At 42.1% G+C, this 121,896-nt stretch overlaps 6 protein-coding genes and 1 long non-coding RNA gene across 7 annotated transcripts; 4 read left to right on the top strand and 3 right to left on the bottom strand.

Annotated features, from left to right (window-relative positions):
• Positions 1-1,176: 1,176 nt before the first annotated feature.
• On the top strand, positions 1,177-21,086 carry LOC134203581 (protein Skeletor, isoforms B/C). The gene is made up of 4 exons (XM_062678448.1): positions 1,177-1,812; positions 18,855-19,074; positions 19,142-19,489; positions 19,553-21,086. The coding sequence occupies exons 1-4, from the start codon at positions 1,686-1,688 to the stop codon at positions 20,988-20,990; spliced, it is 2,133 nt and encodes a 710-aa protein (XP_062534432.1). The 5' UTR covers positions 1,177-1,685; the 3' UTR covers positions 20,991-21,086.
• Positions 21,087-36,717: 15,631 nt separating this feature from the next.
• On the top strand, positions 36,718-37,638 carry LOC134206375 (uncharacterized). Its single transcript, XM_062682079.1, has one exon. The coding sequence runs from the start codon at positions 36,718-36,720 to the stop codon at positions 37,636-37,638; it is 921 nt and encodes a 306-aa protein (XP_062538063.1).
• A 4,965-nt stretch (positions 37,639-42,603) lies between these two features.
• Positions 42,604-65,338, bottom strand: LOC134203571 (protein fem-1 homolog C). The gene is made up of 5 exons (XM_062678439.1): positions 64,766-65,338; positions 63,953-64,275; positions 43,615-44,499; positions 43,154-43,548; positions 42,604-43,083 (listed from the first exon to the last, which is right to left on the bottom strand). The coding sequence occupies exons 1-5, from the start codon at positions 64,900-64,902 to the stop codon at positions 42,859-42,861; spliced, it is 1,965 nt and encodes a 654-aa protein (XP_062534423.1). The 5' UTR covers positions 64,903-65,338; the 3' UTR covers positions 42,604-42,858.
• Positions 65,339-68,961: 3,623 nt separating this feature from the next.
• LOC134202160 (uncharacterized) lies at positions 68,962-70,144 on the top strand. The gene is made up of 4 exons (XR_009977170.1): positions 68,962-69,180; positions 69,244-69,378; positions 69,437-69,740; positions 69,801-70,144. It is a non-coding gene; the product is annotated as an uncharacterized LOC134202160 (long non-coding RNA).
• A 13,957-nt stretch (positions 70,145-84,101) lies between these two features.
• LOC134206374 (uncharacterized protein K02A2.6-like) lies at positions 84,102-85,775 on the bottom strand. The gene has a single exon (XM_062682078.1). It carries the CDS (start codon positions 85,773-85,775, stop codon positions 84,102-84,104), a length of 1,674 nt encoding a protein of 557 aa, XP_062538062.1.
• Positions 85,776-89,091: 3,316 nt separating this feature from the next.
• LOC134206373 (uncharacterized) lies at positions 89,092-92,739 on the top strand. The gene is made up of 4 exons (XM_062682077.1): positions 89,092-89,439; positions 89,486-90,316; positions 90,466-91,359; positions 91,423-92,739. The coding sequence occupies exons 1-4, from the start codon at positions 89,092-89,094 to the stop codon at positions 92,737-92,739; spliced, it is 3,390 nt and encodes a 1,129-aa protein (XP_062538061.1).
• Positions 92,740-95,747: 3,008 nt separating this feature from the next.
• Positions 95,748-97,150, bottom strand: LOC134202031 (luciferin sulfotransferase). Its single transcript, XM_062677166.1, has 2 exons — positions 96,572-97,150; positions 95,748-96,517 (listed from the first exon to the last, which is right to left on the bottom strand). Exons 1-2 carry the CDS (start codon positions 96,910-96,912, stop codon positions 95,878-95,880), a joined length of 981 nt encoding a protein of 326 aa, XP_062533150.1. The 5' UTR covers positions 96,913-97,150; the 3' UTR covers positions 95,748-95,877.
• Positions 97,151-121,896: the final 24,746 nt, after the last annotated feature.

The raw sequence follows: 121,896 nt of genomic DNA, 5'->3' as shown, positions 1-121,896 counted from the left end.
ACCTTCTAGCAGACATATTGTCACTATGAATGGGGTTCCAATTAATTGGTCTAGCGAAGCCAAATATTTAGGACTTCTGCTGGACCAAAAATTAACTTTTAAAAATCACATTGAAGGCCAAATGTAACAAATATATTAAGTGTCTATATCCACTTATAAACAGAAAATCAAAACTTTGTCTTAAGAACAAACTTTTGATTTACAAACAAATTTTTAGACCTGCCATATTGTATGCTGTGCCAATATGGACTAGTTGCTGCAATACCAGAAAGAAGGCACTTCAGAGGATTCAAAATGAAATTCTGAAAATGATTCTGAAGTTGCCTCCGTGGCATAGTACCAATGAACTTCATAGAATTTCTAATATTGAGACATTGCAACAAATGTCTAACAAAATAATTTCCAATTTTAGGCAAAAATCGTTGCAATCTTCCATTGCAACGATTAGCTCCTTGTACCCTTAGTATAAATTAGATTAGGTTTAGTTTAAGTTAAAAACATTGTAATTCCTACATGGTTCAATTAAACCAGAGGAAAAATCCTAACTGCCAGAGGCAATTGAAATGTATTAATAATAACATATCAAATAAGGATGATAGTGTTAAGAAAACACGGAACACCTAGTCTAAGAGATGAATGCATGTATTAGATAATTAGCAAATAAAAAAAAATTAGATAATTTGCAAATAAAATGAGTTAAAAACACCGATTTTTATTCTAAACAGGAGCATTTATCTTTGATAAGAAATGGAAATTATATTTTATACTAGCAGACCCGACGAACTTCGTTTCGCCTAAAATTGATTTATTTTCTGATTAGATCTCGAGTTATGAAGAAATTGGTGTTTCATTTGTATGGGAGCCCCCCTTTCCAAAGCGGGGAGGGGTCTCGAACCATCTTAAGAACCTTCCCCGGCCCCAAAAACCTCCACATACAAATTTTCACGTCGATCGGTTCAGTAGTTTCCGAGTCTATAAGGCACAGACAGACAGAAATTCATTTTTATGTATATAGATTTTATAACCAACCATATACTGAATGGTTCAACAGCGCCAGCGATTGCATGAATGGACCATGAGAATGAACGCTGTTTTAGCCCAACTGCTTGCTGGTCATCACAAAACAAGGCTCACCTCAACCATGTTGGATCGCCAGTCACCGCGCCGCCCGCTCGCTATATCGCAGCGATCTATACGAGCGAGCAGCTAGTTTCCAGTGGAACACGGTCGGGTGCTGAGCAGACCGTGCGCGGTGGATAAGTGCAGACTTTTGCAGCGTGAGTCCAAGGCCTCTGCGCTTGATCCGCTTTCGTTGCGTATGTCTGGTTCGTAGTGGACGCGATCGTAGCCGTCGACGTCATCGTCATCAGAGGAGGACTTTTGAAGTCAAATTTCCGCCTACTTGGGGGCGGTCATAGTGTCTTGGTTTCCGGGATGTGATCAATTCGAAGCGTTAAACTGTGCGATAACCGGGATTGAATAAGGGAAACACTCAGAATTCCCATGATAGCAGATACATGAAGTGAAATGTAAAAATATTCAAAGTGAGAGTGGAAATTTAACACTCACACCGATATAATCGTGCAGATCATAGCCGCGACGCGAGTGCAGACGTTCGCGTAACGTGAGAAAGAAAGAGACGAAAAATCTCCTTCGATCCAGACTTCGGTAGCCGTACAGTAATAATGACGACTTTCATGTCGCGGAAATGTAATTTGTTCTTCAGCACCGTAGCAGTTCGATGGAAAATCAGTTCTACAATGTTTCTGATACAGTTTGCTCTAGTCTACGCAATATGTGTGATCGGCGTGGGTGAGTAATTTCAATCGCGTTTCAATAATATTTGTTTTTATTGCATAAATCATACTCACACCTATCCAGGGCGACAACATCCAAATCAAGTTCGCGAACGGGTGAAAGGGATTACGAAAAACGTAGATAATTGGCATATGTACTGCTTTTGCTCTGCTGAGGTGAATAAAAAGTTGAATCACTCAACTCGCGTTGAATCAATGTTGTGTGACAAAACATTTGCGATTTGCGAAACTATAGCCTGGTGGTAGCCAAACTAGTAATGTGGTGCACAATAATGACAACTGGTTGCCGAACAAAAGGAAATAAAACGGGCAGGAAACTTACGTTGCGATAAAGTCGTACTGTTCAAGTTTCAATGAATAGGTACCAGTCTGTAGATATGGACAACAAACTAAAGTACACATAGCACATGTATGTATTACTTCTTAATCTAGAGCGCTTTATGTTTGGAATTGCATCCAGTAAAGCTCTAATATACGACCTTCACTTTGATACAGGAAAGGACGTCTGCCAGGGTACTCAACTCTGAGCTGTATATGTGATGGAAAAATTAGTGAATCATGATTTTGTTTTTATTTCGTATGAATCAGGTTCGTCGCTCGACGTGAATGTGGTATACAAGTCACTGACAGTACGCATCGCTTCATTCTGGTTGTCGTCATCATCACTTCACTGCGATATCCGGTATTGGGAACATTACGAAAGCATCACAGTTTTCTGCAAGCAAGTTCGCTTATGTTCTGGGAAATAGTGTGGTTAATAGACTTAAAAATAATAAATAATCATATTAGCAGCGGTTAACATAAACAACAGGGAGATTACGAATCGAAACTATTGAAATTCAACTTAATACCGGAAATTAAACTCCTGAATATCTGCTAGATGCTGTGCTTAAAAAGCGAATATTGGAATTTCCATACCAAAGACTTCCTTGTAGAAATTCAATGCTGATGATTCTGTGATTTCAACGAAATTTATGAGATTCCAGAGGAATATCCTCAACTATGATAAAAACCTCAAGAAACCCAAGAAAACGGATTGCTCATTACACATGAGTGAGTGCGGAATGATATGATATCTTAGATGAAATTTTTAAAGTTATTTGCTGTAGACGCAACACACCGGCCAGTAATTAAAGGATTTAATTTGAATTAAACAAAGTGTTTAAACCTAACAAAGTTATTGTTTGTCGGATGTAAGCTTGGCGCTGGAATATACTGCTGCAAAGCGGCCCATGCTCCACTTGAGTGAGGGACGGTTGCCGTTTCAAGAGTACCAGCTTGCCAATCGGTTCGATAACTGCTGAAGCTGGTTGAGGTAGGTCCTACAGGGTGTTAACTTACCCGTACAACAAAATAAGTTTCCAATATATTTTTAAACAAATAAAAAAGCCAACATGCATTCCATAATAGGATTTTTTATTAAGATTGAATGAAACAAGCTTCATTTGTTCATCTCAAAATTACCTTTTTTTACTTAATTTTCTTTTTATTTGTTCCGTTTTGATTTTACAATATTTGTACATATTAAAACCCTCTAAGACCCGGGACGAACGGATTTTTTTCAAATGGCTCGCATTCAGCACCTGATTGTCGGAATTCCTCGCGGTTTCGTTTGTGCTCAATAAGAATAGCTATATTTTTGCTCTGATACATTTTCAAATAGAATTTTTTGTTCAGATCCGAGTTATTGCTAAAAATAAGTGTGCGCGGGGCGGGGGTGTTTTTCCTATAATTCAAACATCTCTTCAATTTTCTGGACGTGTTCATGCCCAAAATTTATCAAATCACCCATCAAACCAACCCAAAAAGATATTTGTAAAGATTTTTAGTCGATTTCGATGTTTTCACCATTTGAGTAGGGAAGGATTGACTGAATTCAGAGCCTAATTCAGGGGTCACAACGGTAGAGTATGGGCTAAAAATTCAATTACAATGAAATTTGCATGTTTGCGGCTGCACAAATTATACAAATCAGGAGTTTTAAAAATTTAATTTTCAATTAAAATTGACCTTCTGAAATTCTTATCAGGGCCAGATTTAGGGGTCAAAATGGGGGTGACCAGGGGCCATATCACCAATTGCAATTCAACTGTGCATGCGACTGCTCAAACTTCATGAAAACACATCAGGAGCTCAAAGAATTTTGCTCGAACTTAAAATTGTCTTTCCGAAATTTTGACCAGGGCCGGATTCAGGGGTCCAAATGGGGAGAGCAAGGGCCATATCACCAATAGCGATAAAACTGGACAGTGGGCATGCGACTGCTCAAACTTCATGAAAACGCATCAGGATCTCAAAGAACTCTGTTTGAATTTAAAATTGACCTTCTGAAATTTCAACCAGGGCCGGATTTAGGGGTGAAAATATGGAGAGCAGGCCATATCACCAATAGCAATGAAACTGGACATGCGACTACTCAAACATCATGAAAACACATCAAGAGCTCAAAAAAATCTGTTTCAAATGGAAATTGATCTTCTGAAATTTCAAGCAGGGCCGGATTTAGGAGTGAAAATGTAGAGGACAGGTGCCATATCACCATATCCTCCAAGAATTTCTGCCGAAGTTCCTCCGGGAATTTCTCCGGAATTCCTCCAGGAATTCATTCGGAAATTCCTCCAGGAATTCATTCGGAAGTTCCTCCAGGAAATCCTATAGAAGTTCCTCCAGGAATTCCTCCGGAAGTTCCTCCAGGAATTCCTTTGGAAGTTCCTCCGGAAGTTCCTCCAGGAATTCCTTTGGAAGTTCCTCCAGGAATTCCTTCGGAAAATCCTCCAGGAATTTCTCCAGAAGTTCCTCCGGGAATTCCTTCAAAAGTTCCTCCAGGAATTCCTCCGGAAGTTCCTCCAGGAATCGGAAGTTCCTCCAGGAATTCCATCGGAAGTTCCTTCAGGAATTCCTCCAGGAATTTCTCCGGAAGTTCTTCCAAGAAATTTTCCAGAAGGTGCTCCAGGAATACCTTCGGAAGTTCCTCCAGGAATTCCTCCGGAAGCTCCTCCAGTAATACCTCCGGAAGTTCCTCCAGGAATTCCTCCGGAAGTTCCTCCAGAAATCGGAATTTCCTCCAGGAATTCCATCAGAAGTTCCTTCAGAAATTCCTTCGGAAATTCCTCCAGGATTTTCTCCGGAAGTTCTTCCAAGAATTTTTCCAGAAGGTGCTCCAGGAATACCTTCGGAAGTTCCTCCAGGAATTTCTCAGGAAGCTCCTCCAGTAATACCTCCGGAAGTTCCTCCAGGAATTCCTCCGGAAGTTCCTCCAGGAATTCCTCCGGAAGTTCCTCCAGGAATTCCTCCGGAAGTTCTTTCAGGAAATCCTCCGGAAAATCCTCCAAGAATTTCTGCCGAAGTTCCTCCGGGATTTCCTCTGGAAGTTCCTCCAGGAATTCCTTCGGAAATACCACCAGGCATTCATCCAAAAATTCCTCCAGGAATCCATTCGGAAGTTCCTCCAGCAAATCCTATAGAAGTTCCTCCAGGAATTCCTCCGGAAAATCTTCGGGGAATTCCTCCAGAAGTTCCTCCGGAAATTCCTTCAAAAGTTCCTCCAGGAATTCCTCCGGAAGTTCCTCCAGTAATACCTCCGGAAGTTCCTCCAGAAATTCCTCCGGAAGTTCCTCCAAGAATTCCTCCGGGAGTTCCTCCAGGAATCGGAAGTTCCTCCAGGAATTCCATCGGAAGTTCCTTCAGGAATTCCTCCAGGAATTTCTCCGGAAGTTCTTCCAAGAAATTTTCCAGAAGGTGCTCCAGGAATACCTTCGGAAGTTCCTCCAGGAATTCCTCCGGAAGTTCCTCCAGGAATTCCTCCGGAAGTTCCTCCAGGAATTCCTCCGGAAGTTCCTCCAGGAATCGGAAGTTCCTCCAGGAATTCCATCGGAAGTTCCTTCAGGAATTCCTTCGGAAATTCCTCCAGGAATTTCTCCGGAAGTTCTTCCAAGAATTTTTCCAGAAGGTGCTCCAGGAATACCTTCGGAAGTTCCTCCAGGAATTTCTCAGGAAGCTCCTCCAGTAATACCTCCGGAAGTTCCTCCAGGAATTCCTCCGGAAGTTCCTCCAGGAATTCTTCCGGAAGTTCCTCCAGGAATTCCTCCGGAAGTTCCTCCAGGAATTCCTCCAGGAATTCCTCCGGAAGTTCCTCCAGGAATTCCTCCGGAAGTTCTTTCAGGAAATCCTCCGGAAAATCCTCCAAGAATTTCTGCCGAAGTTCCTCCGGGAATTCCTCCGGAATTTCCTCCAGGAATTCCTTCGGAAATACCTCCAGGCATTCATCCAAAAATTCCTCCAGGAATCCATTCGGAAGTTCCTCCAGCAAATCCTACAGAAGTTCCTCCAGGAATTCCTCCGGAAGTTCCTCCAGGAATTCCTCCGGAAAATCCTCGGGGAATTCCTCCAGAAGTTCCTCCCGGAATTCCTTCAAAAGTTCCTCCAGGAATTCCTACTAAAGTTCCTCCAGTAATACGTCAGGAAGTTTCTCCAGGAATTTCTCCGGCAGTTCATCCAGGAATTCCTCCGGAAGTCCCTCCATGAATTACTCCGGAAGTTCCTCCGGCATATCCTCTGGAAGTTCCTCCGGGAATTCCTTTGGAAGGTCTTCAAGGAATTCCTCCGGAAACTCCTCCAGGAATCGGAAGTTCTTCCAGGAATCGGAAGTTCCTCCAGGAATTCCATCGGAACTTCCTTCAGGAATTCCTTCAGAAATTCCTCCAGGAATTTCTCCGGAAGTTCTTCCAAGAATTTTTCCAGAAGGTGCTCCAGAAATACCTTCGGAAGTTCCTCCAGGAATTCCTCCGGAAGTTCCTCCAGGAATTCCTCCGGAAGTTCCTCCAGGAATTCCTCCGGAAGTTCTTTCAGGAAATCCTCCGGAAATCCTCCAAGAATTCCTGCCGAAGCTCCTCCGGGAATTCCTCCGGAATTTCCTCCAGGAATGCCTTCGGAAATACCTCCAGGAATTCATTCGGAAGTTCCTCCAGCAAATCCTATAAAAGTTCGTTCAGAAATTCATCCGGAAGTTCCTCCAGGAAATCCTACGGAAGTTCCTCCAGGAAATCCTACGGAAGTTCCTCCAGGAATTCCTCCATGAATTCCTCCGGAAGTTCCTCCATGAATTCCTCCGGAAGTTCCTTCATGAATTCCTCGGGAAGTTCCGCCATGAATTCATCCGGATGTTCCTGCAAGAATTTTTCTCGAAGTTCCTCCAGGAATTCATCCAGAAGTTCATCCAGGAATTCCAAAGGTATTCCTTAAGCACCTTCTGGAAAAATTCTTGGAAGAACTTCCGGAGAAATTCCTGGAGGAATTTCCGATGGAATTCCTGGAGGAACATCCGAAGGAATTCCTGGAGGAACTCCCGGAGAAATTCCTGGTGGAATTTCCGAAGGAATTTGTGGAGGAACTTCCGAAGGAATTCCTGGAGAAACTTCCGATGGAATTCCTGGAGGAACTTCCGATGGAATTCCTGGGGGAACATCCGAAGGAATTCCTGGAGGAACTCCTGGAGAAATTCCTGGTGGAATTTTCCGAAGGAATTCCAGGAGGAACTTCCGTAGGAGTTCCTGGAGAAACTTACGAAGGAATTCCTGGTGGAACTTCCTAAGGAATTCCTGGAGGAACTTCCGAAGGAATTCCTGATGGAACTTCCGAAGGAATTTCTGGTGGAACTTCCGAAGGAATTCCTGGTAGAACTTCCGAAAGAAATCCCGGTGAAACTTTCAAAGGAATTCCTAGTGGAACTTCCGAAGGAATTCCTGGAGGAACTTTCGAAGGAATTTCGGGTGGAACTTCCGAAGGAATTCCTGGTGAAACTTCCGGAAGAATTCATGGTGGCTCTTCAGAAGTAATTCCAGGAGGTACTTCCGAAGGAATTCCTGGTGGAACTTCCGAAGGAATTCATGGAGGAACTTCCGAAGGGATTCCTGGAGGAACTTCCGAAGGAATTCCTGGTGGAATTTCCGGAGGAATTCCTGGTGGAATTTCCGGAGGAATTCCTGGAGGAAATTCCGGAGGAATTCCTGGAGGAAATTCCGGAGGAATTCCTGGAGGAACTTCCGGAGGAATTCGTGGAGGAACTTCCGGAGGAATTCGTGGAGGAACTTTCGGAGGAATTCCTGGAGGAACTTCCGGAGGAATTCCTGGAGGAACTTCCGGAGGAATTCCTGGAGGAACTTCCGGAAGAATTCCTGGAGGAACTTCCGGAGGAATTCCTGGAGGAAATTCCGGAGGAATTCCTGGAGGAAATTCCGGAGGAATTCCTGGAGGAAATTCCGGAGGAATTCCTGGAGGAAATTCCGGAGGAATTCCTGGAGGAACTTCCGGAGGAACTTCCGGAGGAATTCCTGGAGGAACTTCCGGAGGAATTCCTGGAGGAACTTCCGGAGGAATTCCTGGAGGAACTTCCGGAGGAATTCCTGGAGGAACTTCCGGAGGAATTCCTGGAGGAACTTCCGGAGGAATTCCTGGAGGAACTTCCGGAGGAATTCCTGGAGGAACTTCCGGAGGAATTCCTGGAGGAACTTCCGGAGGAATTCCTGGAGGAACTTCCGGAGGAATTCCTGGAGGAACTTCCGGAGGAATTCCTGGAGAAACTTCCGGAGGAATTCCTGGAGAAACTTCCGGAGGAATTCCTGGAGGAACTTCCGCAGGAATTCCTGGAGGAACTTCCGCAGGAATTCCTGGAGGAACTTCCGCAGGAATTCCTGGAGGAACTTCCGCAGGAATTCCTGGAGGAACTTCCGCAGGAATTCCTGGAGGAACTTCCGCAGGAATTCCTGGAGGAACTTCCGCAGGAATTCCTGGAGGAACTTCCGCAGGAATTCCTGGAGGAACTTCCGGAGGAATTCCTGGAGGAAATTCCGGAGGAATTCCTGGAGGAACTTCTGGAGGAATTCCTGGAGGAACTTCCGGAGGGATTCCTGGAGGAACTTCCGGAGAAATTCCGGGAGGAACTTTCGGAGGAACTTCCGGAGGAACTTTCGGAGGAACTTCCGGAGGAACTTTCGGAGAAACTTCCGGAGGAACTTTCGGAGGAACTTCCGGAGGAATTCCTGGAGGAACTTCTATAGGATTTCCTCGAGGAACTTCCGAATGAATTCCTGGAGGAACTTCCGAATGAATTCCTGGAGGAATTTCCGAATGAATTCCTGGAGGAATTCCGGAGGAACTTCGGCAGAAATTCTTGGAGGATGTGGTGATATGGCACCTGTCCTCTTCATTTTCACTCCTAAATCCGGTCCTGCTTGAAATTTCAGAAGATCAATTTCCATTTGAAAAAGATTTGTTTGAGCTCTTGATGTGTTTTCATGACGTTTGTGCGGTCGCATGCCCAGTTTCATTGCTATTGGTGATATGGCCCCTGCTTTTCATATTTTCACCCCTGAATCCGGCCCTGGTCAAAATTCCAGATGGCCAATTTCAAATTCAAACAGAGTTCTTTGAGATCCTGATGTGTTTTCATGAAGTTTGAGCAGTCGCATGCCCACTTCCCAGTTTCATTGCTATTGGTGATATGGCCCTTGCTCTCCCCATTTCGACCCCTGAATCTGGCCCTGGTCAAAATTTCGGAAAGACAATTTGAAGTTCGAGCAGAGTTTTTTGAGCTCCTGATGTGTTTTCATGAAGTTTGAGCAGTCCCATGCCCTGTTTCATTGCAATTGGTGATATGGCCCCTGCCCACCCCATTTTCACTCCTCAATCCGGCCCTGGTTGAAATTTCAGAAGATCAATTTCCATTTGAAACAGATTTCTTTGAGCTCCTGATGTGTTGCCATGATGTTTGAGCAGTCGCATGCCCAGTTTCATTGCTTTTGGTGATATGGCCCTTGCTCTCCCCATTTGGACCCCTGAATCCGGCCCTGGTCAAAATTTCAGAAGGTCAATTCCAAATTCAAACAGAGTTCGTTGAGCTCCTGATGTGTTTTCATGAAGTTTGAGCAGTCGCATGCCCACTGTCCAGTTTTATCGCTATTGGTGATATGGCCCTTGCTCTCCCCATTTGGACCCCTGAATCCGGGCCTGGTCAAAACTTCGGAAAGACAATTTTAAGTTCGAGCAAAATTCTTTGAGCTCCTGATGTGTTTTCATGAAGTTTGAGCAGTCGCACGCCCACTGTCCAGTTTCATTGCAAATGGTGATATGGCCCTTGCTCTCCCCATTTGGACCCCTGAATCCGGCCCTGGTCAAAATTTCGGAAAGACAATTTTAAGTTCGAGCAAAATTCTTTGAGCTCCTGATGTGTTTTCATGAAGTTTGAGCAGTCGCATGCACAGTTGAATTGCAATTGGTGATATGGCCCCTGGTCACCCCCATTTTGACCCCTAAGTCTGGCCCTGATAAGAATTTCAGAAGGTCAATTTTAATTGAAAATTAAATTTTTAAAACTCCTGATTTGTATAATTTGTGCAGCCGCAAACATGCAAATTTCATTGTAATTGAATTTTTAGCCCATACTCTACCATTGTAACCCCTGAATGCGGCCCTGAATTCAGTCAATCCTACCCTACTCAAATGGTGAAAACATCGAAATCGACTAAAAATCTTTACAAATATCTTTTTGAGTTGGTTTGATGGGTGATTTGATAAATTTTGGGCATAAACACGTCCAGAATATTGAAGAGATGTTTGAATTATAGGAAAAACACCCCCGCGCACACTTATTTTTAGCAATAACTCGGACCTGAACAAAAATTTCTATTTGAAAATGTATCAGAGCAAAAATATAGCTATTCCCATTGAGCACAAACGAAACCGGAATTCCGACGATCAGGTGCTGAATGCGAACCATTTGAAAAAAATCCGTTCGTCCCGGGTCTTAGAGGGTTAAGACCTTTACCATAGAGCCCTTAAACTTAAGTTTTTCTTTTGGGCTGTGCATATAAAGGGTTTATCGATATCGGCGATATTTATTTGGTGTTATATCGGTATCGGCGATATATCGGGTTTGAAAATATCGGATATCGGATCGATATCCGATAAATAAAAAAAAAACGAATTAATATGAGCAAAAGGCAACAATTTGCCGCTTTATTATATCGCTTTCTTAAAATCATCCGCACTTACATTATGAAGAAATGTAATTCGGTTCGGCCACGAAAGGCTGAATCACATAAGGCTGAACACGAAAGGCTGAATCACGAAAGGCTGAAAAAGATAAAATCTCACATAAGGCTGAAATAACAAAAAGCTGAAACTCGAAAGGCTGAAAAATCGTTTGAAACCAATTTTAGCGCAAGAATTCACATTTGACGCTAATAAAGGCACAAACTAAAATGATCCGCAACCTTCTTGCGACTTCTTATTGTCATTCAATTTTTGTATGGAATTCTCAAAAAACAGCTAAAAATGTTGAGGTAACTTAGAAAGGAACAAGACTTTGTTGTTCTTGGTTCTTGTGTTAAGTTTTTGATTCTTGCCAAGATTACTTTCTTATATTTTATTGTTTATTCTTCTCTCTTCTTCCTTCTTCTTTTCCCTTCTTTATTCTTCCTTCTTTCTTCCTACTTCCTACTTCTTACCTTTTTCTTTTTCCTTCTTTTTCATTCCATTTTTTTCATTTTTTTCCTTCTTTCTTCTTCAACCTAGTTCTTTCTTCCTGTTTCCTTCTTCCTTCCTCTGCCTTCCTTGTTCCTTCTTTCTTCTTCTTACTCCTTTTTTTCTGGTTTCTTCTTCCCTCATTTTTATTTGTTCTTTTTCTTCCTTCTCCATTCATTCCTTACGCTTCCTTAGTTCTTCCTTTTTCTTATTTTTTCTTCTTCTTTTCTTCTTTTATTTCCTAGTTTTTCCTCCCTTTCCTCTACCTTCTTTATTTTCCTAGTTTCTTCCTCCTTTTTCTATTATTTTTTCTCTTTTTTTTTTCTTTATTCCACCTTCTTGCTTCTTCTTTCTTCCTTCTGTCAACCTTTTTTTCCTTTTTTTTTCTTCTTTCTTCCTTGTCCCTCGTTTCTTCATCTTTCTTTCTTCTTTCGTTGTTTTCTTTTTCCATTATTTTCCTTCCTTTTTTCATTGTTTTCCTTCCTTTTTTCTTTTACCTTCTTCCTTTTTTCTTCGTTCTTGTTCCTTCTTCTTTTTTCCTTCTTCATTCTTCCATCTTTATCCTTTCTTCTTCCTTGTTTCTTCTTGCTTTATAATTATGCCTTCTTCCATTTTTATCTTACTTTTTCCTCGTTCTTTCTTCTATGTTTTTTCTTCAATCTTTCATCTTTTTTCCTTCTCCATCCTTCCGTCTTCTCTCTTCCTTCTTCCATTTTCTTCTTCTTTTTTCCTTCTGTCTTCCTTCTTTCTTGTTTCGTCTTGCTTCATCATTATTCCTTCTTCCATCTTTATCTTACTTTTTCTTTCTTCCTTATTCTATGTTCTGTCTTTCATTCATCTTTTTTCCTTCTCCCATCTTTTTTCTGTCTTCTTCCTTCTTCTTTCCTCCTTCCTTATTATTTGTGCAGTTTTTAATTCCTTATTCTTTATTCTTTAATCTTTACTTTTTATTTTTTATTCTTTATTCTATATTCTTTATTCTTTATTATTTTCTATTTATTTTTTGCCTTTATCGTACAACAAAGTTGTACCAGAAGGCTTCTTCTTCTTCTTCTTCTTATTGGCATTACATCCCCACACTGGGACAGAGCCGCCTCGCAGCTTAGTTTTCATTAAGCACTTCCACAGTTATTAACTGTAAGGTTTCTAAGCCAGGTTACCATTTTTGCATTTGTATATCATGAGGCTAACACGATGATATTTTTATGCCCAGGGAAGTCGAGACAATTTCCAATCCGAAAATTGCCTAGACCGGCACCGGGAATCGAACCCAGCCACCCTCAGCATGGTCTTGCTTTGTAGCTGCGCGTCATACCGCACGGCTAAGAAGGGCCCTGGCCAGACCAGACCAGGCCTGTACCAGAAGGCTATAATTTCCTAATTAAATAATTAAAAAAAATAAGCCTAATTTTGATAGGAGGCTCGGAGACCCATAGTGTTATATACCAATCGACTCAGCTCGAAAAACTGAGCACATGTCCGTGTGTGTTTATTTTTTTTACAAGGGTTTAAGGCTTTGGAAAAATCTGCGCGACAGACACCTGAGCATCCACACTATGCTCGAAGTCGAACAGGGATGGGCTCCGACGATTTCGGTTGGCAGAAGACTTCCGGTTTGCTGGCGCCCCGACGACCCGAGACCAAACACCAAACACACTATACACCCACGTCGACACATTGGGGATGAGCCGATGGATCCACCTTCCATTATCCGCATTGTCCCACTCCTGCTGCCACTTCACCATAGAGTCCAGTCTCACCGCCTTTCTCACATTTCTGGTATCTCTCCGTTGATAGCACTCGATATCCGCTGCTAGGGTTATGCAGATTGGAATCATCCCTGCGATAACGCCAACTGCCTCCGACGAAATGGTTCGGTACGCACTCGCGACTCGAACGGCCATTAGGCGAAACACGCTGTTCAACTTTCTGCGGTCTACGTTTCGACTTGAGCGCAGCTCCCCAGGCTGGAGCTCCGTACCTCAGTATCGAGGATGATACTGCTGCCAGAAGACGTCTACTGCTGCTTTTAGGACCACCCACGTTCGGCATGATCCTTGCAAACGCACTGACCATTTTAGCCGCCTTTTCGCAGGAATAGTCCACATGGGTGTTGAAATTCAACCGGTCATCGATCATCACTCCTAGATGCCTCAAAGCCCGCACGGACGGTATGTTGTGCCCTCCTACGGTAATCTGCATCCGCTGGATCTCTCGGCAGTTGCTAACCAGCATCACTTCTGTTTTGTGGTAAGCAAGCTGCAGCTTGACTCCGTTCGTCCAGTTTTCAACTGCGTCGGTCGTTTCCGCCACCAGCATTTCTACTTCTTCCAACGACTCTCCGGTTATTGTAAGGACGACATCGTCCGCGAATCCGAAGATCTTCACGCCTTTGGGCAACTTCAGTTTTAGAACTCCGTTGTACATAATGTTCCACAGCGTTGGGCCTAGTATGGAACCTTGCGGAACACCTGTCGTAACCCTAACCGACTTCTGCCCCGAATTCGTTTCGTAAACCAGGATCCGGTCCTGAAAGTAACTTTCAAGAATTCTACACAAGTAGTCAGGAACCCGCATACCGTGCAGCGCTGCGGCGATGGCCTCTCAGCTTGCACTGTTAAAAGCGTTTTTGACGTCAATCGTTACTATAGCGCAGAATCGATTGCCGCGTCTCTTCTTCTCATCTCTGAAACTTTAATAACCGCCCTGATTGCATCCACCGTCGATCTGCCTTTTCGGAATCCGAGCTGCTTCTCGGATAAGCCGGTCTCGCCCTCCGTGAACTGCGTCAGCCGATTAAGGATAATCCTTTCCAGAAGCTTCCCCAGTGTATCCAGCAGGCACATGGGCCTATACGATGCTGGATTCTCCGGCGGTTTCCCTGGTTTCGGTAGCAGCACTAGTTTCTGGATCTTCCACCTATCCGGAAAGTTACCATCTGCTAGGCATTTCTGCAGCACCATCCTGAACAAATCTGGAAACGCCAGTATCGCAGTTTTTAGAGCCAGGTTTGGAATTCCATCCGGACCCGGAGCTTTCTTCATCTTCAGACCTTTCGCCACTGATGACAGTCGTTGGAGACTTGCATACCTGCAATGGTTACTCCGTCTTCATCTGCGTACGGTGTAGGCGGCCACATCGTAGAACCATGCTGCGGGAAAAGACCGTCAGCGATGATCTTCAGCTTGTCCGGGCACATTTCCGCTGGCGTCGCCGGGCCCCTGATCCTCGCTGTTACGACCCGATAGCGTTGCCCCAAGGATCAACGTCAGCTTCCCGGCACAACTCCTTGAAGCAGTTGGATTGGCTGACTTTAATCTCCCGGTTGAAGGCCGATCTAGCTTCACGGAAGATTATCTTACGCTCCTTTCTGACTGTTTCAGACCTTGTTTTCTGAAAGCGTCTTCTGTCTCTGAGACACGTATCACGAAGACTAGCAAGAGTTTCATTCCACCAGTAATTAGGCCGCCGGCTTTTCCTTGGCTCCAGTCTCCTAAGCATCGTCGCATCGCATGCCCTTGCAAGAGTTTCTGTCAGCTCATTTACATTGAGATCTGTAGCGCCACAATCTGCTCGAAGTGCTTCGATAAAAAGATCCTTGTCGAAGACCTTCGTCTTCGACAGAAGGTTCAAGTAGATCTATGCATCCATCAACAGACCTAACATCAATCAAGCCGGAAATGCAATCAATTCTTCTTCCACGCTCGCCAAGTCGTTTTGCACCTGGTCTGCCCACCTCGCTCGCTGCGCTCCACGCCGTCTCGTACCTGCCGGATCGGAAGCGAACCCCATCTTTACAGGGTTGCTGTCCGGCATTCTTGCAACATGTCCTGCCCATCGTACCCTTCCGGCTTTAGCTACCATCTGGATATTGGGTTCGTGGCTCGTGGTTCATTCTTCGCCGTCTTTTTGCACACCTCCAAAGATGGTCCTAAGCACCCGGCTCTCGAATACTCCGAGTGCTTGCAAGTCCTCCTCGAGCATTGTCCATGTTTCATGTCCGTAGAGGACTACCGGTCTTATCAGCGTCTTGTACATGACACATTTGGTGTGGTGGTGAATTTTTTTTGAACGCAGTTTCTTCTAGAGCCCGTAGTGGGCCCGACTTCCAGAGATAATGTGCCTTCGCATTTCACGACTAACATTGTTATCAGCCGTTAGCAAGGATCCAAGGTAGACGAATTCTTCGACCACCTCGAAGGTATCCCCGTCTATCGTAACACTGCTTCCCAGGCGGGCCCTGTCGCGCTCGGTTCCACCCACAAGCATGTACTTTGTCTTTGACGCATTATCCTCCAGTCCAACTTTTGTTGCTTCACGTTTCAGGTGAGTGTACAGTTCTGCCACCTTTACAAATGTTCGACCGACAATGTCAACGTCATCCGCGAAACAAATAAATTGAATGGATCTGTTGAAAATCGTACCCCGGCTGTTACACCCGGCTCTCGACATGACACTTTCTAGCGCAATGTTGAACAACAGGCACGAAAGTCCATACCCTTGCCTTAGTCCCCGGCACGATTCGAACGAACTGGAGTGTTGGCCCGAAATCTTCACACAGCTTTGCACACCATCCACCGTTGCTTTGATCAGTCTGGTAAGTTTTCCAGGGAAGCTATTCCTGTCCATAATTTTCTATAGCTCTACGCAGTTTATACTGTCGTATGCCGTCTTAAAATCAATGAACAGATGGTGCGTTGGGACCTGGTATTCACGGCATTTTTGGAGGATTTTCCGTACAGTAAAGATCTGGTCCGTTATCGAGCGGCCGGTAATGAAGCCGACGTGATAACCTGCCACGAACTCATTCACTAATGGTGATAGACGTCGGAAGATGATTTGGGATATCACTTTGTAGGCGGCGTTAAGGATGGTGATCGCTCGAATGTTCTCACATTCCAGCTTGTCGCCATTTTTGTAGATGGGGCATATAACTCCTTCCTTCCACCCCCCGGTAGCTGTTCAGTTTCCCAGATTCTGACTATCAGTGTGTGTAGGGAAGTGGATAGTTTTTCTGGGCCCATCTTGATGAGCGCAGCTCCGATACCATCCTTACCAGCTGCTTTATTGGTTTTTAGCTGTTGGATGGCATCCTTAACTTCCCTCAAGGTTGGTTAACGGCTGGTTAACTTCCATCGTCCGCTGAACTGACGTAGTCATCTCCTCCACTGCCTTGACTTTCACTGCCTGTACTCTCAGTGCCATTCAAATGTTCCTCGTAGTGCTGCTTCCACCTTTCGATCACCACACGTTCGTCCGTCAAGATGCTCCCATCCTCATCCCGGCACATTTCGGCTCGCGGCACGAAGCCTTTGCGGGATGCGTTGAGCTTCTGATAGAACTTGCGTGTTTCTTGAGAACGGCACAGCTGTTCCATCTCCTCACACTCCGCTTCTTCCAGGCGGCGTTTCTTCTCCTGAAAAAGGCGGGTCTGCTGTCTCCGCTTCCGTCTATATCGTTCCACGTTCTGCCGGGTACCTTGCTGCAGCGCAACCCCCCGCACTGCGTCCTTCTCCTCCAGAATCTGTTTGCACTCTTCGTCGAACCAATCGTTCCGTCGACTTCGTTCCATATACCCGACGTTGTTCTCCGCTGCGTCGTTAATGGCTGCTTTAAGTGTATTCCAGCAGTCCTCAAGAGGGGACCCATCGAGCTCACCCTCTTCAGGCAACGCTGCCTCGAGATGCTGCGCGTATGCAGTGGCGACATCAGGTTGCTTCAGTCGCTCTAGGTCGTCGGTACCGAACATTGTTGATGACGGATAGTTTTGGGTGCAGTTTAACCACCGACGAAGCGACGTGTCACCCCATGGAAAATAATTCAAATTTGCTGCCCACGACGTCAGATGAAAAATCATCGAATACAACCGCCACCACTATAATGGCTCGCGAAGTTTTCGTAGCTCAGCCACCAACCTACGTGTATTAACATTGCAGCGGAGTTATGTCTTAGCTCATTTGACAGGAGCGATCGCCCGCAAAAGCGAATGACCGTTAAAAAGTGTGGGACAATCAGAGAGCGCCAGTGACACGTCGGTTCGTCGGTGGTTTAACCACAGACAAACAGACGTAACACTATAGAAAATATCATCGACCATTACTTTAACGACCAATTTGAATTTGCTTGATTGAGCATTTCACAGCTAGAGGCGCTAGCATCGGAATGCTTCGAGTTTGACATTTCACTCTAGCGCCTTCTGGTGACAATGCCATACGAAACATTGTTTCGTGTAACATGCTCGCAAGATGGTGGTAGAGGAGTTGAGCGACGGATTTTTCAGAAAAATGTTCAAGCTGTTACGTCTGTTTGTCTGTGGTTTAACCATCACCAGATAGTGGTCAGAGTCGATGTTAGCGCCACGATATGTCCTGACGTCGATAATGTCGGAGAAGTGCCGTCCATCAATCAGAACGTGGTCGATTTGTGATTCTGTCTGCAGTGGTGATCTCCAGGTGTACCGATACGGGAGGCTGTGTTGGAAGTAGGTGCTGCGAATGGCCATATTCTTGGAGGCGGCGAAATCAATTAGTCGTAGGCCGTTTTCGTTCGTCAGCCGGTGAGTGCTGAACTTTCCAATAGTCGGTTTAAACTCTTCCTCTTGGCCAATCTGAGCGTTCAAATCTCCTATGATGATTTTGACGTCGTGGCTTGGGCAGCTGTCGTACTCACGTTCCAGCTGCGCATAGAATGCGTCCTTATCATCATCAGTGCTTCCGGAGTGTGGGCTATGGACGTTGATTATGCTGAAGTTGAAGAACCGGCATTTGATCCTCAACCTGCTCATTCTTTCATTGATCGGCCACCACCCGATCACGCGCCTTCCCTGTCAGCATACGACCATAGTTCCCACCGGGGTTGTTTCTCTTGTCTCGTCAAAGACTTTCCGAATTTTTAGAGATTTCTTGCTCCATGCCGTACATGTACTGTTTTTAAGCATCTTGAATCCACTGCATGTTCATGTTGCATTTAAGATTAGTTCGCCAAGGGCGCTGGTAGAAAATACTATGGATCTGAATGAGACGAAATTCCTTTTCAAAAGTTGTTGCAATCAAATCGGTTTAGGATAAGCGAAGATAAGTGCCTAAAAACCCTTTTTATATATCCTCATTAGAGTGACTTTCAGCCCGAGGCAGTCTTGTCCCTTATTTGTGCACAGTTTTTTGGAGATTCGGAAAGATTTCTGGAAAAAGATTTTATGGAAGTTCGTAAGAATTGCAGATATTCTAGAAGGATTTCTGAAAGTTCGTCAGTATTTTTGAAGGTAAGGAGTATTCATGGGAGGCCAAAAGGAGGTTTGGAATAATTTCCTGATTTTACGTATAAAGACTTTGAAGATAATTGAGCATGTTTTTTCGGAAACATCGAGCAGTCGATATGCTGCTTTCTTATCGGCACTTCACATTACATATGATGGGACAGAATTGTTCTTTTGAGTGCTTACTTAAGTATCTACGTCGTTATAACTTATTCAAAATGTATACATAATACATTGAAGAAAATATTATCCAATTATTCCAGATTCACAAAAGCCCGAAGATGGTCCGTATCGAGGAAAATACATCGGCAAGTTTAACTCGTATCATCACCAGGCTTCCGGAGACGTGTATGCCGTGGACGAATACACTTTCCTCATAACGGGCTTCAATTACGACGGTAATGGTGTGGACACGTTCTTCTGGTCCGGTGCAAGCAATCGACCCGGTCCTCAAGGCTTCATCGTTCCAGATGAATACGGAAAGTGAGTATTCGATGCTCCAGTAAACAATGCATCACAATTAAACTTGTTAACATTTTTCTCACCGTAGGACAAATATCTTGGAACGATACTTCAACAAGGACTTCACATTACGGCTGCCAGACAACAAGCGGATCACCGAGGTCAAATGGTTGGCCATTTACGATCTGAACTCGCAGAACAACTTTGCCGATGTGTACATTCCGGAGGACTTCGAACCACCTGTGCCTCAGAACGCGGGCAGTCTATCACGCAATAGCCATGGCGTGAGCAGCGAAACGATCGACATTTTGGATTCGAAAACCATTCGATTGCCGGAGTTCAGCTACGACGGGAAAGGAAAAGAAGTACACTTTTGGGTCGGCGTAGGTCCTTCGCCGTCGTCCAAGGGGATGAAAATTCCGGATGATATGGGATAGTAAGTGTGCAATGAGCTGTTTAAGATTTGAACAGTATCTAATTACGGTGTTTGTTTTCACAGCTTGGATCCCATCCGGGCTTATGATCGGGAGACCATTACATTGGAGTTACCAGGCGATATGACTATTTTCGATATCGATTGGTTCTCGGTGTATGATGTGCAAACGAAGGAAGACTTTGGTTCCATTCTTATTTCGGATGATTTGAATGTGCCGCCGTCTCTGGTGAAGATAACTCCGCATATCCAATCACTGCCAAACTGCCGCCAACTGCACAAGGACTTCCGTGTGTCGTGGGAAGTTTTCGGTCCCCAGATTACCTTGCAGCTGGCCGGAAATGTGAAGGAGGATGAATACATGGCATTCGGGATAAGTGGATCAGACAGTCAAAGTCAGATGCAAGGAGCGGATGTAGTGGTGTCCTACATCGAGGGACACCAAGGTTATGCGGTGGACTACAACATAACCTCACTGGCGCCATGTGTTCAGGTTTTGGGCCAAAACAAAGGCGTTTGTCGGGACGACCTCGTTGGCGGTCAGGATAGTTTTCAGTTGCATACGTTCAATCGAGAGGATGGGATTAATACGATTACTTTCCGAAGGATGCTAATTTCTCCGGACAATGGTGACAAGCCATTTTTGTTGGACCGTCCAATGTACATGATCTGGGCTATGGGTAGGCTGGATTCTAACAACGAACCCACATACCATGATATCTACCCTAAAAGGGACGTTGCGATGTCTTTCAATACTTCGGAACCGGTAAACGATTGCTTCAGCTTCACCCGCAGTGAGGTTAATTTGAAAGACGTTTGGGAGAAAGCGCAAATCTTCGATCGAACGGTGCGATCGTTCAGTGCTACCTTGGGCCCAGCAGGAGGAAAGCGTGGCTACCAAGGAATTACTGGACACGTTTCCAACGGGTTGGCGTGGTACATAAACGGCTTGTTGGTTCCGGAGTTATGGCTGAGACGAGGTTTAACCTATTCCTTTAAAGTCCGCGGTGGAAACAATCCCCACTCACCGGAGTTCTATCATCCCTTGGTCATCACAGACGAACCGCGTGGTGGATTCGATCGACTGTCGGACGCCAAGCAGAGTGAAATTCGTGTCCTGGCAGGCGTAGAGTTTACCCGCCGAGGTCGTCCGAAACCGACGGCTGCCGGTCCGCGTTGTCTGGCAGAGTATCCGCCCAACCAGGATCGTCGGTTGGACGACAACTTTGCCACGTTCAAGAAGTTCAACCGAACGCTACGGTGGAGCTGCGAGAAGGGCGATCCGGCTATCCTGGAAATCACGCCCAACTCCAGCTGGCCGGACGTGGTGTACTACAACAGTTTCACCCACGCCAACATGGGCTGGAAGATTCACATCGTCGACAGCTACAGCAGTTCGGCGAGAAGTGGTACGAGTGCAGCGTTTGCTGATGTAAGACTGATTACTGGGATCGCGGCTGTTGTCGTGGTGTTGCTGCGGTATGGATTAGCCGCAGGTAGATAGGTGATCAAACGAGATTAAATTATTTTGTTTATGTTTCGTTGGCTCGTAGGAAATAAAATTCATCAGATGAATAGAATATTGTTCGTGGAAATAAAATTTCTAAGAGTAGTACCTATGTGACGCGACCTATTGAAGACTACCTTAACAATAATTAACGAATTTATAAACCAAAAAACCCGGAGTCGAATGAAATTCATGCTGTGTATATTTTATTTTAGATATACCTTTTAGGTGTATACAGTGCACGCATCATATTTTGCGCAGTTAAGGAAATGCAAATTTGTACCAACCCCTACAACTTGTAGAAGGTGACTATCCGCCAAACATAGATTCCATACAGTATCGAGGCATTTCGGTCGATGAAACCTAATCAGCTAAGCATGCATCTTATTTTTTTTCAAACATAAAAAGCAGATGCGTGTTTTGGTCAAAAGATCATTCAAGGTTACCTTTGTTTAGGTCCCATTTTATCAATTTACGACAATGAGAACGCGAACTCGCGGTGGACGCACATGATGGAGGCGAGGTTTATGATAGAAAATTCTCGAACAACGACTTTTCCCCATTAGTTCGTCAGAATATTCTTTAGTTTTGGCAAATATATTAGACACACGACGAACTTGCACGGTGGCTGTTAACTTTTTTGATAATTTGTTCGCCCTGAAGATGATGCTTATTGCTTACCCGTTGAGATGGTTGGGGTTTCCTATCGAACCATGTGTTCAGCTTCTTATTCCCCTGAATCTGTGGCTCGCAATGGATGTATTCTTCAAGTTATTTGGTTGATACTTCTATCGGGATTCCTGCCAAGACTCCGCTGATTGAGATGAAGTGCATAGGGGTATACGCTCTGTAGTTACGTCTCTTAAATTCTTCGTTCTCCACCAGTTTATTGGCCACTGCACGATTGTTAAGATACACCATCATCGTTGTACGTTGTTCATGCATGTACTGACTTTGTGCAGCGATACCGCCAATGACAGTTTGTTTATCCGTAGCTCTCTATCTTGGCTGTTAATCAATCCATTACCCGGAATGGGCCCTCATCATTCGTCCCGTTTGTATACATGTTTGTATATATGTAGTACACTTTTTCATAATGTTAGTGATTCCTTTATTGCTCTATATTTCTGCTTTCCCGTGGGCTCTGATCCTTTACCGAAGCCGTAGTTCCTCCACTAGGGTTCTCGTTCATTCTTCCTTCTGCCATTTTCTTTTTATCACTAACTCTATGTTTCAACGCAGTTATCCACCATTTTAGCCCACTTCATCTTTTGTAAACTTTTCTTTCACTGGGTTTTGCTTGACTCTTTTTACCTTTTTTATAGAGGGATGGAGGCAAATCTGCAAACAGACACCTGAAACTATCACTCAGGGAGTGGGGTTGACACTGGGCCCACTAAACCCACCCAAGCAACGGAAGGTTACTTCCCAGGTAACCATAAGCATTAAAATAAGCCATACGTGCGACTATAAGGCTACCACAGAGCTAACAAACTTCATACTGGCTCTATAATAGCCCTATATAGCCGAAAAGGCGAAATAAAGTGCTAATGGTTACCTGGGTTGAGTTACCCTCTCCCAGCATTACTTCTGGGGGATAGGCAGTACTTAATGTACTCGCTCATTCACGCTGGCACAGGCACTCATCCCGTATGAGGCTTATTTGGGTGCTCTCTCTAACATACCCTGACACTCTTTCTGGCGCACCACATGAATCTAACTTGGATGCTCACCACTGACATACCATGTGATTCTAACTTGGGTGCTCAACCTTTACGCACTATGTGAGGCTAACTTGGATGCTCACTCTACCACCTGATTCACGCTCTAGAACACCAATCTGAAACTTAAATGGATGCTCGCTCACTCTAGCACACCCTGCCACTCCTCCTGACACACGCTTTGACACACCATGTGGGACTTAGTTAGGTTCTCACTTCTGACATGCCATGCGAGGCGAACTTGGGTGCTCACCTCTAACATACCACGTCAGGCTGCTCACTCTACTCTTCTCTACCATGCCTCGAGGTGTCGATGACGATAGGTACCAACAGTTCTACGCTACGACCCTCCTACCTCGGCATGGGCAGTCCATACTCACACCTATGCGCTCACTCATCTGCCATGCCTCGTTGTGGCGACTGCGGTTGCCACCCGCTGCGACACTCTTACCTCGACATGTGCAAACCTTTTTCCGCGCACAGCCTGTTTTCGCTCTAACGAACCTGTCTATCGGCACCTTCCGCAATCGCAACAGAACCAATCACAAGTTAGTCATCCTTGTCGACTGCTGCTCGGCGCGCCAGATTCTCTGCAAGCTGCAGGCTTTCCACTTCTCCACCGCTTGGCACATCCTCTGGATAAGTGTATCCGGGATTGTGTCCCGACCGCAAACTTCTAGCATAGCTCTTCTTTCGACGTCGAAACGAGGACATACGAACAGTATGTGCTCTGCAGTTTCATCAACACCTGGGCAGTCAGGGCAGACGGGGCTCACCGCGTGCCCAAGCTGTGGAGGCACTGCCGGAAGCAGCCCTGGCATGACAGGAATTGTGTCAGATGGAAGTGAACTTCCCCATGGGGTCTCTCCACCCAGCTCGATATGTTAGGTATCAGCCAGTGGGTCCACCTACCTTTAGAAGAGTTATCCCACTCGCGCTGCCATCTGACAACCGAAGTCACCCTGATGCGTTCGCGGGCTCCTCTGGTGCCACGTAGCTCGAAACACTCTTCGTCTTCCCGGATGACCAGCCCGACTGACATCAAGGGGTTTTCCCTTTTCCCGCCCCATTCCCGACTCCGAAAACACACGGCTTAAGCACCACCTCCGCAGAGGACCTTCTGTCGAGGTTTATTTGCCCGGAAAGAAACCCAACATAGGGCGGGTTTTGTGTATAAGACTGATTTCCCAGGCAATCTGGCGTACAAAAAGAAACAGAAAAACAATTAGGTTGAACGACGCGAACGTGAGAAATCTCGAAGACAAAAAAACTGTTACAGGGAAAGCGCTAACACTTACAAACTACGATTTGGTGTACATATTGGCTTTATTAAAGTTTTCATTAACCTAGGTTTTTATTCATGTTTCGTGTTCCTTCTTCTCATCTTTTATCTAGCTTTCCCTACTGTGTGTGCGGATTTTCTGATTCTAGTGACGTCTATCTTCTACTATCGATCATCGTCGATCTTCGAGCTCGGTTAATGTGTGTGGAGTTTACGCATGCGTTTTGTTAATGGTATAACGATATAGATATCACGAGACGAATGCTTTATCTATTTCCTTCATCCAGCTGACGCGCCACCTCTCGATGGGGATGGAGACTACTGAGCTTTTAATACTAAGTTTTTGCAGTGAGTTCCGCCTTAGATCTCTTTCAATTTTCTGGGCATACGACAAACGACTCACTCCAGACAGCTAGGTATGGGGGCAGCAGGGACCATGTCCAAGGGCTTGACGACCCCTCCCCAGCTGTCTGCGAGTCAGGGAGAACTGCCTAGGGCGTGGTGGGATTTAGCAGTGGGCTCTGCTAAAATCCCTCCCAAAAAACCACAAGTGCCCGTAAGCGGACGCTATCAAAGCTACTGTGTGCCGCTACAAAAGCACAAGCCAAGGGAGGACGTGCCAACTGGCATGTGGAGTGTCCCTACTTCGGTAGGGTAGTGCGTGAGCTGCTTTGGCAGGGAGTGAGTGATCTGTTTGTGCTGAGGCAGGAGTGTCATAGCGAGTCGCCGCCGCTATGGCAGCCTCGAAGCGCAGCAGAAGTCTGAGTATGGACTGCACATGCTAAGGTAAGAGTGTCGTAGCGTTGCTACCGCTATCGACACCTCGAGGCATGGCAGTGGAGTGTTAGAATAAGTTGTGGAGTGTACCTACTTCGGTAGGGTAGCGCGTGAGCTGCTTCGGCAGGGAGTGAGTGATCTGGTTGTGCTGAGGCAGGAGTGTCATAGCGTGTCTCCGCCGCTATTGTCACCTCAAAGCGCAGCAGAAGTCTGAGTATGGACTGCACATGCTGAGGCAGGAGTCGAGGTATCCCATCGACACCTCGAGGCATTGCAGTGGAGTGTTAGAGTGAGCACCTGAAAAGGGTCACATGGAGCGAATGGTCTTTGGAGAAGCTGCTTCGGCGGCAGGGTAGCAGTGGGTTGTACCCACACACCTACAGTTGTGCACATGTGGTGCATGGGGAGTGTCCCTGCTTCGGCAGGGTAGCGTATGGTCTGCTTCGGCAGTGGTGTGATTGATCTGCTCGTGCTGAGGCAGAGTGTCGTAGCGCAATATCTGTAGGCCCAGGCAGTTACCGCTATTGACACCTCGAGGCATGGCAGCGGAGCGTCCGGGAGAGCATCCAAGTAAGACTCAAATGGAGTGAATGGGGTGCGAGTCAGTCTCGCGTGGGACGAGTGCCTGTGTGAGCGATAATGAGTGAGTACGCTTAGTACTGCCGTCCCCCAGAAGTAGTACTGCGAGGTAGTTCCTGGGGAAACGATGGTGGAGCCCAAGGGAGTTTAGTCGGTATTACCGGTATGGTCGAGTCCGACACTCCAGTACACTTCCGTGTGGTAGTTTGGCAACTACAATGCACGTGTACTGGGTTAGTGTGTAAATGCATTCTCCCTTGTAAAAAAAAAAAAAAAAAAAAAAAGACAGCTAGGTATATTTTCCGATTTTGCCTTGGGCAAATTCTTAAAATTATACAGAAGTCAAATGCTGCCCGCAAAAGCCCGTGGGATAAGATGAGAAGGGATGCACCATCAATTGTTTCTTCACAAAGGCTTTGTATACGGGTTCTGATCGGTCGTGGGCTATGTAAATAGAAAATCCCAACCATTTCAAGTCAATCGTTCAACCATAGAAGTTTAAAAAAGCCTCGCAAGTGAATCGTAAACCAAAGAATTTGAAAAAAAGCCAAGAATTAAAGCGAGTGAATTCCTAGTGCCTGTGATCGGAGTGAAAATTAGTTTAGTCGACAGGTCTGTAATACTTTCCACGTAAAACCGATGTTTGCAAATCAATTTGACAAAATATACAAATATTAGGCAAATATAAAGACGCTTCACTCCATTTCCGGTCAACACATCGCCCTACAATAGACTAGTGTGCTTTAGGGTCTATAGGGTCTAGGTAAGCGATTTATGCGAATAACGAAATCCGATAACGTATTAATTTGTGCAAATCTATTGCGTTGAACAGCGTTATCCCACTGTTCGACGTGGGTGCTTAGGCAGAATCGACAATCCGCCGGTTGTCAGAAATCGAGACACGTGCCATCGATAAAAGTCGCTGGAAAACCCAGGCTAGAAGCGACGACGAGCTTTAGACGATTTTCCTCCCACCGTTTTAACCACCCACCGCGTGACGAGCTTTGGGCTACTTTGCAACCGTAACGTAAGCAGCCAAGACACGTGACTTTCAAGTGGCGCACTTCGCGCCGTAATTGCCGTAACTCCGTGCCGAGTGGACAGTCATCGCATCGTTCTGCGCAACGACACCCGATACCGATAAGCAGTCGTGATTGCTGTTAAGAAATACCACTTCCGACGTCACTCGTTACTATTGACGTCATACGTTACCCTCCACGCTACAACAGACCGGTGGTGCCACCTGTGAGCCCAGACTAACAGTCTTGCGTAGCCAGCCAACCCACGTTCGACGTTAGGGCGAAAGTCCTATTTCCGGCTCGACTAGTCACGTACCGACCCGCGAAACAGCTGAGCTCGAGGAATTGCTCCCTGGCGGGTAGAATGAGACCTACGCTCTCATCGATACCATCGGTACAAAGGATTTAAGGTCAGATCACATTATTTTGTAACCTAGACCTAGAATTAAAATTGAAATTTGTATGAATCAAGTTAGCCGATAATGTTGACGTCAACTAGAGTAGATCAGGGATCCTAAAGACTGAATAGAATGAGTCATGTACATACTAGCTACCTTAAATTTTGATTTTTTTGGTTGACGACTCCCTTGGAATTGTTGGATGCGGTTCGGTTAATTTTCACCCGTTTAGTTGATTGCATCTCCACTGATTGGGTTCGAATTTGCTTTAGATGTAAGGATTTTGAGATTTGGATGTCTTGTGTTGGGAAAGTTGAAGTGAGATCGGGTGTTTAAGCCTATCAACCCGCCCTGAAGTTGAGTCTTAGCATCGCAAGTAAAAAGGCTTCAGCAGCCTCTCCTAAAGCAAGTGGCGCTTAAGCTGATGTTGGTTCTAACGGACAAAGGCATTCGTTTCAATGGTTTGGCTTTGTACTCACGGTACTTTTTATCCGGCAGCGGACGAATGCTGATGGTAAAGCAGAATTTTACCGGCGGGCCGTCGATGGAGGCGATGTATTGCGGCAACCGTGACAAATGCGGCGATGGCGGAGTTTCGCTCGTGGACTACTGCGACGTTTGATCCAAAACGCTGAATAACTGCGCAACGAGATTCCCAGACGGAGGTTGGTCCCGAACTAGTACTGAGATGCGCGCCGGTGGAAGATGGCGCAGTTGACGACGATGGGGATCGTCGAAGGCTTGGTGGGGTCGTGCTATGGGTCGTAGCGAAGAGAAAAAACTTTCGATAGCCACTCTGTCGGAACGATGATTCCCTTCCAGCTTTCCCCTCAAACCGGGACTTCTTGCCCGCTGAAGCGTGGGGTCGAGAGTCGCTTTTAGCTGGTACATAGTTACGGTGTGCCGAGTTTGGGCCGTGGATCGCTAGAGGCGATTCCTGAATAAAAAGCCGTCGAACGCACAATCGCACACACAAACTTGACCGCACGTAACCTTTTGGATTAGGTTATTGAACTATAGGCTACACAAATAAAACACACCGGACACTAAACAATTATTACGCACTCTCGCCTCTTCCATGGCCCAGGTCAGAATGGACGAGTAGAAGTTCTTGAAGCCCTCAGAATAAGTGAGGACTTATTGCTTCGTGACCGGAAGTACATAATATTACCGAAGTAATTGCACGACTTGATCAAACGACGATTCTCATCAATCACGAATGTGAACCGATTAAAGCGCTATCTCTTTCGCTTTCCTTTTCGCCTGAATGACCCGCCTCGCTTAATTTATCTTTGGACTCTTATACTTTTTAAAAGAGAGCAATGCTCGGATTGACCCTCGGGTTTTGTAGCGGAGTGGCAATAATGACGTACAATGTCAAAATTTGCTTATCCCTTAAAGGCGCAAGGCGATTTTTTTTAGAAATCGTCGGAAATATTTTTAACGTAAATAACCATCGAAATCAATAACATTAAACGTATTTTCGGTTTGTTGTTTTAAAACAACATTGCGCATTTAAGGGTTATTTCCAATTGTATTGATGTTGGAACGAATCCACCGCAAAAAGAAGGCAACACGAAGAGAGCGTGATAGCTGAAGCGCAGGAGAACATGGATAGAAACGATATACGGAGGTTTTACGCAACTGTCAATGGCGCGCGGCATAAGACTGCGCCAGTGCCCGCCATGTGCAATGACCGAGAGGGGAATTTGCTGACAGACAAGACTATGGTGGCAGCCAGGTGGAAGGAGCACTTCGACGATTTGTTGAACGGTGAAAATGAAGGTATATTAAGGAGCAGGATGGACATAGTCGGTGACGGTCAAGCTGTGGAACCACCAACGCTGGACGAGATTAAGAAAGCTCTAAAAGCTGAAAAAATCACCATTCTTAACTCGGCGTACAAAATCCTGTCGCGTATCTTGTTTAACAGACTGAGACCGCTTGAGGAGTTCTTCGTCGGCGAATACCAGGCAGGTTTTTGTGAGGGCCGTTCAAAGACGGATCAGATGTTTAGCGTGCGGATGATCCTTGATAAATTCCGAGAGTACAACTTGCAGACTCACCATCTGTTCATTGATTTCAAAGCAGCGTACGATTCAGTAAAAAGAAATGAGCTGTGGCAGATAATGTCCGAACATGGTTTTCCGGCGAAACTGATTAGACTGATACGTGCAACGCTGGATGGCTCGGAATCAAGTATTCGGATTACAGACGAAGTTTCAACCTCGTTTGTGACCTTAGATGGATTGAAGCATGGTGATGCACTTTCGAATTCATTGTTCTACATTGCACTCGAAGGCGCTATTAGGAGATCTGGCGTGCAGAGGAACGGCACTATCATCACACGGTCGCATATGCTCCTGGGCTTTGCGGACGACATGCAGATCGAAACGAAATTTGCTCTATACAAAACTCTGATTCTATCAGTAGCCCTTTATAGACTTGAAGGCGGACCGGAGAGTTTTCGGGCGACAAGTGCTGCGTACAATACTCGTAGGGAAACTAGAAAATAGTGTGTGGCGCAGACGCATGAATCATGAGTTGTATCAAGTATTAGAGCGGGGCGCAGTTGTATGGAAAAACGCAAACTTCGTCCGATCAAGTGAGATCAAGGTTTTTCTGAATCGTTTTGGGACCCCAATCAACTGCGCAAATTATGGGGTCGATTGGTTGCAACCTCGCATGCCGCATCGCGTTTTAAATTTGCATGGAGATTAGTATGGGAAAACGCACTTTTTAACATTTTTTCTATTAGCGGCTTCAATTTATCATCAATTAGTTGACTCAATGCGTTAGCATATAGTCTGGAGAATGCCGAAAGACTTTGCCGAAGAAGGTACATAGCTGGAAGGTCTACAAAAAATGTTATTACGTTTCGAAAATTGATTGATCAAACCATATGCAGGAAATCAATGTTTCTGCCAGCACTACCGAACGACCTATGGTTATCGAAGGGCAAAACCCATCTTCCTTCTTGTCGGGTTTTTTTCTTTGTGCAATGATTCCGGATAGCTCCCATTAGCTCTAAAGCCCTATAAGATCAATTATTTTGAAATAACACACAGTTAAATTATTGGTCTACGTAGTTCGGCAGTGCTGGCAGAATAAACGATTTTTTGCATATGGTTTGAACACTCAATATTCGAAGCGTTGTAACTTTTTTCGTGGACGTTCCAGCAACGTGCCATCTTCAGCAAAGTTTTTCGGCATCCTTTGGGTTATACTTTAACGCAATGTGACACTTGGTTTACGATGAACTGAAACCTCTAGTAGTAGAAATGCAAAAATATACGTTCTCCCATACTAATTTCCATACAAACTACAAACGCGATGCGGAAAGCGAGGAAGCAACCAATCGGTCCCAAATTCTGCACAGTTATTCAGGACCCAGAATGGCTTCGAAAAACCATTGATTTGAAAAAATGACCATGACGCCCCACTCTAATCAAGTATACAAAGAAGAAAATATTGTGAATCGTATAAAATACGGCAGACTTCAGTGGGCTGGTCACTTAGTGCGGATGTCGGAAGAAAGATAAGCGAAAACAATATTCAACAGATAACCAGATAGGGGCCGGCGACTTCGTGGAAGGCCACGAACACGCTGGCTGCTCGCGGTGGAATTGGACCTGGGAACTCTGAACGTTCGGGAAAACTGGAGGAACATCGACCAAGATCGACGATTATGGAGCTCTACAATACGCCAGGCATAGATGAATCGACGCTGTAGCCAACCAGATATCCAGGTGTATTATAGAGGTTTTCAGTTCACTGGCTGGTTCACCTCTTGTAACTACTTAGAAATGGGAAGGGAAGTGTATTATGGCTCTTGGGCAAAATAGCATGTTCTGAGGCTTGACATGTTTCCTTCCCTTAATAATTATTATCGCCTTCCGTTATAAAATACCACAATAAATTAGTTTCTTTACTCACCTAAAGTTTCGGGTATGTGGGCTTTTGGTCATCATCATATATTCCGTCGTGCGTTGTCGTGTAATTATCGGATCAAAAAGAATTCCATTGTAGATTATTTTTTGAAACTGATTAAATATCTTTCTTGTTTATTGTACAATTAAAGAGAACAAAACACAATACGAAGAAACAAATAAACAAAAGAAGAGATGGAACTTGAAACAGTTTTCCACGGAAGAAAAGTCTGTATCATGAATATCATTCGTTACCTACTTCGGACAAACCATGGGACAACTTAACTAGAAACGAAAAGCGGCAGCAAACTTTCCTTATTGAGGTGACATATTATTGTAGCTATGTCACGTATTACACTGTGTGATCCTTGCATTAGTCGACAAAACTTCAGCTTGTTATTGAGATGCAACTTACGCACTAATACTAACACTTCAGTCGTAACAGTAATGCATGATGCTATCTTCTATAATATTTGATTCGTATATTATATTACTATTTCATTTGTGTTGTGCTGCTCATTTCCATTATTTTCTGCTAAGTAGTCTATTGATTTGTATATCTATTGTGCATTTTAAATATCTAATCTAGCGCTACGATTCGTCTATGGTAGGTTTAGCTGTGTTCTGTTATATTATTAATTATTGGGTTCCAATATTGTAATATTCATTATCGGAAAGTAGTGTGCCTCTTACGGGAAAATTAATTATGCTTTAGATTGTTAAATAGTCCAGCCAAGGACGCACGACATTCGGAGTAACGGCCATATATTCGTTTTATTTCAGTTGTTCTACACAAATACACATATAATTATGAGATTTATTTCGACGGTTATTGATTTTCTGTCGTGTCTATAAGACTGCTATCAAATACTGCTGATTGATATAAGCGTATATAGTAGATACGATTGTATGGTCGGCGGCACAGAGGTATGTGTAATCGGGATAATTTGACCATCTTAATATGAGATCTTGGAAAAGATTAAAAAAAGTCATAAATAAGCCAAAAGAGAGGTGCAAAGAATAGTAGTTTGTGCAACTAGTTGCAAAAAGATGATTTTTTCAGCACGAGTTGTACGTTTATCCAACGAGGCTTGCCGAGTTGGATAAATACTACGAGTGCTGAAAAAATCGATTTTTGCAACGAGTTGCACACGCTATTTTTTGCAATGACGAAAAATGGGCTTTAATATGATAAATCTATACCAAAATTGTATTATCGACTTTACTCCACATGATCATTCATGCCAATAAATTATGTTGCGGCAGAGAACAATAAGATTCCATCTTATCGTGCCAAATTGCATAGCTTGAAAAGCTATGAAGCGATGGATGCAATTGCCTTTGAAAAATTGTGATGTTATGTCTAACAAACAATTTCATTTATTACGAGACGCTTAGAGTACACTATTTAAACACTCACCCAAACTAATTCAGCTAAATGTAGTCATGTAACTACTGTCCCAATGTAGGTTTTTCATTATAGCATCCAAATGAGTGCTATAATGAATATTATGCAACCCATTTGAGTTGCATAATGGTCATTAAAGCACCCATTCTGTTGGTTTGGAAAAGTAGGCCGTTTTATCACTCAAATGCCAACTGTAAACCAGGTATTATGATCAGGAATTGCAAAAAATTATTTTAAGCTTTTAGTGGAATGTATTTACTTGTCATAAGACGAGTTTGTACTATTCCATCTAATTAACGCGATCCCGGGAGGGGGATTACTGAAACCTCTAATAAGGACTATAATTAAATCGTTTGTTTGAAAAACTGCATATGTAACATTTTTGGCCAAAATGAGATTTTTATATATTCTGAATCCTCGTTCAAAAATACGTATTCTGGCAAAAAATACGAATAAAAATTGTAGTTCAGGAATGTATGATTTTTTTTTTCGTTTGTTTGAGAAACTACATAAGTCCACGCACTTTGAAGAGCAATTGTGGAGTACTGCTTATAGTTTTTGCACTGGAAGTGCCCCAAGGTGTTGAGTTTTGCCAAAAACTATTGATCTGCATCGAAGAAATCGAAAGATTCGGTGCCAATTTGTTCAAAAACAGTTTTTTGTTGTTTTCTCGAAATTGTGTAAAATGGATTTATGCAGTTTCTCAAACAAATGATTCAATTGGAAACTCGGTACCCGGAATGTCAGGACCTTTCATGCACATGGACGAGTGAGTCTTCTGGCTCGTGAACTGCAGGAGGTTGGAATGAACGTGGCCGCTATTCGAGAGGTCCGATGGCCTAGATCCGGAGAACGTGAATTCAGAGCCGTGGATTCCACGACCTACACTGCATTCAAATATTACATTTATCACAGCGGCGGCGAAGAAGCAGAGTATGGAGTTGGTTTCGTAGTGATGGGCAAGTAGATGAAGCGAGTGATGGGAACCCATTAGAGAACGAATCTGTGTGTTGATTACAGCCTAATCAAAGTTTACGCACCGACAAACGATAAATCCGACGACGTGAAGGACACGTTTTGAGAATGTCTTGATAAAGCCTATGGAGAGTATTAAAAGCATGACGTGAAAATTGTTACCGGAGACGCTAACGCTCAGGCCGATAGAGAGGACTTTTTCCGTCCCATGATCGGTAGGGAGAGCCTTCACTCCGCTACCAACTACAACGGCCTACGGCTAGTAAATTTCGCTGCTGTGATGGCCATCAGTAGCACCTACTTTGCACGAAGGAACATCCGAAAGTACACCTGGAGATACCCAAATTGTGAAACTTGTAACCATATAGACCATGTCCTGGTGGATGGGCGCCATTTCTCGGATATTATCGATGTACGGACATTCAGAGGTCCCAACATTGACTCTGATCACTACCTCATTGTCAGTAAAATTCGATCACGACTGTTAACTATATCGAACGAAAGATCACAGCGAGCGATGAGTTACAATATCCAGTGATTGTCGGCGGAAGGAGTATCGGATGAATACCTCCGAAAACTCGACGAACGGATTAGTGCAATCAACATTAGCGACAACATCGACAATCTATGGGAGTCGATCCATGGAGCGGTGAGCACAACAGTACGGGAAGTGGTAGGCACTGCACAGAGGAGTGTCAGAGAGGGACAGACGAGAAGCACGTTGCCAGAAGTCGGATGTTGATTACCGCAGGAAGGAGAAAGAATATGAAGAACAAGTGATTAGGTAGGCGCAGGAAAAAATGAAGCAGAACGATATAACGAGGTTCTATGAGTCTGTCAATGGCGTGCGGAGAAAGACAGCGCCATCTCCCGTCTTGTGCAACGACCAACAAGGGAATTTGCTATATGGAGGTTCTATGAGTCTGTCAATGGCGTGCGGAGAAAGACAGCGCCATCTCCCGTCATGTGCAACGACCAACAAGGGAATTTGCTGACAGTGACAGATAAAACCGAAGTGGCTGCCAGGTGGAAGTTGAATAGTGGAAGTGACGGTGCATCGGTGAACAGAATAAATATTAGCGACGATGGCAAAGCTGTGGAGTCGCCTACACTAGATGAGGTTAAAAAACTGTTCAAGAGCTGAAAAACAATAAGGCTGCAGGGAAGGACCAGCTCCCGGCTGAACTTTTCAAACATGGCAGTGAGCAGCTTTATGAAGTTCTGCACCATATTATGTCGAAAATATGAGAAGACGAGGAAATGCCTGCTAGCTGGTTGGACAGTCTCATTTGCCCTCTCTTTAAAAAGGGGTACAGACTAGAGTGCGCCGATTACCGAGGAATAAACCTCCTTAATTCGGCGTACAAAATTATGTCTCGTATTCTGTCCAACAGATTGAGACCGCTTGAAGAGTCCTTCATCGGCGAATATCAGGCAGATTTTCGTGAGGGTCGTTTAATGACGGATCAAATGTTTACCCTGAGACAAATCCTTGATAAATTCCGGGAGTACAACTTGCAGACACATTATCTGTTTATTAATTTCAAGGCGGCGTAAGATGCAGTGAATGAATTATAGCAAATTATGCTTGAACATGTTTTTTCGGCGAAACTAATACGGCTGATTCGTGTAACGTTGGACGGATCGAGATCAAGTGTAAAGGTTGCGGATGAAATATCGACATCATTTGTTACCTTAGATGGATTGAAGCAGGGTGATGCACTCTCGAATCTACTGTTCAATATAGCGCTCGAGGAAGCGATTAGGAGAGCTGGGGTGGCATTGCGCACCTCGAATCGAAACGAGCAAACCATGAAAACTGTCATACGAAAGAGCTGTCGAAAGGAGATGTGCAATGAAGCCCCTGGTGTGCAAAGAAGCGGTACCATTAAAACAAGATCGCATATGCTCCTGGGCTTTGCGGACGGTATCAATATTATCGGGATTGATCGCCGTGCCGTGGAAGAGGCTTTTGTGCCTAATTCTGCGTACTTTGACACTCAAACTTTTTTTTTATTTTCTTTACTAATATTTTTATATTTACTTACATGTCATCAAAAAGTTGGGAATTTATTGTTGTCATGGGCAGATAATAAAGCAATAAATTAGCGTTGATAACGGGAATATTAAGAAAAACAAAATCGGTAAAATCGAAAAATGTCAAAAAATGGCCTCCATTAGCAGCAGCGCTAAAACGCACGTAAACATTTTTTTCTCGAATTTGAGCAAAAAAAGATTTGGACTCATTTTTTTTAAAAGCGAAGTGCAAAAGCAGATTATTTGTTGCTTCAATATGAGTGTATTAATCTGTTGCGCAGAATGTGACACAAAATTTACTTTTTGTGCATAATTGTGCGCGCGGAATGGATAGGTACAATAAGCCTGGCTTGTCAACCCAAATTGGGCGTAGCAACAGTTTTGGCAAGGAAACATTTTTCGAAATGCTGGAATAAAACAAGAACAAAAAAATGCGAAGATAGATTATCCGGAAAGAGACAAAGATGCCTTGCGCTCCACAGCTCCACTAAGCGTTTTTTTTAAACTTCGAGGTATCTTTAAATGGGTATATCAGGTGACTAGCACGAACAATTTTCCCTGAAAAATCGACATAATTCCCTACTTGGAGATTTCATAGGCTTCGCCGACGACATAGATATTATGGCACGTAACTTTGAGAAGATGGAGGAAGCCTACATCAGACTGAAGAGGGAAGCCAAGCGGATCGGACTAGTCATCAACACGTCGAAGACGAAGTACATGATAGGAAGAGGTTCAAGAGAAGACAATGTGAGCCAGCCACCGTGAGTTTGCATCGGTGGTGACGAAATCGAGGTGGTAAAAGAATTTGTGTACTTGGGCTCATTGGTGACTGCCGAAAATGATACCAGCAGAGAAATTCGGAGACGCATAGTGGCTGGAAATCGTACATACTTTGGACTCCGCAAGACGCTCCGATCGAATAGAGTTCGCCGCCGTACCAAACTGACAATCGACAAAACGCTCATTAGACCGGTAGTCCTCTACGGACACGAGACCTGGACGATGCTCGTGGAGGACAAACGCGCACTTGGAGTTTTCGAAAGGAAAGTGCTGCGTACCATCTATGGTGGGGTGCAGATGGCGAACGGAGGAGGCGAATGAACCACAAGTTGCATCAGCTGTTGGGAACCATCCATCGTTCACACCGCGAAAATCGGACGACTGCGGTGGGCCGGGCACGTAGCCAGAATGTCGGACAATAACCCGGTAAAAATGGTTCTCGACAACGATCCGACGGCCACAAGAAGGCGAGGTGCGCAGCGGGCAAGGTGGATCGATCAGATGGAAGATGACTTGCGGACCCTCCGTAGACTGCGTGGTTGGCGACGTGTAGCCATGGACCGAGCTGAATGGAGAAGACTTTTATGTGCAGCACAGGCCACTCCGGCCTTAGTCTGATAATAAAGAAATAAATAAGCTGCGACTATAGTAGTAGGTTATGTATTTGTAATATTAAATATACTTCACTTTGTGTTCAAATGTCAATCAAACAAGTCGTTATTGTTGCGCACTCCCAATAGGTTATGGGCCTATGCGCGAACGTTCTATAGAAGATTCTAGAAGATTTTTTTCAAGCTTTTTTATCAAGTATTAGAAATGGCATCAAGTGGTAGTCACGTCCAGCCAATTTCAAGCCTTCCCGGTATTGAACGCCTCATCGGTCGAGAAAATTGGGCCACCTGGAAGTTTGCCGTTCAAACGTATCTGGAGCTCGAAGACTTATGGTGTGCGGTGAAGCCGAAGTTGCAAGCAGACGGTACCTATGAAGCTGTAGATGCTGGAAAAGATAGGAAAGCGCGGGCAAAAATTATTCTACTTCTGGACCCGGTAAATTACATCCATGTCCGGGAAGCAGGAACAGCTACCGAAGTTTGGTCAAAGTTGGAGCAAGCTTTCGAGGACACGGGCCTGACCAGACGAGTCGGGCTGCTGCATAAGCTGATCAAGACGGAGCTGTCGTCGTGTGAGTCCATGGCCGATTATGTGAATCAAATCGTGATGACGGCACATCAATTGGACGGTATTGGATTTGCGATTTCGGACGTGTGGGTTGGAACGTTATTACTGGCTGGGCTTCCTGACGAGTATCGTCCCATGAACATGGCCCTCGAGAACTCAGGTACGCCAATTACGGGAGATGCTATCAAGACGAAGCTGCTTCAAGAAGTCCATGTGCCATCTGTGGATTCGGCGCTGGTTACAAAAGAAGCAAAACGCAATGGTAAGCCAGTGAAGAAATCTGACTACCCCAAAGGTCCAAAGTGCAGAAAATGCCATAAGTATGGACACATCGCTAAAGAATGCAGAACTATATCAAAAAGCAACGCATTCTGCACAGTTCTTTCCATGTTCAATTCTGCGGACGACGAATGTTTTTTTGATTCTGGCGCAAGCGTACACATGACGCGGAATCAAGCGTTGCTGGAGAACATCAAGCATTCTTCCGGCACAGTTGTAGCAGCAAACGAAGGAAGCATAAAGGTGAAAGCAACAGGTTCAGCGATGCTCAAGCCATAATGTCAGAACGAGGCAATTCCGGTGAAGGTGAAGGAGGTTCAACTGTTACCGGAACTCAGTGCAAATCTTTTGTCTGTTAGCCAAATTGTCATGAATGGGCACATTGTGATTTTCACGAACGGCGGATGCGGAGTGGTCGATGTGGACGGCGATATTATCGCCACAGGTATCCATGATAACAATCTCTTCAAACTGGAACAGCATAAACAGGTTTTGAGAAGCGTTTTAGCTTGTTCGGCATCTGGAAGCTTGGAGGTTTGGCATCGGAGATTGGGCCACTTGAACATCAAGAGCGTTCGGCTACTAGCCGATGGCGTGAAAATCAACAGTGGTAACCATGGCAACTGTAAAATCTGTCCCATGGGAAAGCAGAGTCGGCATCCATTTAACAAGCAAGACTCTTGTGCTGCTGAAAAACTCGCTGTGAGGTGGAGGTGAGTTCCCTAGGAGGTATTCGATACTACATAGTTTTCGTAGACGACAAATCTCGGCGCATGTGGGTTTATTTCCTAAAAACAAAATCTGCGGAAAATGTATTAAAGGCGTTCAAAGAATTCCACGTGATGGCAGAGAGGCATTCCGGTTCAAAACTCAAAATATTGCGAACCGTTAACGGAAAAGAATACGTGAACCGTGATTTCGAAAATTATTTGAAACAGTACGGTATACGGTATCATAGAACTAATGATTACACCCCGGAGCAGAATGACATGGCAGAACGAGCGAACCGATCGATAGTTGAGCGCGCTCGGTGCATGCTATTTGAATCGGGGCTACCAAAAGTTTTCTGGGCGGAAGCAGTTTCGACGGCGGTATATTTGTTAAATCGGTCACCAACTCAAGGGCATAATACTACTCCTGAAGATGCCTGGTGTGGTAGAAAGCCGAAGGAAGTGGGATCCCAAATCCCGTGAATGTATCCTGACTGGTTCGAAGAAGACACCAAGGGGTACAGACTCTATGACACTAAATCCAGAAATATCATCAAAGGCGGGAAGTAAGTAGTTCATCGATGAAGCCAGTCAAGAAGGTAAAAAAGTATTGCATGACATTTCACGACGTCGCATGCTAGTGCAGCTAGACATCGAAGAAACTGTTTCATTGTCTCCGGAAAAAGCCCCAACGCTACCACAGCACGACGAGCCGGAGGAAGATGACGAATTTTTCACGAACTGCGAAGCAACTGTTATAATGAAGATAGTAGCAGTGACAGTAACTTATCAACCGATTCCGTGATCACTGTGACTAACGTGCTCCCACCGCAACTATCTTCAATTCCTCGGTCACAGGTGTTAAGACGCAGTGGTCGGGAGCACAAGCTACCAGGCAAGTATGCAGACTTTAAATTAACAACAAAAGGTCTGCCGCATATAAATCCTCCACAGAGAACCACCCAAGATGCCATTCTCGACAATCCGAGCTACCGAAAGGTAGAACGGCCATCAAATGCAAATGGGTCTATAAGACGAGGCACGACGCTAGTGGTAACATTAACCGCTACAAGGCACGCTTGGTGATTAAGATGGTTATACAACAAAGCCGCAAATCGGCCATCTTGGAAACCACATGGTTTTCCTAGTAATTTTTCAAGAGCACGAATTGAGAGAACCACAACGTCCATGGGTATGAAACATCCGTAGATCGTTTGCATACTTATGCTAAACAATCGACTTTAATTTCAGCATTATGCGAGAATTATTACGCTAGATATGAACTTTTGATAATAGAAGTAGAAAACCGTGTGGTGACTTTAAAATTCACCACTCGGTTTCTACTCCTATTATCAAAAGTTCAAATCTAGCGTAATAATGTTCGTACAATGCTGAAATTAAAGTCGATTGTTTAGCATAAGTAAGCAAACGACATACGAATGTTTCATCCCCATGGGCGTTATAGTTCTCTCAATTCGTGCTCTAGAAAAATCACTAGAAAAAACACGTGGTTTCCAAGATGGCCGATTTGTGGCTTTGTTGTATAACCACTTTAAAGGGTACTCGCAGCGAAAGGGGGTGGATAACGACGAAACGTATTCCCCAGTTGTTCGTCACAGTTTACTACGCTACCTATTTGCAATTGCGGCAAAATACAATCTTCAAGTAGACCAAATGGATGCAATCGCCGCATGCCTGCAAGGAGATCTGGAGGAGGATTTTTTTATGGAACAACCACCTTGTTTCGTGATACCCGGAGGAAGACAGTTGGTATGTCGATTGAACAAGGCACTCTATTCGCCGTAAACATCCTTAGTCGCTTCAACAATTGTGCTGGACCAAAGCATTTGGAGGCTGTGAAACGTGTTTTCCGTTACATGAAAGGAATAAAAGATATCTCATTACAATATTCTGTCACCGTTGACTCAAAGCTTGTGGGCTATTCTGATGCAGATTGGGCTTTCGATCTCGACGACAGGAGATCAACAACAACAAGGGGAAGCAGTATCCTGGGGCTGTAACACCGTTTTATTGTCAACATTCGAGGCGGAGTACATGGCTCTGTCAGCTGCGGTACAAGAGGCGGCATGGTGGGGAGGTCTAGTGTCGCAGTTTGGCCTACATTATCCAATCGAGCTGCGCTGTGATAATCAAAGTACCATTTGTATTGCCCGGAATGGTGGATACACACCCCGAACGAAACATATAGATATCCGGTACCATGACATCCGCGATGCATTAGACAGGAACATTATACTTATCAATTATGTGAAAACAGGAGATCATGTTGCCGATTGTCTGACGAAACCATTACAAAGAATCAAACTTGGGCTTAATAGAAAAGCCATGGGTTTGCTCAATTAATGACGCCAGCTTAAGGAGGAGTATTAAAGAGCAGTAAGCTGCGACTATAGTAGTAGGCTATGTAATTGTAATATTAAATAAACTTCACTTTGTATTCAAATGTCAATCGAACAAGTCGTTCTTAAGCATTTCCATATGCTAATATCATCTTCCAAACATAGACGTACATGTTCATGATAGAATTAGAGGCGAAAGTATAGATTTGATAGTTCCGTTAGGATACGGCAGGCATGAAGAATGTTTTTTTTATAGAAGTCGATTTGAAAGCGAGCGCCTACCTTCTGCCAAGCTCCCGTATGAAGGGGGAGGGAAGAATATCAGTGTGGAAGCTGATATATCTTCACTGGCAAAAGGAAGGTGGTTTGACTTGCTCATATGCCATCGCGTGCGGAAGGATTTTTCTATCGACGAGTACTGTCTCCAAATTTCTAATTATGACATCAGCATCAAGTCGAATAGGATTTGTATTGCACAGTTCTGTTTTCTCAGTCGTTCTTATTCGCACTCCCAATATATATTTTATTCAATTAATTAATTTTATTTATTATTAATTTTATTCAATTATTCAATTGAAGACTGTGAAAGCCTCCAAGCGCTGCTCAATGTATCGATCGTACCATCTGGAATCTGCACTGTAATCGTTCCTTTCGCCAAAGCCTCCATGCTGCCATTGTTCGCGGTCCACACTGCAATGCTGTTTCGCTAATGAAATCATGGTTCGGTTTGGACATGTTGCACGTCTCTCCTGACTCGAAATACTAGCCTTCCGCTTGATCATCGCCCATCGCAAAAATGCTGTAGAGGCCATTCGACTTCGATTTCATCTTGTTGACCTATTTGTTTGGGACGCAAAATGGCCTGGCTTGCCACAGTAGAAGCACATCTTCTCGGGTTTCTTCTTAGTATGTGATGTGAATCGGATTTGTGAATACTGCCCCATCATCCTTGCTGTTCAATGGTCCCCTTTCGAACTTCACATCTTGAAGAATCTTAGCTTCACCGAATACTTCGTTAGATTCGCTCCTGATGCCTCCAATCTCATGATCATAGGTTCGTAGTGTTCTGATAGCCCCATCAGCAACAACGCCACCAACCACAACCACAAGTCATTCACATTGAACCCAATCGAAGCGAGATTGTGGCTGGTACTCATTAATTACTTGATGTATTCCTCCACGCTTGAAGAGCCAACCAGACGAATAGAGGTCAACTGCCTCCTGAGTCTTGAAAAGCTTTGGCTAACTTGTTCCATGCTTCTGTTACATCCGCCGCATCCGAGACTGTAGTTACAACTCTCTGGGCTTAGGCAGATTGTCGCCAACGTATGCAACTGCACAACTTCGAAAACATCTTCTCCGACCGCAGGACTCACAGCGCACCAGCTACCTTCACGGATTTCAAATCATTCACATAGTGAATGCCCAAGTGGAATAATTCTTGCGTCCCTTTAACTTCTCTATGACTCGAACACTTCCTTCTTCAGGACGACTGCCGATTCTGCCGTCAGATTGAGAACCGGAACTTCCTCCCATTGGTGATGTCATCTTCAATTCTTCTCCGGATATCAACCGAGCCCATAACCTCTAGTAGAGCTTGATTAAATGTGTGCTTATATTGAACTTCTTTGTCCAAAATGAACAACAGATGGCAAAAATATCAGAAATCTGTTACCGATAGTGTAACCTTTAGATTATTTCGGGATTGGTTTTAGTACGGGCTTAAAGTTTTATGTGGAAGTATCCTCAAATATCCGTGTCTGCAAGCTTGTACGATGTTATAAATGTCGGATTGAACAGTGTCTAACCAGTGAACCGTAAGACATTTCAAATATATTTTCAGATGGTCAAAATATCCCGGTTACTCATATGTGCCTACCATGATGCAATTGACTATATGTTTCGAATTGATTCTGCGCGATTCGTGCTTTAAATAGCTCACTCATATTTGCAACGCAAACCTATGTTATAAATTTTAAATCTCACCAAATTATTGCAGCTGTTTCTTCAAGTTATATAAATCATAGCAATGGTTTAAATAATATTTACAGAAAACAGATTATACATCAGAGAGACGCACTAGTATTAGGCAGGTATGATGTGCTCTCACTTATTTTTAATCTATAACCGCTCGCGTAATTCGGATCGCGATATATCTTCTAAAAACTAACATGTAACTTCTAGGGAGACCATTTATTGAGTAGACGGAGCGAAAATAGCCATGGTCGAAAAACATATTTACATAAGTTACCAATTCGTTTTTCTAGAAGAGTATCTTAGGGCAAATAAATTGACAACACTTCAAAAAAATAAGGTGGGACAGCATAAAAGAAGTGTTGTCTTTCCAATTTCGCTAGTTCAAAATCTTTCTTAATAGATAGGTACATGAAAGCGTAACTCACAGTTTACATAGGAGGCGGAGCGAATCATTACGGTTCGTGCCACCGGACGAAATCCTCCAGCGTTCGCGGAATCTGATTACGATAGGGGATATTGAACTTGGTGATTACCGTCGAGCAGAGACACTTGAGACTGATGTAGTTCACCAACGGGATATCGTTGACGGGGTTCATAGCGATGAGCGACATTGGCCGGTCGTCGTTCCGATTCGGTTGATCCAAATGGGCACCGTACTCCAGCAGGGTGTGAACCAACTAAAAAATAAACAAAAACAATGAAATGAATGATGAAAGTCATAATTTTACTATTGTCTTAAGTAGCCACCTCGCGTTCGTAGTTGTACGGCATAGAAGCGACCAGCAGCGGTGTCGATTTGCTTTCATTCTTGGCGTTCACGTGGGCACCGCACTCCAGCAATAACCGTGCCACGTTCAAATTCGGAAAGATAACCCTCAAACTGCTGTCATCCGTAAAGTAACCACTCTTGATAACATTCAACCTCGAGACGGACAGATGCAGTAATGTGTCGTTGGTGATTGCGCTTCGAATGTTGTTGCGAACAAGCTGCCTCACCGAACCGTTTACCAATTCCCGTTCGTCTTCACTTTTGGCTGTGGAAATCAGCAAATACATCAGATGTGTTAGGCATTTCAATATCCTGTCGAAGTTCTCCTGCTGCTTCCTATGCACCGGGCGAATATTGAGCAATTGACGAGCTTCTGTAAAAAGAAAATATGGACATTTTTGAAGTTGAATATCTATGATGGTTAAAAATTAGCACTCACCATTGATATTCGAAGTCAACACCTGAAACACGGCGTACACGTCCTCGAATCGTGGCATCCCTTGCTCAACAAATTCGTTCGGCATCACGTCCGCATATTTGTCCAGCAAGTCCAGCATGAGTCGTACTATCGCCTGCGCCGTGAGGCACGTGTCCGAGTACAGGATCGAATACTTTTGCACACGAACTTGCAAAGCCAGAAGCCACAGATCGATACACCGTTGAAAGCGCAACGAATCTGCGTAGGACGCTCCCCGGAACATCAACCGGAACAGGGTGTCCTTGTGATCAATTCCCAGTATTCGCTCATAGATCAGCAGGCTTTGGATCCGCATAGCATCGACATCAGCGGCAATGTTGTCCAGTTCGGCTATTGTGGAGAACTCAACGGCATTGCCATATGCATATCGGAGTGGAATATCCGGTTTCTTGCGAATGTAATTCGCGTCTCGCAGGCGGATATGATGCGCTAGCCGCCAGTGCAGGATTGCCACTCGTGTTTCATTGTGATCGTCGATAAATGTTGATCCGATCAGTTCGTGGGCGTCTGCCAACCGTTCCGACGAGTAATTGATGCGATTTTTCAAATAGTCGAATATCTGGTGAGCACCTTTGAGGCAAGCTGTCTGGAGGGCGTCATCACCGTAGCGGCTTTTCGCGAACGGATCGGCACCGTGCTCGAGAAGCAGCTGGGCCGTTTCCAGTCGGTGCTCCTGGATGGCATAGTGAAGAGCGGTTTTGTCCTGTATGTCACGGGCGTTTACGTCGGCGCCTTTGTTGATTAGATAGCTGCACAGCTGCACCGACTGGACCGAATTGATAAGGCATGTCCCGCCGTTGTAGTTAGGCTTGCGGATGTCGGCACCGTTTTCGACAAGGTATTGGACTAAAAGGGGAAAAACATTAAGTATACGTGAAATGGAAACATCAAAAACTCAACGTATCAAACTAAAACATGCTAAAACCATTCTGGAGTCTGTAGATTTTTTTTTGAAAGGTTTTCTTGGGCAATTGGGTAAAAGAAATCGCATAGCGTAGGCTCATTTAGTTATAAAAGGGTTCTAAGACACTGCCTCAAATGTCACTGCCCCGAACGCCAGTACCCCGAATCATGCCCCGAATATTCTACTACCATTATTGACATTACCCCAAATACCTCACTACCCTGAAAAGCCATTACCCCGCATATTCTATAATTCAGGATGAATTCCTGGTGGATTCCTGGCAGAAGTAATTTATAGGGGAGTTCCAAGCAGAATTTTTGGAGAAACTCCAGGGAGAATTGGGCTGCGAAATGGTGAGTTAACATCCGGGAAGGGGCGCCTAACATAGCTCTGGTCCTCACAAGTTCCAATACTCACGCTTCCACGGGTCTTCCGATGACAATTGACCGCCAGCTAAGGGTTGCGTACTTAGCTGGTAGTGCAGCCTGGGCACTGTTGTCCTTCTGACATCAGCTAGAGTGAGAGGGTGCGTCCTGTGGGGTCTGCCTAGGATGTGGTGGGGTTCGACAGTGGGCTCTGTTGAACTCCTATAAAAAGCTGCATGTGTCCCCAAGCAGGCCCTATCAAAGCGACCGTGTGCCGCTCAAAGCGCACTAGCCTAGTCCTGGTGTTGGGTGGGACTTTAAACAAATTTGACTCGACTGACCGAGCGTCTGTTCACCAAGGAGGTGCGGCTCCAACAGCGTCTGTTCTGGCATCCAGCGGCTGAGTATGAAATGCTATTCCCCGGAAGCTATACCTAAGATGGCAGCCCCATCCCGGTGGATAGGGAACCTTGGGCCAACAACCTACTGTTCCCGAAATATCAATTTGTTCGAGAATCCGATAATGAAAGAATACGGACTGATTTTACGGCGACGACTCTTAGCGCGAAACAACGGACACGAATAGGAACATGGAACGTTTTAAGGTGATTATACAATCAAGCCATGTGGTGAATTTCAAATTCACCACACGGTTTTCTACTCCTATTATCAAAAGTTCAAAACCAGCGTAATATTTTTTGTACAATGCTGAAATTAAAGTCGATTGCTTAGCATGAGTAATCAAACGATCTACAGATGTTGTGATCCCCATGGGCGTTGTTGTTCTCTCAATTCGTGCTCTTGAAAAATCACTAGAAAAAGCACGTGGTTTCCAAGATGGCCGATTTGTGGCTTTGTTGTATAACCACCTTAACCCTAACCCAGCAGGGTAAATTGGCGCAACTTGCCAATGAGACACGCCGCATGAAGCATGAGATCCTGGGACTGAGTGAAGTTCGTTGGCCAAACTTGAGAACACAGAACGCTGACGGGACAAGTTCTGCTATACTCTGGTTTACGAGGTGAACACGCTCCCCGGCATCGCGGAGTTGGCTTCCTACTAAGCGCTCAGGCACACTCTGCGCTTATGAAGTGGGAGCCTATAAGTGAAAGGATAATCGTTGCCAGATTTAGAACACGGGTCCGAAACCTTACTATAATCCAATGTTATGCGCCAACCGATGCTGCCGATCTGCAAGACAAAGAGAACTTCTACAGTCAACTCAATGCCGTCGTAGATAGAATTCCGAAGGGTGATATCAAGATCTGTTTGGGCGACTTCAATGCGAAGATCGGATCCGACAACTCGAACCATGAGCGCATTATGGGACGCCATGGTCTCGGAGAAATGAGCGAAAACGGAGAGCTGTTCGCAGAATTTTGTGGTAATAACGACATGGTGATCGGGGGATCGCTCTTCCCTCATCGACCGGTTCACAAGGTCACGTGGGTCTCCCGTGACGGCTTTGCAGAAAATCAAATCGACCACATCTGCATCAGCCGAAAATGGAAACGGAGCCTTCTTGATGTACGGAATAAACGTAGTGCCGATATCGCGTCTGATCATCACCTCCTCATCGGCGAAATACGCCTGCGCATTGCGCGGATTCGTCGGCAGGAGGAAAAAGTTGGACGACGATTCAACACACGCCGACTGGAAAATGCCACGGTGAAACGGTCCTTCGTTGAAGAACTGGAGACGCGTGCTGCAGATATTCCGGAAGGTGGCAGCGTGGAAGACCAATGGACCGCCATCAAGAATGCCTTCATCACCACCAGCGAGAACAATCTGGGCGAACTACGCACCCAGAGAAAACAATGGATCACCGATGAGACCTGCAGAAAGATAGAGGAGCGAAGAGAAGCCAAAGCCGCGATAGAGCGATCGAAAACCAGAGGAGCCAAAGTCTTAGTCCGTCAACGATACTCGGCTCTTGAGAAGGAAGTAAAACGCTCATGTCGACGTGACGGGACCGCATATCAGCCGAGATGCTCAAAGCTGACCCCATGACATCCGCTCAACTACTGCATCGTTTATTTCGTAATATCTGGGACACCGCAACTTTCCCGGTCGACTGGATGCAAGGTATCTTAGTGAAGGTGCCCAAAAAGGGTGACCTGACTGTATGCGATAACTGGCGAGGCATTATGTTGCTGTGTACCGTTCTCAAAGTTCTGTGCAAAATTATCCTAGCCCCGATTCAGGAGAAGATCGATGCGACTCTCCGGCGGCAGCAAGCCGGATTCCGTGCCGGAAGATCCTGTGTGGACCATATTGTCACGCTCCGCATCATTCTGGAGCAGGTCAACGAATTTCAAGAGTCCCTTTACTTGGTATTCATTGACTACGAAAAAGCTTTCGACCGTCTCAATCACGAGAATATGTGGGTGCTCTGAGATGCAAGGGAGTTCCTGAGAAAATCATCGGCCTCATCGAGGCACAGTACGAGGCCTTCTCGTGTAGAGTTCTGCACAATGGGATCTTGTCCGACCCTATCCGGGTCGTAGCTGGTGTGAGGCAAGGATGTATTCTATCACCGTTACTGTTCCTCATCGTAATCGACGAGATTCTGGTAGATGCGATTGACCGTGAACCAAACCGCGGGCTGTTATGGCAGCCTATAACCATGGAGCACCTAAATGACTTCGAATTGGCGGATGATGTTGCACTTCTCGCGCAACGGCGCTCTGATATGCAGAGTAAGCTCAACGACCTTGACGAGCGCTCTTCTTCGGCAGGTTTAGTCATCAACGTCAACAAAACCAAATCGTTGGATGTAAACACGGTGACTCCTTCCAGTTTCACAGTAGCCGGGTAACCAGTGGAGAATGTTGAAAGCTTCCAATATCTTGGTAGCCAAATGGCGTCAGACGGCGGTACCAAGGTCGACATAGGCGCACGGATAAAGAAAGCAAGGACTGCCTTTGCGAGTTCAAGAAATATCTGGAAAAACAGGCAGATAAGTGAACGCACCAAAATACGAATTTTCAACTCTAACGTGAAATCTGTGCTGTTATACGCTAGTGAAACATGGTGTGTATCAGTGGAGAACACTCAACGGCTGCAGGTGTTCATTAATAGATGCCTGCAGTATATAATTCGGGCCTGGTGGCCTCACAACTGGATCTCAAACAACGAGCTCCATCGTCGTTGTCACCAGAGGCCGATAGCAACAGAAATTCGGGATCGGAAGTGGGGCTGGGTCGGCCACACTCTACGTAGGGGCGGAAACGAAATCTGTAAACAAGCATTAGACTGGAACCCAGCGGGACATCGCAGCAGAGGCAGGCCCAGAGGCTCATGGCGGCGAAGCCTCAATAAAGAAATAAAAGAAGTCGACCGAAATCTAACCTGGCAACAGGTTAAAGCGATAGCCGGGCAACGCTCAGGATGGAGATCTTTCAAGTCGGCCCTTTGCACCACCGGAGGTGTACAGGATCCATTAGTAAGTAAGTCCAGGGAGAATTCCCAAAAAATGATTAGCTTCAGCTAAATTATTGAAAGGAATCTAAGAAGAATCGCCGAACAGACGCCCGGAGGAATCCCTGGAGAAATTCCTGAAAAAACTCCAGGAGGAATTCCTTGATGGAGGTTCTGCACGAGGAATTTCAAAATAAATTTCTAGAACAGCAGAAAGAATTCCTGGATAAACTCCAATATGAAATCCTAAAGGAACTCCTGAATAAATTACTAGAGGAACTCCAGGAGCAATTTCTGGATAATCTTTTGACGAAATCCCAGGAGATACATTTGGAAAAACTCCAAAAGCAATTGATGAAAGAACTGCAAAAGAAATTTCTAGAGGAACTCCAAGAAAGTTTCATGGAGTAACTCTAAGATGAATTCTGAAGGAACTGAGGGAGATGACGACGTTCGAAGTAGCATTCCATGAAAATTTGAAGTTTGTTACTAGTTACCATGACTACGTACAGTAATGCGCATAGCAATTAGTTTATTGAAATATACCTTTCACTTTCCCGTTGTAGTTTATAGAACACACAGTGTTTTATTTTCTGTTCGATCTCCGACCGGTAACAGACGCGAGTGAAGTACCGGAAACAGAAGTTTTTTTTTTCGATGACGCCCAGCAATTGGATTTCCCGCCAATCAACAAAAAATGGAAAAGTTTAGCATGGAACAGCTTTCAGCTGAAAAGTTTGATTATGCGGGAGGAATTGTGGAAGTACGTCACCAGCATCGCGCCAGAATCTGTAACCGACGCCTGGACGAAAGGAGACACCAAGTCGGTAAGGGAAGTCGGTACTTCCGAACCGAACTTTCTTCCGAAGTTTTATCTGTCAAACTAAATGATGCGTTGTTTAGCGAATCGATCTTTAGGCGAATCCAGCGCACTACTTCCGAAGTTGGGTTATTTGCCTGTATCTGGAGAAAAACCCAACTTCGGTATAAAAAGCGTTCTAAGTTTATTTCGGATAGACAATAATTTGTCACCAGTGCTAGCAGCCACGGCACATAAAAAAATGCCCATCTTCCAGAAGAAACGAAGCAAAGCAGCAATAGGACGTCGCTAAGCAACCGAAACCGAAAGCGCGGGTTGCTAAGGGAAGCGGAGTGGAGTCAGTGTCGGTATCGTCGTTTGCGTTCGCAGTCCATCCAAATCCTACTACATTGCAGCATTTTAAAAATTGGATCATCGATTCTGGGTGATCGAGTCACATTTGCAGTGACGAAGCTTTCTTCAATCAATTGAAGCCAATCACGGGAAAGTCTGTCACTCTTGTCGACGGTCGCGTTGCCGATATCGCTGGAAAAGTATCCGGCATTCTGTTCTGCAAAGACGGCAAAGGTAAGAAATAGGAGTTAATCTTATCAGATGTTCTAGAGATCGATGCAAATCTCATCTCTGCGGGACAATTGACTGACAAAGTTAGTTAGTCGAGTTGCTGCACTCGTAGCAAAGAGTGGTGGTCTATATCACCTAAAAGTATGCAGCCATGTTTGAGAAACGTAGCAGCATCCCATACGAAAATAGCTTGCACGAATGGCGGACATCGGGACACTGAAGCAATTCAACGGCTGGTACGCGAGGGACTCGCGGACGGCGTTTGCGTACGTGATTACATGAGCATTATGGCCGCACAATTCGTAGTTGCTACTCCGTGATTGACTAGAACTTGCGAAATTGTACAGAGAACACAATGAATGGGGCTTGGGATTAGCTATCCATTATCAATGTACACGTTTCGGGAGCTCAAATATTTTAAGTCAATAACGGCGCCGGCCACATCCTTACAGTCATATAGGAAGGGAAGGATTGTTAGTCCGACTCTCGTTGCTACTAGAGACCGAGTATACCCCTGCATCTCCACGATTGTCTTGGGATAGGATATCGTTGTAGTTTTTTTTTTTTTATTCCTTTATTTATTTGTTAGGCACTCTGTGTTACTTAACCGCTACTGTGCCGAGATCTACTGTGGTATTCTGCTGTACAGAATCCACACAGCGTCTATTTTTAGGTTTCCATTACCATTATTGTTGTCGGTGCCAGTCCATCTCGTCGTGAGTCCATTGTGTCCGTTTGTCCATGTCGTGTATCCATTGATCGTTGTATTGTTCGGTTGCCATTTATCCGGGTAACGTTGGAGGAATGCCTCCGAGAAGAGTGTCAAAGTGTCAGTCGTCATCAGGCAGCCGTGACGGTAAGGCGCGTACCCCAAACGCCACCGTATGGGCTGCGGATCCGGCGACTGACGAGGGTTTGGTGGAGGGGCTGGGAATATATCGTTGTAGTTACAAAGGATAATTTATCTGGATTCACTTCGGTAAGTGATGCGATCTATGGGATGGGAAATAACACTAATTCGTTGTCTCGCCACGACAAAAATGTTAAGCCATCCACGCCCGGTGGCATATGAAAACGAAGAAGAAACGTATTGGACGACGGAGCAGCGTAATGCGGAACACAATATTTCGGCAGATCGCGCGATCGTTCTGCTATCCGAAACAAGAGAAAACACTCACTGAACTGATTAGTTTAATTACTGGCCGCGCAATGCATTAGCATTAGCATTGAGCATTTCGCACAAATTCGTAGGTGGTACAAGCCAAGACTATTGTATGAGAGTAGCATCACTTTCATCCGTTACCACAGATATTGATTTGGGACTAATCAATATCTTTTAGATGGAAGCAGTGCACTCTCCACTAGTCGAGATCTGTCCTGACCTTGTCCTTGCGAATGCTGAGGAATGGGAAGATTAGTTTGTTGGACACCTATTTAAGAAAGTTGCAGAGAAATCTACGACCTCTCATAGGTGCCACGTGAGGTTTTGGGACTGTGGGGAGGGTATAACAGTAGGAATTGTTTCGGTAGAACGTGACACATGGAAAGAACTAAGATAGAAATACAAAGTAGGAAAGGGACGAGCCTGGGATTGAACCCACGACCTCCTGCTTATAAGGCAGAAGCGGTTGCTCGTCTAATTACCGGCCGCGCAATGCAGAACACAAATTTTCATCAGATCGCGCGATTGTTCTGCTGTCCGAAACAAGAGAAAACACGTACTCGACGGCGTTTGCGTACGTGATTGTGGAAAAAACGTCACTTGCGAATGTTGTTTGGAATGAAAAAATGGCAAGGCTTCCGTTTCCAAAGCAATCTGGTGCACAGTCAATGAAGGTGATTGGTTTAATTTACATTGATATTTGCGGTCCGATGAACACCGTGACGCCAGGAGGAGCTCGCTACTTTATCAGGGTGTCGACTCAAATTCGAGAATAAAATTCCCTGACTTTCCCTGAGCTTCCAGACCATTCCTCGAAAAATTCCAGATATGCATGTATGAGTCCTTGAAGTCCATATGAGTTTTTGAGCTACTGGAAGCCTAATCACTTCTAGAAACAGAACATTAACGATTTACGATATTCTAGTTTAGGTAATTCTGGTCGTTCACAAGGATTCAAGTAAATGCGCAGAACTCCTGAAAGATTTCCATAGACCATAATTCACATCTTTCCGAAATTGGCTCCAATTAATGTTACAAGTTTTCTGGTACCTTCATCCACCATTGGGAATTCTTACGGGTTCCCTCGTGTCGCAATAGACCTCCAAGACTACTGACGAATTTCTTCAAATCGCTGAAGTTTTCCTTATCTGTATAGAAATTTGTATGGAAACTTGTATCTTTTGACACGACTTTTGAACTTTTTCCAAACAGTCGTGGAAGCTTCTAGAAATCCTTCTAATGCCGTTAAGAAATCTTATGAATTAGGTATTTTCTTGAACATCGAGAAACCTCTATTTGCTCTCAAGTATACTTACGGAGTAAACATTTTTATTCACTCTCTGTGGAGTTTATGGACTTCTAGTTACGGATCAATCCCTACAAGCTCACATAAATCTATGCAGCACTTACAGTAAGCCCAGCAAAACATTCTAACCACTACAATACTTTAAATAATTTCGTCTGAATACACTCAGGCCGTAAAGCAATGGTCTCATAGAAAAATATCCAAAAAAATAAGGTCTTGTTTGTGAGGAAGTGGCATAACTAACAAATGCTAAGGGGAGCTAAACCTACTCCATTTATTAGATCGATTTTTAGTTGTTTTTCAAAAATAGTCTTGGATTTCCAGCAACGTTTTATTTATAGAATATGCAACTACTATCAACTAGACGTCAGACAACAGCAACAAGCAATAAAACTTAATGAGAAACATCTAATAGAGTTTTTTGAAGAACTCGTGGAAATATGTTTGAAGATTATTTGTCATATTTTTCAGTTTTTGGGCCGGAGCTTTTGAAAAAATCTACTTAACATCCATCGAGGAGCTTCAGGATAAAAACTATAGAGACAGCTTTTTTAAATGGTTTGGGATTTTTTTATGTTTCAGTGAGAAATCTGAAGTAATTTTTGGACAAAATTCTAAAAGATCAACCAGAATATTTCCTGATAAAATTGGTTTAAAAACATCAAAAACAGCGAATGTAAAACTGAAACATTACTATTGACCACAACATTAGTGCTGTCCAATGAGCAGCTCGAAATAACTCGAAGTATTCCTGTCCTGCTCGTTCTTTTTTGTCAGCAAATTGACATGTTAAGGATGGGAATAACTTCTAGCTACTTCGACCTGCTCATTGGACAGCATTATTATTCGCCTCTTGCGTCCGATAATGATTATGGAGTATCTAGTAATGGTTAATCACGGTTTAATTGAGACCATTGCCACGTACGTATATGAGGTAGACCATGTGATGTTTTTATCCACTATCACTCTCTCTACATGATCATTAATTTGACCTCCTAAGGACGTGAGGATCGACCAAAGACTTTAGAAGCCCATCATTAAACGGACGTTCACGAAATGGAGTGCCGTCACAGGGTCACAAAGATACTATTCGGCGTTTTCTTTCAACAAGCTTCCAAATATAGAGTTGTTTGTTGTAGGTTTAACCAGAGACGTTGTTTATAGATAGAGACCCGCGCAGAGTGAAGCCGAAAGTACCAAACGAACCGTCAAACGCGGTACCAAACGAGCAAAGTAAACAAACATTATCGATCGGTGCTAAATGCAAGAAAGTATTGTAATCAACATTATAGAAAATATGAAAAAGTTTAAAAGTTAATTAAATCAAGCTGTTTTTGGAGTTCTTATAGCAAGTTTATTACTGCATTTCATCATATTTGTCGTTGCATTATATGGCAATTATGCTGAACGAGGCAGGATATATGGTTGGAGCAAACGAAATAACTGCTCATACTGAGAGTCACTTCAAGTTCTCACAAATTTTTATGTTATCTCACAGGATATTTTTGTCTGCTGGCCGTGAAGCCAGAATTGCTTTTATTCTCTCCGCGTGTCTCTATATAATAACATCGTCTCTGGGTTTAACATGTTTGATGATTGTTTGTTGAACGGTTCTGAATTATGGCCTATTTCAGCCATTTGATTTAGTTTCGACTACTTTTCCAAACATTCGGGCGTTACATTTTCATCGAAAGGTAATGTGATATATAAGGTTTTTCCTTAGCGTTGGTTAGTAGTCCGCAATTTAAATTTATCAAGATAGATCGCATTCAATTAAATTTTCCTATATCATAAGTACATTAACATAATTTTATGAGCGACTGATGATTAAGTGTTTGAACAAACTTTCAGAAATTCTTTTGTTCGATGGGAACATGACTCAAACGCTACTAATAAGAAACTCCAAAAAATCAAAACGACTTCGACACAAAACCACTGAAATCAAATAATCTAAAATATTGAAGAGGACTTAAAAAGCTATTTGGAACAGGTCTTAAAAGTGACCATTTGTGCAATGTGGCTTTAGAACCTCTGTTATTGCCTAGAGATTAATAGAAACAAACTCGATTATCATGGGGAACATGAAAAGGGCCCGAAGTATACTTTTAGTCTAGAGACTGCCACAAAAAATAAGCATTATAGCTTGATAGTGGAGTGGTCGACTTATGAATGTTATTAGCTTTTTGATATCGCATCATTCATTAGGTGGCATAATGAAGAGTATAAGTATTTTCGAATGGTTTTTTACCATAACATATAAGGGTATTTTTTTACGTGTAGGATTTCTAATACTTTTTTGCCACAGCAGGCGCTTAATGCTATGTATAAGAAAAAACTTATACATCGCATTAGTCACATACATTCCAAAACTTATACATTTCATTAACTTATGAATGTTATTAGCTTCTTGATATGGGATCATTCATTAGGTGGCATAATGAAAAGTGTAAGCATTTTCGAATGGTTTTTTGCCATAACATATAAGGTTATTTTTTACGTGTATTGCGCCGCAGCGTATAGAAGAAGCCAAACAAACATTCGAAAAGTTCCGCTGATGTTAATAAGATCGAGTCGGGGTGGGGGTGGGTGGTGTACTTTGCGCTCCGGGAACACGAGCTCCTTTGTCGTTGGGAGGTGTTGGTGCCAGGATTTTCGTCTCGTTGTGTAGCGAGGACGAGTAAACCAATTCCACTAAGTATGGTTCGAAGCACGGGATGGCGGGACCGTATGGTAGCGGACGTCCTAAACGAACTCGAGTGGAACACCAGATTTTCACCGTGTCACTGCACTGAGTGGGTTTCACTGAGGGATATTCCGTTGAATTCTGCGATGAATTTTATTTGACGGTTGATTTTAGTATTTCATATTTGAGTGGGTTATTTGGTATACTTTTGAGCGTGATTATTTTTTTAGTTGTCTATCTACTACCGCAACAGTTCGCTAACTGGGCGCTTCTTAACTGGACAAATTTTTGACTGGGCGTTCGCTAACTGGGCCAAAGCCAAAGTTATCCGTAAAAAAACAACAACAACAAAGACTCGGCTCCGAGGATATTCTAAATAGTACACGCAGAGAAATGTTTTTTAAACTCAATGATATTATGTATAAAAACAACAAAAATAATTATTGTTCCCCGGCTAATAATTTTATTTGTTGAATTTAACAAAAAACCAGATTTGATTAGACGAAAAATATTGTTGTTTCTAAAATGTTCCAAAACAGCACTCAAAATAAAAATTGTAGAATTTACAATATATTTTTTTGTTTGTACAAAAAATATTTTTAAACCAAAAAGAAAAATTTTTGCTTTCAACAATATTTTTCTTAAATACAAAATAAAAAAATATTGTAATCAAACATTTATTTTGAATGTTATATTAAATTTCTCGTGATTATCAATTATTTTAATTACATGCGATTTTAATTACTACAATAATTATATTTGTAATTTTTTCAAATATTTCCTTCATAAACTAGTTTATAATCACGCAGAGAAAATCTACCTTTTTGAACTAAAAAATAAAATTATTGAAATATTTTTTAAACTCAAATATTTTATTTTTAAAATCAAAACTGAAATATATTGAATTCAAAAATTTTAATTGTTGTTTCTACTGCAATCCAGTATAAATAATACAGTATATTATAAACTAGTTTATGAAGGAAATATTTGAAAAAATTACAAATATAATTATTGTAGTAATTAAAATCGCATGTAATTAAAATAATTGATAATCACGAGAAATTTAATATAACATTCAAAATAAATGTTTGATTACAATATTTTTTTATTTTGTATTTAAGAAAAATATTGTTGAAAGCAAAAATTTTTCTTTTTGGTTTAAAAATATTTTTTGTACAAACAAAAAAATATATTGTAAATTCAACAATTTTTATTTTGAGTGCTGTTTTGGAACATTGTAGAAACAACAATATTTTTCGTCTAATCAAATCTGTTTTTTGTTGAATTCAACAAATAAAATTATTAGCCGGGGAACAATAATTATTTTTGTTGTTTTTATACATAATATCATTGAGTTTAAAAAACATTTCTCTGCGTGTAGGTACGGCGGCCCGTCCTGGGCAAAAGCACTGAGGGTAACCAGTTACCTGCAGAAACTGGAGAGCACCTACCGCTTGATGTGTCTCAGGGTGATATCGGCCTACCGCACGGTATCGCGCGACGCATCCTGCGTGATAGCGAGTATGATGCCAGTCGGGCTGGTCATCCGGGAAGACGAAGAGTGTTTTGACCTACGTGGCACCAGAGGAGCCCGCGAGCGTACTAGGGTGACTTCGGTTGACAGATGGCAGCGCGAGTGGGATAACTCCTCGAAAGGTAGGTGGACCCACTGGCTGATACCTAACATATCAAGCTGGGTGGAGAGACCCCATGGGGAAGTTCACTTCCATCTGACACAATGCCTGTCAGGCCATGGCTGTTTCCGACAGTACCACCACAGGTTTGGGCACGCGGAGGTCCCCGTCTGCCCTGACTGCCCAGGTGTTGACGAAACTGCAGAGCACATACTGTTCGTATGTCCTCGTTTCGACGTCGAAAGAAGAGCAATGCTAGACGTTTGCAGCCGGGACACAACTCCGGATAATCTTATCCAGAGGATGTGTCAAGCGGTGGAGAAGTGGAACGCAGTCTCAACTGCAACCACTCAGATTGCCTGCGGCATGCAGAGAATCTGGCACGTCGAGCAGCAATCGACAAGCAGTACTAACTTGTGATTGGTTAGTTAGAGCGAAAAGTGCTGAACGGTTTAGATTAAATTCGATTACTAATTATTGGAACGATTAATTAAGATAAAGTTTTCACTAGGTGAAAGCTCTTGAGTATTCCTTTTAGCCATATAGGTATTTTTTAACCTGCGCTTAATGGGGAAGCATCATTATCGGTATAATGAAAAAATAAATTTCCTCATACTAATTTGCATGCAAACTTGAAACGGCTTGTGCTAAACAGGTTTTAATCCAAATGAGCTCAAATTTTCAGAGGACACTCAGAACATGATGAAGAATCAGATGAGCGCTGTGGAGCAAAATCGATTTTTTGAACCACCCTAATATGCATGGACTGCACACGCCGTGCTGGGAGTAGCGTAGGAATGTTGGTTCCTATGACTACTGATACCCCGCGGCGTGGTAGAGGAGTGTGGGTGAGCATCCAAGTCAGTCTCACATGGTATGTTCGAGGTGAGCATCCAAGTCAGACTCACATAGTATGTCAGAAGTGGGAACCTAAGAAAAATGTCCCATAAGGGATGCCAGAGCGAGAGTTAGGTCGAATGACTAGAGTGGTATGTGTTAGCGCGAATTGAATGAAAGAGGTAGCATCCAAGTCAGACTCACATGGCATGATAAAGGTGAGCATACAAGTCAGAGTCACATGGAGCGTTAGCGCGAGTGCAAGCATGGGGTGCCTGAGCGTGTACCAGGTGGTTGGGTGAGCATACAAGTCAGTCTCACATGGTGTAGGGTGTGTTAGAGGGAGTGATAGAGCGAGCACCCAAGTAAGACTCGCATGGGACGGGTGCCTGTGTGAGCGAGAATGAGCGAGTACGTTTAGTACTGCCATCCCCCAGAAGTAGTACTGGGAGGTAGTTCCTGCTGGGGGAAACGATGGCGGAGCCCAAGGGAGTTTTGTCGGTATTACCGGTACGGTTGAGTCCGACACTCCAGTACACTTCCGTGTGGTAGCTTGGCAACTACAATGCACGTGTGCTGGGTTAGTGTGTAATAATGCATTCTTCCATTAAAAAAAACTTGTGTCTCTGTCGTTGGGAGGTGTTGGTGTCTGGATTTTCGTTTCGACGTGTAGCGATGACGAGTAAACTAATTCCACTAAGTATGTTTCGAAGCACGGGATGGCGGGGCCGTATGGTAACGGACGTCCTAAACGAACTCGAGTGGAACACCAGATTTTCACCGTGTCACTGTGCACTGGATGGGTTTCACTGAGGGATATTCAAGACTCGAGAATTGTCGATTTCAACACGTTTCACCACGTGATACGACCGTGTAATTCAAATGGGAGGTATCAGTATCTCACTTCATTCGAAACGCCTCACCTCATACACCTCACCTGAATAACACGACAGTAGGCAATCATGTGCATGCAAGCCCATGCATAATATTTGCCGCTTCGCTTTGCTCAAACCAGCTTTTCTGACAGCAACGTACCATATCCATGGTGAGAGCAAAGAGCAAATGCATATGATAGGGCACTCAGTTTTTCCCAACCCGAATATTCTAGCCTTTCCACACTATTCTGAAGCTGGAATAAATAAGTCTACCAGGTTAACTACGCTTGATACAAAGCCGGCAGCAACCAATCATGTCTTTGCAACTCCATAAAGCTTCTTTTCTTCTTATTGGCAGTACATTGGCATTGGGACATTGTTGAATAGAAAACGGGACATTATTTTGTACGCTGAATTATTCTTCCGTAATTGGTGCACTCCAGTCTGAGAACACCTTTGAGCAAAACAGCGCTAGCACATTTGAAGTAAACGGCCTAATCCCAGTATAGAAGATGATTAAAATAAATTTTATTCCATCGTTCAGTGAAAATCAACAGTATACTTATCATATTTGCTGCCTTTGTACTTTAAATGTAGTGGCGACATCTCCTAAAAATAATACCTTTGATGACATCCTATTATATATCATTTTTTCATTTTTCCTGCTTCTGTTTTTCGCCCTTTGTTGCATCCACATCTGCTTTATCGACGTGATCGATGATAACATGACGCTATAACAGAGGTGCGCGGAGTGGTTCAATTTAAGTCCATTGTCAAGTTCGTTTTTTATTGCTGCTGGGGGTTGGTGCCCATTATCCGTGTGTCCTGAAGAGGGTTATTGTCAGAAGCTGTCCGATGATTGTGATCACGAGTGTTCCTCAAAGCGTCGTTCTTCACCCTCATTTAGGACATTGTTGAACAGAAAATAGGACATAATTTTGTACGCCGAATTATTCTTCGGTAATTGGTGCACTCCAGTCTGTGCCCTTTGAATGGGCAAATGAGGCCGTCCAACCAGCTAGCAGACAACATTATTCGTTTTCTAATATTTTCGACATAATATGGTGCAGAACTTCATAAAGCTGCTCACTGCCATGTTTGAGAAGTTCAGCCGGGTACTGGTCCTCCCCGCATCCTTGTTGTTTTTCAACTCTTTGATGGATTTTCTAACCTCATCTAGTGTAGGCGACTCTACAGCTTGTCCATCGTCGCTAAGGTTTATTCTGTTCACCGATGTACCGTCACTGTCACCGTTCAACAAAGTATCGCCAATGACAGTCTCATGAAACCTCCGCATACCGTTCAGTCACTTGATCTTCATACTGTTTTTTCTTACTTTCGTCTGCATTTGGTTCTATACTATTCCCCAGAAAACCGTTCCTCAGAAAACCATACCCCAGAAATCCATTTCCCAGAATGTACCGTTCCCCAGAAAACAGAATATATAGATAAACATGATTTCATTTTCTTGTTTTCTTACAAACATCATTGCAAGACCATAACATCATTTGTCTTGATGAGTTGGATGTGCAATAACCATTGTGGTAATTATTAGAAACTATAGTTTCAAATACAATGTTCCTTTTGGCATAATTACCATAAGGTGCCCGCCAGAGTAGACGCGACTACGCGACGTCGCGCAAAAATTTCACGCAAAGAAATAACAATCAATAATAAGAATCTGTCAAATCGTATGGACGCTTCGCTTCGCATTGCATTTCGTGTCTACTCTGGCCGCACCTTAACCGCGATGTGCGATGCGACGCGACACGACTTACGCAAAGGAATAACAATTATTATCAATGAACTGTCAAACTGCACTGTCGCGCTACGTCGTATAGCATGGTCACGTCTATTCCGGCTGAGCATAGCATATGGTCATGTCTATTCTGACTTCACCCCAAAACAGAAAAAAAAATTTTTTGAAGCATGCCTTGATTGAGGAATCAAATAGGGACTCACGCATTTGCCCGGAATAAGGCAATTAAGTCAATGATTCCTTCTTTTAAAACGCGTATTTTCCCTGTATAGGGTATCTTTAATATGTTCATGCTACACAAGCGTTTGTCCATAATAAGGCACAAGAATATAAAAATGAGTGAATAATTCCTTCTTGAAAGGCACGAATTTGCCCGAAATAAGGTTAAAGAATTATTCCTTCTTTTGAAATGCGCATTTGCTCGGAAAAAGGGAAATGAATGATACATTCTTTTGACTCACACATTTGCCTGAAATACGCCTTCTTTCAAATCACGCGTTTGCACGGGTATAGCAAACAAGTGGATGATGCCTTCTTTTGCAATATGAATTTACCAGCACTAATAACAATCTACAGTTTCATTGAACAAAATTTTAAAAAAGTACAAATACTGCCGTTACACGCATAATTGTCCCATGTACATAGGTATGTCCGTTTACTATAAGCATTTGCCGGAAATAAGGTGAAACATATTTTAACGCTTGTAGAAAAGCACGCATTTGAATACCTATAATAAGGTCATTTTTTCAATGACTGATTTAGGCTTATAACGGGTGGCAACTAAAACATTGGAATGACTTCAATACTTTTCTATCACAATAATAATGCTTTCACCGAAATATTACTTTACACCCGGTTCTTTTTTTACACGGGTGGGTTTTAGTCGATTATGAAAATCAAAGAAAATTTAGGTGGTATTTAAAAAACTGTGAAAAATCAGGTGAACCGGGAAATTAAAGAATACCAACCGTGTAAAAAAATATTGGGTGTATGTGAATGATTTCTTACAACATGCCGTCGAAACAGGAAGTAGGGTTTCTTACCCCATTCCCGGCCTAACATGCATACGACTGCATTATTTAATTGATATTTATGACAGGAAGCATTTTTTCCTTAATTTCGTGGGCCGTGCAATACTGCAATGGGGTTCACTTCTGCTTAAAAATAGCTTTTCTTGGTAAACATCGTTTGAAAAGGCTTTTATTTGATTAAAATTAACGATTTCAAATCCGGCCCACTTCCAAACTAGTTCCCGGCCTAAGCAAAATTTCGCTCAATCTCTCAGCATCTTACTCTCATTCTCTCTCGGGACGGCAGAAAATGCGACGTAAACAAAAATATGCACGTTCAACGTCGACATGATGCCAGATGTTATTATTTATAATAATTTTTATTTGGTTGAAAAGATATATTCGCTCATTCAAATTACTTCCAAACGCTTAAAAACTATATTTTTTTCACTTTTTGAAATCGAGAGAATTATAAATAACATGATAGCGTCAACGTATTAGATAGTTTTCCTATGAACGATGAAGGATTTTTTTCATACTAAAAAAAATCCTGGCCTTTTGGCAGCACGGTGCGGCTAGAAGTTCTTATGCCGAGGTGAATTTTTGTTTGGTTTGAGGATACATTTTTAAATGTATTCTAATATGTTTATATTAGTTCTAGTGAAACGAACAACTAGAAAAGATGAAAGTGCGTGAGTTTAGAATTATTGTGTGGTGAATAACAGCTTCAACCAATGATTGTATCGAGTACTGTGACGATTTTCAGGTAGGTGTTTATATGAAAATACTGTTTTGTAAAAGTGGAAAGATTCACTCCGGCTCAGTGGTGCAGCAACGGAGAGCGAATGTTCGAAATCTACATTTTTGTTTTCTATAATTGGACCAATTAGAGGTGATATAAATGGTTAAACAATATTGAGTATTGTGCGAAATAAATGGGAGACTTTTTTAAAATTATCAATCATAAGCCTACGGCTTCCAAAAAGTATAAATCTAGTTTTCTGTGCAGTGAGCCGGGAATCGGGTCCATAGGCCCAAGTAGTGATTTACCCTATTGTGGCACGCATTGTACACTTTATCAAGTGAACCAAGACCAAGGGAAAAGTACACGGTCGAACATTTTAAGCGTGAAAATGGTTCGAAACCTGTCATAGCATTTTTTTTGTCAACTAAGCGCTATTGTATGCAACGGTAATTGTAAGGCCAAAATCACGAAGCAACTCATAAGCAGGATCAGAAGCAGTATTTCGAAATTTGATGTGGCAGAGCCTTCCAGCGGTCATGTCATACCAGCAAGCCTCATCCGATACTCCTCCCGTAGATAATCGCTAGATATTGTAAGGCATGCATTGTTCGCTGTAATTTTTTGCTCGATAGAGTAGACATCGCCCTATTGCAATAAATATGAGAGTAATGGATCGCGCTACGGCTAAAATAATTAATGATTCAATTTGCGAATGTGAACAATGTTATTGTTGATTGAAAAATAAAAATATTGTCCAAACTGCTCGATTTATTGCAAAACAAAAACAATAGTGTCCAACTAGGAACGTTTCTCCATCGAATGAAACCAGTTTCACTAGAATCGGTCGAGTCCTTCTATATGAAACGTGCTTAACATAAAAAATCACGGGCTACACACATACACACGCACAGACAACCATTGGTCCGTTTTTCGAGCTGAGTCGATTAGGTCTATAAAAAATCCGTATTTATAGTGAAATTAAAACCTTCTGGTATAACTTTGTTGTACAAAACAGGGCAAAACGCCAAAAGTGCAAAACAAATCCGCGAAATTCGCGAAAAAACGCCCTGCAATTGGGTTGATCATACCTTACGTAAGGGCGTAGGCGACGTCTGTAAACAATCATTAGACTGGAACCCAGCTGGACATCGCAGCAGAGACAGTTCCAGCGGTTCATGACGGCGTAGCTTCCATGCATAAAAAAAGTCGACCGAACGCTAACTTGGAAACATGTTAAGACGGTAACTGGACGTCGTTCAAAATGTAGATCTATCAAGTCAGCCCTTTGTACCACTCTGAGTGTACTGGGCCCATAAGTAAAATGTAAGTAAGTAAGTATGGATAGACATTCATCCATACGTTTCTTTGCTAGAATCTTGAGTAAATGGGTCATTTGGAGGAATTTTGGCGTAAGAATGCCTCTATCTTTAGCGTTTGAGCCTGTGTTGGAAATAAAACTCTGCTGAGAATACTATCCGTAACCCTATATTATTTTTTTTCTATTTTTGAAATTTCCCTGATTGGGTCAGGAATTTCCTGATAGTTCCATCATTAATCAGCCTGGCAAGGATGTTATCGATCATTTAGTAATTCGTCAATAACCTATTCCAGAAGCTGAATTTCAAAATGTGTAGTATGGTGGACTTCTAGTTCGAAGGTTTTTCTACAACTCTGCATAATGGTTTGTTGTTAAAATGCAACTAATAACGGAGTTAAACCGCTAAATGCAGTAATCCTAACTAAATGATTGGAATTTTGTTATCATTTAGTCTAAGTTACTGAAACTGTAGCTATAACTCCGTTACTAGTGGAATTCAAACAACGAACCATTAGACAGAGTTGTAGAAACACCTTCGGACCAGAAGTCCACCATACTACACACTTTGAAATTCAGCTTCTGGAATAAGTTATTGACAAACTACTAAATGATCGATAACATCCTTGAGCCTGAGATACAAGAAGTTTACCGGACATGGTAACAACAATTGGATTCAAATCAAGATGTTGATTACAATTTAAGTTTTGTTATGCTTGTGAGTTGACCATATCAAAATAACCATTATGTACTACATTGTATTACACTTTTGAAACGTATTTGTCCAATCGACCATGTTGTCGAACATCTAATGGTAAACTGTTTGCAGCTTGAAGAAACATGAGTCTACTTATACATTAATCAGTATTCCCCTAAGCTAAGACTAACGATCTACTCACCAATATCGATGTGCGTCATGAAACAGGCACTTCGCAGTGGAGTGGACCCTGTGTCGGAGAGAGCGTTGATGTTGGCACCCAGCCGGACCAGACATTTCACCACCGGCAGTTTACCGGAAACGCACGCACACCACAGCGGTGTAACACAGTGCACGGATCGGTCCTCCGGCACTTCGTACATCCCCTTCTGCTCACTATCGGCATCGCAGACCGTGATAAGATACTCGGTGATCTTTACATTGCCCCGACGACATGCAATGAACAGGGGCGAACATCCGTCCCGGGTCCGTTTGACCACCTCCTTGCGAATGTGTCGCGGTAGGCTGTTGGAAGGGATAGGAAATAAGATCGGATCAGAATATTTTGTAAATTACAATTAAACGTACGATGTAGGTACATACGATACTTTGTCAGTAACATTTTCTTCCATGAAATTGGAATATCTTCGAAGTCTAGTGTAAAAAATACATAATTCAACCACAATAAGGTCCATAGGTCTGGCCAAAGCACATTTTGCTATAAGGTACAGGTTTAAACTAATGATATTTGTGAAGGATTCTAAATTTAGCCTACAGGTCATGAATAATTAAGAAAATCCAAAAGGGATACAATACAAAATTGAAAAGTGCCTATCGTTTTTTTCAGATCTTAAACTTATTTTGATTCGATTACTGTTTAATATCACAAACATAACTATGTATACATTTTATTCGAGGAAAATAAATTTAGTGAAAAATCGATTACGACACAGCGACCTTGGCACTGTCGGATACAATAATCCACACCCCAACTTAAACCGAGAGCTTCACTTACCCTTCCAACCGCTCCCGGAGGCCCTTCGGCAGTGGACTCTGGTCGGTGCAGACCTTTGTTTCCTGGATTAAATCATTGCTAATCTGCTCCAAGTTGCGATGCTGGCTCAGATTCAAACTGTGCGTATACTTTCCCATTTAGGAGCCAGTTGCTTTGGCGCCGCTGCGTCTCCCGGACAGCGACTGTAGGGCTACAGCAGGTTCTCGATTGATTGGTCAGCCTCAACTGGACGGCACAGTAGCCACGATCAAAACCGTAATGCTCGACCCGTGGCAGTGACTACCACCGCAAGTCTGTTTTGTTATTTTGCGGGTGCCCAGGCGGATGCAAACGATCACCGGAAGAGGCGACGGTCAGCCAAAATTGAGATTCTGTTTTGATTGCACAAGCTATCAAGGATGCACCTGCAATTAATTCACTCTTTGTTTTCTGCCTCGTTTATTCTCCACCGTTTGTGGGCATGGTTCACTGATTTTATTTTACTGTTTAGCACAATTTTAAGAAAAACAAAATTTTGAACGAGATGAAGGCAGCCACCACGAAGGTTTTTTTTTGTTTTTGTTCTCCTGCGTGAGCGAGGCAGGGATGCCAGATACAATTTTTAAATGTCTGTATTAATCTCAGTAAAATGTCTGTATTTGTCTGTATGGGCCGAGCCGGTGACAAGCGCGGTGTCATCATCATGAATAGACATAGACCGCTGTCATCATTGAAACGCAGTATGAAAAAAAATTATAGCCCGGGACATCCTCACGGAGAACCTCGGAAACTCATTAATGGGTAAAATTTCACTAATTTCAAAGAATAAGTGGATCTACTCATTTAATGAGTAAACTTGCTTTTACTCATTATTGAGTAAACGACATATACGTCAAAAAATGTGGGATATTTACCCATTTTTTAGAATGAAATAAAACTAAAAATGGGTAAAAAACTCTCATTTTGGGGAATAAAATTTCGTGGGGTTTTGAAATATTCTTTTTGATTGCAATAACATATTAATTCCATCGAATAATTTAAATTGAAGTCGTACATTTATTCAAATATTGTCATTTACATGCATTACATTACATACAGTGAGATTGGATTTAGTAACATAAATATTTTTTCTATCCTTACAACGATTTGCCCATATTGCTATGGAAAGAAAATAAATAATAAATATGTAGGCGGATTGGGCTGTCGATTCCGGTGCACAAACTGTGAATTGTGTTACCGATCAAGGAGCAGATACAAATAAGTAATCACGCGTGATTCTCCGCATAAGTTCCTGGCTCTTTGGTCTGATTCTGAAAGAATACATAAACACAAATACATAATAATAGCAAACTGCCCAAGATTTTGACTTACCTGCTTACTTCTCTCATCTATTTGACGTCTTCCATTATTAGTTTCTCGCTCGGTTTCTCGTTTATTACCACAATATTGAATTTATTTCAATAATTTAATTGAGAACGTCGAATTCGTAAACAATAACTGCCGAAGTATTTTTTCACCCATTTATGTATTTTAAATACTCTTTTTCAACTGGAAACTGCATACTCGAAATGAGTATTTTTTCACTCATTCTAAGTTGTCAAAATTCCCCCATTTTTTGACATTTACATATTACAACTTAAAATGCGTACTTTTTTACTCATTAATGAGTTTTCGAGTTTAACCGTGCTGGCTACGATTTGGCGATGGGCTAAACAATAGGATGTCAATAGGCTGGTATGGGCCCCATAAAACATTTGACAGATGGGAAATTTCCTGATACACCGACGAAGTCGGGTGCCGACGAAACCAACCGATTTTATCACCAACAAAATCGGGTGTCGATAAAAACAACTGTTTTTATTATCGACGAAATCGGGTGTCCACCAAGGTGTCGACGAAACCAACTGTTTTTATCACCGACGTAATCGGGTGTTGTGAAAATCAACCTTCACGAATGCCAACTAAATCTGGTGTCGACCAAATCATTGGTATGGATAATATATTTAGTCGGGTGGCTCTTAGTCATTATTTAGATCGACGTATCAATCGATGTATCAAATATTATCAATTTCCCACCTTATCGGCCGCGACGATTTGAAATCGTCGCAAAGCAAATCGTCGCCGAAATCGTCGCCAGCAAAAATGGCCATAAGATCTGTCAGATCAACTGTGAACAAAATTATTTGATTTCAATAATCACATTATTTCCCGAAATTTAGTACTATTTTTCATGCATATTTTCATAATTAGGCTTTGAACTAGCACAGATTGAAAATAATGATATTGGCGACGATTTTAAAGGTGCTTAAAAAGTGATCGGCGCGTTTTGTTACCAGCGAAACTGACAATAGTGTTTATATAGCCGATTTAATCGGGATATGGGTTGATAGATTATATTTGCTTAGTGTTTAATTTACTTATGAAGTAGTTGTTGTTATTGCACCAGGTACAATCTTAAAAGATAGTTAAAGCGTGAATATTTTTCACGTAAGTTGCAAAATTTAGTGCAGTACGATGGCAAGTATTTGTGTGTGTTTGTATATGTGTGCGCAAAAAGTATCGCCCATTTTATCGGCACTTATTTCTCAGAAGTTTTGACGGAAATTGTGTTCCCTAAAATTAGCCGCAGTGAAAAATGGACTCAGAGGACATGGCCAAAATACAACCGGCATCGGACACGACACTGTTATTTTATTTTAGTGAGAAATTTGGTAGGTATTCCAAATACAAAAAACGCGCTCAAAATTCTCATCAATTTTTGGTTCAACTGATTTGCTCGCTGCAGTTTGCATTCGATTAGGAAATCTTATCCCATTGTTTCCTACGGTGAATCAGACTATGGGCTCTGAAGCTATGGCTATAAATAATTTTTTATTCTATTCTAATACATAAAAATGAATTTCTGTCTATCTGAACCTTATAGACTCCAAAACTACTGAACCGATCGGCGTGAAAATTTGTATGCAAAGGTTTTTTGGGCCGGAGAAGGTTCTTAAGATGGTTCGAGACCCCTCCATCAAAAACATACTGTATAAGTTTAATGTTTTTTTTTCTCAAAAATAGTATTGTGAATTGTGTGTATTCGTCTTTGATGTTTGTATTAATAAATCTACTTTTTTTATTTGCGTTTATTTTCCGTCGGCCGTGTGAAGAACAACCATCGACGTCAGGAAAATGACTCTCACCTCTGGATCCGACAAATCGCACCCTTCAACACAATGCCAACGGCGCCAAGTAGAATCCAGACTACTGGGAAGTGAGACAGTCCCTGGACTCTGCCGTACTACTTCGTTGGTGGTACTACTCAACTACCGGCGCTATCATTTAAAATCGATCTATTAAATTCTCTATTAAATAAAAATAAATCAGCCTATTTCATCGGGTTGTGTTTGTTTTCCGTTTAAATCATCCGATTTATTACTTATTTTAGTAGATCAAAAACAACCGATTTTATCGGGAATCGTCTACTGTTCATCAGAATATAATTACTAATCGAGCAATTAACTTGCTTTTCATCAGCCGATTTCGTCGGCTATATTTTATTATTAAATTGAATCAGTTGATTAATCAACCGATTTCGTCGGCTATATTTTATTATTAAATTAAATTAGTTGATTAATCATACGATTCTCTAGATTTTCATCGGTCGATTTCGTCGGTTTAATGGCTTTTTTGTGCTAAACTACGTTAGCCGATTATTCTGCCAACTAAATTGCTTTAAATCTGTTGTTTTGGTTGCCCGATTTAATGTGTTGTTTAATCGCTAAACGCCCCTGTAAAGCTCCCATAAGCGTCTGTGCAACAAACAACCGATTAGTCGGCTGCAAAGTAGGCCGATCCGACCGACGAAAACCGACGAAATCGGGGGAAAAGTCGGTAGGATGTTTTATGGGGGGGCTTCAGAGGTATACTGGAAATAGAAAATTACTCAAAACTAGAGGCCTGAATAAGAGAAACGCGGATAGGTATGTGCCGCCAATCGAACCGTCAAAAAACAGCAGCCAATCGAGCGGGAGACCTGTCAAGCAGCCAAAATGTTGGCTCAAATACTGAAAACGACTAAATTTGTTTTTATGCCATTTTTAAATAAACAAATTTGAATGCATTTTACATTTGTTTGCAATAATATATGCAAGTCATTTATAGAAATTGCATTGTTTATTGGATTCTATTGTCATGTGATGTACACGCTTAGATCAATTTACCTATTTATGGGTACTTCTTTTACCCATATATGGGTATTGTATACAACACCTAAATTATGGGTGAAATAAACTGATAATATCGGTAATATTTACTTATATTATTAGTAAGTCGAGTTTACGCAAATTTAGGTGAATGCATTTCACCCATATTTGGATGAAAAACGGAACTTAACCGATTCCGTCAGAATCAAATTGATAACCAAACAAACCTGACGTCGATTTGAAGGAAGAGTAAGATAATAAAAAAATAAAAATCAAATCAAATTTCTAATATTTTCAACATTTTAATTTCAGATCCGCCACCTGCTTCCGAAGCTGCTGTTGTTTTATTTATTTTTACATACCTCCTTTCGCTGTTAGTTTCGGTGCTACAATTTCTTCCCGATCGAGACTTGCTTTCCGATTTTGCTGCTTTTGTTAGTTCAAAAGGTAAGCTATTTACTTTAATGGAATTTTATGATCTTTAATAAGATTTACTATTTTTCAGAACTTTGAGCATGCTGCGGTTAATAGTTATTGCGGTTAAACGATCGAATCACTGCTGGATAATTATAAAGAGGAGAGTCACGAAAATCTGGAATCCCGATGTGAGCTGACGGTTCCGTAGTAGGCTGATGTGATGACCATTCCAAGAGGCAACTGTAAATAGATACAGCGGAGTCATCGAGGAATCACGAGAGCAAACGTAAACGTTAGCGAGAATGGAACTAAGAATGAATGCCATTCCGAGAGCTGATTTTCTTTGCCGCCATTCGATGCCAAAGTCCGGACCGTAGATCTTCATTTAAAAAGTAAGTTATTCAGTCGTATATAATATTCTAGTTTTAATTTTGATTTAAAATATATTTCAGATCTCAGTACATGTAGCAGCGGACCTTATGTTTCGCACTTGGTTTCGCCGTACTTCTTCCAGAATTCTTGCTGTCGTTCTGGAAAAACCTCCGACAACGAATAGGGTAATAAAAGCCGATAGGTTCCTCTTGCGGTTAACGATTATCGACCCGAAGCTGCTGCTGATCATCCCAAGCGTCGCCAGTTCCGGTACCTCGCTATTTATTTTCCTGCCACCAGTACTGCTAACGTCGTTGTCAAACATCCGACAACGAATAGGTTAATGAAAGCTATAACTTGTAAAACGATGAATAGGCAGCAGACCTTTTGTTGCAACCCATAATAAAAACAATAATCCGCTTGATATGTTTGTTTATTATGCGAAATATTTTTTTTTCATGCAGTGCAATTTTGAATATGAAAACAAAAACGATCACCCATATTTGAGTTAAGTTCACCTATAATAGAGTACCCATAAATAGGTAAACATTACCAATTTTTCAGAAAGTGGCATGTACTCATATATGGGTAAATGCGATTTCACCCATAAATAGGTATGTGCACTTTTTGGCGATTATAGGTAAATTTCACCTATATTTGGGTGAACTGAACTAAGCGTGTAGACACATTAAATAGCGGATTGTGAGATTTTATCTACATAAACCATTTCTTCCTTTTCATGTGTTGCTCTTTGATGAAGAAGATTGAATGCAGTGTTGGCAGAGTCATATTTTCTGTCAACACTGCATTCAATCTTCTTCATCAAAGAGCAACACATGAAAAGGAAGAAATGGTTTATGTAGATAAAATCTCACAATCCGCTATTTAATGTGTCTACACCACATGACAATAGAATCCAATAAACAATGCATTTTCTATAAATGACTTGCATATATTATTGCAAACAAATGCAAAATGCATTCAAATTTGTTTATTTAAAAATGGCATAAAAACAAATTTAGTCGTTTTCAGTATTTGAGCCAACATTTTGGCTGCTTGACAGGTCTCCCGCTCGATTGGCTGCTGTTTTTTGACGGTTCGATTGGCGGCACATGCCTATCCGCGTTTCTCTTATTCAGGCCTCTACTCAAAACCATACATTTTTGATATCATCGAATAACAAGGTTTCAATAGTCTGAAATTCGAAATAAGTTTTCGTTCCATGAAATAATTAATAATGTATAATAAAAATAATGTTAATTCCACAGACAAACAGACATAACACTCGTCAAATTTCCACCGTTCACTGATTTACTGGCCAATTCAAATAATCATTAGTTGGCCAATCGATCACTCGTGGCGCGCGCATCGTTTTTGCTTGAGTTTGACGTTTGCTCACTACCGCCATCTGGTTCGCGATTTGCCCAACTAACTGAAATCAACAGATGTCGTTAGTGTTCGAACGACGATGTATTTGATGAGTAAATGTTCAATGTGTTATGTCTGTTTGTCTGTGGTAATTCATTTAGTTTCCGTTAGCGATTATTCAGCTGAGATTCAGCGCACACTCTACATCTTGCGAGTCCCCCCGGATACACAAAACGCCAATTTCAATTCTGCGTTTTCCGCCTCAGAGCTGCCCTCGCTCTCTCAATGAGTAATGGAAAATCATCAGGTATCGATATGGTTGGTTATTTCATCATCAAAACTTTTCCAACTCCGCCAAAATCTGGTTCTGGGGTTGATCAACCAACACACTAACTTTTTCTTTTCGCGCTCGGCAAAATCGGGCACCGCTCTAGCTCAGCAAATTGCAGAACTGAACTTCGGCAGAAAATTTCGTTTATTACTGATTTTCGGAATTTTCTTTACTGTATCTCAGTAGCCGAAACGTCACTTTTACTGAGATCTCGACAAAAAACATGTTTGCTGAAATTCGGCGGTGCCAAATAAACAAAAAATGCTGAGATCTCGGCGAAAAAAATTAAGTGTGTAGCATGGTCTGATCGAATCTTTCCGGATGAATGGCGGAAAAGCCTAATTTTACCCGTCCACAAAACAACATTTCAATTTTTGGAAAGGTTTGCGGCTGTAAATTAGGTCCTAAAGCCCTACCTCGTTTATGGTTGCAAACAATAGTGCATCGGTCAATAATACTTGAACCGATGTTATAAAAATTCTGGTAAAAATCTAAATCAGTAAAAATAATATTTTTGTGTTTAAGACATTTTAAGGCAAATTTTTGGCTGTGCAACATTTCAGAACGAGTGAACCATCAGCCCAAAACGTCAGCCCCATATATTAACTGTCAAATGATGAGTCAAGTGCCCTGCGGTGTTTTGCTAGTGCGTTTGAATCCGTACGTCAAACAAGATCGAAAATGTCGGGGAAGCATTATTCATCTATTTTTAAATTTCATATTAAACAATGTTCCTTACGATTTTTGAGTCGAAACAAAAACTGACACGTTCAGGATGATTACCTTCATCGTTCCCTGAAAGAAAATCGAATATCGATTCTTCATTTTAGGACCCAATTAGAAGTCGAAAATAGGTTCGGCTTTCGCTAACAAGCGTTCCGAAATATGGCACAGGCACATACTTCGCATATCTGGACGATGTTCTGCACAACGACGGCAAGCACGCGGATCTAGAACATTTCCAAGGCCTTCATCAGGACTTCTAACAGTGGCAAGAATGGGGATTTTCCGGCACCTCCTTGATTTTGTCCGGAACTTGGTAGACTCTGACAACCAGCAAATGCGTTCGAGGACACGTCCTCATTCCTCTGGTTGGGTGACTAACCCATCTCCAACAAAATATTGTGGAAGTTCTCGGAGTCTCCATTGATCGGAGACTCTCGTTCCTTTCGCACTTCCGCGAACTCAAAGTGAATTGTCGGACCAGAAACAACGTGGTTCGGACCTTGTCTCATCCTCATCGAACCAACAACAGGAGGTTCTTCAATTCCTACCCGAGCAACACACATGTTGTAATTCAGTTGATGATACTCATATATGACCAAATTTGGTCATATATGAGTTATTGCAACCAAATCAACGTGAATTGTGCTGCTAGGGTACGTTCGAGCCGCCTCAGAATTGTTACTCGCAACACCAGCCGACTCTGCCTGTGCCAAAGCTGGCACTCTACCTTGTTGCCACCGTGCGATGGCGGCCATCTGCCGCTAGCCGGCTCGATCGCCGCAGCCACTGCTGGACAATACAAGATCCCTCTCCTAGCTGAAGGGGCGGAATCGACACACTACGGCCTGCGGCGTATATAAATAGTTTGCAATTTCCTCTGGGATGACAATTCCGTGGCTCTTAGCATTTTTTCGGCTGAAGCAGCCACGGCGCCGTATTCTACCCGTCCAGGGAAGCCATCCTCGTACTTTTAGACTCTGCCAGCGCCATCTCCACATTCCAGAGTGATAAGCCTACGCACAACAGGATCCAAAGCATCTTAGTGAACATTCTTTCGAACACGACTTTCCCTTGGATCCTGGGGCACTGCGGAGTGCCTGGCAACAACAAGGCGGATCTCCTTGCCAAAGTCGGACATCAGGGCCTACATTCCACCGCATCCTTCCCGTTTGGTGATATCAAAACCTGCATGAAGGAAATCATTTGAGAAAACTGGGAAAAACTGGACAACTACATCCGTTTACCTCCGGAAAATTAAAGGGACCACATTGGCGTGGACATATATGTTCCCTATTTTTAAGAACAGCAGATCATCTCCCGGCTTCGAATCGGACACAGGGGGCCCTTGCATAATTTCGGCAGGAGCCCTTTCTGTACTATCTGCAATGTCTGTGACGTTAGCAACTCTGTGGAGCATTTTGTCAGCGGATGTTTGTAAAATCAAGTTCTCCCATTCAAGTGTCCAAGTTTACCTTCGAAATACTTATAAAATCTTTATGAAGTTTGTACAATTATTCCAAAGAATATACATTTAAGCATATTCCAGGCTTACTTCAAGAATTCCGAACGAAAAATTCCGGGGTCCTCAGAAAAATTGATTCGATTTTCTTTGGTGTTGTTCTCTCAGGATTCCCTACGTAATGTTTTCAGAAGCAACATTAGGTTTTAATTTATACTGGAATCATCATCGGAGATTCTCAGGTTTTCATATTTTTTTCTGCTTCGGTTTTTCTCCAAAGATAACAAATGTCTGTAAAAGTCTGTAACATCAATCAAAAGTCTGTATAATGTCTGTAATCTGCATGATGTCTGTATGCAAGACCAAAAGTCTGTATAAATACAGACATGTCTGTATATCTGGCATCCCTGGAGCGAGGGGCTAATCAACGGGTTAGTGCTGCCAATCAATCCAGTGCTGCCACTTTCACTGAACCGACAACACACTTACACGGTAAGAAAAAAGTACTTAATTTTAGATACTTATTTCTCTTGACATCTCCCCCCTTTTCTTTTGTTGTCATAAAATGAAGAGCAAAACTACTCAACAAGGGCAGTAAAGTGTACACTCAGAAATATAATTAATCCGAAAAAGATTTTAAATTAATCTTATTTGTCATTTCTATGAATTAAACTAGCTTAGGTTAACAATGTATACTATCAATCATTATAATTTAAACTAAGCGGGATTAACGTAGAAATATACGTTACTTTGCATACTGTCTTTTGCAGAATTTCATTTTTCTTCTAGCGCATGGTAAACCTCATTAGTACGATCGTAAATTATTTAGTTATTTAACCCAACAGCATCTGCGGATAACAAAAGGTAAGACACTGAGCATTACTATGGAATATGTAGATATTCATTTGAATTGTCTTTTTGTTCTAGACCGGGTTTAAGAATATCAAATAAATGCCAAAGCTCGCCTCTAGAGAATGTTTTACGGCTGCATCTCATCCACGAGCACGTACTCGACCCTGCTGTGTGGCATCAGCCAGGATGCCGATTTCTACTGGCACGAAATAACCACTTTGCTCGGTTCTACGATTGTCCCAACTCCCAAAACAGTACCAAACAAAGCATCTTCCTCGGCCGCCTATAGTCAGTACCAGAAACGAGTACCAAATCAAGTTTCCGAGCGAGGCGCTTGTGCTACATCATGGGGTCTTAAGCGATCCGAAAGTGACATATGGATCCATCAATTGCAGCCGGGATAACACCAATCGAAAACCTGGGTAGCAGTCAAGGTCAGGCGTATATTCCGAGATCACGAATACGGATAGCTGCGGTTAAGTTGGGGGACGGACGACTGTTGGCATGCCATAGTGGTAAACTTCAAGATTGCAGGCAATTTATCATGGAAACCCAAAAGGCAATGTTTCAAAAATGCTGTATGCAGAGCATGCCGGAAACTACAAATGATTTGTTAAATTACTTACATCTTTTTTAAAATAAAATATCAATTGTCTATTTCTTGTTTTAATTTATAATTTGTAAATATAAACATTCAAAACAATCCAATCTAAAATACATTTTTCCCAGGAAATACTATTGGCAATAAGGTCAATCTATACTATATACCGTATTCATCAAAGTTATACTAATCGAGAATAAACTGCACTTAAACTAACACTGGGTCAACCAGGCGAATAGCCAGTTAGCATGACTTTTAATCTATTCAGCATAGATTTTTACCAGAGTGTAGGAACCCAACGCTAAGTAATCTCATGTTAACAAAAGTTGAGTGAAATTTACCTAAATTTTGGTTAGTTTCTATTCAAAATTAAGTACAATTTACTTAATATTAAGTGAATTTCACTTAATTTCAAGCAGGCCCTCCTTAGCTGTGCGGTAAGACGCGCGGCTACAAAGCAAGACCATGCTGAGGGTGGCTGGGTTCGATTCCCGGTGCCGGTCTAGGCAATTTTCGAATTGGAAATTGTCTCGACTTCCCTGGGCATAAAAGTATCATCGTGTTAGCCTCATGATATACGAATGCAAAAATGGTATTATCAATTTCCCACCTTATCGGCCGCGACGATTTGAAATCGTCGCAAAACAAATTGACGCCAAAATCGTCGCCAGCAGAAATGGCCATAAGATCTGTCAAATCAACTGTGAACAAAATTTTATATACTCAATAATCACATTATTTCCCAAAATTGAGCCCTGTTTTTAATGCAGATTGACATTATTTTCTAATAAAACTAACATAATTTTAGAATAAAGATGTTGGCGACGATTTTGATAGTGCCTAAAAAATGGTCGACGCGTTTTGTTACCAAGGCAACAGACAATAACTTGGCTTAGAAACCTCGCAGTTAATAACTATGGAAGTGCTTAATGAACACTAATCTGCGAGGCGGCTCTGTCCCAGTGTGGGGATGTAATGCCAAGAAGAAGAAGAAGAAGAAGAATTTCAAGAAAAAAATATTTAATTTTGGGTTCCCACGCTAAACCCCCGATTTGAATGAAAAGTAACTAATATTAGGAACTTTTTCTCTAACCGTGTATACATGGCTGCAAAATAGGCCTTTTCATGTGACACTGCTGAAACTCCACTTGTTTACAACCGCTGAACAGGCCTGCAATAGGCCTTTTCATGTGACACTGCCGGGACTGCACTTGTTTACAACCGCTGAGCGAACCGTTCAAATCCGATGCTGTCATTTTCATAGAAGAACTGTCAATTGACGGTAAAATCAACTGTTTTCAAACGTCTCGTGAAAAGGCCTATCCCGAAGCTGTCACATTCATAGAAGAGCTGTCAATTGACGATAAAATCAGCTGATGTTAAACGTCTCGTGAAAAGGCCTATGGTTGACATAATAGAGGTATTTTAAATATAAACTATAGAAGAAGATTGTCGCTATCGTCACTTGCGAAACATTTTTGCTGGCGAGTATCCAGCTTTCCACGCTCGGTAATGGCGGCTTATCGGTGTTTTTTTTTTTTTTTTTTTTTTACAAGGGAGAATGCATTTACACACTAACCCAGTACACGTGCATTGTAGTTGCCAAACTACCACACGGAAGTGTACTGGAGTGTCGGACTCGACCATACCGGTAATACCGACTAAACTCCCTTTGGCTCCACCATCCTTTCCCCCAGGAACTACCTCGCAGTACTACTTCTGGGGGACGGCAGTACTAAGCGTACTCACTCATTATCGCTCACACAGGCACTCATCCCACGCGAGACTGACTTGGGTGCTCGCACCCAGTTCACTCCATTTGAGTCTTACTTGGATGCTCTCCCGGACGCTCCGCTGCCATGCCTCGAGGTGTCAATAGCGGTAACTGCCTGGGCCTACAGATATTGCGCTACGACACTCTGCCTCAGCACGAGCAGATCAATCACACCACTGCCGAAGCAGACCATACGCTACCCTGCCGAAGCAGGGACACTCCCCATGCACCACATGTGCACAACTGTAGGTGTGTGGGTACAACCCACTGCTACCCTGCCGCCGAAGCAGCTTCTCCAAAGACCATTCGCTCCATGTGACCCTTTTTCGGGTGCTCACTCTAACACTCCACTGCAATGCCTCGAGGTGTCGATGGGATACCTCGACTCCTGCATCAGCATGTGCAGTCCATACTCAGACTTCTGCTGCGCTTTGAGGTGACAATAGCGGCGGAGACACGCTATGACACTCCTGCCTCAGCACAACCAGATCACTCACTCCCTGCCGAAGCAGCTCACGCGCTACCCTACCGAAGTAGGTACACTCCACAACTTATTCTAACACTCCACTGCCATGCCTCGAGGTGTCGATAGCGGTATGTGGGGACTAATCAACGATACTACGCTACGACACTCTTACCTTAGCATGTGCAGTCCATACTCAGACTTCTGCTGCGCTTCGAGGTGGCCATAGCGGCGGCGACTCGCTATGACACTCCTGCCTCAGCACAAACAGATCACTCACTCCTGCCGAAGCAGCTCACGCACTACCCTACCGAAGTAGGGACACTCCACATGCCAGTTGGCACTCCCTCCCTGGGCTTGTGCTTTGAAGCGGCACACAGTCGCTTTGATAGAGTCCGCTTACGGGCACTTGTGGTTTTTGGGAGGATTTTAGCAGAGCCCACTGCTAAATCCCACCACGCCCTAGGCAGTTCTCCCTAACTCGCAGACAGCTGGGGAGGGGTCGTCAAGCCCTTGGACATCATGCTGTCCCTGCTGCCCCCAAGGGCTTGTCGGTGTGTAAAAATCAATCAGTCACTGTACTGTTTGACACTAGCTGGAGGAAAGCTCACTGGCGTTCCTGGGTGAGGGGAAGGGAAAAAAGGCCTTTTCACCAGTGAGTTTTCCTCCAGCTAGTGTCAAAAAGTACAGTGATCGATTGATTTTTACACACCGACAAACCGCCATTACCGAGCCTGGAAAGCTGGATAGGGCACTAAATGTCACCGAAGGAAAAATCATTACGTTTTGACGCTAGGTACCCAACATGTTTGGGGACGATAACAATGGGAACCGCAGCCACAATCGTCCTCTATAGTTTATTACCTCTATTGTTGACATCAAGGAAGAAGCGCAGCTCTGGTCCACAAGTTCCTATATCTCACGCTTCCACGGGTCGTCCGATGACAAAAGACCGCCAGCTAAGGGTTGTGTACTTGGTGTACTTAGCTGGTAGTGCAGCCTGGGCACTGTTGACCTTTTGACATCAGCTGGAGTGAGAAGATACGCCTCAAGCGTCTGTTCACCAGGAGGTGCGGCTGAAACAGCGTCTGCCTGGTACCCAGTGGCTGATCAACGAAATGCTGTATCGCGTCAGCTATACCTAAGGTGACATATTGTCGGCGTAGCACCAAGTTAGAATTCGGAAGTCGGGACTTCCGAACCGAACTTTCTTCCGAAGTTTTATTTGTCAAACTAACTGATGCGTTGTTTAGCGCATCTTCAGGCGAATCCAGCGCACTACTTCCGAAGTTGGGAAAGTTGCCTGTATCTATATATAAATTTAATATATATAAAATATAGGTATAAATTTATTCCGGATACACAATATCCCCACCAGCGCGATGTAAGTAACACGACCCCGGTAAGGTAGCTTACTGAAGCCTCTCAAATACCACGAAAAATGGAGATAGAAGAAAAAGAGATCGTTATTTTTGGCAAACGACCCGGCAACGAAATAAGGTAAGGACTATGATTGGAAACTCGGTACCTGGAATGTCAGGACCCTAAATGAACCTGGACGAGTGAGCCTTCTGGCTCGCGAACTGTAGAAGGTTGGAGTGAACGTGGCCGCTATTCAACGTGAATTCCGAGCCGTGGACCCCACGACCAACACTGCATTCAAGTATTGCGCATAAGCCCCAAAATTTTATTCCCACCTTTGGGTTTCCGCGCCAAGCACAGCGCCATACTCGGCGACAAGGCGATAGTGGTCAAGTTGGTACTCCTGATTTTTGACAACTGATGTCAATTGGTTTGTGTAAGTGCACCGGTGTAAAAAAATAGAGCTTTTAGCTGAAAATTTAGTTGTCAAATGCACATTTTGACAGCCATATAGATGTAGGAGTGAATGAAGTGTGGAAATGCGCTGTAGTGGAAGCAATCGCGGAAGACAAGTGGCAATGGTTTCAGTGATGAAACGAAAAGTTTCAATGCAAAAGCAATATAAATAACATCTATCACAGCGGCGACAGAAAAGCAGAACATGGAGTTGGTTTCGTTGTGATGGGCAAGCAGATGAAGCAAGTGATGCGGTGAAAACCCTCTAGCGAACGAATCTGTGTGTTGAGGATACGGGGCAAATTCAACAATTACAGCCTACCTTTACGCACCGACAAACGATAAATCTGACGACGTTAAGGACACGCTTTATGAATGTCTTGATAAAGCCTATGGAGAGTGCCCAAAGAATGACGTGATAATTATTATCGAAGACGCTAAAGTCCCAAACGGAATATAACGGAACGGCGACGGAAACGGCAAATTTGACAGAAAACATATGGGCTAAATGTCAATTTTTTCGTTTCCGTCGCCGTTCCGCTGTATTGCGTTTGGGGCTTAACGCTCAGGTCGGTAGAGAGGATTTTTTCCGTCCCATAATGGATCAATCAATAAGCAAAAACTGCCGCTATGATACGAACAGATCGAGCCACCGTAGACATGTTCTGTCAAAACAACACGAATAGAAATATGCGTATACAGTGCCACCGTTGTTTTGATGCGGTGAGAGCAAAATGAGTTACCTTGATTGATCCATTGGTAGGGAGAGCTTCCCCAAGTAACCAAAAGTTCCTTTAAGAGTACGTTTTTCGCTTAAGCAGCTCGGTCAAGCTGATTCAGCGGAAAACGTACTCTTAAAGAAACTTTTGGTTACTTCGGTCACTACGCTACCAATGACAACGGCCTACGGCTAGTAAATTTCACAGCTGCCAGAGGGATGGCCATCAGTAGCATCTATTTTGCACGAAAGAATATCAGAAAGCACATCTGGAGACACCCAAATGGTGAAACTTGCAACTAGATAGACCATGTTCTGGTGGATGGGCGCCATTTATCGGATGTTATCGATGTGCGGACATTCAGAGGTCCGAACATTGACTCTGATCACTACCTCGTTGTCAGTAAAATTCGATCACGGTTGTCAACTGTAGCGAACGAAAGATCACAGCAAACGATGCGTTACAAAATCGAATGATTATCGGCGGAAGGATTAGAAGCGTGACGAACGGATAAGTACAATCAACGTTAACGACAACATTAACGATCTATGGGAGTCGATCCATGGATCGGTGAGCACAACAGCACGAGAAGTGGTAGGCACTGCACAGAGGCGATCCAGAACGGGTTGGTTCCATGTGGAGTGTCAGAGAGTGACAGACGAAAAGAACGTTGTCAGAAGCCGGATGTTGGTGTCGGGTACCCAATCGAATAGAGATCGGTTGTACAAGGAAAGCAAGAGCAGCCGAAAAACGAATCCACCACAGAAAGAAGAAAGAATATGAAGAACAAGTGATTAGCGAGGCGCAGGAAAAAGTGGAGCAGAACGATATGCGGAGGTTTTATGAGTCTGTCAATGGCGTGCGGAGAAAGACAGCGCCATCTCCCGTCATGTGCAACGACCAACAAGGAAATTTGCTAGCAGAAAAAAACCGAAGTGTCTGCCAGGTGGAAGCAACACTTCGAGACTTTGTTGAATAGTGGAAGTGACGGTGCATCGGTGAACAGAATAAATATTAGCGACGATGGACAAGCTGTGGAGCCGCCTACACTGGATGAGGTTAGAAAAGCTATTAAAGAGCTGAAAAACAATAAGGCTGCGGGGAAGGACCAGCTCCCGGCTGAACTTCTCAAACATGGCAGTGAGCAGCTTTATGAAGTTCTGCACCATATTATGTCGAAAATATGGGAAGACGAGGAATTGCCTGCTAGCTGGTTGGACGGCCTCATTTGCCCTCTCTTTAAGAAAGGGCACAGACTGGAGTGCGCCAATTACCGAGGAATAACCCTCCTTAATTCGGCGTACAAAATTATGTCCCGTATTCTGTTCAACAGATTGAGACCGCTTGAAGAGTCCTTCGTCGGCGAATAACAAGCAGGTTTTCGTGAGGGCCGATCAACGACGGATCAAATGTTTGTTTATCCTGAGACAAATCCTTTATATATTCCGGGAGTACAACTTGCAGACACATCATCTGTTTATTGATTTCAAGGCGGCCTACGATTCAGTGAAACGGAATGAATTATGACAAATTACGTTTGAACATGGTTTTCCGGCTGATTCGTATAACGTTGGACGGATCGAAATCAAGTGTAAGCGTTGCGGATGAAATATCGACGTCATTTGTTACCTTAGATGGATTAAAGCAGGGTGATGCAATCTCGAATTTACTGTTCAATATAGCGCCTAAGGAAGCGATTAGGAGATCAAAATAATTTTCTTAACCAACGTCGGTTCATTAGTGGTGGTGCTTGCGAAATAGTGCTGGATGGTGAAAAATTTGAAGTGGTAGAAGAATTTGTATATTTTGGAACATTAGTGACGTGCGATAATGATGTTACCCGCGAGGTGGAAAGGCGAATTGCAGCTGCAAACAGGGCTTATTACAGACTACGTAACCAGCTTAAGTCCCGTAGGCTGCAAACGAAAACACAATGTTCTGTATCGAACAGATTAAATAAACGTTCGTCTTGTTCGATAGGAAAATACAGAATGAATGTTTTATTGAATAAACAAGTGTAGTTGGTAACCACTGTTACTAGGTGGATCTCTGATAGGCTGGGTAGGTTGCCTCGATGTAACATCTTGAAAACCACGTGACAGCACATCTTCCCCGTAAGCTAATTCCTACTTGGAACTCGTACCATCCGACTACTTCTTGTGACGTAAACTCCATCTGCACGATAATGACCTCGTTGCGGTTGATCTGGTTGGAGTTGATCTTGTTGTACTTGTAAAGTATCATCGTCTTCTGCTGATAAGTACTCTTCATCGGGAATAGGTAATGCTTCACATACTATTTCTCCACGGGCAACTTCTTTCTCCTCGTAATCATCATAATCGTATTTCAGAATTTGATGTGATCTTCGTACTATCGTACCCAATTCCTTAGAATAGCATTCGTATAACTCATCCCTTTCTTCCGCACAACTTTGCCTTGATCCATCGTTGTCGTTCAGGATCACGATAGTCTCTTGCATATACTACCTCATCAATAGCGAAACGCACTTCCTTCTTCCGCTCATTAATTTTCCAAGTCTTCGCAAAATGGTTTACATTTGGATCTCTTCGTAGAACATCGAATCGGGTTTTCATTTCTCGTCCAAACATTAGTTTAAACGGCGTCTCGTTCGTGGTGCAATGTGGTGTAGCCCGATACATCTGAAGGTGTGCATTCATTACTGTTGAAAGTGATTTACCACGAATGCAGTTATCCAATAACATTTTCTTCACAGCATATTTGAAAGTATTGACAGCATTTTCTGCAGCACCATTTGAGCAAGGACTATACGGTGCTGACGGTAAATGACGAATTCCTTCATCGCAAAAATCGCCGTAAAAGACCTTCCATTATCAGAAACCAGGGTATCACAATTACCAAATCTTGCAAAACAATCTTCCAGCTTCTCAATTGTTTCTTCAGTAGATAGTGAACGAACCAAGTAGCATTCAACCCACTTAGAGTAACTATGAGTGACGATTTCAGGAACAAGTGATCGATATGAATCCTTTCAAACGGACGGGAACATAACTTCCAATCGATGAGTTTTTAGCATCTGGTCTATACTGGATACAAGCTTCACATCTTTTTCCCATGTCTTCTATTTTCTTGGCGATACTTGGCCACCAGAAATAGTTTCGAGCCAACGAGATGAGCCACGATGAGTTGAATGTAGTTCTCGCAGCAAAAAAATACCTTAGCTTCATAGGTGCTGTAATACGGTGCCCCACATAAGAACGCCTTCTGCAACAACGAGTTCGTCCTTACGAACATAATATTTCTTCAATTCAGGATCGTCAACTTTACCTGGCCATCCGGTCTTAACGTAATGCACTACACAGCTTATTACATGATCCCGCCTTGATTCAATTATAAGCTGTTTCTGTTCGACCAATGACCTTGTTTCAGATTCAATATACTGCAGAAACATAACTTCTTCATCATCTTCAACTTCATCGTCACAGCATTGAACTGGTGATCGAGACAAGAAATCAGCTACTTTGTTGCTAACTCCTTTAATGTACTTGATCTCATATTCGTAATTTGCCAGGAAAACAGCCCAACGTTGTAACTTTCCGAACACCATATCCGGAATTCCCTTTCGTCCAAATAACGACACAAGTGGTTGATGATCCGTCAAAATCGTGAAGCTTTTTCCAAGAAGATAACTGCTCAATCTTCGAACCGCATAATAAACAGCCAACGCTTCCATATCCAATGGAGAATAATCTTGTTCGTGAGATTTGAGAACTCTTGAAATGAACGTTATTGGCCGTTGACTACCATCAGGAAACACTTGTAAGAGTACAGCTCGATTCCTTTGCCAGACGCATCGGTAATTAACATAACTGGCAATTCAGGATTATACGGCACCAGCACATTATCCGAACATAATATCTGTTTTACAGTTTCAAACGCCACGTCACATTCAGAAGACCAATCATACCGTTTGTCCTTCTTAAGTAATTGATACAAAGGGCTCAGTATTGCTGAGATGTTCGGAATAAACTTCGAATAATACGTTACCATTCCGAGAAATTCTCTTAGTGCCTTGACATTCTCTGGTCTTGGAACATCCATTATAGCGCGAACCTTTTCCGGATCCTTATGCAGTCCATCACCGTCAATAATGTGTCCCAGAAATTGCATTCTTTCTTTGAAAAACTCACATTTCTCACGATTTAGTCGAAATCCGGCTTCTAAAAGCTTACTCAACACTCTTGCTAAATTCTTGAGATGTTCGCTTACAGTTGCACCAGTTACTAAAACGTCATCCAAGAAATTGATACACATTCCTGCATTCCTGCAATAACTTTTCCAGAACTTCTTGAAATATTGCACAGGCTGGTTTAGTACCAAACGGCAAACGGTTCACATAATATATTCCTTTGTGAGTACTCCATGCCAACATTTTTCTCGATTCTTCCTCAAGCTCTAGCTGATTGTACGCCGATTTCAAATCCAGTTTCGAAAATAACTTTCCACCTTGCAACGCGTCGAACAAATCTTCCACAACAGGCATAGGGTATCGCTTATCTTCCAGAAACGGGTTGACAGTTACTCGATAATCAGCGCACAAACGAATTGACTTGTCTTTCTTTAAAACAGGAACTAACGGGGTTCCCCACTCAGCAATCTCAGCCTTAGTAATAATACCAGTCTTCTCTAGTGCGTCCAGTTCCTCTTCAACCTTAGCTTGAAACGAAATCGGTATTTTTCGAGGCTTAACAAACTTCGGTACAGCATCAGGTTTCAATAGCAAGTTGATCTTTGAATGCTTATAACAACCCAATGATCCATCGAACAATTCTTGATATTCATTCAAAATAGTTTTCAGTTGAACTTCCTGACAGTCACTCGACTCCGTGTCAAGTTTGTTTAACCGCAAGTGAAGCAACTCTCCAATAAAATCACGTCCAATCAACGGATTGCGCCCTCCTTCAATTACCACAATTTGACCAACCGCTTGTCGACCTTGATAACATAAAACAGCTTCAAAAGCTCCCTTCGGTGTAGCTTCACCTCCTGTATAGAACACCAACTTCCCACGGAACGGATGAAGTGTAAATTCTCCGAAATTATTGCGGTAAAACGTCTCAGAGATAATCGTTATTGGTGATCCAGTATCCATTTCAAATCTTGTCATTCGTCCATTAACTGCAATATCCACGTAATACGGCTCAGAACAGCTAACAGAGTTGACTTCCAAGTGGTTGACCGTTTGCTCCTTCTTGAAAAACGCTTTCTGTTTCTTTGGACAAACCACGGCAATATGGCCTTTCTCTTTGCAAATCTTGCATACATAACTTCGATACTGACAACTTCTAAAATCATGGTTATTCTTTCCGCACGCAAAACATGTCGCCGAACTAACTTTCTTCGCCGGCTTCGAACCATAACTTGTCTTCTTCTCGTTAATCTTGTTAACTTCCAGCAATGTTCGGTTTTTTAATGTGGCTTCCCTTTTCACCGCAATCTTGAGCAAATTCTCCAATGAAACATTGTCTTCCTCTTCACACAACCGTTCAAAAATCGGACCGGGTTGTAGTCCCGTCACAAAAATGTTCTTCAGTGCATGGTCCAAATGTTCTTTAAAATCACAATTCAAGGATAGTTTCTTCAAGCGAACGTACCATTCTTGTACGCTTTCTCCAGATTCTTGCCTTGCTCTATAAAACGATGTTCGCTCCCGATAAGTAATTATCGCCGGACAGAATCTTTCCTTCAACAACGCACACAGCTCTTCATAGGACTTAGCATTTGGTTTCTCTGGATGGCAGATGTTCTTTACCGTTTGATAAACTTCTAGCGAAATCGAGGTAAGAAGTATAGCGGATCTACGCTCATTTTCTAAATCCACGGCTAGGAAATATTGCTCTAAACGTTCTTGATACATCTCCCATTGATCTCCAAAAGAAAACTTGGGCGGAGCAAATCCTTCCATTTTGCTTGTAGGTTTGAAATCCTTTCGTCGCCAATTGTTCTGTATCGAACAGATTAAATAAACGTTCGTCTTGTTCGATAGGAAAATACAGAATGAATGTTTTATTGAATAAACAAGTGTAGTTGGTAACCACTGTTACTAGGTGGATCTCTGATAGGCTGGGTAGGTTGCCTCGATGTAACATCTTGAAAACCACGTGACAGCACACAAAACTTTATTGCAACTCTATTGTATTTTTTATCCGGGTTGTCCAAGATTGGTGAGATATTTGCGTTTTGTAGTATTCGTTTAAATTGTTTTAAAAAAAATAATAAAACGTTTGCAGTTGTTGAATGTTAAACGTCCCAACTACTCCCACGAACCATGAACGCAGCCAACCCAGCCATCACTACATTACCCCATGGAAGGAGGACAGTGCTGCCGCTACTTAGCACCAGGGACGCCGAAGAACATCGAATGGGCGGCCATGGGGGTGGCGAACTAGGTGGTCTGCATGTGGCGGAATTCAAGGACGACAACGGGTCAACGGCCATAGGCTTGGGGTCAACGGTCACAAGAATAACAAATCTGTTGGCGAACGTTCGCCAGCGCGCCTCTACGTTTTGGATCTCTTTATGTGATCGGCAGCTGTACCCCTCACGATAAGCAGGTAGGACCGGACTGAGCTGACAGAACCTACACTGTCGCAGCTGTGAGTCAGGTATTGGTATGAAGGATGAAGGCAAACTAGAGTAGAGCAGAGAAAAAAGTTATATCTCGTTGTTATTACGGCAGGCATGCTAACGTGAAGCAAGGAAATTTAGAAATAATCAGTGAATTATTTATCGTTATAGCTATTTGATTAAGTGAACCTTTAAAGGTATTATTGTGAATTATTTGATATATGAATTCCCCTAATCTAAACTGATTATCAGGTAGAATAGCACCAAAAGATCTACGTACCCTTAACCTAAAATACTATATGGATCCTTCGAACTAAGTTGGTACACTATTTAACTAACTAAAAGCCATCAAATATTATAGATTAACAATCTACAATATTTGAAGCCATGCAATTACTTAAAATTACCCTAATATTATAGTACGGAGAAATAGTACGTTAGAAGTGCAGACTTGAATACGAATCGACATACATTAGACTGGTTCACGGACTGACATTGACTGGACACAGAAACGGGACTAAACGTGAGTTACAATTACTTATTATCTTACCTTCTACAATGAGTCTTAATTGGTAATGGGAAAAACTGATAATGAGAAAAATTATAACAAATTATGTACACTACAACGAGTTCCTACAATTGCAGGAAAATAATAACTCCCCTTACCGTAAACCCCAAGCAACGGTCGTTTTATTCCGGGGTTATTATTTTGGAAAACTTCCCCTGTTGGCAATTTCCAACAATTTATTATTTTCGTTTATATTGTGTCGCCAGCACTAAATTGTATTCCGACTCCCGACGTTTTACTTCCGAACTTACTTCCGACATCATGAACGTCAGAACAAAATTTGAATTTGCTACCAAAACATTGTCGGAAGAGCGTTCGGAAGTGTGGAAATCGACTTCCGAACTTCAATTTGGTGCCAGCGACAAAAAAGCTCGATTTTGTGACAGATAACACCGTGCAGTGCTGCATATTTATTTTATTTTTCCGTGTGAATCTCGTCGGAAGTGGGCCTTGCTGCCAGTTCATCAGCGTCATATAAACAGTTTTAGTCTAAATGCACAATATACGAAAACGAATTTCGCATCGAATCCGAATCGGTCATGTCAAGTCGAACCCTACGGTCACGAAGAGTGGTTGGTGAGGCAAAAAGTGCAAATCTAGGAGCAAATGCTGGTGTGCAAGTGGTGGTCACGGCTGATCCGGAGGAGTCTCATCCCGGAAGAACATGCCAGGTGTGTCGTGGACTGGATTCAGCCGAAATGGTGCAATGCGACGTGTGTTCTAAATGGCATCACTTCCAGTGTGTAGGAGTCACGCAGCAGATAGAGAATTTTCCCTGGAGTTGTGCCAAATGCGAATCTGCGAAAGGTGTCCAGGAAACCAGTTCTACTGCGGCTTTTCTTCAGCAACGAGGTGGTCCATCGTCCAAATCGAACCAGCAGCATCCACAGCAACGACATCAGCCGCAGCGACCTGAGATAACAGCTAGTCAACTAGGTTTATCGCTTGCCGCCAACGAGTCAAACCAACCCAAGGGAGCAGATCAAGTACCGTTCGTCAGTTCGCTGCAGTGGATTGTGTCTCCGTCTCGAAACGGAACCAAGGCCTCATCGGTGTCTTCAAGTCGTTCTTCACAAGCTCTCGCTAAGTTAAAGCTTCAAATGCTGGAGGACATGCGGAACGTCGAGCGGTGTGAAGCAGAGCGACAGCGAGCAAAAAGGAAAGGACATTCTTGGAGCAGAAATATCAACTGTTGGAGCAAGCTATGAGTGAAAACGGCTCTTCTAAGAATTGATCATTGAGCAGAACGCAGAACTGGATCGCATCTACGAACGCGGCCCGCGGTGTGCCCATCGCCTCTAATGTTGAGAGCCAGGTCGAACCAACCATGCACACTGGTAAAATGCAACTATTGAACCCAGCAGTTGCACGGATTGGTAGTACTCGCTCATCGCTACCAGAGCCTAATCCCCCTGATCCATTCCCAGCACCGGAGTCCATGCTGAGCTACAACGTAGATCCACCGGCTTTGAGTGCCGGAATGCAACAGTTAGCTCTCGGCACAACAAGTCAAGCTCCGTTACAGGAACAGTATCAACCCATCCCAAGGGTTGAACCTTCGCGACGAGTTTCCATGGCACAGTTGCCTTATTCAGGTAGAATGGCTGCACCTACCATCGTCCACAGCTCAGAAGTAGATCCGTTGCATCGGTTCTCACGTAACCCACCGGTTCCAGAGTATCAACGATTTGTCCCAGTCTCGAACCGGCATTCGGTTCATCAGCAAAATCATCCTCATTCATCTACGTTGCGAGGCCACCAACTCTACAATCAAGATCAAGAGGAAATAGCTGAACCGTATTCGATCCCACGTCAGCAGTTGGCCGCCCGACAAGCTATTTCAAAGGATCTTCCAACCTTTTCTGGAAATCCAGAAGAGTGGCCTCTGTTCCTATCTACCTTCAACAGCACCACCGCTCTGTGTGAATTCCAAAGAGGAAAATATCGTCCGCTTGCAGCGAAGCTTAAAGGGTCCAGCGCATGAAGCAGTCAAAAGCCGGCTGCTACATCCATCGAACTTCAGCGAGGTTTTGTCGACGCTCAAAATGTTGTTTGGGCAACCGGAGGGGATCGTCCATTCCATATGATGTCTAAAATCAACTTTCTTCCCGCATTGAGGGAGGACAAATTAGAAGCCATCGTAGATTTTGCTTTCAGCGTTGAAAACTTCTGCGCAACCGTCGACGCATGTGGATTGGAAGAATACTTCTACAATATGACCTTCCTTCATCAACTCGTCAATAAGCTTCCACCATCGATCAAGTTAAATTGGGCGCAGTACCGATTATCGCTGCCTACGGTCAATATACCGTCTTTCAGCAGCTGGATCTATTCTCTAGCAGAAGCTGCTAGCGCTGTTACCATTCCGAACACCACACTCGAATCCAAAACTCTGCTTAACGACTCACGCACAGCCAAGAACAGCAACTTCTTCGTCAATGCTCACACCGAGGAAGTATCGAAAGTCCATCGCTTCGTAGCGCTATTCCAACGCGAAAACTGCAGCCGATAGCTGCCTAGTTTGCAAAGCAAGCTGCAAATCGAACACCAAATGCAAACGTTTCCTGGAGTTCTCTCGCGATTCTCGCTGGGCGACGGTTCAAGATCTAGGGCTCTGTCGCCGGTGTCAGGTGTTGTTCCGCTACCTACCCGTAGTGCTTCACGGTAAACACCGATCAATTGAAACATTCGCCTTCCTGGACGACGGCTCCGAGCTCACCTTGCTCGACAAGGAACTGGCGGATGAGCTGCAACTTGAGGGAGATGCGGCCCCGCTATGCTTGCTTTGGACTGGAGGAGCGAAGCGTCGAGAGGACGACTCAAAGAATGTCAAGCTTGAGATATGTTCAAAACACGACTCCAAGATGTACACCATGCAAGGGGTACGCACAGTTGCTGAATTACTCCTTCCGACACAGTCTCTCAATGTCGAAGAGTTGTCTGAGCTATATCAACATCTCAAAGGTCTTCCGATCACCTCCTACCAAGATGTCCGGCCAAGAATTCTCATCGGAATGAAGGATCAGCACCTCAGCCTTGTTAAAAAGAGCCGCGAGGGTGCACTGCACGAGCCGATCGCTGTAAAAACCCGGTTAGGTTGGACAATTTGTGGTGGAGGGAGTCAGAATAACGCCACCAATTTAGTACACTCTGTGTTTCACATCTGTGCCTGCAGCCCGTCTTCGTACGAGGACCTACATAAAATGATGAAGGAATACTTCGCAGTAGACAGCCTGGGAGTTGTTCAGCCGAAGAAACGTCTCGTCTCAGCAGAAGAAGAGCGAGCGCAGAATCTGCTCGAAGGCCGCACAGTGCTGAAAGGAAAACGCTACGAAACTGGCTTGTTGTAGCGCTACGACAATGTTCGGCTGCCGGACAGTTTTCCGATGGCCCTCCGACGATTGCAGTGCCTCAAGAAAAGAATGGATAAAGACTTCCAACTATCGATTTCGTCAAAAAGGGCTATGCGAGGAAGGTCACCGATGAAGAACGTTCCAAAAACTTCCCCCGGACGTGGTATCTACCTATATTTCCGGTAACGAACGCCAATAAGCCAGGCAAGATCCGAATGGTGTGGGATGCCGCTGCAGTAGCCCACGGAATATCTCTTAATTCCGCGCTACTCAAAGGACCGGATCAACCCAGCGAGCTGTTTACCATACTGGTACAATTCCGTGAAGGCCGGGTCGCTTTAACTGGAGATGTGCGCGAAATGTTCCTGCAAGTGTTCATGCGTCCGGAAGACCAGCAATGTCAGCGGTCTCTCTGGTATGACGAAGATGGGACCCTCTTTATATACGCTCTCCGAGTGATGAACTTCATGGCGTGCTGCTCCCCTAGCAGCACTCAGTTCGTGAAAAACCTAAACGCCGAGCGCTTCAAGGGGGACTATCCAGCGGCGGTTGAAGTGATCCAGAAACGGCACTACGTTGATGACATGCTAGTGAGTGTGGCAACAGAGAAAGAAGCTGTCGAACTCGCATTGCAAGTGAAGGAGGTACACGCAGCTGGTGGCTTTGAAACCCGTAATTGGATCAGCAACTCCAAACGTGTCGCTGAGGCCTTAGAGGAGAAGAACACTGAAGAAAAGAACCTCGATCTTTCACCGGAATTAGCCACGGAGAAGGTGCTTGGTATGTGGTGGTGCACCGACGTAGACACCTTTACCTACAAGGTTGGGTGGGACCGATACGGCCGAGCGCTGCTGGAGGGCCAACACCGGCCAACAAAACGACAAATGCTGCGTGTACTTATGTCCGTGTTCGATCCGCTTGGGTTAATTGCCCAATTTCTAATGTATTTGAAAATACTGCTTCAGGAAGTCTGGCGCTCCGGCATCGGCTGGGATGACCAAGTCAATGAAACCATTTTCGAAAGATGACAAACCTGGCTCAAGATCCTTCTTACAATCGAAAAGATCAGCATTCCTCGGTGCTACATCAGCGAGTCAAGCATCCACTACGGAGACATACAGCTTCACACATTCGTAGGTGCAAGTGAAAACGGTATCGCGACTACCTGCTACTTACGATTCAACCATCAGGATGTTGTCGAGTGCAAAATAGTCGCCGCCAAAACCCGAGTCGTGCCGTTGAAATTCCTCTCTATACCTCGCCTAGAGCTTCAGGCGGCCCTGATCGGCTCTCGACTTGCCCGAACACTCTCCGAATCCCTCACGATCCACATTTCTCGTCGAGTTTTCTGGTCTGATTCCCAAGATACCCTGTGCTGGATCAGATCTGACCACCGTCGTTACTCACCATTCGTAGCGTTTTGGGTTAGCGAAAATCTCGAGCTGCCGGAGATGGCCGAATGGAGATACGTTCCCACCGATCTGAACGTTGCGGATGATGGAACAAAATGGAAAGGACTTCCAAATCTGAAGCCCACAATTTCTGTATCTCACGGAAGATCATTGGCCACGCACGTCGAAAGGCTCTCAAACTACCGACCCAGAACTTCGTCCCAGTGCAATGACACATTTAATTTTTCTGATCCCATCTTACAAGTGAACGACTTCTCCAATTGGGGTCGATTAGTTCGAGTTGTTGCATTTGTACAACGTTTCTCCAACAACTGCAAATTGAAACGCTTGAAGCAGACTATTATAAGCTGCCCTCTTTCCAGCTCAGAAATAAGCTCGGCTGAAGCATATCTACTACGCCAGGTGCAGTTGGAAAGTTATCCCGACGAAGTCACTTTTTTTCAACAATCGCAGCACGAGCCAACAGCACTTAAAACACCGTTACCAAAAACAAGCCCGCTGCACCAAAAATCACCTTGGCTGGACCAGAATGGAGTTTTACGAATGCGAGGCCGCATCACCAACTGCGATTACGCAACTGAAGACGCCAAAAATCCAATTATCCTTCCACGTGACCACCCAACCACCAAATTAATTATTGCACATTTCCACCAAAAATTACACCATCAGAACCACGAGACCGTAATCAACGAAATTCGACAGAAATACAGTATTCCGAAGCTGCGCACAGCCTTCATCAACGTCCGAATTAACTGCCAACGCTGCAAGAACCACAGAGTCGATCCAAAAGTGCCAATCATGGCGATTTACCAGCAGCTCGATCACATGCCTTCGCAGCCCCTTCACCCTGTCGGCGTGGATTTTTTCGGATCATACGAGACTGTCGTCGGTCACCGATCAGAAAAGCGTTGGGTATGCTGGCCACTTGCCTTTATACAACCCGCGCAATTGAAGTCGCCCATTCACTAACCACCGTTTCATGCGTTATGGCTCTGCGCAACAACATCTCGCGAAGGAGGAGGCCTAGAGCCTTTCACAACGATCGAGGCACAAGTTTCGTAGGGGCCAACCGAGAAATCAAAACAGCGGAGGGTACTGTCGATCATGAAGAAATAATGAAGGAGTTTGTGGATGCAGAAACCAGTTGGCATTTTCTTCCTCCTTCCTCGCCGCATATGGGCGGCAGTTGGGAGCGCCTCATCGGCTGCGTGAAAAAAAATGATGGCCATTCTCCGAACAAGAAACTTGACGGATGAAGCTGTGGAATCTGTTAACAGAAGTGGAGAACACCGTCAACTCCCGACCTCCGACACATGTTCCCGTAGAAGACGACTCAGCACCAGCTTTTACGCTCAACCACTTCTTGGTTGGGTCGTCTAATGGAGTGAAACCGCTGTGCACTATGGATGATAGTGGTACGGCTCTACGCCAATGCTGGCGATTATCTCAACTTCAGGCCAACCGGTTCTGGCAAAGATGGGTCAGCGACTATTTGCCTGAGATAACTCGCCGCACGAAGTGGTTTACGGACACCAAGCCGATAGAAAACGACGATGTGGTGATAATTATCGACCCTAGATTACCCCGGAACTGTTGGCCAAAAGGCCGAGTAATCTGCATTCATCCTGGGCGGGATGGCCAACCTAGATCAGCGACGGTGAGGACAACCTGCGGCATCTACGAGCGACCGGTAGCCAAGTTAGCCGTGCTAGACGTACGGCGCGTTACGGATTAAGCTGGCATAGCGGCCATCGTACCTGGGGGGACTGTTGGCGAACGTTCGCCAGCGCGCCTCTACGTTTTGGATCTCTTTATGTGATCCGCAGCTGTACCCCTCACGATAAGCAGGTAGGACCGGACTAAGCTGACAGAACCTACACTGTCGCAGCTGTGAGTCAGGTATTGGTATGAAGGATGAAGGCAAACTAAAGTAGAGCTGAGAAAAAAGTTATATCTCGTTGTTATTACGGCAGGCATGCTAACGTGAAGCAAGGAAATTTAGAAATATTCAGTGAATTATTTATCGTTATAGCTATTTGATTAAGTGAACCTTTAAAGGTATTATTGTGAATTATTTGATATATCCAAAAGATCTACGTACCCTTAACCTAAAATACTATATGGATCCTACGAACTAAGTTGGTACACTATTTAACTAACTAAAAGCCATGCAATTACTTAAAATTACCCTAATATTATAGTACGGAGAAATAGTACGTTAGAAGTGCAGACTTGAATACGAATCGACATACATTAGACTGGTTCACGGACTGACATTGACTGGACACAGAAACGGGACTAAACGTGAGTTACAATTACTTATTATCTTACCTTCTACAATGAGTCTTAATTGGTAATGGGAAAAACTGATAATGAGAAAAATTATAACAAATTATGTACACTACAACGAGTTCCTACAATTGCAGGAAAATAATAACTCCCCTTATCGTAAACCCCAAGCAACGGTCGTTTTATTCCGGGGTTATTATTTTGGAAAACTTCCCCTGTTGGCAATTTCCAACAAAATCATTAGCCTGATGATTGTCGCAAGGAAAAGTTGATTTGAGAGGCAGAAAAAGTTATTGAGATAGCAGAGAAAAGTTATAGAAGTTGAAAAATTGAAGAAGTTGGTAGAAGAGATTTGTGTTCCCCATGGTGCCACCAGAACCTCGTAGTTTTTGTTTTAAAATTCCCCTCGCGGTTTTATTATAAAACGCCATCGCGGTTTCCCGCCGTTATAAAACCCGATTCCTGCCCTAGGAGAGTGTGTCCACCAAGTGCGCCATAAAACCAGGTTTTTCCCAGTACGTCCACGGACTGCTGAAGCCTCGAGTTCATCACTACACTCGAGGGGTGCACGACACAGGCAGAGGGTCCACGAGAGGTTGCAGCCCACCGAGAAGTAGCTGCGGCCACCCCTGACCCAGCTGCAGAAACCGAAAAGGTAGCGGAAGAGCAGTGCGGGGGGCGAAGATCGAACAAGAAAGTGTTGATTGAAGTGAAGAAGTGAGGAAGAGAAAGATAGGAGGTAGAGATAAGAAAGGTAGGAGGTAGGGATAAGAAAGTGGGAGGTGTCGTCCGGTGTTTGATGACGGACGCAGGAAAAAGTAGGACGTCAAGGCCGAAATAAATTGTGCACGAAATAAAGTGGGAGTTTTTCACGAGACAACTCAATTGTTTTTCTTTCGCGGAGTGTCACGAGAGTAGAGCCGACCCTGAGACTTGTAGGAGGGGGTCTCACGAGTGCTGGGAGTAACACGACCTTGGCCCCTGTGAGTTACAAAATAAAGCTTAGAATCACCCGCGATAGTGTGCTGAAGACACCAAAACTCTAGAACGTATACACTGAGTACTAGAGGTTTTGTCCAACGAATACAGCGATCTGCCCCAGTGTGCGGCGTGGTCCTGGGTCGAAAGAAAGCCCTACTTAATACGTTTAAGAAAAGCTCGAGGTCATGAGAATCGGTCACCGCATTACTGAGAACGAGCACTTTGAAGGAGGTGAGTGTTGTTCCGGCCTTTTAAGGGTCGAAGAAAGCAAATCGATCTATTATTACTCGATAATTATAATTATACGCTATCGCTTCAAAAATTTAGAGTAAAGTCAGACATGCATGAATAAGAACACATTTAGCTGCCCATTACAAAACAATCCAACAGTTACGCATAACGGCGCCTGCATAATCTAATGCTTTATGCACCGTTAACGTCTGCAAAGAAAATGCATACAAGTTGGTGATTGAGTAATAACACTGTGTTGCGAAAACAAAACAAAAACTGGTTCAACATCTTGCGACTTGTGTTCACTGTAGTTAGAAATTTATAGAAAATAATCAAATTTAACCCGTACTTTGCCAAGACACTATTTTGTCGTACGATCGTATGTCGTATGTCAACATTAAAAATTATCAAAAGATAATTTCGAAAATTCAAAACATTTGCCATACCGTGTTATCACTTTAGAATTGAAAAGCTAGTTGTTTATCTGGTCTGATTCTTTTGCCTTTTTATTAGCAACACCAATGCACCCGTGCAATATTAAGTACCTTACAACTAATGAGCTAAAATGCACAACAATAAAATATCAAATTAACACCACGCACATCGCTATTCATATTCAAACTCCAGTCCCGTTCCGTCGAAGTGTTCGCTAATCCAAGCATCGAACCGGCGCGATAGTTCCTCACTCATGTGATTCTTCCAGTCCCCGATCGCTCCCTTTCGGATGAACTTAACACCGGCTTTGTCATCGATCTGGGCCGAATTCTTCATCAGCGGTTCCATGTTGACGGCTGGGTTCTTCTGCATCCTGTCGAACTGCAGATGATCGCACAATTTTTGAACATCGTCGTCCGTGAAGTAACGACCAACGTTCATGAACTCAGCGGTTTGGCGTATCACCGTTGGGAGTTTTCGCTTCATGTCTTCGTACTTGAGAAACAGGATATTGGGCTGATTGCGTCGTTTCCAGAACGAGAGCATATGGGCCCACATCGGTCCAATGGGTGCGTTGTCCGCCAGAAAGATCTCGCAGAAGTCCTCAAAGCTCCCATCGGTTTGGTGAATTAGCTGGCAGTAGTAGTAGTAGGATACGCACAGATCCTTAGGATTTCGGGCGATGTAGATCATTCTGGGCCGCACCTGGTCCATTTGATTCGGCAAAAGCTGCCAAGGTAGATGGCACTTGGCGAACCGTGGACTGGGCATGTTTTCCACGCACGTTACTGAGTTGACCTTTTTGTGTTCCCTGTAGAAGAGCGCCTTAATCAAATCATTACACCAAGAATCGCAACCTACTTACGTAACAAAATCCTCAACGCTGCGATCTTCGGAAAATATGGCGGAGAGTTCCAGTAGAGGTGTCCGAACTTGCTGGATGTTTTTGGCTCCCTCGTAGTCCAGATTGTTTCCCAGCAGCCAAATCATTTCCTGAGCCCAAGTCGAGCCCGCCCTCGGATAGGACATCAACCATACGTCATCCTCTCGGATTTCGAAGTTTTTAATGTCTTCGCCAATTTGTTGGAACTTCCTGGGCATCATCACCCGGCCTGGATAAACCTCAACCAGTGCATTATCGGTGCGGAAAAATCTGTCCAAGTGTTGTTGTAGATTTTGATTCACTTGACGGTATTCCAGGTTCATGTTTAGGCTGATTTCCAAGAAGTTTATTAAGATTTTTGGTTTCAACTACATTCGCTCTTCACTGTCCCTCGAAGCGAACTGAAACTCGCGCGCCAATTTTCCACCCCATACTGTTTCAGGGAAATGGAATTGTTAACGACGACGCTCGGCGGTTGCACCAACAGCTCCCCCCAGCACTCGACTCAATGGGCTTTGGGTTTAGATGGGTAGGAAAATGGTGTGCGAACATATGCCAAAGTTGGTCACTGCGGTCGTATCGCGACTTGTGAGTGGTGGGAAAATGGGTCGTGTTTCGGCCGAGACTCTAATGGAGGAAATGAATTAGAAATGAGTAGCTGCAACTCGACGAGAACTTGTTTTTGTCTGGTTCGATGGAGAAAGTGAATGGCGCTTGGTTCGGTGTAGGAGTTCAAAGCACAAGTTTATGTCATCCTGGTGCGCAGAAGTTTTTTGTTATGTAAGATCATGGGAAAAGTTGTCTCATAGGTAGATAGATTCCTAATTTAAGTTTTAATTGAACAAACTAATCAATTTATTAATGTGTTATTCAGTTCGGTTCTCAGAAACCAGATCAGAAAATCAGAAAATCAGAAAATCAGAAAATCAGAAAATCAGAAAATCAGAAAATCAGAAAATCAGAAAATCAGAAAATCAGAAAATCAGAAAATCAGAAAATCAGAAAATCAGAAAATCAGCAAATCAGAAAATCAGATATCTGAAATCTGAAATCTGACATCTGAAATCTAAAATCAAAAATCGGAAATCGGAAAACAGAAATCGGAAATCGGAATTAAGAAATCAGAAATCAGAAATCAAAAATCAGATTTTCAAAATCAAAAATCAGAAATCGGAAAATCAGAATTTCAAAATATTAGAAAATCAGGAAATCAAAAATCAGAAAATCAGAAAATCAGAAAATCAGAAAATCAGAAAATCAGAAAATCAGAAAATCAGAAAATCAGAAAATCAGAAAATCAGAAAATCAGAAAATCAGAAAATCAGAAAATCAGAAAATCAGAAAATCAGAAAATCAGAAAATCAGAAAATCAGAAAATCAGAAAATCAGAAAATCAGAAAATCAGAAAATCAGAAAATCAGAAAATCAAAAAATCAGAAAATCAGAAAATCAGAAAATCAGAAAATCAGAAAATCAGAAAATCAGAAAATCAGAAAATCAGAAAATCAGAAAATCAGAAAATCAGAAAATCAGAAAATCAGAAAATCAGAAAATCAGAAAATCAGAAAATCAGAAAATCAGAAAATCAGAAAATCAGAAAATCAGAAAATCAGAAAATCAGAAAATCAGAAAATCAGAAAATCAGAAAATCAGAAAATCAGAAAATCAGAAAATCAGAAAATCAGAAAATCAGAAAATCAGAAAATCAGAAAATCAGAAAATCAGAAAATCAGAAAATCAGAAAATCAGAAAATCAGAAAATCAGAAAATCAGAAAATCAGAAAATCAGAAAATCAGAAAATCAGATAATCAGAAAATCAGAAAATCAGAAAATCAGAAAATCAGAAAATCAGAAAAGCAGAAAGTCAGAAAATCAGAAAATCAGAAAATCAGAAAATCAGAAAATCAGAAAATCAGAAAATCAGAAAATCAGAAAATCAGAAAATCAGAAAATCAGAAAATCAGAAAATCAGAAAATCAGAAAATCATAAAATCATAAAATCAAAACATCAGAAAATCAGAAAATCAGAAAATCAGAAAATCAGAAAATCAGAAAATCAGAAAATCAGAAAATCAGAAAATCAGAAAATCAGAAAATCAGAAAATCAGAAAATCAGAAAATCAGAAAATCAGAAAATCAGAAAATCAGAAAAACAGAAAGGAGAAAGCAGAAAACAGAAAGCAGAAAGCAGAAAGCAGAAAGCAGAATGCAGAAAGCCCAAAGCAGAGATTAGAGAGCAAAAAGCACAAAACAGAAAGCAGAAAGCCCAAAGCAGAGAGTAGAGAGCAGAAATCAGAAAGCAGAAATCAGAAATCAGAAAGCAGCAAGCAGAAATCAGAAAGCAGAAAGCACAAAGCAGAAAGCAGAAAGTAAAAGGCAGAAAACAGCAAGCAGAAAGCAGAAAGTAGAGAGCAGAAAGCAGTAAGCAGAAAGCAAAAATCAGAAATCAGAAAGCAGAAAGCAGAAATCAGGAATTAGAAAGCATAAAGCAGAAAGCAGAGAGCAGAAAGAAAAAAGCAAAAAACAAAAAATAGAAAACAGAAATCTGAAAACAGAAAACAGAAAACAGTAAACAGAAAACAGACAACAGAAAACAGAAAACAGAAAACAGAAAACAGAAAACAGAAAACAGAAAACAGAAAACAGAAAACAGAAAACAGAAATCAGGAATCAGAAATCAGAAAGCAGCAAGCAGAAAGCAGAAAGCACAAAGCAGAAAGCAGAAATCAGAAAGCAGAAAGCAGAAAGCAGAAAGCAGAAAGCAGAAAGCAGAAATCAGAAAGCAGAAAGTAGAGAGCAGAAAGCAGTAAGCAGAAAGCAAAAATCAGAAATCAGAAAGCAGAAATCAGAAATCAGAAATTAGAAAGCATAAAGCAGAAAGCAGAAAGCAGAGAGCAGAAAGCAAAAAGCAAAAAGCAAAAAACAAAAAACAGAAATCAGAAAATAGAAAGCAGAAATCAGAAAGCAAAAAGCAGAAATCGGAAATCAGAAAGCAGAAATCAGAAATCGAATCAGAAAGCAGAAATCAGAAGTTCAGCAACATATTTCGTTCTTATTCACCACTTTCGTACGTACGCTGATGACTGCGATGGATTGTTTTAGCACTTGGCTAAGTCTCAAGCAGTCTTTTTTATTAATGCGACACAGTCGCTCAAACTTCTTCCGCTTAGTGGAATTAACTAATCCAGAAGGTAATAAATAACCTGTTTATTATTGCTCGCCACTCAAGAAATGTGAAAAATTGCCCCTCATCCTGCTGACCCGAAATTCAAATCTTATGACTCTCACTCGGCAGGAGACTAATGGCAAAACCGGATATTTCTATCTCTGCTTAAGTACCTACCTGTCTTCATTTTTTTTCCAGCGAAAACTAAGATAATATGCGTAGAAGATATTTTGGGAGGTTTGAAAGAAGTTAAGTGCCTTGCTTCGCACCGCTCTCAATGTCGCAGACGATACCTATCGCATCCCATCCGAGTCAACAAACAGCCAGAGAGCGCGCACTGAGCTAAGCAGGTAAACTCGTCTTCACTTGAGAAGATGACCTATTTGCGAAAAAAAACAACCAGTTGCGGGCGTTTCTCCTCGCGTTTGGGGTCTTTGGTTGAATGTTTGTTCTTTGTTGGCACACGCTGGAAATGGGGTTAGGGATCCCTACTGCCGATGGTGAAAGTTGGACCGCGTGACCGGGCAGAACAATGCCAAGGTTTTTTTTTGTTATATTTCTGGCGTTCTCTCTTTCGTGGGTTTTGCTTTCTTTCGGGGTGGGTCGTATTCTCGCTGTCGCTATTGCTGAGACGAAGGTTCGTCGCTTTCTCGAATGCGGTTCGGGTCAAGATTCTCTTGTCAAGATGATTGAGGGCTTTAATAATGGGAGAAGTCTATTCAACTATGCCGTGCTGTCTCTCACATTCATATAAGTCATATAAAAATTTATAGAACTTATTTGTACCTATAATAAAATTGTAAATATTTTTATAACTGGCAATATAATAAGGAAAAATAATTAATAATTAATAATTAATTAATTAATAAGTAATGAAATATTGTACCTCCATCACATCCATATGCATTTATGTTTCCTAATGTTTTGTGCGAAATTCACTCGTTAATCGTTAATGGGAATAAATCGACTCTCCGATATGTGCTGACTGCAATAAAATCAGACAACGTTCAAGCTTTGGAGAGCAACTTCACAGTAGTCAGTTCATCTGGTGCAACCACTAAGTTGTCAGGTTGAAACGTGGTTTTATTTTCATTATTTTGTATTCCAACATTTGCATTGCCCAAGCATCAGAAATTTGTTTATTCAATGACTCGCATTCTGCACTTGTTCGTTGGAATTCCTCGCGTTTTTGTTTGTGCTCGTCGGATTCGAAAGTAACTCTGTAAACTTTTTTTTGACAACAACAAACGAAAAACAAAAATCTTGGGCGATATTTGCGTCCATGTCCATATGCATATGTATATGTATTCTCATTTCCAAGCTCACGTCCTTGTAAATCCGATTTATAAAAATTCAAACAATGATGCTTTTAAAATCCTTGTCGAAGTGAGTCTATCGGCTATTATTCAGGTGTGCCATAAAACTGTCGTATGAAACTGTGGAATGTCGTTACAAGTCCAAAAGCTTGGTTTTAGCTTTTAATATACAATTCGGGTTCTAGTAGACAGACATGCCTCTTCTATCTTACCTATGAGGTAAGGAGAACGTCTATCTGAGCACTGCTCAGTGCTCAGTGAGCAGATATAAATAAAACTCTCAGGTTAAAATATTTCAAAAATGATTTTGTCTGGATCCTTTCGGACACCAGGTCTGAAGCGAACACTATTTTTGCAGGGTTGGTGTCCGGAATTCTTGCAACATGCCCTGCCTATCGCATCTTTCCGGCTTTCCAGCCTTCTGCATGCTGGGTTCGTCATAGAGCTGGGCGATCTCGTGGTTCACATCCCGTCTTCTGGAACACCACCAAAGATGGTCCTAAGAACCTAAGTCCTAAGTCCTCCTCGAGCATTGTCCAAGTTTCATGTCCGTAGAGGACAACGGGTCTTATGAACGTGTTGTACATGACACATTTGGTGCGGGTGTGAATCTTTATTGACCGCAGTTTCTTCTGGAACCCGTAGCAGACCCGACTTCCACAGATGATCTTCTGCTTCTTTTATGGCTCTACATTAGAGTGATTCAAATTTTGACTTTTTCTCTCCCCTGTGCTTGAACGATTGTTTTTGCCATTTTAATAGTCCTCCCAAATTTTTAGCTGATTTGGATGTAATTTGATTGTGCACGTGCCATTTGAAGGTTATATGAAAATTTCTATGAGAATTGCCCCTTATGTAAAGGATCGTTTCGTGCAGCAGCCCAGAATCTATTTGAATATATTTAACGCATCGCCATCATAGAATAGATCCTAAGCTGAAAGTCAGTTGTTGTTGCGAAGCAATCTGACTGTTGTGAGCAAAATTATAAAGAAAACAGAAATGCTCATTATTGATATTGATGTTATTCTTTTACGTGTTAAATTGAATTTCCCACAATTCAGTATCTCCTTAATCACTTTTGTTGCCAGCATCAAATCGTTTAGCAACAACGACGATATTTTCCCTTGTTAAATTTCCTATCTTGCTAACGCATTCATACATTTTTAAAACTTAATGGGCAATGATAGGAACCAGTTTCACAAAAGTTACTGTTTTCATAGTAATTTTAATACAAGCTTCAAACTGCTTGTGCTCAGTCAAATTACATCCAAATTAGCTAAAAATTTAGGACGATTATTAAAATAGTAAATGCCATCGTTTAAGCATAGGGGAGCAAAAAAGTCAAAATAGTCAAAAATCACTCTACTCTACATTCCAACTGGAACTTGGCCTATTTTTCAAATTAGTAGGGGAGACTGGGGAGACTTGATCCCCTTTTCTGATATCCGATATATCACAGCCAAAAATAAATAAACATAAACGAGAAATATAGTATTTAACTTTACTGATGATTGACAGTTTTTAAATTATTCTTGTTATTGATACACAATCGATTTTTGGGAGTGCTGTCAAAAATCAGCTTTTAAAATATTCGGGGGAAATTGATTCCTCTCCAAGAACATGCTTTGATAAAATTAGAAAGGTGCCCTCAGATTTTTAAAATTTTATTCCTTGAAAATACGCGGAATTTTCGAATTGCTGTGCGTATCCAGAAACGATTTTTGTTATTGAATTCGACATCACATGCAATTTTAAAATTTGGGGAGACTTGATCCCCTATCTATGACATCGAAGCAATAAATATTTTTTCCTTCCAAATCTGTCAAATCTACAAAAAAATAGAAGCCTCTGAACAGATTTATATTTTTTTGAATTTTTTCGCCAAAATTTTGTATGGGTGACTAATGGGGGATCAAGTTTCCCCATATTGAGGCAATAACTTCAAATCCAAATGTCCTAAACTTTGATGGAATGTTGACATTTTCATCAGTTCAGATCATTAAGCATATTTATGGCTTTGTGCTGTGAAAAAACGAAAGCATTAGGTTATTGCTATGAAGAGTTGTTCAAATTTTGCGTGGCCAATAAGAAATCTTTAGGAAGGTCAAAACATACAAACCGCCCTGCAGAATAAATAACGTTGTCAATCGAAAAAATAACTCCCCAAATAAAGGTCATTTATCTAGAGGATCTATACTAAAAAATACGCTAGAACAAAACTACTTTAGTTCAGGGGTGATCAGGAGAGATAAAACAGGGGGTGATCAAGTCTCCTCACCTTCCACTACTCTATTAGCATCACAGATAAAAATATGTAGGGGAGACTGGGTAGCCAAAAATAAATAAACATACGCGATTTCCACACATACTCTCTAAGAAATATAGTATTTATCTTTACTGATGTATGACAGTCCTTGAATTATTGTTGTTATAGATACACAATAGATTTTTTGGAGTGCTGTCAAAAGTCGACTTTTAAAATATTTGGGGGAAATTGATCCCTCTCCAATAACTTGCTTCGATAAAATTAGAAAGGTGCCCTCAGATTTTTTAAATATTTTTCCTCCAAAATACGCGTGATTTTCGAATTGCTGTGCGTATACATGAACGATTTTTGTTATTGAATTCGACAGCACATGCAATTTTAAAATTTGGGGAGACTTGATCCCCTTTCTACCATATCTACGCAATAAATAATTTTTCCTGCCAAATCAAATGTACAAAAAAATAGAAGCCTGAGAACAGATTTACATTTTTTTTAATTTTTTCGCCAAATTTTTGTATGGGTGACTAATAGGGGATCAAGTGTCCCCATATTGAGGCAATAACTTCAAATCCAAATATCCTAAAACTTTGATAGAATGTTGACATTTTCATCAGTACAGATCATTAAGCATATTTATGGCTTTATACTGTGAAAAAATGAAAGCATTTGGTCATTGTTATAAAATGTTGTTCAAATTTTGCGTGGCCAATAAAAAAATCGTTTGGAAGGTCAAAACATACAAACCGCCCTACAGAATAAATAAGTTTGTCAATCCATAAAATAACTCACCACATAAAAGTCATTTGTCTAGAGGATCTGTACTAAAAAATAAGCTAGAACAAAACTACTTTAGTTCTCGATAAAACAAGGGGTGATCAAGTCTCCCCGGGGATCAAGTCTACCCACCTTCCCCTAGTGATTTTAAATGTATTTTTATGCACATATTTGGAACATGCAAATAAACGTAACATTAAATTAATCTTACTGTTTTTCTCAATCACAATAAATTCAAACTGTGTTTGCTTGTAAAATTCAGACAAATTTAATTGAATATCGAATGGTAATTTGTTTGGTTGGTTGGCTGTAATTTTACGCGTCGTTGAATTTTAAAAACTATTTGCTGTGATTTCCACAGTTATAATTGAATGCTTTCTATGCTCGCCAATGCATGAGTATGTGTCTTGTGTGGCAAGTACAATGGATACACTATGCCCAGAGGTCTAGAATGTTTCCCACCCGAGAACATCCTGGACCGGGCCGAGAATCGAACCCGCCATCTCCGGATTGGCAATCCTTCGCCTTTGCACGCAAGGCAAACTTGAAGTTTGCCTTTGTTGACATTGTATCATACCGAACTTTGATAAGTATGGATGAACTGTCATCATTTTGGGGGCAGCAGGGACTATGTCCCTGTTAATGGGTTAATATGAGTTAAGGCAAGGTGATGGTCTTTCGTGTCTGCTATTCAACATCGTTTTGGAGGGAGTAACACGAAGGTCAGGGATTGACACGAGTGGTGCGATTTTCACGAAGTCCGTCCAGTTATTTCGTTTCGCCGACGACATTGATATCATGGCACGTAACTTTGAGAGGATGGAGGAAGCCTGCATCAGACTGAAAAGCGAAGCTAAACAGATTGGACTAGACATCAACACGTCGAAGACGACCCAGACAACCAATTTATACGTGTAATACAAATTAAAACTTTTTTATGCGTGCATTTAAACCTGGTAATTAAATCGCTTAAAGTGCTACAAATATGCGCCGCTATGCGTACAAAAGAAGCAGAACGCGAGTGCTGGAAGTGGCTGAAGTGGCAGCGGTGACGAACGAAGAGTTGCTTGCGGTGGCCCGAACCCTTGACACGAACAAAGCTCCGGGGCCCGACGGAGTTCCAAACCTCGCTCTGAAGGCAGCGATCATGGCTAACCCGGACATGTTCAGGACAGCCATGCAGAGATGCCTGGACGAGCGCAGTTTCCCGATAGGTGGAAGAGACAGAAGCTGGTGCTGTTGCCGAAGCCTGAAACCACCAGGTGACCCATCGGCGTACAGACCAATCTGCCTACTGGACACCACAGGGAAGTTGCTTGAGAGGATTATCCTCAACAGGCTTACCCCGTACACCGAAGGTACGAACGGCCTGTCAAGCAATCAGTTTGGGTTTCGTAAGGGTAGGTCCACGGTGGATGCTATCAACTCGGTTGTGAAAACTGCGGAAGTAGCGATACAACGCAAGCGGAGGGGAACTCGATTCTGTGCGATAGTGACGCTCGACGTCAAGAACGCATTCAACAGCGCAAGCTGGGATGCCATCGCGCTCTCGTTACTCGGTTGGGCATTCCAGTGGGCCTGTACAACATTTTGGAAAGCTATTTCCAGAATCGCGTACTCTTATACGAGACCGATAAAGGTGCGGGTTGTGCTTCTATCACCGCAGGAGTCTCTCAGGGATCTATCCTGGGCCGGTGCTATGGAACACTATGTACGATAGTGTTTTAAGACTGAAGTTCCCCAGGTGTTAAGATCGTTGGCTTCGCCGACGACATAACGCTGGAGGTTTACGGAGAGTCGATTGAGGAAGTGGAACTTACGGCGGCCCACGCGATCGCTGTAGTGGAGGAATGGATGAGCTCAAGGCAGCTGGGGCTTGCTCATCACAAAACAGAGTTGGTTGTTGTTAACAACCGTAAGTCGGTACAGGAGGCAGTGGTTCGCGTGGGCGACTGTGAGATCATTTCAAGCGGGAGGTGAAGCTCCTCGGGTGCTGATCGACGATAGACTGAACTTCGGCAGTCATGTAGATTACGCCTGCAGGAGAGCTTCGACAGCTATTGCGGCATTATCCAGGATGATGTCCAATAGCTCGGGAGTGCGCTCCAGCAGACGCAGGTTATTAGCTGGGGTTGCAGTATCTATCCTCAGATACGGCGGTCCAGCTTGGGCCTCGGCGCTTAGCGTCGAACGTAACCTGCAGAAGCTGGAGAGTGTACACAGGCTAGCGTGTCTCAGAGTGATAAGTGCCTACCGCACGGTATCACGGGATGCCGCTTGTGTGATTGCGTGTTTGTTACCCATCGGACTAGTCATACGGGAAGACGAGGAGAGTTTCGACATGCGCGGAACCAGAGGAGCCCGTAAAGCCATTAGAGTCACCTCGACTATCAAGTGGCAACGGGACTGGGATAACTCTTCTAAGGGTAGGTGGACCCATCGGCTGATACCTAGCGTATCAAGATGGGTTAATAGGAGGCATGGGGAAGTTCACTTCCATCTGACACAGTTCCTGTCAGGCCATGGCTGCTTTAGGTGGTACCTACACAGGTTTGGGCATACGGACTCTCCCGTCTGCCCAGGGGTCGACGAAACTGCCGAGCACGTACTATTCGTATGTCCTCGTTTCGTCGATGTTAGAAGCGGAATGCTAGAGGTGTGCGGGAGGGACACTACTCCGGATAATCTTATCCAGAGGATGTGTCAAGAGGTTGATAAGTGGAACGCGGTCTCGGCCGCTACCACTCAGATTGCCAGCATCTTGCAGCGCAATTGGCGCGCCGAGCAGCAGTCGGATAGCGCCGACTAGTGGGTAGCTAGTCTCGAGGGTGAGGTACCAGCGGGTAGTTGGTTAAGTAGTAGCGGAACTAGTGGGTAGCTAGTTATGAGGTAGAGGAACTAGTGGGTAGCTAGTTGTGATTTGAAGCTAGTGGGTAGCTAGTATGTGGGCGTGCGTAGTAGCACGGACCCCTCCCAGAAGTAATGCCTAAAAAGCTGTTCCGGGGAGACCCAGGGTGGTTTTAGCGGGTCGGCAATAGCTAAACCCCGTTCGCCGGTAGCCCACCGGTGTCTGGATGCAGATTCCCACCCGACTGGAAAAAAAAAAAAAAAAAATGCGTACAAAAGTGGAGGCGATTTACGTATATCTTCAGAAAATCAAAAGGCTGATGCGATGTATGAAGTTAATTTCAGCGACGTAGTTTGCCAAACTTTTAGGATTATTATGAATCATTTTCTTACACTCTGCGATTGAGCAAATGCATACAAGCGATTTAAAATGATGCTTATATGAGGGATTTTGATGTTTGAGAGTAGTTTTCCTCTACCGAGATTATTCATCATGTTATGCGGTTCAAATCACATGTTTGATAAAAAAAAATCTGTCGGTTTTTCCCATTTTTTCTGATATCATTGATACGATGTACCAATTCTTATTGTCAAGTAACCGGAAATCTAATCTATCAGAGTCTATTATATAGAGTTGCGCAAAGAGGATCTTCTTACTCTTATTCTGAATGATGCTCTAGTTATTATGTTGAAAACTTTCATTTTTGTTCAACCTTTCAAGTGACTTCACGGGAGTGATCACTTCTAAAGCTTTTTAATTCGATAACCAAAGTCACCTACAGAGTGCTGTTTGCACTCTGTAGGTGACTTTGGTTATCGAATTAAAAGCTTTAGAAGTGATCACCCCGTGAAGTCACTTGAAAGGTTGAACAAAATGAAAGTTTTCAACATAATAACGTGAGTTTCTTGTTGCAACTTTATTGGGGGGGGGGGGGGGGTGTATTGAAGTTTTTTGAAGCTGTTTCTAGAACAAATCTAATACATTCCAATTCATGAGTTTTAATTCGCCATAATAATCATCAGGCGATAACAATACTTCCGCCTTACCAACAATCATTTGTTTACTTTGCTCGATAGGTAGATGGTTTGACAGTTCAATAGGTAGATTTGGCTTCACTCTTTGCATAACTCTATATATAATAGACTCTGTAATCTATTTATATACTTCTTATTCTAATTGTCATATAAATAAGTCATAAATTCAGATTCGAACCATGAGCACTCCAGATGGCAAGCGGCTTCGATTACTTCTCCTCTGTATCCTGTCAGAATATCAGATTTTTGCCAATGATATTTTTCATTCATCGCATATATGTTATAAACAAATCGTTTCACTCTTGTTTTATGCAACCCCGTGAAACAAGCACTAGTTCTTGAAGCCACCGTTTGTTGGTGTGGCGCTAGTGCTGTTCTTGAAGTTTAAAGCTCCGTTCATATTGCACTGATTACATTTCGCGCGGGTATTTAATGATCGCAAAATGATTTTCGATCGTGAAAATTTAAATTTCAATAACTCAAGTTATATTGTTCTGTTTTCGTAATTTATCCAGCATTTTACCTGCGGTAATAGCCGCCACAATATAATTATCATCGAAATCAGCCGAAATTATCACCGAAAAAAGCCAATAAATTAATTTCGATAACCGCCACTCTCAGACCGCCAAAATTGTCTTGTGTCGTTTGACATCGCAGCGATCATCAGAATCATCATGAATTTATGATTATTGACGAATAAAGGTTGTATGAAGAAAAAGAAGAAGCTGAAGAAATATATTTGAAAAAAATTGCACGGGGAAGCATACGGGAAGTTTATTAATACTCTTCACAAAAATTTTAGGAGCAATTTAATTAGAAACGGTTGGCAGTACGGGGCTGTACTTTCCTTCTACTGCATAATAAACGCAATTTTTCGATTTCAAATTTAATTTTGTGATATCATACTTGATACACATTATAAGAAAAGTCCAACCCCGTACATACTACTTTCCGTTTTTAATTCGCGAAGTCGAAGCAAATTCTGCTCTTCCCTCCTATGGGAAATCCCATTGCTATCTGTCAGAGTTTGAGTGAAACATGGCCACCATCTCATCCTCTCTGTTGCTCTACTGTAAAAACCCATAAAGAACTGTCATTGTTTGTGTGAAGAATTTTGCTTCGACTTCGCGAATCAAATTACTTTAGACTAAAAGAGCTTCAACTAATTTTCGTATACTCCTAGAATTTTTAAGAAGAGTTTCAAAAAAATTCCCGTTTGCCTCCCGGTGATTTTTTTCAAATATCATCCTTCGGCTTCTTCTTCTTCTTGCAACTTTTAATCGCCTAACCACGAGCGTCTTCTTTTTCCACGATTTTTCTTCTTATCGGTAGGAAAAGTGACATCCGGTGCGGGCTGATGAATATTTCAGTGAATATTCCAGTTGACGAAATCAATTCATCTATTTGATCTTGACGCATAAACTCTTTGGTTACAAACTTGAGCTCACTATAATATGGGCGTCGAAACTAAGATAAATTAATCTACTTAGTCATTGTACGTGTCATCGACAGGTGTTTTATGAAACACTATTGGAACCTTTTTACTTTACATTTGATCTGATCCAACTGGAAGTGGATGTCGCCTTGTGGATAAAATTTTGGTTTACTCTGGACCATTTGTGTGTTGTTAGAATAATAGTTTTTGGAAGCATAATGGACTTCATGCACCGGAAAAAGTTCTTTTGGTTGACAAGAAACCTAACTGAACCGTTTGTTTGAGGAACTGCATATGTAACATTTATGAATCCTCGTCCAAAAATACGTATTCTGGCATAAAATACGAAAAAAAAATTTTGTTCAGGAATGTATGAAATTTTTTTCGTTTGTTTGAGAAACTACATATGTCCACGTCCTTTGAATTGTGGAGTACTGCTTACATTTTTTGCACAAAAAGTGGGCACTGTTGGTGTTGAGTTTTACCAAAAAATATTGATCTGTATCGAAGAAATCGAAAGAATCGGTGCAAATTTGTTCAAAAACAGTTTTTTGTTGTTTTCTCGAAATAGTGTAAAATGGACTTATGCAGTTTCTCAAACAAATGATTCAACTATACTGCCCATGTCGCAAATGTACCGATTATGAGTTAATCTTAAGAATCCTAAGTAACCTAAGAATTAAATCAGTTTAGTAGTGATTCAAATTGGTGCATTTAATTTTAATATGAATCTAAGACATGCGCATCTCCCAGCAGCTGCCCTAGATTTGTTTAAGTTCAGATACAAAAGCTCAAAACTGTTGCAGAGCCTTGTTCTATTTTCTGCAGATTGAATCACGAGATTCAAACATTTCTTTTATGTTTTGACGATTGAACTCGTTATTTTAACTACGGAATTTGGATCAATGCACTTTACCCGGCGTTTCTGAACAGCAAGATAATTTTCATTTATTTAAACAAAATAAAACATTATTTTGCTTCAGATTCCAACGAGAATAGTGTTCTAAAATTAGAAGGAAAAATGAATCACTGCTGATCAATCAGTTAATTAGTTTGCAGTCTTGTTTTTTCTACTTGCAAAAATTGGTTTTCAAACAGAAAGATGCACTAGGAATTAAAGGCCCATTCTTTATCACAATGCCAAATATTTGTCAAATTATTTCAGATATCTATCGAACTGTTTAGATATCGATATAGGTATCAAGCAGACTAATTTGTTATTATAATTAATTTGATATTGTGTTATTGTGACAAAGACAGTGCTGATAACTTTTGCGCTATAGCGAAACATGTGTATCTGAAATGAACGAATCAACTATATAGATAATAGCAATAAAGCTTTGAAACATATTATGGATGGTGCGCTTTTTCTTTTAACAACATCTTAAAATCGAGCCTAAAATTAAAAAAACTGTTTATTTTGTTTTTTGTTCAAATTAAATCTGCCCTCGAGCGATATTGTCGCATGCGTCACTGTGTCCCGTGCTTAAAGCCATCGCTTGACAGCTAGCACCAAGTTTAGCACCAAGTTTTCGGCTTCAATCACATTGTATGCAGATGACAGCCGTTTCAGGGGGCTGGTTTTATGATGTTCCGTACAACGAGTTTATTTATAATCTATTACGGGAAAGCTCCTTGTTCACCATCAGCCATTGCTGTTTACCGTGAAGTGCGATTCAAAACTGTATGTGTAATTTGAAAATCTTCCTAAAAATCCGTGAGATTCGTTCAAATAACTCCGTTTAATCGAATAAAAAGTACGTTAATACATTGATGCATCAAAACTATGAGGTTTTAAACTTATTTTCAAATTATTACGCAGATGTTTACTGTTGTGCAATTTTTTGAAAAGCAGCAGCTGCAGGTGCTTGCTGTTCCAGTTTCGTGGGTTCGTGAGGGGATTTTGATGTGGGCCAAGATTCCCTCCAACGAAAAGTTGGATAAAATGAGAACCACCATACTGAAGTGTCAAAAAGAGTATGATTATTTTTACTGCATAAATCGTAATGTTTCTTACAAATTATCATACAGTACGATCTATTTTTAACAAAATCCGATGTGATGTGACATTTATCAAAATTGAACGTATTCATCCGAAAACAAGTTCTTGCGACTAAAGGTATACATAATGTAAGCACAGACAAACAGACGTAACACTAGAGAAATTACCATCGACCATGACTTCAACGATCAATTTGAATTTGATTGATTACGCATTTCACAACTAGAGGCGCTAGTGTCGTAATCCTTCGAAATTGACATTCACTCCAGCGCCTTCTGGTGAGTATGTCATACGAAACATTGTTTCGTGTAACATGCTCGCAAGATGGTGATGGAGGAGTTGAGCGATGAATTTTTCAGAAAAATGTTCAAGCTGTTACGTCTGTTTGTATGTCCTTCCGGGTAATCCGGAACGTCCGTAAAAATGGTAATTTTGAAAAGTTTATCCTATCCAGTTTTCCGCGAGCGGTAATGGCCGCCAGCTTGCCTGCGGGTTAGTCTCTGATTTGACATTTTTGGAGGTCAACTGCACCCACCGTTCAAGCATTTTGATCAATGTGATATATAAGAAGGCTTGAATTCACTTAATCAGCACCTTCTTATATGCCACATTGGTCAGAATGCTCGGAGCGTTGGGTGCAGTTGACCTCCAGAAATGTCAAATCAGAGACTAACCCGCAGGCAAGCTGGCGGCCATTACCGCTCGCGGAAAACTGGATAGCAGCGCAATTTTTTGTAAACCATTTCTGACAGCGATATTCGAGTTTATTATTTTATTTTTTTTATTTCTTTATTAAAGAGGCTTGCAGCCCTAGGCTGGCTCACCTCTGATTATTCGAGTAAATACACAGCTCCTACTCTGCTACGACCGCAGTGGCCACCAGGCGGCCTTCCGGAAAATGGTAATTTTGTGAAGTTCGTCCTAGAGCAGCGCAATTTTTCTACACCATTTCTGACGGTGATTTTGGATGTAATTCTCAGTCATTCCTCTGATGAAATGATGATTTTGGAAAAACCATTTCACCAATTATTTTCGATATCTTTGCAGATACGTATTTCGACCACAACTGTGTGGTCGTCTTCAGTGCGTCTTCAGTACGAGAAATTAAATCTGCAAAGATATCGAAAATAATTGGTGGAATTAAATGGAGAGCACTTAATTCGTCTTAGACGGTTGAATACATTCCACTAAGAGAGCTTAATATATTTTTCTGATTTTGGAAAGTTTGTTCCTAGAGCAGCGCATTTTTTTTCTAAACCTTTTCTGACGGTGATCTTGAAGATATTTCAAAGTCTTAATCATCTATGACTGCACGTGGCCTTCCGAGTAATTTGGAAAACCCGTAAAATGGTCATTTTGGATGGTTCGTCCTAGAGTCGCGCAATTTTCTCTAAGACATTTTTGATGGTGGTCTTAGTGTTAATTCACAGTTCTTACTCTGCAACGGCCGCAGGTGGCTACCAGACGGCCTTTCCGCATATCTGGAACGTCCGTAAATTGTCGTTTTGTACAGTTCGTCCTAGACCAACGATTTTCTAAACCATTTCTGATAATGACCAGGAAGTTAGTCAATGCTCTTTACCATCAAATATTGTATAGAGTTTTCCACCTTCGCCAAAGGTATAATAATAGCCCAAAAATATATGTACTACGCAAACAAATGAATAATGAATTCTATCATAATAATACCCAAACAGTAGTCATTGATGATAATAACCACATTGAAAATTCGAGAGATATTGGTCTTATTTGGCCAAAAAGAAGCTATTTCAGCTAAAAAACTTTGTTGGGATGTGATAGGAAAGCAAAATACGGAATTCTAATTGGATGTAAGAAATAAGTTTTTCCTGCATTTCCAGTCAAGTTGAAGGTACAGGAATAAAATGGAAACGCTACGGAAATATATTTCCTGTTCTAGCGATTGCTGTAACATGAGAAGTATACAATCTCTCATATACACTAGCGTCGCCTTATGACTTAATTCTGAACTTAACGGAAATTTCCTAAATCCCATAGATCTTGAGATATCGAACCAAACTGGTATTTTCATGTACACTAGCGCCGCACAGTGGGAGAATTCTAAATCATTTTTTTTCTTGACTCATAGGGCCGCATGGGATTGTAGATGGATCTAGATTTTTTCCAGAGTTATTAGAGTTTTTAGAATTCTTATAAGAAACATTGCGCCATTTATTGTGAAGATGGACTATTTTCACCGGTGTTCCGTTGGTTCCGGATTTTCCGGAGGATCAGCGGAAGATCCATTGGACTTAAAAAATGTCCTCAATGAGAGAATATATCCCCTTTATTATTTTCTCGAAAAAATTAGGTTGATATCATTTGAATTGGCTTCATTATAACGGATTTTAGGACTGTTGTACTTTTTACAATAGGCGAGTTCTCGTGTTATGAAAGTTGAAGCGAGTTGCGGAAGGTTAAAGTGACATTATTGATGTGATGTGTAACGCGGTACTGGACTTTCCATTATTATTGAGTAGCTCAGATACAATGAAAAACCCAAATTAGTGGTACTGCCTTCCTCGCATTTAGCCAGGACACCAACCTTTTTGGTTTGGTTCACTATTTTCTTTATAATTTTTGAACGCAATGACCTATCGTTATCAAATCCAATAGCGATTACTATATGAAAAATGGGTTACAATTTTTTTTCCATAAAGTAGTTTACCAGAAAACGTGATTGATCTCCCTAGTGGTAATGTTATCCTTCTCGAGCACTATAAAAAAATGTATTTTGATCTGATCAAAATACATTTTTATAGAGGTCGAGAAAGACAACACGTGATCAAATTGATAATTACTTTTGAGCTCATAGTCCGATCCAGCCTTTTTTAATGGGTAAATCGGTTTAGGGTAAGTGCTTGAAAACGACTAAAGACTTTTCGGCTCACTCACATACAAACATTCATACACGCACACACAGCAAAATTTGGCCAGCCTACTTCATTCGTCCATTTATTTAAAAATAATTATGTTAATAGGTAGAGGAAGGTGGTCGGTTGCCGGAACTGGTCGGTTGTCGGCACCCCGATTAACTTTTGACAGATAATAGATATGGATATTTTGACATATATCATGAATGTGTTGTGTAAGCACGATATTTTAATGCCGACTACCGATCCAAACAGATGCATATGTTTCGTTTAACAAAGAAAACTTTTTCTTCATCAAGTGAAAACTTACTCTGAAGTTTTTAGGTTATTTGCTTAGTGTTACAAAACGAAGTAAAACGATCGAAAAGGTAAATTGTCGGCACCCAAACATAATCGGTTGTTAGCACCTATTTTTTTCCAAAGGAATATTAAGCCAAATCAAAGTTAATTGCCTACTTTCAGGTTGTGAGCGAAAATGACAATTTTTGATAGGTTAATTAAATATGAATAATGCATTGAAATGTAATTAGTTTCATTGCCATTTACATAGTAAATCTTGACATTTTCACCCATAACGGCAATAGTTCATATTTTTCCGTTTTTAACGGTTTTTTGGGGGTGCCGACAACCGACCACCTATTAATAAACAGCATAAAATGAACATCTAACGAAACTATTTTTTTTTAATTTTCTGAAAGATGGAATAAATCATGCTTATAGGCTTCCATTGGTATGCAAATATAACCACTTTCTTCAATTGGACGAAAGTTACAAACCAAGAACAAAAGGGTGCCGACAACCGATCACCTTCCCCTGCACTTAACAAAAAACCTGATTAATCCACCTAGCGGTGATGATGCCTTTCTCGCTCGTTCAAAAGGGTTGACAAACATATTAGAAAAGTCTTATATAACACTAAAAAGGGCTTATTTTTCACATTTGCGTATGGCAGCTTTACTTTGTAGTTAAATGCACAAAAACGATCCATAAAAACAATGAAAAACGATCCATAAAAAAAAATGAAAAACGATCCATAAAAAACATCTGAATGTTCCATAAAACGCTACCTTAAATCCAAAAAAATAATTCAGGCGTATCCATAAAGATTAATTTTAAGATCCATAACTAAGCTAAAAAATAAACCAAATAATTGGAAAATATGTATGTACCTTCAAATATGATCAAGAAAAACAAAATCATTCCTGCTACATATTTTCCCATCATCCATTTGGAAAATGATCCATAGAAAACTACATTTTGATCCATAAAAATACAATTTTGTGCAATTTTTATCGTGATTATGATCCATAACTTCGGTAATATGATCCATAGTTTTGGATATATGATCCATAATATTGGTCATTTGACAAACTTTCGAGTGTTTCTTGTTTTGAAGTCAGAATCCAGCTTAGGCTTCTGGCACCCAATCAATAAGATAGCCTTTTTAAAATTATTGTTTTGAATAGTATGATTCTTCATATAGATAAGAATTCATTTTTTGCTGATGAGCAGTTCCGTTTTTGTCATTGACATTCAACCACTTTTCAACTAAGATTTACGAATTTGATCCGACTTAATAAAATCTAAAGAGAATTCTACTACGGTTGCTTTTCTTCATATGGAGAGCATTTCGGAGTGATTATTGATAATTAAAATTGATTCATATTAATTTGTTTTTGTATATATTATAATGAACTGATCTAAAATTATTTATCAGATCACTCTGTACAGGTAAACTATCCCTGTACAAAATCTGATAGATTACTCGTGACAGAGCTGGTCTAATACTTTATATCATACTGATTGCATACCTGATATTATTCTATCAGGAAATCAAAAATCGTTGATTGCCTTAGAGTAATTTGTTATGGATTATAGCAAGGATGTTTTCGATCATTTAGTAATATAGGTTCGATAATTTAGTAGTTTGTCAATAACTCATTCCAGAGGTTAAATGTCGAAAAATATCCACACCAGAAGTCCACCATAAAACACGTTTTAAAATTTAACTTCTGGTATGAGTAATCGACAAACTAAATGATCGAACTTAGATTAGATCCAAAACATGCTTGGATTGTAGAAAAGTTTAGACACATTTTCCATTGACCCGCCAAAAAAAAAATTTTTCTTCAAATCCTTCCGAAACTCAGCTTCTCCCACATAATCCGAGTGCTATTTGAAATCTTCAAACAGATGTGTTGTCACTATGAATGGGGTTCCAATTAGACTAGCGAAGTCCAAGATTTTGGACTTATGTATAGCATAGCTTGAATTAATTAACTATCAAAAACCACACCGAAGGTATACAAGCGAAAAGGTACGAATATAGTAAGTAGTTATATATAATTAGTTATATAGAAAATCCAAACCATTTACTAAAATAAATTGTTTTATTTACAAACTAATTGTTAGATCAGCCATGTTTACATATACTGTGCCAATATGAATTATTTGCTGAAACGCCAGGAAGAATGCATTACAGAGGATTCAAAATAAATGTTGAAATTGATTCTGAAGTTGCTTCCCTGCACACCAAAACATTATGAATATTAGGCGATTTTAATGAATTGACACAAAAGCACATGACGTAAACTCAATCGTATAAGTTTTTCAACGTCAGATGATTTAAATATGCCACGGAACCTAAAACACAGCTCCAGGTGCGTTGCCGCACGAATGCACAAGCCGATGATAAGTGCAAATTGCATATAACCTGTTATACTTCGATCACCACTTATTCAAGAAGTAAAGATAGCTGAGGGGTAACATTCTAGGCTCTCACTCAGAGAGTTTGTGTTCGACGCTCATTCGGTTCTATTTTTTTCAAAAACATATTTATAAACAATTTTTATTTTCTAAAACTCAATACCAAATTTTTGAAACGACTTCTCTGCGATTGTAAACAAAGTTAAAAACATCGATTCGTCAAATCTGAGAGGTGAGAGCACTCCCACGCAATCCAGCACCACTAACAGGTAGCCGAAGTATTTACCTATATGTTAGACTACATATCTACACATGTCTTTTAATCGAAATAATTAGACTTTCATGTTGCCAATCTAAAAGAAAATTAAATTTCAAATCCGAAAAATCTAACTATTTTCGGCTAAAATGTGTTTTAATATTTTAACAATCATTTTAAAATTGACGCCCTTCACCCTTGCCGGGGTGATGGGCCAATAAACGTGTTGCGTCCTTCTGCAATATTCATCCAACGGCAAGCGACTGAAGCGAATGCAGTGACGTTTTATTTTAGTATTACAAAAAATCCTGGATATAGAACAAAAATGTTTCCAGTTGGCAAACATTCGAGTGCTTCCAGTTTGAAGTCAGAATCCAGCTTAGGCTTCTGTCACCCAATCAATAAGATCATACAATTGGATCGAGTGTTGGAAAGTGCATATTTCCATTCTGTGCCTAAAGACTTGCAGCTCTGATCGAACTTAATAGTTTGTATTATGACATTATTGGTGTACGAGCCCTACGAGAAAGAAGTTTTCGTAAATAATTCCTCAAATAAAGGTGTTTTGTAATTTTAAATGAATTTTCATGCACATATTTGGGGCATGCGAATAAGTGCAATATTCAATCAAACTAACTGTTATTTATAATGCGAATAAATTTGTCGCTTGTAGAATTTATCTAACTTAATCGATAATAATGAATATTCACTTGTTGGGAATATTTGTGTTTTCACATGGCCGGGGTAACCCATTTTTCTACTCAAATTTTCGATTAGCAGATTTAATTGATAACAAATCGTATGGATATCCTACAACAAATATACATAAAAATTGATATTGTATGATGTTCGTTTTATTTTTGCGAACGAAGTACCACAAGTCAGTCAAAAAGCCGATTAGTGCGATTTGGCTAAGCCCCGACCACATGTCGTTGAATTACCAATACTTTTTACTGTATTTCTTTCAAATTGATACATTCAAGGGGTAGCCAAAATTCAGAAAAATATTCGCCCTGCCTTACGCCGTATGAATATAAAATATTCCGTTGTGTAATCAATGATATACTTAAAAGCTTTTAATGACAATTTATGGACTGGAAAATTATTAAAAAATGAAGATGGAACAAATATGCAATTATGTACAAATGCAATAAAGCAATTTTCAATATAATATAATATCATAATTATTATGATTTGCTTTTTTGCTAATTCCAAAAGACGAATTCGAGAACGTTTTTGTGGTATGGTAGAAAGCATACTATACCACAAAAACGTTCTCGAATTCGTCTTTTGGAATCTGCAAAAAGCAAATCATAATAATTATGTTATTATATTATATACTTGTTAAATCGATTGTTTAAATTCGAAATCATTTAAAATTTAAAATCAAATTTTATTCCATCATAACATTTTCTATCACTTTGCGAATGTTTCCTGAAATTCCTGAAATTCATTCAATTTACAAGCAGACAACGCAAGCAACATACACCCCATATGCTGCTTAAGCACTTCGGCGCCAAAGCACTGGTTCTTGTGACGACCGCCAGACGTCAAAATGATCTACTACCTATGTGCTTTCTTGCCTCATGGTATTTACTTCTATCAGTGCTAAAAATAGAACAGAAGCACGGCTTGCTGTACGCGCTGTACGGGCTGTGTACAATGCGATGCCTGATGCAAGCTGAAAATAAACAGTCAAAGCTTGTGTTGCTGATGCTACGATGCGATGCCGACCGATGCGCAGTGGCGGAAACCCGTACAAAGAAAGATTCGTTTTTTTTTCGCGAAGCTCACACATATTGTGAATGAGCTAATTCCTTAATTTGTTGATTGTAGCTTGTTAATTTAATTTTTGGTAACTTGGTGTTAAAAAGTTGATGCTGTAAAGCATCTCCTAAACAAATGTGTATGGGCAAATTAAATTCGAAAAATTCTTTTAGTCTGACATTTATATGGGGGCCCGCCACTGTGCGACAACACATTGCCATTCCTTTTTCACCCGCATTCGTACGGGAGAGCGTTGAACATGCATTTTGAAATTGCTATACATGAGTATGTGATATAGGGTACTTGTGTTTTTCTTAGCGCATGACTTAGCGCATAAGCAATAAGACATGAGAAAAGTTATGTATGACGTTTAACATAGGAGAGGGTTTTCAATTACTGAACAGATATCGGATAACGGATATTTGTAATTTCCATAGGGCACCCGTACCTTGAGTGTAGGTAGTGGGTTCTTATTATATATTTCCCATTATTATACACATATGTTTCCTTTCGTTGCGGTATGATGTAATTATGCCATCACACCAATATAATTTTTCATAACAAAATTGACATCCTCACATCAATGGTGAAGCAACTTTTACGAAGCTATTTTGAATAATTGGTTAAGTGAAATAAATCTTATTTTAAAATCAATATTTTATCTATTAGTTAATGTAATGAAACTGTTTATTTTCAACCACGAAACGTGCACTTCGAGAATAGTTGATAAATCCACACCACTATTCACTTGGATCGTAGTGCAATTTGCACTAGTTCTGATCAATCACGGAGTAGCAACCATTGATATGTACAGTCAGTCTAAGCTAAGCTAAACTAAGCTGAAACTGTATAGTTTCAATCAACAAACGATAAAAACAAATATTTTCTTTTCTCAATTCATTAATATTTCCAGTATAGGAACATTTACCCTAGCAGTATAAACTCTAATGCTATATAGAGGCAATAATCATATCTCGCTTAACTTTTCAAAAGGACCTAAGTAACATTTTTTCATGAATTAATTTGAATAGCGCAATCAACAGAACAACATGAAAGCTATTGATTGCAGTATTCAAATTAATTCATGAAAAAAATGTTACTTAGGTCCTTTGAAAAGTTAAGCGATATCTCAATTCGATGATTTATGTTTGCATGCACACTTAAAATTTTCCACCGATCTCGGCTGTGCAAATCTCGGTTAAAGTTCGTTAGCTGAAATAACGGCTGAATGAACGTATGATTACGGTGGCTCCTTTGAGTGCCGCAGTAAACAAATTGCTTTTTCAGCTGAGATATCAGCAGAAAGTCACGAACCGAGCGCTCGGCTGTGCGGATCTCGGCAAAAGAATCAAAAAATGCCGAGCTGAACTAAGTGTGTGTATCTTCTCACATGTTAAGTGTATTGATGGTGCTGTGGTATAGCATGCGCTTCCCACCCCAGAGATCACGAGTTCGAATCCGAGGTAGGGCGTTTTGCTTTTTTTTTTGCACGTGAAAACAGTTTTTTCGCCGTAACTTCGGAACGCAATGTCCGATGGATCTAATTTTCAATAGCAAACAATGGGATTGAATTCTACGTCGAATGGAACTTGTTGCGAGCAAATTGGATAATGCTAAGTACCAAAAAGTGTGTCTCACATTTTTGTACACACACACACACACACACATACATACACACATACAGACATCACCTCAATTCGTCGAACTGAGTCGATTGGTATATAACACTATGGGTCCCCGGGCCTTCTATCAAAAGTTCGGTTTTGGAGTGATCCTATAGCCTTTACGTATACTTTGTATACGAGAAAGGCAAAAAGGCAGAATTTTATTCAAAGCTGAAGAGTTCAACAGTGTAGTACATGATGTTTTACTGTGGGTACCCTCGTGGGGTACCAAACTGTTTTGTTCGTTAAATATTGCGTAAAATATGCTTTTACAAAACTACTAACAACTAAATTCTGGACGGAGCTATTATTACGTTATCAAGCCTATTGCATAGATAATTATTATATACATTATCAACTTATGATTATGTGTATATAAAATAACCATCAGGGCACCCGATTACAGCGATTCGGATAGGAAGAGTGGGTTTGCCAACTTCCTATTGTTAACATTTCGTGGATAAAGGGCGGCCTCTTCTCCCCATCTATTGGGTCAACCTAGGAAATAAGGGCTAGATTATATTATTGTATGTACTAACTTTTTTCTGGAAGGAGATTCTCTATTCATTCCGTGGATTCGCATAAGTGTCTTTGCTTATGGGACCACCCTACCCATTTTTGGTCCTTCACACATGGGTTTGATGAAATACAAACAATAGTATAATTATGATCAAATCGTTATGGCCAGTACTATCGGCAGGTGCCTTGCTACAATAGATGGTTGTTTCATCATCATCATCATCATCATAAAAAAGCGCAAAAATTTAATTTCTAGGAGCGGCCAGTTCGAACGCCCCACCCCACCCTAAAAAATCTAAAAAATCAAAACTGACCTATTACAAAAATATAGGTATTTATCAAATTGATTTGATTTGAGCACATCCAGATCAAACTAGGTGTCTGAGTTTGTTTCAACTTTGAACCAAACCGCGATCCAGCTGCCAACTAATCCCGACAAGAACGCGATTCGGGTCACGCAGCAAGGGTACATCGGAATGGCGGTTGCATGAATATCGTTACCACACGGATCCCTCAGTGCGTCGATCAGGTCGCAAGCCTCTATTATTCCATCCAGTGTTTTGCAGTGGATGACCTACTGATTGGATACGAAGCTCATATCTCCATAGCAGCACTATTCTGCGGACCGCATTCCGCTCAAGAACCAATTATTTCACAAATCA

Source organism: Armigeres subalbatus, chromosome 1 (assembly GCF_024139115.2).
Source record: "Armigeres subalbatus isolate Guangzhou_Male chromosome 1, GZ_Asu_2, whole genome shotgun sequence".
NCBI classification, from domain to species: Eukaryota; Metazoa; Arthropoda; class Insecta; order Diptera; family Culicidae; genus Armigeres; species Armigeres subalbatus.
Note: the sequence above shows the minus strand (reverse complement) of the source record. Positions and strands in the feature narration are given on the sequence as shown.

Excerpts from the sequence above, each read along its gene's own strand:
- LOC134203581 (XM_062678448.1), top strand. The coding sequence starts at position 1,686 with ATGACGACTTTCATGTCGCGGAAATGTAATTTGTTCTTCAGCACCGTA. Across the intron at positions 1,813-18,854 it reads AATATGTGTGATCGGCGTGG|ATTCACAAAAGCCCGAAGAT; the intron begins GTGAGTAATTTC and ends CAATTATTCCAG. Across the intron at positions 19,075-19,141 it reads GTTCCAGATGAATACGGAAA|GACAAATATCTTGGAACGAT; the intron begins GTGAGTATTCGA and ends TTCTCACCGTAG.
- LOC134206375 (XM_062682079.1), top strand. The coding sequence starts at position 36,718 with ATGGCATCAAGTGGTAGTCACGTCCAGCCAATTTCAAGCCTTCCCGGT.
- LOC134203571 (XM_062678439.1), bottom strand. The coding sequence starts at position 64,902 with ATGGGAAAGTATACGCACAGTTTGAATCTGAGCCAGCATCGCAACTTG. Across the intron at positions 64,276-64,765 it reads CTCCGGGAGCGGTTGGAAGG|CCTACCGCGACACATTCGCA; the intron begins GTAAGTGAAGCT and ends CCCTTCCAACAG. Across the intron at positions 43,084-43,153 it reads CGTACAACTACGAACGCGAG|TTGGTTCACACCCTGCTGGA; the intron begins GTGGCTACTTAA and ends TTTATTTTTTAG.
- LOC134206374 (XM_062682078.1), bottom strand. The coding sequence starts at position 85,775 with ATGGAAGGATTTGCTCCGCCCAAGTTTTCTTTTGGAGATCAATGGGAG.
- LOC134206373 (XM_062682077.1), top strand. The coding sequence starts at position 89,092 with ATGTCTAAAATCAACTTTCTTCCCGCATTGAGGGAGGACAAATTAGAA. Across the intron at positions 90,317-90,465 it reads ATCTGCTCGAAGGCCGCACA|GGCTATGCGAGGAAGGTCAC; the intron begins GTGCTGAAAGGA and ends TTCGTCAAAAAG. Across the intron at positions 91,360-91,422 it reads GCATCGGCTGGGATGACCAA|ATCAGCATTCCTCGGTGCTA; the intron begins GTCAATGAAACC and ends ACAATCGAAAAG.
- LOC134202031 (XM_062677166.1), bottom strand. The coding sequence starts at position 96,912 with ATGAACCTGGAATACCGTCAAGTGAATCAAAATCTACAACAACACTTG. Across the intron at positions 96,518-96,571 it reads AGCGTTGAGGATTTTGTTAC|GGAACACAAAAAGGTCAACT; the intron begins GTAAGTAGGTTG and ends GCTCTTCTACAG.